The sequence below is a fragment of the Panicum virgatum genome, chromosome 3N (genome assembly GCF_016808335.1).
Source record: "Panicum virgatum strain AP13 chromosome 3N, P.virgatum_v5, whole genome shotgun sequence".
NCBI classification, from domain to species: domain Eukaryota; kingdom Viridiplantae; phylum Streptophyta; class Magnoliopsida; order Poales; family Poaceae; genus Panicum; species Panicum virgatum.
Genome location: NC_053147.1, coordinates 17,309,856 through 17,450,422, shown reverse-complemented (window position 1 = coordinate 17,450,422; position 140,567 = coordinate 17,309,856). Strand labels below are relative to the sequence as shown.

The following is a 140,567-nucleotide window of genomic DNA, read 5'->3' as shown; positions in this document are numbered from 1 at the left end:
CCGGTTGCTCCTGAGCCGCCGAGCGTGGAGGGAAGGCGACGGACTAATGGGGACGGGGAGGGCGCGGGCGCTGCCCCTGGCGCTCGCCTTGCTCCTCGCCTGCTCCGACGTCGCCGTCGTCGCGGCGCAGGGCACCGAGCGGATCCAAGGTACGCGGCCCCTCGCTCTTCCTTCCTTCCTTCTCTTGCTTGCCGCCATGCTCTGGTTAGTGGATTATGCGTTGCCTGCGCCCGGCGGTTGTTCATCTGGGCAATCCGTGCTCCTCGTCGCGTTTGTGGTGGCCGGAATGGATCTGATCTCGCGCGCAGATCCTATCAGGCCCTGGGAAGACGAGCGGGCGGGTGGTTGGGGAGAGAGAGATCAGCTCTTTAACACAGATGCTTCCACGCTTCCTTCATTAATCCATGAGCGAACTACCTTCAGCAGCGTTCACAATCAATTCCATCCTGGCAAGGGACATGATTGCCAGTGCTCCAAGATCTTGAGATCAAACCTGTTATTATTAGTATGTGAGTGATGCATGTGCGATTGGTTATGATAGATCCTGCCTTGCATCTACTGAGCAGGCGAGCAGCTGAGCATAAATGAAGTTTGATTCTTTTTCAGAATTTCAAGTGTGGCTGAACTCCGAATAGCATACTTCTATTGACGATTAGCAAACTTTGTGAGTAGTGCTATTATTTATCGTTTTGGATTGGAGTCCACTAACTACACTTATCGAGCTTCTTGACTTAATAAAACAGTCAGGGATCTCTCAAATTTCTTACTTGACGTGATATTTAGCTACACCCTGGACCTACTAAAAGAGTTCTGCTCGTCAAACTACCCTATATGTTCCATGGCTTGCTTGTGTGCCTACTTGCTGTATAGTTTCAATTATGCTTTGCCTGAAGAAAATAATTTTTTTTTCTTCAAAAATACTGTTTGGTTCCACAGTACTAGGATCATGGTATTGTGGTGCATAATCCTCATACTTTCTCTGTGGGTATGATTAAATTCCAGGAAGTGCTGGTGATGTGCTAGAAGATGATCCTGTTGGAAGGCTCAAGGTATATGTCTATGAGTTGCCGCCCAAGTACAACAAGAATATTTTGGCAAAAGATTCAAGATGCCTCAAGCACATGTTTGCTACAGAGATCTTCATACATCGCTTCCTACTGTCGAGTGCAGTCCAGACACTAAATCCGGAAGAAGCCGATTGGTTCTATACTCCAGTATACACAACATGTGACCTTACTCCATGGGGCCATCCCTTGACCACCAAGTCTCCACGTATGATGAGAAGTGCGATTCAGTACATTTCCAAGCGTTGGCCCTACTGGAATAGGACAGAGGGAGCAGATCATTTCTTTGTCACACCACATGACTTTGGAGCATGCTTCTATTTCCAGGTGAGTCATGGAGCCATGAACCATGAACCCTCCTAGAAATTATTTATCAATGCAACTTGGTATGCAAACTCATAAAATGGAATTCCAGCCTAGTCATTTCCCAATACAGCATCTGCTATCCTTTACTCATTTTTGTTTCAAGCATCATCCATCTAGCATCATTCAGAATTCCTATTGTTCAGGAAGCAAAGGCTATCGAGCGAGGTGTCCTTCCAGTGCTGTGCCGTGCCACGCTGGTCCAGACTTTTGGGCAGAAGCATCATGCATGCCTCAAGGAAGGCTCCATCACCATCCCACCATATACTCCTCCTCATAAGATGAGAACTCACCTCGTTCCACCAGAGACCCCTCGGTCAATCTTTGTCTATTTTCGTGGTTTGTTCTATGATACTTCAAATGATCCTGAGGGTGGTTACTATGCAAGGTATGCACCTAAAATTGAATTATGTTACTGACAAGCATTCTTAATGAGTCATTGATCCGAAAGTCTTGATGCACCTACCATATGCAATGCAGGGGCGCCCGTGCATCGGTGTGGGAGAACTTCAAGAGCAACCCGATGTTCGACATCTCGACAGACCACCCACCAACCTACTATGAGGACATGCAGCGTTCTGTATTCTGCTTGTGCCCACTGGGCTGGGCCCCATGGAGCCCCCGTTTGGTGGAGGCTGTGGTGTTTGGCTGCATCCCCGTGATCATCGCCGACGACATTGTTCTTCCCTTTGCGGACGCGATCCCATGGGAGGAGATCGGTGTCTTTGTGGCCGAGGATGACGTCACGAAGCTGGACACCATCCTGACCTCCATACCAATGGAGGAAATCCTTCGAAAGCAGAGGCTGCTCGCAAACCCATCCATGAAGCAGGCCATGCTCTTCCCACAGCCAGCTGAACCCAGGGATGCCTTCCACCAGATCCTGAATGGGCTCGCGCGGAAGCTGCCGCATGGTAAGGGCGTGTTCCTGAAGCCCGGGCAGAAGGTGCTGAACTGGACTGAGGGAGACCCGGCCGATCTGAAGCCGTGGTAGGTATAAACGTATAGTGGCATGGCACCATCACCATTCGCCATGGCTGGAATTCTTGTGCAAACGACACAACCATACTAGAGGCTGATCATACAGTTGACGATGATGCTGATGAGTGAACCACACCATTAAATGTAAAGCTCCTTCCCTTCCTCCTCCTACCTGCTTCTTTTTGAGGCAATGTGCCTGTCTTGCCTGTATGGCCATACCCGTTCTGACCTTTTGGTGTAGTGTTAGCATTTTATAGATGATAGATGGTGGATCATGTAATGTATGACCGTTGTATTATATTATACAGTTGCCGGTTTACAATGGGAAAGTAGCTAACTCCAATCCAGAAAACCTGCTAAATGCTTGTGCGTTTCAGAACTGAATGCTAAATGTAATGTGTGCTTGACTTCTTGCCTTCTTGGTGTGGTGGCAAGCAATGAAGTAAGGATTGAACCCAAATGTTTGGGATTGGTAGGAAAACGTGCATAGGTTCCAGAAGCATTTGTATAGCTTAGTAGACAATATGCATGCCTAAGGCTGACTTCAAGAGAGAAGGCAAACACATATATGCATTTTGGAGCTGTACTGTGTATTACCGATTCCTCTTCCAACAGACGATGCAAATGAGCATGCATTTTGCCTTCGGAGGAGAGAGGAGTCAAAAATGCAGTCCCTCTCTCCTCCTATGCATTTGATGGAGGGGTCTGTTTTCTTCTCTTTTCCCGAGATGCATTTGCTGTTGGAGATAGAGTCGTGAGAAGAAAAGGCAAAATACGGTATAAGTGAGGCAAAGTTCAATTTGCCTCTCAAAAATGCACATTGTTGTTGGAGTCAGTCTTACAGAAGCACAACCTGGTACGAATAAGCATAAGACCATACACATGACCCATGATTCATGGGGTGGTCTTCCAGATTCAGTGAAGAAGATAGCTCATAGAAGATTCCGGTTTGTGTGCGTGCCGAGACCGCCAGAAGATAGATGGGGATAGCTCAGTTGGGAGAGCGTCAGACTGAAGATCTGAAGGTCGTGTGTTCGATCCACACTCACCGCATCTGTTTTTTCTAACTTCTTACTCTTTTGTCTTTTCTTTTTGTGCCAAAATTTTACCAGCCAGGAGTTGTACAACGGTCCATGCGCCAAAATTTTACCAGCCGCCGAAAATTCGCCAAATAAGAATTTTGATGTGAGAGAAGATTGAAGTCAATTGGAAAAGCAAAGCAGCTCTCAGCCGTCGGTGCCAGCCCCAATGTCCCCTATAGAGTGGCCACGTTTGGTTTGTGCTGTGCTAGTGAATAGTGACATTTTGACCACTAATTACGGTGTCAAACAAAGCCAGTTTATAAAACCAACTTCAGAACCCCACGCTAGTGACCCTGAGGAATTTAATGAGGTCTTTGACCGTGTGATTAGAGGATGATTACTATAGTATCACTGTAACAAATTATCGATTAATTACCGTCATTAGATTCGTCGCGAAAAGTTGTACCCATTCCTGAAAAAGTTTTGCAAATAGACTTCATTTAGTACACCATATATACGAGATTCTTTTGTAGAGACGCTCGGCCCGCCATGCTGAGCTGGTGCCGCGCTGCTCGGCTGTGAAATGGGCGGCCGTACAGTAAAAGTACAGGATCAACACTTAAGCCGAACCGAAAGCAGGCCCCGACGTGAGAAGAAAATCACGCAACTCTCGCAGTGAGTCGAGACCCATGCGCGCCGGAAAAGCTACGCATAGCGCGCGAAAAAACCCCTTTTATCGTCACGCGCTGCTGTTCAGCCCAAGCCAGCCCACCGAGAAGTTATCCAGCCTAACATATTAAGGATTTGTTTAGATGCGAAAAGTTTTGGGCGTAAAGTATTGTAGCACTTTCGTTTGTATTTGGTAATTAGTGTCCCGCCATGGGTTAACTAGGCTCAAAAGATTCGTCTCGCAAATTATAGTCAAACTGTGTAATTGATTATTTTGTTTAGCTATATTTAATACTTCATGCATGCGTTCAAAGATTCAAAATAACGGAGAATCTTGTAAAATTTTGAAATTTTGAGTACATCTAAACAAGACCTAATTCTCCAGCAGCCGAGCAGCGCGGCACCAGCTCAGCATGGCGCCCCCTCAACCAGTGGCGGAGCTGCATGTCTTTATTGGGGTCAGCCGACCCTGATAAAATCTGGGAAACTCAATGGAAATCCCTATTTCTAGCAGCTTCGACCCCAACCTTCTAATGGAGAAGACCCCGATAGTCAGCTCGGCTAGCTTCGCCCCTGCCCTCAACCCCCCCCCCCCCCCACCCCCACACCCCAAAAAAAAGCGGATTTGCTTTTCCAATTGACTTCAATCTTCTCTCACATCAAAATTCTTATTAATATAACAGATAGTTCTCCTGCCGATTTCATTTCAAAAAAACATATTTATTAATATAACAGGCAGTTCTCCTGCCGGTTTTGTTTCAAAAAAAAACATATTTATTTGGATGTTATTGTTGGACCAAACTAAGAGTGTTATTGGACAAAAATAGCATGCTGGTCTGTTGGGTTCGATCGATTATACATTTTTCCTTGTTTTCTCTTTTTTATTTTCTTTTCCATCCATTTTCTTATTCCATACCGTTTTCTTTTTTCTGTTTCTTCTTCAACCCGCATGCGTATACTCTTTCTTCCTTTCCTTTATTTTAAGATTGTTTTCTTCTAATTTTCATATAGATATTATTTATCCAGTTTCTAATTTATTTTTTAACAATCCATATCATTCATATTTGTTCTTATAAATGGATCTTAACGAGGATGCATTTGATCTTAACAAATCTTTATTCTTATCTTTTACTTTTCCATTTTCTTATTCATTTCTAATTCTTTTTGTTTGATCCTTCTAATCTACTTTATGTAATCTTTATGTTTTATCAATTAGCTTATTTTGATGCCCGCGATGTTTGTTTCTTCATTTCTTCATTTCTTATTTTCTATTCTTTTCAGTAATATTTACTTTTCAATTTCATATTTTGTTTAACTAACTTGTTATCCGCATTTAGAAGTTATGTAAGGTGAGCCTGTGTCGTGTAGAGTTCTTTTATAATTTGTTTCCTTCATATAATAACTTGTTTAGCAAGTGTATTATAAGAATATTCCCTTATGTTGTAGATGTATCTTTTATTTATGTAAAATTATTTGTCTGCATCTAACTAATCCGTGTGCAGTGCCAAATTATTTGTTTGTTTTTATATTAAATTGGTTGGCTGTGTTGGCTTATTTGTTCACAATATTTATTTTTATTAGTTGTTCGTGATGTTTAATATTTTATTCGTTGAACATAATTATTTGCTCATTATGTAAAATATTTTTTAAAATAATTATTTATTTGTGTTGTTAAAATGTTTGTTCCTAGTATTCGAGATTGATCATTTAGTATTAAACAAATTATTTTTATCTCATTTAAATTTGAATGCATGTGGGTGATGTCGTTGTTGTTTTTTTTCTTCATTCATGGTCAATACAATTTCTCTCTCTTTAGGAGCAACTATGGGGAACAATAGCAGGCACAAATCGTAAAATATACAAACTAAGATACACGTGCCCCAATAAAATAATGATCAGTCCTAGATCTTATATATTAGAGTAAAACATACTTTGCTTTGCTACATGGGCTGGACGTGGGCTGATACTCAAGAAAACATCGCGCAGGCTGGGCTGGAGAACACACATGGAGATGTCCCCTTTCAGCGACAGCTAACCGCGCCCTATGCGGGCAGTTAGTAGCGTGCCAAGTATAGGGCGCATCCACGGAGTGAGTACATGGTTTGCGTTGCGTGCGTGCTTCTCCACAGACGAGAAAGCTCGATAAAGTGGCAAATTTAAGCCGATCCACCAACACAACACACATGTGAAGGTGTGGCGTACGGGCGCTTCATCCCTAGTCACCAACCAGAGGCAGTTCCTTGCTTGAAACGGCCGCCATGAGAGAATTAATCCCAAGCTGATCTGACGACGACGAACCTCTAGCTACTAGCACGCGGGCATGCGTGACGATGCAACTTGCCACACACGGATATGCAGATCGACCGGACAGCCCCTGATCTGACCAGTTTCCAGTTACTATATAGGCAGCTTAATTACCTCGTCAAAGTAAGTAATTATCACTCACCGACAAGTGGACAACAAAAAGAGGCCAAGTTACCACGCCGATGATTTGCTGGAGAGACCGAGAGACCCGCAGAACGTTGAGGTCCCTGTAGTTTATTACCGGCCGGCTTACCGCTGCTTGCTCTGGCGGCAGTAAAAATGTCAGAGCGGCGAACTTGTGAAGCACTGAAGCAGCCAGGTCTCAGCTGGCTCTCGCCATGTGACGGGAGGGAGAGGGAACGCACGACGACGACGACCTGTTCCACGGAGTAACTTCCAAGCATTTTGCCCCCATTGCGTGGGAGGTCGGTCTGCAGGCCGCGCGCGCATATTCTTCCCCCGCGTTCAGACGCGCGCATATTTTTTACGCTCTTACCCCTACCCTTCAAGTATTCAAAGCCAGCGTTACCAATTACCATCGCTACAGCCAACATCACCCGTTTCTTTTTACCGCGCTTGTCAGTTGTCACGTCGTGAGAGTTACTACCATGCAAGACTTGAGAACGTGAAACGGGTCGTCGTCGCTTGCAGCTTGCTACTCTCGAGTCCCGACACACCCACACGCACACACAATGGCACAAGCACGCGCTGGGATTCTATTCTCTTTTTTTTACCTGCTGTATGTATGGAGACTTTTAACCTGCAAAGACTTGTCACAGAGCCCGAGGTCAAGATCGACGACGACCCGCGCGCGGTACCGTAGGATAAAGCAAGTGGATCCAACATTGACCGACTCGCATGAGACATGCGTGTAGACGAGGTACCGCCGCTGCTAAACCCTTGTTTGTCGCGTTCGCGTACGTGGCTGCGTCTGTACCGAGCCATGTATGTCCCGGAGTCCACCACTCCAGTGTAATTACAGGTCAATGCAGCGATCCCGATCGTGTAAATAATTAAACTTTGTTCTTAAATCTTAGTGATTCATAAACATGCGGCTGCCATCGAGTGTTCCTCCCGGCATCATCATCAGATCGATCAACCGTGTGCGCACACAAGCATAGGCATGTTGGACGCAGGCGTATATATATGCAGCTTCCTAGAAGGATCCTAACTGCAGGCAGGACCTGTGTGTACTGTCCGTGGCAACTTGATGGTGTGGATTGTCGGCGTGTCAGGTGTCCGGGCCGTTTCGTCAATGCCCCAGTCTCAGATGCCTGCCAATGCAAGCTCATGGAGCGGGGTTTGCGGCGCCGCGGAGGGTTATTCATTCCTACGCGTCTAATTTAACGCATCTTAATTTGGTTGGAAAAAAATACCTACCCCCGGTTCAGTCCACATGCGTGGAAGTGTAAAATATGTATGAGACAGCAACAAATTTGGCATCGTGAATGTGAATCTGTAGTAGTATATGACAACCGTACCGGAGAAAAAAGCGCGCCACTGATCTCATTTTTTTCTCCTGACAGTGAGTGTCAGAATCCCCCCCCCCCCCCATTTTAGGTATTCACACACACACACACATCTTGCTTCTTCTATTTTTCCGCCGTGATTATTGTTTGTCTTATTGCTCGCCAAGTAAAACAGAGGGATGATGATGATCCGATCAGTAATATGGTTACTGTATCACGGCATGGCGGGTATGACACGTACGTGATATATATATACGCGAACCAAAAGTTAGGTGACGGAACCCACCCGGGCGTTAGCCATTTGCATAAACTGCCACGTGTTTCAACTTTCCCTGGGGATCAAGTGCTTGGTAAATCCTCTGCCCAGTGTACGATAAAAAAAAGGATCAACCCAACGCATGGAGCATTTCGATCAGTATGACCACCACTGCACATGCATGTGATGACTGCGACATCATTACCGAACCCACCTGCCAGGAACAGCATGCATTTTTTTTTTCCAAGGATGCATATCAACAACATGCCCATCCCGGGATCAGCTTGAACTAGATGCATCATTATTGAGACCTTTCCCCAAGATAACAATTAAAACTAAGGCCTTGGCGCCATCACATGTAGTGGGAGCTCATCACCCCCTGGATTTAATTCGGAGATATTAGTAAAAAAATATAAAAACAGAAATGGTACTCGAATAATGGTACTATCCGCTAGTGGCGGTGGTAGCAATTGAGAGCGATTAATAGTGTCCAGAAATGCCTGCGGTTCAACCGTTAAGGAAAAAAGAAAAAAATGCATTATATTACCGTGCATGGATGGACGCAACATGCACGGACAGGAGAAGCCTGGCCATTGGTCAAAAGGGCAGCGAATTAAAATTTGCAATCCCGGTCAAGGAAAATGTGCGCCAAATGATTGTTATCTCAGCTAGCTAGCTGCCCACGTTGGAAAGAGTACTCTTTTGATCTCGCAGCATCATATCCATCTATCTACCGACGGCAGCCGGCCGGACTTTACAGATCTGGGCTCTAGCTGAAGATCAGAGTGCGCCTACGTCGTCTGATGCTGCGCCCCCAAACAAAAAGTGCCACATCAGTTGGATAAACCCACCGCGATTAACAAAAGCGCCCGGATCGCGGAACCCCCAATCGGCGACGCGATCGGTGCGTACACGATCGAACGTGCGCACGCGTGCATTGTGTGGTGGTGATCGATGACATGGAGTATGTAATATGTAACCCTAGGATGATGAGTAAGCAAGCACTTGAGGGCCGGAATTTAAAGGCGTGCGTGGTATCGATCGATGTTCTTCGACAGATGATCTCCCGATTAAAAAAAATGGGCGCTCTCTCTTTTGGTGCGATACGACAGGCGGCATGGCGTCGTATGTGCGTGTGCGTGATCGATACATATATATTCGCTTCGGTTCGTGCGCGCGCACGCGTGCTTGATTAATCTGGATTATTACTGGGTTTGGGTATGTGATCGATCGCATCGAGTAAGATGGATGCATGGAGCTAGAGGAATATCGCACACAGATTTAAAGATGTGATGACGTACGTGGTTACGGAGAATTAAAGCTAGACCGTGGAAGAATGACAGAAAGAAAGATACTAGATGTGTGCACACGACCTCGGTCGACACGCGTGCCGTGAGATAAGGACGGCCCGGCCGGCTCGTGTGCCGCGCATCGACCGCCCGTGCGTGATAATATTTTATGCTGCAGCACCGGCCGCCGGCCTCTCGCTCTCGCAAACAGTCGGCAAGCAAGTTGTTGGGGGGGAGAGAGAGAGAGTTGTGGCACACGGGAACTCTCTCTCCGTGCCTCTTGTGCTGCGCATAAAGAACAGGGGGGGCTTATGACGTCACGAACGAGCCGTAAAATAAAATAGAAATGGATAAAAAGCGACACGACGGCACCAGCACACGATGGCTTTGGGGCCTCTCGATCAATGCACACGTGGAATAGGGAAATGCGGTCGTCAGCCACGCGCTGATATATATGCTCTTAACCACCCACTGCACACGTCCTAAACTAATCCGAGGATCCGATCGACCATCTTTGATTGATAGATAGAGAGATTGATCACGTAGTACGGGCCACTTTTCGGAAAGCTAATATACGCCACGCCATCCACCTCCTCATCTTGATGCTGCGGCTTTCTTTCCACAAGTGTTGTTAAGATAAAAAAAATAAATGCCCTCTCTTTTCTTTTTGCAGACCAAATTAACCAAGAAAATCGCCTTGCTAGAGATTTGGGGGATCCGAGGCTGGACCCATGCTTCGATCGATCCGTCTGGGTGTGTATGGATTCGTTCACACTGCACAGTTCGAGAGATGGATGAGGAAGCAAGCTGATAGCTAGGCATCGGCAGTGACAGACTGGCAGTGATGGACGCCCCGTGGTCGGATGGACGGACGCACGCGCCGGTGGTGGCCACCCAAGGCTTGGCTAATGAGCAAAGGCTACGGCCGCTGTTGCCGATACAGCTGCGCGCCGGGCCTCGGGGGGATGCACCTGGCGCGCCCCAGCGGCGGGCGGCGGCGGATAGGGAGCGGCGGGCGGCGGCGGATAGGGAGAGGCGGGCCGCCCGGCCCGGCCGGGTCGCGTCGTGCCGGCTGGTCCACCCTTCATGTGAACGCCACGCCGCGGCCGCGCGCCCCTGCCTGGCTGCCTCCCCGCCCCCCCCCCCCCCCCCCCCCCCCCCCCCCGCGGGCGCCTCATGGACCCCGCCGGACCGCCGCGCCAAGGAGCAGGCACCTGCGCGCGACCCGGCCCCGCCCATACCTCCACGCTGTGGCCTCGGCGGCGGCGGCCTTCCCCCTTTTACCATCGGCCGCCGCATCGCATGGACCGGCCGGCCGGCCGCATGGCGCATGTCGCGGCGCCGACGTGGCGAGCTGGCTCTGATGCGCTTCGCTTTGCCGTGGCTTCGGGGTCTCGGCTCCTCGCCGCCGGTGCATGTACAATCATTGGCGCGGTGCGCGTGGACCTGGGTCGTCGCTCTCCCTCCTGTCTCGGCTTATTAGCCAATAATTGCGTGCGAACACACCTGTTGGCGCCTCATTGGGCTGGCTTATCTGTTTTTAGCAGGTGGAATCGGAGAAGCTAGCTATAGCACGCATGGCATTATCAATGCAGCTGCTATCTCCCCATCTCTGTTAATACAGGTATTTGGGCTGCATGCATGCGCAGCCGACCATTTTAATTTAGAAAAAAAGTATAAATTACTCCCTAAACTATAGTCAAAGTTTAGATAACCCTCTAAACTATAATTTAGGTAATTTTACACTCCAAACTATGCCCTTTGGTTCAAATTACCTCTAATACAATGTCTTTTTTCATTTCTCCATACATAGGTGGAGTTTTAAGTTGAAATTTTACAAGATGATAGTACACATCATAACACATCTTAGAAAAATACATCATAATTTTTTATAATTATTTTGATATATTAAAATATTTAGTAATAAATTAATCATTGGAGTATAAAATTATATGAAAAATAATGATGAAAAATAATAACAATTTTTTTAATATGGATTCTGATGTCCATTACTGTCTTGCAAAATTTAAAATTAAAATTCAATTTGTGTATGGAAAAATAAAAAAGATAAATTGTATATAGGGGTAAAATGGATTAAATTGCATAGTTTAGGGGGGTAAATTGAACCAAGTTATAGTTTAGGAGGTTGTTTAGAATTTGGCTATACTTGAAAGGAGTAAATTGGACTTTTTGCTGTGGTTACACATAAGATTTTCTTTTATGTGCTAAGTTTTGAGGTATATTTGCAAATTATAGATATGTAGATTTATCCGAAGAGTAATTTTTTAGGAAGAATGTACCAGACGTTTTGGTACTTGCTTTGCTTGTAGTAGTTCTGCTTGACTTATCGCGACGTTGCAAGCCGTGTACCAAGTCGTTCCTGCATATTCGACCACACGGCACAACCAATTTACCCCTGCTTATTCATTCAGCGACACGATCGACAACGCAACCGGCCAACAGGCAACAGCATCATCTACAGCAACGTCAAACCTGACCAGATTAAATTCTGTGCTACATGCTGCTATAATAATGCATCATATCCTCTTGTCTTTGCATACATATCAGTCCAGCTAGCGCGCGCTGAATTACCGGCCAACTTGCGCGCCTGAGCTATCTGCTTTACGACTTGTCATTTTTTTCCAACTAGCAAGCTCCGAATTAATTATGTGAGGATGCATATAGATCCACGCTTATCTGCTGAGAGGACACTTGTAGTATTATGCATGCTAAAATCCATCCAATGCCGTGAGCCCACTTCAGTTCAAGCATCATGTGGGACGACTGAGAATTACATAATAATTTAAATGTACTACTGGGTGGACCATTGACCTTATTTAAGTAAGGTCAGTGGCCATGATCGCTACTAAAACGTTGATGTGTCTCTACCTAATTTTCTTTCACAACACGCATGTGTGCTACTAGGTATACATATCTATTTCACAAAAACAAATAGCTAGGCTACTGGATCAATATTTTTGTGATGCCAAAACCATTTGTCAAAAACAAAAGGCTTAACACCAAACCTCTGACGATCTTTCATCGATTCCAGCGCACAGTAGGCATTATTGATTTTGACCTCTGTGGAGATCACAGCCAGCAGGTCCAGTAGTCAATAAGCAGCTTGAGGAATCACATGGTTCACGCAAATATGCTAAACTCAATTGATGATTCTTGCAATTAGAAGGAAGTGCTTTGGAGCTGAAGTCTCTTAAAAAAAAGAAAAAAAAACAGCAGCAGCAATAATCTTCTAGCTATGTATAGGCTCCTATAATCTACACCAGGGGCATTTCGGGTAATCAAGCAAGCAAACTAGCTAGTGAATAGTTGAGTAAATATCGGAATCGAGAACGCTGTTGACGTAGAGATGCGTATCCATCCTCTGGAAACTCCGGAAAACTCTGCCACCACTGCACCACACCGTCACGGTCACCATTTACCATCACCATGACCTGCACGCAAGATGCCTGCAGTACAGTAGTAGCTGCCTATAGCTGGAGCTAGCATAAACACCAAGCATGACTGTGGTAGCTAGCGACATTGCTAGTCCACATTCCACAGGCAATTTTTTACTTTTCCTTTTCCTCCCAAGCTAGAACAATACCAACAGAAAAATAAAAGAAAGATCCCAGCTCTCTATATTTTTTAAAAAACAAAACAATATTTGCAAGGATAATTACACCCGACCCAGCGTGGTCCCTGGGGGTCACCATCACATCACCTTCACTTTGAGTTGACCCACACCAACACAAGCCCATGAGGTACTACTATACACCCAGCATGAGGCCATCACACACATACCAATTAATTAATTATTAATCCATCACAAAACTATTATCATACGTAAAAAAGCATATCTATACTAATTAAAACGCAACAAAAAGGAACATATGCCCATGTACACTTTATTATTAGTATACCTATGGAGAGAGAGGGTGTGGTTTAGTGTTATGCTACACTCACCTGACCTGACCTCCCCCCTATATATCACACCCACACCCCCTTCACTTGTCCTTCCCCCACCATTTTCCACAGCTTGAATCTTCCCCAAGCATCCCCTCTTTCGATCGCGTGGGTGTAGTGATCGGATGGACAGCACGAGCTGCCTCCTGGACGACTTGAGCAGCGGCGGCGCGTCCACGGGGAAGAAGCAGGCGCCGGCGCCGGCGGCGCCGAGCAGCAGGCCGTTGCAGCGCGTGGGCAGCGGAGCCAGCGCGGTGATGGACGCGGCGGAGCCCGGCGCGGAGGCGGACTCGGGCGGCGCGGGGCGCGCCGCCGCCGCCGGCGCGGTCGGCGGGAAGCTGCCGTCGTCCAAGTACAAGGGCGTGGTGCCGCAGCCCAACGGGCGGTGGGGCGCGCAGATCTACGAGCGGCACCAGCGCGTGTGGCTAGGCACGTTCACGGGCGAGGCCGAGGCCGCGCGCGCCTACGACGTCGCGGCGCAGCGGTTCCGGGGCCGCGACGCCGTCACCAACTTCCGCCCGCTCTCAGAGTCCGATCCGGAGTCCGCCGCCGAGCTCCGGTTCCTCGCGTCCCGATCCAAGGCCGAGGTCGTCGACATGCTCCGCAAGCACACCTACCTCGAGGAGCTCGCGCAGAACAGGCGCGCCTTCGCCGCCGCGTCCCCCTCGCCGCCGCCCAAGAACCCCGCCTCGTCGCCGCCCTCGGCGGCCTCCGCGGCCGCGGCGCGCGAGCACCTCTTCGACAAGACAGTGACGCCGAGCGACGTGGGGAAGCTGAACCGGCTGGTGATACCGAAGCAGCACGCGGAGAAGCACTTCCCGCTCCAGCTCCCGGCCGCCGCCTCGGTCACCGGCGAGTGCAAGGGCGTGCTCCTCAACTTCGAGGACGCCGCGGGGAAGGTGTGGAGGTTCCGGTACTCCTACTGGAACAGCAGCCAGAGCTACGTGCTCACCAAGGGCTGGAGCCGCTTCGTCAAGGAGAAGGGCCTGCACGCCGGCGACGCCGTCGGGTTCTACCGCTCCGCCGGCAAGCAGCTCTTCATCGACTGCAAGGTCCGGCCCAAGACCACGTCCTTCGCCAACGCGGCGACCACGCCGCCCCACGCGGTGAAGGCGGTGAGGCTCTTCGGCGTGGACTTGCTCACGCCGCCGAAGCCGACGGTGGCACCGGAGCAGGAGGAGATGCTGCCCATGATGACGAACAAGAGAGCTAGAGACGCCATCGCCGCGTCTACTCCACACATGATTTTCAAGAAGCAATGCATAGACTTCGCGCTGACCTAGCTAACCTTTTTGCTCCAGCCCTCATGCTCGATCGGATCATGCACGGTGGTAGTAGCTAGCATAGCGCTCTTGTTTAAACCTTCATCTTCTCTTATCATTGTTCATTTTGTTTCTTCTTCTTCTACTACCTGTCCTAATCTTTGCGTAACTCGCCGTAAATTAGACAAGTCTTTCCTTTCTTTTTGTGGCAAGTGTACACTAATCAAAAGCCATGGAGATTACATGCATGCCACAAGGAGCAATCTTTGGAACTAACCCATCTCTTCAAGAGCTTGTTCCTTTTGTAATTGATGATATGAAGAAAAACTAAAGCTGTCGATCTCTGCTGCTACATGCTGCAGCTTTGACTCTCTCCTGCTCTGGCGCTTTCATGTGGTTAAGATGTGATGGGCGTGTGTGTGTGGTGCACCCAGGTGCATTGCATGTATCACCTGAAGTGCGAAAAGCTCCGGGAGTTATCTGATCCCAGTGCGGAAAGGAAAGGGAGGTCAGGTGCCCATAATTGCATGTATGCATGAACCTGATATATCTGCACAGTGTGATGTGATGCCGATCGACATATATGGTCTTGTTAATTTCCATAAACTTTAGGGCGTAAAGTACTGTAGTATTTTCATTTGTATTTAGTAATTATTATCCGATTATGGGTTAACTAGACTCAAAAGATTCGTATCGCATCAAAAGATTCGTATCGCAAATTACAGACAAACTGTGTAATACTTCATGCATGCGTTCAAAGATTCGATGTGATGAGAAATTTTGTAAAGTTTTGGAATTTTGAAGACAACTAAACAAGGACTATGTGCAAGCAACAGCCGGAAAAATAAAGTGGAACGACAGATACTCTAACAGTGAGATGATGGATGTACTCCTATCTCTGGCTAGATAGATAGGTTACTAGCAACAGAGAAGAATCTCTGGAGAACGAACAACGACGAACTGTTTCAACCTCACGTAATCGGAAGTGCTATGCAATGTTGGGGAATTTTCCAGGCGGATCTTGAAAGTGATGAGGTACGGTGAGATCTCTTTCTTGTGAATCTTGCGATCATACATGAGACTGGCTGGAAAGCAACGGAGAAAGTTCAGCAGTTTGGAGACTGATCGATAGAATAAAGAACATGACGGTGAGAGAGGGGGGAAAAACAGTGATGCGTGGCATCTAGGAAGCACAACCGGTTTAATTTCTAGAAATTAATAATGCAGGTCGATAATAAGCAACTCTATTTGTCGTTTTACTCCTTGATTGAATTCTCAATTCTTGTGTTCAGCAAATGACGGTTGCCCGGTCGCAAAGACAAATATATCTCGCTCCAAGTTCATTTTGTCGCGAGGTAAGGTTCCAATGGGAAGAAACACGCGAGCAACGTTCAACGGTTTGAGACCGGCCGGATAGAGATAAAGCTCGCTAGCTCGTTCCGGCGACGCGAGGGTAACACTGCATACACATCCGCCACTGCTTCGCCGACTTCTGATCGGAGGAGATAAACCATGGCCGCCATCTGTCAAGTGTCATGCATGAGTGCAGACAGGCGAGCGTACACGTCTCTTCGAGAGGGAAAAAAAAAGGCCGTGAGGAGAGGAGAGAGCAAAGCCATGCAGGCACGCCGTACTGGAGCGTACTGCTGCTTTGTACTACGACGATCCGACAATGTGCATCGGATGCTGATCAACATGACGACGTGGCGCTTGCGGTTAATTTTTGCCGTCAAGAAATTCGGCGAGATATATGTATGGATGCTGCATCAGTCCAAGAAATTCTGCGAGATATATGTATGGATGCTGCACCAGTCCAAGAAATTCGGCGAGATATATGTATGGATGCTGCACCAGTCCAAGAAATTCAGCGAGATATATGTATGGATGCTGCATCAGTCCATCAGTACTTTAAAATCTCCACGTGAAGCCACCTATGATCCTAGGTGGACACTTTAAAAAAATTAGAGAAGTAGAAATTCTCACAAAAATCACAGACTTCTAGTCATCCATCTGAATACTCTAATCATAATAGTCATTGGATCTATTATCTTTTCTAATAAATTACCCACCTCTGCCATTATAAAAATATACTAAACTAACACCCTAAACATTTATTTAAATTACTCACCTCTGCCATTAAGGTCATTATAAAAAATCTAAAGTAACTCCCTAATCTTCATGTAATTACCTACCTATGCTATTAAAACAATAATGCAAAATAGCTCCTAAATTTGTATTAAATTATTCAATTATATCATTACAAAAAGTTAATTAACCCCTAAATCAGAATATAAATTATATAATTATAATAAAATATAAAAGTATATCAATATAAAATTTAAATTACTATTTCTATTATTATTATACTATTATTTATATAAAATACTACGGCCATGATAAGTTTCAATGTGTATTTATGTACGATAAAAGAGATAAGAACACTAATTCATAAATAAATAGTTTAATTAAAATATATATCAAACACTTAGGTGTGGTGCAAAATAAAATCTATTGCAACTATATTATGATAAATATATATATATTATAGTATGCGTTAGAATATTTAATAAATGGAAGTGCGTGAGATAGATAATTATAGTTATTAGTCATATGATTATTTTTCGAATAACTCTAATTAGCCCGTGCGGGAGCACGGGTTGATAGGCTAGTATTAGTAATTAGTAGTTTTGCTAGGAGCCTTTATGTTAATCCTCTAGGCGATTGTCACATTAGAAGAATAGATAATTCCTTAAAAGGCCTCACAGAAACAATCAGAGATAGCTTGTCATCAATTCGATGGGATCTACTCCAATCATCATTAACAGTAACTGTGAGTGGATCTATTTATTTTCTAAAAATATGCCCACCTTCTTCACTGTCTATGTCTGAATTATCAACCTCTATCATTAGGAAAAATAATAGAAAGAAACACCTAATATTCATTCATATGCCTATGTTGCTGTGAAAAATAACCTAAAAAAACCTGCAAAACTTTTAGCTAAATCACCCAACCTTTTATTATTAAAAAATATTAACATGAAGTAACCCCTAAATATTAATTTAAATCATTAGCTGTGAGCCCCACAATACATTTCTCTAAAAAACCTCAAACATTTATGTCTCTTACCATTAATAATAGCATGGGCAGAAACATGGGTTGATGGGTTAGTACTTAACTAAATATTTTCAAAACGAAAATGATGCAGCTAGATTTGTAGGGCACAAAGTGTTTTGATGTAAAGCCCACAATAATGCTTGCTAGGTTGATTAAAAGCTGGAGTAAGAGAGAATTAGTTCCCACAGTACAGTAGCAATACGCGTGGTCGTCAACTCAAATCATGGCCTCTGCAACCCTGCCGCCTAATCCTGATCGATAACTGAAGACTCCCACTGTTCCTTGTTGGAATTTTTCATGGCGGCTGATGAGATCGGAGCGAGGATTCCAGCGACACTTGCACAGACATGGGGCACACAGCGGAGGAATTGAAGTCTCGCTCAACGTAGTCAGAGACAGCACACCAGACTGCACAGAGACAGCCCGACTTCTGCGACCGTTGACAAACTCTCTCTCTCTCTCCCTCTCCGCGCCGAAACACGCAGAGATGGCATTGGCCAGTGACCACCTGCAGCTAAGCTCGCAACAGTGCCTTTGGTTGGCCGGAGAGTCACGGTCACAGGCGGGCGCGCGCGCACACATCTGCAAGTTGCCATGAGGCGCTGTTGCTCTTGTTGATCGGTGAGCGAGAGCGCCAGGCTCATCTCTGGACGTGGAGACGCAGACGCTGGGTATTGATGGCGAGTCAACCCCTGCGCTGGCGATGCCCTGACGACCGACCTGCATCGCCTCCAGCGCATGGCCCAGATCGATGGCTGCCCCGGTTTAGGTCGTTTTCGTCTGGTTCGATCGGTCTTCTCTAGCCATGTCCTATGTGTAATTTCTCATGTGCCATGCAGTGCAAGAAGCCCGTCAGTGTCTCGTAGTCGTCTTCTTGTCTGCACTGCTCGATTGGACTTGCTTGGCGTGTGTTAATGTGGGGGTGTTGGAGTCAACGCTTACCGGGTCGCTGTTAAAATGTAAACTCTTGGTGAGTGAAAAAGGAAGTCATCTTCCGGGCAGATCTACGGTGAGATTTATGATCCCCCTTGACCCGTTCTTGCTCACTTAGCCTCATCAAGACGCAACACAAGTTTTACTTTGCTTGCTAGCAGCTGTTTCCATGAGGATTAATCTCTACTCTATGTGCAGTTGAAGCTATGCGTGGTGCGGATGGATGTCACAAGTTGGAGTAAATATTTTGCTGGTGCTTGGGGAGCACGGGTAGACGCGGTAAATGTATCATGTGCTACTTTGTCGCCGACGGGGCCAAAGTTAGTTTTAAATTGGATGGATTAGGGGCGGATAAGTACGTGCTCGTAAGCTGGGAGAACATGCCATGCCATTGGTGGGGGCTGGACAGACGTCAAACTTGGAAGATGTATGCTGAGCGCATCAGAACCAAGCTTGGTCAGACTGCAGATACAGCTAGTGCGTAAACCGCACCACTTGTAGCAATAATCTTCAGAAAAGAATGATCCTCAAGCCAATGCAACAGATGACGGAATCCGTCTATCCAAATGTGTGATAGCAGCAGCTCTGTCCTCAGTGCGCTTTCGGCAGCTAAAAAATGCAGTTGCCAAGTTCAACGATGACTTTCAGTTTGCTCTCTTCCATCAGCACATCTAGCAGCATTGTGCCTGTCATCTTCAGAGAACTATGTGGCCGCACTGCAGATATATGTTCTTGCAGCTGCTCGTGCTCTGTATATCCCACATGCCACCGGCGGAGTGCATCATGAGCCGCCACAGCTTGTCGCTGCCACACTGCACGCTCTAACCTAATAAAACGGCGACCCAATCTCGTCTCGGGTCGTCGGTTCAGAGTCCTAAACAAATCAAGGTGGTATCTATCTACAGTAACGCGCATCTTGGGTACTGCGCAAGCGTGCCCATGGACCTAAACTAAGGATTTGCGACGCAGAAATTTAGGACTTCTCAAACAAAATGGTTAGCCATGTGCGCGCAATATTCTTGGCCATCCAGCCAATTCGCTCGTCCAAACTCCAAAGCCATGCGCTGGCTGCTTCGTCCTGTGTGGGTGCTATGCTGCTGATGCTCTGGCAAGCATCAGGTGCCCGGTCAGAGAGTTCAGAGAACGGAAGCAACGCAGCGACTGTTAACATAGGTGAATGACAGGTCGGAGAAGATGGTGGCCAAATCTATGTGTGGCTATCTTCTTGTGCCGTCGATTGGCCGTTAATAAATCTCCGGATCTGAGGTCCCATAATGGGACAAACAGGAGTGAGGAATCATCCGTTTCTTGCTCTTGAAGCTTGATCGACAGAGTGCAACTTGATGTCGCCAAAGACATCCCTGACGCTACAAGCAATATAGGAATGCAGCTTACGCAAACTTCTATCTAAGCATCTGTATCTGACGCCAAATTTGTCGTTGTCACTAGAGTTCATTGGTAGCTAAGGGTGTGTTTAGTTCGCGAAATGTTTTGGGTTCGGCTACTGTAGCACTTTCATTTTTATTTGGTAATTAGTATCCAATTATAGATTAATTAGACTCAAGATTCATCTCATCATTTACAGCTAAACTGTACAATTGATTATTTTTTTAAACTACATTTAATGCTCCATGCATATGTTTAAAAATTCGATGTGACAGAAAATCTTGAAAAAATTTTAGAACTAAACATGGCCTAATATTTGAAGTGGGTAGGTAACATTTAGAACACCGGAGTTATGTAAAGATCTAACAAGAGTTGACGATGTGCTGATAGAAATGCAGAGAATACTAATGGCGCGAGTACACTGGACCGTTCGGGTCTAAATTTCCACTGTTCAAAGGGAACGCGTTGACGACAGAAACATCAACTGGTCACCGCTCACCCTTTGCACATCCGATGGAAGTTTCTGCAGAGAAATTGTGCTTGCTCAGCCTGGCAAAGAAAGTTAAAAGTCAAGTCGCCGTGTCAGGTTCTTCAGCTCGCGTTTTTCTCTCTGTTCGCATGTGGGGCGATGGATCCGGCGCAGGAGCACCACCAGTCGAGTTGTGCAAAGCAGCAGACTGCATGGTGGGTGCCTGATGAATCCATTCAAACCTCATCACTGTGTTCAGCCCTCTGTTACTGTTTAAACAGCCTAGTACCAGTACCACATGGCCGTGCAGCCGGTGTGCATGTGTTTCTTTCACTGCATCTGATGCGTCTCCATGATCACCTACAGCCCTACGCAGTACACATCACATGCAAAAAAAGAAGAATAAATTTCAAAACCTGCAGTGGCAGGGTTCACAATTTCGGCCAAAATTTTGCCGACTACAGTTGGTCTTGGATCGGTCGGATGTGATCATATGATCCAGTTGGTGCCTGGAGGCGCTGGAAGCGTTTGTCACCTGAACTGAATGTCTGAATCACCAAGCGGCAGACTGTTAATGGAGATAGAGTACTAGCTAGGTAATAATTTCTCCGAAGAGAACCAAAGGGAAATCACGTAGAAGAAGAAAGGAGAAGCAACATGTGAGCTAGCTGTGATTTCAAAGTCACCAGCTGCCTCCAAACAGGTCGCTCCCATATGCCATACAGATCTTTCATTCAGAAGTCTTTTGCAACAGCACGACGTGTGGGGAATTCAGTAATTCACAACTTATGACATCGAGAATAGTAGTACGATTATCCATTTGTTGACTGAAATCTTCAACTAATCAAGTCATCCGTGCCGTAGAAAATCGTGACGATAGGCTTCCTACTTATCCGTCATGGATAGTGCGCTACAGTACCATTCAGATGGACTAGTCTTCTACAGTGGCTTTACAAGTCAAAACACAGCAGCTGTACATCTTTATGTAGCTGAATACAGGTCACAAACAGCCGAGGCAGCCATGACCTCGGCTATGTCTTGCAAGACTGAACTGAACCTAGACTTCATACAAGCCATCTGATCTGCTATGTCTTGCAATGGGCCACTGGCAACTTTCTGATGAAACACCTAACATGTGACGAAAACCTCGGGGAAACCATGAAAAACATCAGGCCCTATTGTAATCTGACAATCATAACTCGGTCGGTGAGCTGCACTCATCCAGCACACACGAATCTGAATTTTGCGCGTGCTTCAGTTGTGCTTAATCATGCGGGCGCATGGATTGAGGGCCATCATCACCTAAGATTCATGATACTTTTCACCTAATTTTAATTTAATCAATATTATTTAGTCGTCCAACTAATCACAATTAGTCATGATCAGTCGAGCTTATCAGTCCATTAACCTCGATAAGAGACACCTTGCTAGCATGGAGGAAGAATAAAACAATCAAGGAAGAGGTGCACAATCAGAATTGGATCAGAGGATTGTGGCGCATGCAGACAGTCACTGAAATGGCTGAGTTTGTTAAGCTTTGGGATGCAGTACATGAGGTGCAATTGTGTGATCAACCAGATCAAATAATGTGGAAGTGGACAACACATGGGGAGTATACAGCAAAATATGCTTATGATGCGCAGTTCGTGGAGTCTTACAGCCATTGTCAGGGGCACTCTATTTGGAAGGCTGATTCGGAAGGAAAACATAAATTCTTTGCTTGGCTATTGGTGCAGTCCAAAATTCTAACAGCAGACAAATTGATGAGCAAGCATTGGCCATGCAATCCTGTGTGTTCACTCTGCAACAATGACCAAGAAACAGCAGAGCGTCTGGTCCTATACGGTTCCAGGAAATGGCACCAGACCCAAGGTCAGAAAGAGCTGGGGTTCGGGGGGGGGGGGGGTTTCTCGGCCTGCATTAGAAGGCCGACTTCTTATAAGAATGCTGGGGGGCTAGCCCCTCGCAGGTCGAGAAAATGACAGATTGGACACAACAACTGGTGCAGCCTCCACAAAACGGAAATCAGATAGCTGATTAGTGGGAAAAGGAGCTTGCTCAATTGCCAAAGAAAACAAGAAAAATCAAAGCTGCGATCATGATGTATTGTTCTTGAAATCTATGGAAGTAGGGGTGCAAATGGGTGACCTTTAGGTGCACCTCCAACCCCCTTTAGTTCAAAATTTTGTACTATTTTTTCAAATTGAGATCTCATTTTGGAGAATTAGTATAAACTTTGAACTAAGGAGGGTTGGAGGTAGGGATGGCCCGCGGGTGCGGGTGCGGGTTTGGTAAAAACCCGCCCGCGGCCAAACCCGCGGGGCAGCAGAAAACCCGCCCGCGGCCAGACCTGCGGGTGGATTTCTGGATCCGCACCCGCCGGGTATCGGGCGGGTCTCGGGCACCCACGGGTTTCGTCGACTCCGCCACCGCGTCGCGCCTGCTGGCCACCACCTTCACCGTGCTCGAGGCCGCAGCCGTCGCGACGTGCCCGCAGACCGCTGCATCCGTTGTGTTGGAGGCTGCCGCCACCGCGCCGTGCCCGCAGACTAGGGTTTCTGGCATATATATCACACATATTGGGTTGGGCTTACTCTATTTGGGCTGGGCCTTGTTAGTTTCGGGCGGGTGCGGGTGCACCCGCGGATGGAAATCAGGATCCGCACCCGCACCCGCACCCGCAAAATTGCTGGTGCGGGTGCGGGTGCACCCGCGGGTCTATTTTGGGATCCGCACCCGCACCCATCAGGTTCAAAACTCGCGGGTGTCCGCACCTGCGGGTCAAATTGCCATCTCTAGTTGGAGGGGCACCTAAGGATTACCAATTGGCACCTCTATGTGGAAGGAAAAGAACAGGCATGTGTTCGAGTAGAAGAGGAAGACCCTAGCGGAAGTGACGCAAGAGATCAAACATGAAGTGGACACTAGAAAATTCAGAAATCTGTGGAAGGAAAGGAACCGGCATGTGTTCGAGTAGAAGATGAAGACCCCAGCGGAAGTGATGCAAGAGATCAAACATGAAGTGGACACTAGAAAAATCGCCTGCTTGGGGCCGGAGTGTTGGAAATATGCCCTAGAGGCAATCATATTTCCTTGTATTCATGATTAATAAAGTGTTCCTTGAATATTTATGGATGACAATTTGTATTGATTAATGCTTATGTGAAGTATTTGTGAAACTCTTTACTTGTATGAATATTCTAAAAGTGTTCCTAGTCGGAGTTCATGTGTGGACACACATGAATATTAGACTAGCACATGTATTAGTTGATTGACTACGTTTCACAAGTCGTGAACATGAGGATGTCAAACTAATAATGTGGGCTCATGTGAGACATGAGATTGAACTGACCCAACACGAGATGATGACTTCTCATTACACAATATGTACGCTGTGTTCTAAGATCTGAGATCGTCGTATGTACTCAAGATGTGAACCGACTTACTTAGAAGCCATCAAACGCTGCACCGTAATAGGGTAGTCATAAAGGTGGCTTTCGGGTCTGTCAAGAAGCATGCTGTGAGACATAGTCGGTCAAGATGGGATTTTCCCCTCTCTACAAGAGAGAGATATCTCTGGGCCCCTCGAGTGATTCGAATCAGAAAATGCATGGCCATGTTAAGGTTAAGAGTTAACCAAGGATTCCGAATCACAGGATCGAGAAAGAGTGGACGGCTTCAAGCTAGACCAAATATTGTGAGGCAAAGGGAACAACATGTATAAGACTGTGATGGCTCGACAGATATGATTCGCGCGTGCTTAGGAGTTGTGTAGGGTCGAGATGGCGGACTAGAGGGGGGGTGAATAGTCCTTTCTAAAACTAATTGCGCCGGCTAACCGAAACTTATGCGGAATTGAAACTATTCGCTTAGCCAAGACTACACCCCTCTAACTATAACTCTAAGTCACCTCCAAAAAGATCCTACACAAAGCAAATGGAGTGCCAAGCTAGTAATAGCTCTCTTAATAATTCTAATGCCAAGTCACACAAGCCTAAGCACTAGTACTTCACAAACCGGGGGAGCTCCTACACAATTCTAATGAGCAAAAGCACAAAGCCAACCTAAGCTCACTAGATGCTCAAGGACAAGGATACACAATCCAAATCCAAGAGCTCAACTTGCTTAGTTACACAATCTAAGCAAGAGCAACTAATTAAGCTACACAAGCTAACTAATCACTAGAGAGCAACTACACAAGCACAAGATATATAAGAATGTAAATACAATGCTTGTGATTTGGAGAATGCAAACCACCGAGAAGAGTAGACAAGGTTGACACGGTGATTTTTATCCCGAGGTTCACTTGGTTGCCACCAAGCTAATCCCCGTTGAGACAAGCTCCAAGGTTGCCGCCGATCCTCTTGCTAGTGGTGACTCTCAAGTCACACTCTCCCACGTGGAGTGCTCACACCGAGCTCTAGCACATGATCTGGCCGGACCACTTGTTACTCTTCACGTCTCGCTCAACTAGAGTTGCTCTTCGCGGCTCCCGCGGGGTGAGCACAATACCCCTCACAAACTCTTCTCCGGAGCACCGCACAAACTTCTTGCGGGCTTCAACGGAGTCTCTTGCCACCAAGCCATCTAGGAGGTGGCAACCTCCAAGAGTAACAAGCACGCCGGCTTGCAACACGATCACCTAGTGCCACTCGATGCAATCTCTCAAAGCAATCGCACTAGAATCGCTCTCTCACTCGATCGGATGATTACTATCAAGTTAGAGTGAGTAGAGGGCTCTCAAGCACTCTCACACATGGACACCAAGTCCCCAAGGTGCTCTCCCCTTCTCAAATGGCCGGCCACACCCTCTATTTATAGAGGGAGGCCCCAAATTAGCCGCTACACTCAAATCCCGTGAAAACTGAGTTTTCGCGGACTGTCCGCCTCACAAAAACCGGACCGTCCGCCATTTAAAACCAACGGCTAGAACTATAATGATTATGTGTCAGAGTCGACCGTTAGAGCCCCGGGCGGACTGTCCGCGCCCCTGGGGCGGACTGTCCGCGGTTCAAAACTTCGAACCAACCGATTTGCAAACGTCTCTGACTAAATCTGGAAGTTACCGGCGGACTGTCCGCTCCCCAGGGGCGGACTGTCCGCCTCACAACGTGAGCACACACAGAAACCGCAGTGTTTCTGTCCCAGAAATTTCAGTAGGAGGCGGACCGTCCGCCCCCAAGGACCGGACGGTCCGCAGGTCATTTTGGGCACCCAAGACAGAACAACCAAGTTTCTGCGCCCGTTTCAGCTTTTAAAGGCGGACCGTCCGCCCCCATGGACCGGACGGTCCGTAGGTCATTTTGGACCACCCACAGAGCCAAAAATGGTTCTGTTTGAGCTCAACCGAGATAACGGCGGACCGTCCGCCCCTTAAGGGCGGACCGTCCGCGGGTCTAGGGCGGACCGTCCGCAGGTCTATTTCCAGCAGAAATGTACCTCGGTAAAACGGCCATAACTCTTAGCTCCGAAGTCCAAATTAGGTGATCTTGGACTCTATGGAAAGCTAATTCAGAGGGCTACACAACCCAACTGAATACTTGATCCAAAACACAATGGATCAAAGCAGTATTCCACTCCAAGGGACAACCTAATTTCCGGAGAAAACCGAAAAACCTTTCTTGCTTCCCAAAGGTGATCAACATCAACTCCAACTCTTTCTCCTTTGCAAATGTGCCAACACCACCATGTGAACAACACCATGTGCATGTGTGTTAGCATTTCACAATCATTTTCAAAGGATTTTCACTTGATCTCACCACGCCACTCGATCCTAGCAACATCGCAATGTTAGATCGCTCAAGTGGCACTAGATGACCGATATGCAAACAAGTTTGCCCCTCTTGATAGTACGGCCATCTATCCTAAATCCGGTCATGCACTTCTCTACACAACCTTTGACCGGTGAAATGAAATGCCCTACAAGTCATACCTTTGCCTTGCGCATTCCATTTCATCTTCCCAAATGTTGATGCCACACAAGCACCAAACTCCATCAAGCCTTTTGATCATCTTCATGAGTCAACACTTGGCTTGATATTCCTTGAATGATATGATCCATTCCATATCATTACATGACCTCTTTGGTCCATCGATCTTGACCTTGCTCGCTTTTCACCGCTGCCTTGGTCCATCGGCGCCAAATCTTGCCCAAGCTTCACCGCCTCGCTGTCCCTCGCTTCAAAGCCTTGACTTGCCCTTCTCCATTGCAACCGGTCCATTAAGCCATGCCTTGTCTTGATCTTCTCCACTTTGGACACATAACTCCATGTCATGGCTCATATGCAATGAGCTCCTCGATCACACTATATGAGCATAGCATCAACCTTTAGCCATTTCTCCTCCATGGCACACGTTGCTCATACTAGTGTCTTTGTGTGGACTAATCTCCTGTGTATCTCAACATAAACACTTATTAGTCCACCTAAGTTGTCACTCAATTACCAAAACCAAACAAGGGCCTTTCAAGTTGGCACGTCTTGCTAGAGACCGCTATCAACTATTGACCAGTAGGAGTACTGGGTCATGTCTATTCACGCGTGAGCCCATAGGGTCACACACTTAAGGGCCAGAAGCCTAATGAGGATGAGATCTAAATTAGTCTGGGCTTTGATGCACTAATGGGCCTTGAGAGACCCATAGAGTTGGACTTTTGGTGGGGGTTTAGAACAGCCCACCTGAAAGGGGCGCCCAAGGTGGAGCCCACTAGGGCCCATCTAGGGGCGCCCACCAGGGCTATAAAAGGAGGGGAAGGGGGAGAGGGAGTGCCCCCATCCCATAAGCCCTAGCCGCCCCTCAGTTGGCGCTCTCCTCCCTCTCTCTGCAGCTCCTCCTCCCGCGCATCAAGCCCTAGTTCGTTCTCGTGGATCTAGCAATCCGGAGTGCGACGCTTCTTCCCGTACGTGCGGACTTCGTGGAGGTGCTGCGCTTGCTGCACAAGGACGAGCCATTCGTGGGGAGGTTCACGCAACTGCACTGCCGGCTTCCATCTGCACTACACTGACGCGCTACAGAAATTTCGCAATCACGCGTCTAGTGGTAATCCCGTGATCTATAACTACAGTAATCCTGGTTTATGCAGTAGAAAATTTTTGTTTTTGCTACCCCATATTCCTACAGCGGTATCAAGAGCCAGTGCTGTCTCGTGATAGATTTGGATATGTGCATATGGAGATATGCATAGTTTCAGATTGATCTGTGACCTAGTTTCGTAAACATGCTGCGAAGGTTGTGCAACGACATACTCCTACCGGTCGGTTTTCCGCCATCGGAGTTAAGTGATGCACATAAACCCAGACGCTGCGGTTGGAGATCAATGTGATTGTTCGAATCGAAACTTAGGGCATAAGCCAGATGCATGAGATGCATAGGGCAGTAGATTGGCTCTACTACGAATTCCGATTTGTTGCAAAAATGTGTTTTACAGTAAAACAGTCATAACTTTTGCATCCAAACTCGGATTGAGGCAAATTTTATATCAATTTGTATCTATAGAAAAAGTTAGATTCGGTTCAAAATAGAGGGTCTATTATCAAGAAATTTAGATTTGCGAAATTCGGCCCAGAAGATAGAGTTTTCGGCATTTTAAGTTCGGACATCAGAATCGCATAACTCTGTTTTGCAGGTTTTGTGATCGGTATGGCCCCTATGTCTATGTGATGCATGTGTGTAATTGTTTCATGACCTATGTATCGTGATTATGACAATTCGGCCGAAGCCATATGAATTGTTGCATTTGATGTAATGGCCTGCGTGCCAACCTGTGATGATCCAAGTTCTGAATGTAATTTTATTTACTAGCTATTAGGTGTAATAGCAAGTTCTAGTTCTTAGAGTTTTTATCACATGAAGGATGGTGCATATGTATATGGAGATGGAGATCAATATGGTGAACAAGTTCCATGAAGATGGAGATCTACATGGCGAACAAGTTCTATGGAGATGGAGATCACCATGAGAACAAGGGCCATACTAATTCACAATTATGTGCTTGCTATTCTTAACATTTTACCACTACATGCGTCATAGTAGAAGTAGAACGATCCCTCACAAATTTCGAGCTATCATGCCCTACCAACTAGACCTTGCACTGTCCCATGTCTTGTACGATTGGTGGTGGGTCTATGAAATTAGGGCGCCACTGATTTTCCTTGACTAGACAGGCTGTATCGGATACATGCACGCATAAAGGGTTGGTTAGCTTGACAAGGTCATCTTAACAGTTAAGGACCTTGGGGCATAAAGGTTGGGAGCGAGACATGGAGATGTCACCCAACAACAAGAGTCATATGAGATATGATTAGCAAAGAGTTGATTACCGATCTACCTCGTCTTCTAGCGGTGATGCAAAAGCTCACTAGTGGACGTGGGTCTTGAATCACTAAGAATCAAAAGAGGGATATTGATTTTAGTGGGAGTAAATTCTATTAAATTGTTTAATGTCATTTACTCCATCATGAATACTTTTGTCTTAGTATTTTGTATTTATTATGTTGTAGATCAATGGTTCAAAACCAAACTTTTGCTTTACGTTCCGTACTTGAGAGCAACAAATTGAATGAGACAAACTACACGGATTGGATCCGCAACCTGAGAATTATTCTCAGGGCAGCTAACAAGGAAGATGTTCTAGATAATCCACTGCCAGATTAGCCTGCTGCAGATGCCCCTGCTGCTGAGAGGAATGCTTACAGGAGAGCGGTTGATAAAGACCGTGAAGTGAGCTGTCTCATTCTAGCTTGCATGGAACCTGAGCTGCAGATGCAGTTTGAGAATAACCATGCGGCGCACGATATGATCGTGGCGCTATGGGACATGTTCCAGACTTAGGCCAGGACTGAAAGGTTCAATGTGTCCAAGGCCTTTGCTGAAACTAAGCTAGTAGAAGGAGCACCAGTAGGGCCGCATGTAATCAATATGGTTGGTTACATACAGAGGTTGGAGAAGCTGGGCTTCCCACTTGGCCAAGTGTTGGCCACTGATTTTATTCTTGCCTCTTTACCTCCGAGCTATGAAAACTTCGTCTCGAACTACCACATGCACGGGGCTGAAAAGGACTTGAATGAGCTGTGCAGCATGCTCAAGACGGCAGAGACTTGAATGTGATGGCTGTCCAGAATAAGCCTACTTTCGAGAAGAAAGGTTCTTCTTGGAAGAAGAAGAAGAAGGGCATGGCTAAGGTTGCGAACCCCAAGCCAAACCCTACACCCAAGACGAAACCTGGACCAGCTGCAGACAAGGAGTGCTCTCATTGTCACCGCCAGGACACTGGAAGAGGAACTGCAAGCTGTATCTAGCCACACAGAAGAATCGTTCTTCCACCTCGGGTACGCTTGTCGTTCATATTACAGAAATATTTCTCGCTGACTCTTATGTTAATTCTTGGGTATTTGATACCGGATCGGTTGCTCATATATGCAATTCGATACAGGGAATGACAAAGAGTAGAAGCGTTGAAAGAGGAGAAGTTGACTTCCGCGTCGGCAATGATGCAAGAGTTGCTGCTTTGGCCGTCGGGATGATGCAACTACACCTACCAGCAGAATTTGTCTTGGAGCTTAATAATTGTTATTTTGTTCCTAGTTTAAGCCGAAACATTGTGTCTCCTTCATGTTTGATGAAGGATGGTTATCCTTTTGCGAGTGAAAACAATGGTTGTGTGATCTCTAAGAATAATATGTTTGTGGCTTTGGCGTCTATTAAAAATGGGCTATTTATTTTAAATCTTGATGATTCTCATGTCTGTAATATAAGTGCTAAAATGACTCGGTTAAATAATTTGAATCCTATCTACATGTGGCATTGTCGTCTCGGTCATATAAGCGAGAAACGCATGAAGAAGCTCCATGGGGATGGACTTCTAAGTTCGTTTGATTTTGAATCATACGAGACATTTGAATCATATGAGACATGCGAAGCTTGTTTGCTTGGCAAGATGACCAAGACACCGTTCACAGGTTTTTCAGAGAGAGCATCAGATTTGCTGGAACTCATACATACTGATGTGTGTGGACCAATGAGCTCGACTGCTAGAGGAGGATCCCAATACTTCATTACTTTTACTGATGACTTAAGTAGATATGGCTATGTCTACTTGATGAGGCATAAGTCTGAAACCTTTGAAAAGTTCAAGGAATTTCAGAATGAAGTTAAAAATCAGCGTGGCAAGAAGATTAAAATCTTGCGATCTGATCGTGGGGGTGAATATCTGAGTCACGAATTTAGCGATCATTTGAAGAGTTGCGGAATTGTTCCACAACTTACGCTGCCTTGAATGTCTCAAAGGAACAGGGTTTCCGAGCGACGTAATCGAACTCTGTTGGACATGGTTTGATCAATGATGAGCCAATCGGACTTACAATTGTCATTTTGGGGTTACGCTCTAGAAACAGCAGCTTTCACACTGAACAGGGTGCCATCAAAATCCGTAGACAAGATACCATATGAGATATGGACTGGCAAGACTCCCAGTTTGTCTTTTCTAAAGATTTGGGGTTGTGAACCATTTGTCAAACGACTCCAGTCTGACAAGCTTGCACCCAAATCGGATAAGTGCATATTCGTGGGATACCCAAAGGAGACCTTAGGGTATTACTTCTACAATCGATCTAAGGGCAAAGTGTTTGTCGCTCGGAACAGAGTTTTTCGAGAGAAAAAGTTTCTCAAAGGAGAGAAAAGTGGTTGAATGGTGCAACTCGAAGAAGTTCGAGATGAGCCAATAGGACAAAAGTCTACAAGTGATGCTAATGTAGTTGAACAAGTTGAGATGTCTATGGCAACAGAAGCACCTCCACAACCACGAAGGCTAGTAAGACTCCGCGCAGCGCGGGAATTATTATTGTTAGACAATGATGAGCCTGCGACATATACAGAGGCGATGGCAGACCCTGACTCCGAGTCATGGCAAGATGCCATGAAATCCGAAATAGAATCCATGAAGGAAAATCATGTTTGGAACTTGATAGACCCGCCTGATGGTGTGAGAACCATAGAGTGCAAATGGATCTATAAGAAGAAGAAAGATATGGATGGAAATGTTCACATCTGTAAAGCTCGACTTGTCGCAAAAGGTTTTCGACAAGTTCAAGGAGTTGACTACGACGAGACTTTCTCGCCCGTAGCGATGCTTAAATCTATTCGGATTATTCTAGCTATTGCTGCATATTTCGATTATGAAATATGGCAGATAGATGTCAAAACAGCTTTCCTTAATGGAAATCTGACCAAGGACGTGTACATGATGCAGCCCGAGGGTTTTGTCGATCCGACCAATGCTGGAAAGATATGCAAGCTTCAAAAATATATTTATGGATTAAAGCAAGCGTCTCGGAGTTGGAATATTTGTTTTGATGAAGTAGTCAAACTGTTTGGCTTCATTAAAAACAAAGAAGAAGCTTGTGTTTACAAGAAGAAAAGTGGGAGCTTTGTTGCATTTCTAATCCTGTATGTAGATGACATACTATTGATTGGAAATAATATTCATATGCTTGAGTCCGTAAAGACTTCACTGAAAAATAGTTTTTCGATGAAGGATTTAGGAGAAGCAGCATACATACTGGGCATCAAGATCTATAGAGATAGATCAAAGAGGCTTATAGGATTAAACCAAGATACTTACATTGACAAAGTGTTGAAGCGGTTCAACATGGAAGAGACAAAGAAAATGGTTCTTGCCTATGTCACATGGCATACATCTTAGCAAGACTTAGTGTCCTACGACGACTGATGAGCGAGAGCGCATGAGCAAAGTTCCATATGCCTCAGCAATTGGATCTATCATATATGCAATGATAAGTACACGCCTAGATATTTCTTATGCTCTAAGTGTTACGAGCAGGTACCAGTCAGATCCAGGTGAGAGTCACTGGACAGCTGTGAAAAACATCCTGTTGTCGGTCAAAACCCACCGGCGAGTAGCGACAGGCAACACGAAGAGCCGGGAGGCTGCCGGGGCGCTGGCTGGCACCGGTCCCTCGGTCAACGGCCCAGATCCTGGCACACGCCGACGCTTCCGGAGATGCAGGGCGTGCCACCTGAGCTATACCCGATCAGAAAGGTGCGAACGTGCTTTCGACGATTTGCCTGCATGCACAAACACGTGTAAACATTAGTCCGAGCCGTGGTCGGCTCCCCTGGACGACTCTTGCATCGGCTTTAAAGAGCCGATCGAGTCCCGGTGTCATATCAGATCAGTGTATCTGGATATTAATAGATAAAGCAAATAACTGCAAAAGCTGCTTCAATTAGATTTAGCTAGTCCAATCCACGACGGTAAAAGCTTCACTGCTAGATCGGAACATCCTACACGTAGTTAGGCCTAACGAGCGTAATAGATAACCAAACTTTAATCAGAATAGAGGCTTAAGAATAAGCGAAAGCATCTAATATGTCGCCGGATCATCCAACCCGTTTGCAAGGCCTAACCTAGCAGATATTAAGCCGATTCTTAAGTATAAGAACAAACAATAACAGATTAGATCTACTAGATAGAAAAGAAGCAGGGTGTTATCTCTACGCGACTAATTCCTATGCAATGAGAATTAGCGTAAGATTAATACATGATCACATAGAGATAACATGATATTCGTAGATGATAGACAACAAGAACATGATAGATCTACTAAAGGTCATGCTACGAACATCAGGATAACTAGCACTACTCGCCATAAAAAACGCTTCAGTACGAGTAATACCAAGGTAAAAGCAAGAACAATGCTGCCCTGATCACAAGAAGTGATCAGGGCAGCGTGACGCTTACTTGGATAAAACTCTAGGATTAGGGGTGGCGGTGCGCCGAGAATTGTTGTTGCGAGACATGATGTCGTTTTTTTTACGAATGTCAGAGGGTACATATTTATAGTCTTGTAGACTTGACGACCAAGTTAAACAAAACCTAGTCCAATACGAAAACTAATCTATCTCTAATGATTACAGATAAAGAGAGCCCATTGGTTCCCGACGCACACAGATAAGAAGAGCCCATCGGCTCTTGGCATGGACCACAATCGCATCTTCCCTGGACAATCTGTATAGGCTCATCGGCAGCTTCAGTCCATATCCTTCTCGACCAAATTCTGGTGGTAATACAGCCGATTCACAAGCCTTTTTTAATTTCCGCACTAAGCCCAATTTACTCTCGGCCCATTAATTAACTCTGTTAATTTATGGCGATAACACATGCCCCCAAGTTTCAAAGTATGAATGCTTCTCCAAAAAGAAATCCAAAGGGAAATCACGTGGAAGAAGAAAGCAGGAGAAAACATGTGAGCTAGTACCAGCTCACCGCCAGCTGCCTCCAAACAGGTCGTTGGGTATATGACATCGAGAATAGTAGTACGATTATCCATTTGTTGACTGAAGTCTTTGAACTAATCAAGTCATCCGTGCCGTAGAAAATCGTGACGATAGGCCCTCCTGCTTACCCGTCATGAACAGCGTGCTACAATACCATTCAGATGGGCTAGTACATCTTTTTGTCGCTGAATACAGGCCACAACACAACAGCTGTGGTAGCCACGACCGGCGCTTCCGAGACGAGAGATATCAAATCTTCATTGAACCTAGACATACATGCCATCTGATCTGCTATGTCTTGCACTGGCATCTTTCTGATGATGAAACATATAACATGTGACAAAACCCACGGGGCAACCATGGAAACCATCAGGCCCTTTTAGCCGTGTTTAGATCCCTTTTCCAAAAAATTTTGGAAAAGAAACTTGGTAATTTAGAGTACTAAATGAAATCTAATTATAATTTTTTTTGCACAGATGAGTTGCAAATCGTGAGACGAATTTAATGAGTCTAATTAATCCATGATTAATTCATAATTAGTAAACGGTTACTTTAGTATCACTGTTGCAAATCATGAATTAAGTAGGCTCCTTAAATTCATCTCGCGATTTACAACCTATCCGTGCAAAAAATTTTGTAAATTGACTTTATTTAGTACTTCATGCATGTGTCCAAATGTTCGATGTGACGTTTTGGGTGTAAAAATTTTGGATCTAAACAGACCTTGTACTGTGGCAATCGTAGCTTGGTCGGTGAGCTGCACTCATCCAGCACACAGGAATCTGAATTTGGGCGTGCTTCCGTACGTCGTGCTGATCATGCGGACGCATGGATTGAGGGCCACGGTCACCTCAAACATACCAACATTGTGGATGAATCCATGATGCTTTTCACCTAATTTTAATTTACAAGACGCTATTATACAGATCAAAAACATCTATCAAACGTACAATGAGGGGAAAAAAGAGAAATACGAAATGGACTCGGTTCTATTCGTAACGGCAACACCGGCAGACAGCAGGTCACCGAGCTCGGCGGCCTTCTTCCATGGAGCCCAGTTCTTGGTTTACGTTTCCCATCTCCATTGCCACTGGTCCTCCGGACAGTGATCGACGGTGATTCGAGTTGGTTGTCGACTGCACTGGGTCCTCGGCCTCGGGGTTAAGAATGTGCTCAAAGTACGCATGAGGCCAAAATCCTGCAACTCCACAGGATAAAAAAAGCATCAGCTTTCTAGTCTTGTACTGTTGTTGTTTTTTCTTGACTGCCTTTTAGTCTTGTAGACTTGTAAATACGGAACTTAAAGTCCACTAAACCAATAAACCTAAACTGGATACAATCTGGATTGTATCTGGTACTCTTTTATTGGCATAGGAAGAGGGGATAAAATCTAAATTGTACTATCAGCCATAGGAAGAGGAAACAAACTTTTGTTTTCCAACTTGGGTGGGAAATAAGAGTGCTCGGAAAGGAAAATATTGACAAAGGACGTCATAATAAATGGACGGACACGGAGACGCCGAGCATACTTCAGCCCATAATTGGCATAAGGCCTGGTTCAAGAAACTGGGCCATCACGGCCCAGGTTGATTCAGATAAACAAAACGTTTGGGCCAAGAGCTTTTCCAAAATCTACTATCTAAATTATCATTTGGAGAGTCATTTGAGTGAAAATCGTTTTCCATATCTTTGTTTTTTCCAACAACTCTTCTATATTTTATTTGTAGTCTAGAGAGCCATCCTTACTCTCCATCTTTGACTAACTTGAAATCTGGAATAGAGGATATCTATCTTTGGATATTCATTTGAAGAGTCTATTGGAGGCTAATTTTTCATCAAAATCTCTATTCCTATAAATTAGAGAAGATATAAAATGTCTCTTGGAGATGCTTTCTTCATTTTTCTTTTTGAGAGAAAAAAATGATACTCTGTTTCTGTATGCGAAATTGCAAATGACGCATCGTACGGTCGTACCTGGTTCACCAGACGGTGGGGGAAAAAACTGCAGGTAGCAGAAGGACGCAACCACCAAACCTGCGAGTAACACACCAACGGCAGCGTGAACCTGTATTCTCTGTTCAGAAACGGTAGTTGTCCATAGAGTTCTGTAGGTGAGCCAGCTGAATCGATGAGCCTACCCAGTATTCCACCGGCAAACACATCCTGCCAGTGGTGCCAGTAGTCATCCACCCTCGAGATGGCGACCATGGTCGCCAGCAGCAGCGGCAGGAGGACGATGCAGAGCTTGGCCACATGGCCGCGCCGGTCGAACGCCTTGATCTTCCCGGCCAGGTACCACGACAGGAAGCCTAGCCCAGCGAAGGACCCTGGAAGAGAGGACGTACATGAACAAAAGCTACTCCCAGTATGTTTTTCAGAGTCGCAGGAGGTCACCCACGTACATGAGCTGTGGCCGCTGGGGAAGCTCTTGTGCCCTTCTTTGATCACAGCCGGGTCGCCGTGGCATATGACTTGTGTGGTGATGTTGTTGAACTTCTGAATTTACGACAGCGACACGTCGAATAATGGAGCAATGAGATCATCGTGCGTCACGTTGGGGAGAGGAAAAGAAACACGCTAGCGAACTCTGAAGTCTCTGACGGTTCAGGTCATGGAGGTTCAGAACAGAAGTACAGAACTCACCGGCACCCCGTCAGGGAAGCAGCGCCAGAAGAAATTGGGGCGCGGCCGGCCAACTCCGTCCTTGATCGCGTCGGTCAGGACGCCGGTGATGAGCACGGAAAACAGAAGGCCTGCTCATCCACAGCAAGCCCTTGTCAGAAGCCTAAAACAAACTGACGAAGAACAACCGAAGCAAAGGGACGCCACTGCAAGAAGAGCCTGCCTAGAATGGCATGGTGCATGTCATAGACGTTCCGCCGCTTCATGTAGATCCCGACGATGATGATGATCGGCCCGATGACTGCGTATATCTGCCCAATTTGAAAACAGCGATCTTTAATATCATCCAGCGAAATGATTTTCTTGGTCCGTCTTGTGCAAGGAAAGGATGTATGTATTGATGGATGTACCGGCACGGCCCAGACGGGGACGGTGTTGCGCTTCAGGGGGTACCGGAGGTCGGCCATCATGTCCGCGCCGACGAACCGGTGGAACGGCTCGATGAGGTTGAGCCCCACGTCGATGGCGACGAGAAGGGCCAGCACGACCCAGTCGAACAGGTGCAGCCTCGCGACCTTGCTCCCGTGGGTCTTCAGGTACGGGTGCGGGGGGCCCAGGCGGATGGTCGGCGGCGCGGGCGGCGGCGGCGGCATCTCCTGATGATCGGACATGGCAATCGAAGAATGAGCTGGTGAATTGATCACATCAGGAGGACGGTTGCAGAATTCAAGACGAAGGATGGCAGCTGCAGCGACCAGTTAGGAGAGGAAGCAACAGCCAACAGCTTGTTTGGTTGAGCAGGTTGCAGCTGCCGTGATCCCGACCGCACATGCCGGTTGCCAATCTTGGGAGAGAAGGAGAGGGAGAGACGACATGAAATTCAGGAATTGGCACGCAGAAACTCACGGATAGGAGAGGAGCTTCTTCCTGCGCCTGCGCAAGTCAACGCCAGCGGCAACAAGCTCCTCCCCGAGTCTCCCCTGCACGACGGCAGCGATGGAAAGAGCATCGAGACAGGCCGATTGATCTGTACATATAATGCACATTATGCAGTGCTGATGACCAACCGGGGGTCCGGGGCAGGTAGATAAGGGACAGGCGGTCTCTGCCCCGATTCGAAGACGAGAAGGCTTCTTCAATTCAATCCAGGAGACCGGAACGGGCTGGTGTCTGCTGAATGTTCAGTTCCTGAATTGGTAGGGTAGCTGGCTCCTCCTGACCTGTGTGAGTAAGCCTCTCCGCGCGTGGCCTTGAGGGGAGGAATAGCCACTAGCTTAACGGCTGATGCTAACATCCAACCTCGGACTGTGAGAATCGAGATTGTACACTCGAAGAGGACAAATGCATCCACATTTTTTTGATCGTTCTAATAACTTAGTGGTTAAGGAAGCACGGGGAGTTTGACCACAACTACTCACACCTGTTAATTGTCGTGTCCTACAATCTACGCTGGGCAGAGACGATCAGCCCTTGTATTTGTATTGATCCATGACGGCGGCGTCTGACCTTCGAGGCGACTACATGGAGACAGCCGAATTTTGCAGATAGAAGTTTCTTCTCGTCCAAACAGTAAAGAACACTTCAGGGCGCGTTTAGTTGACAAAAAAAATTTGGCAAAAATTTTTGCTAATTTTTACAACACTAATTAGAAGTATTAAATATAGACTAATTATAAAACTAATTACATGGATGGATGGGAAATCGCAGGGCGAATCTATTAAGTATAATTAATCTATTCTTAAATATTATTTACTATAGTACGACATTGCTTAATCATTACATAATTAGATACATTAGATTCTTCCCACAATTTTACCTAAGGGTTATGAAATGAGTTTTTTCAGTTATCCACATTTAATATTTTTAATTAGTGATAAAACGTTCGAAGTTAATGTAGCGCATGGAAAATTTTGGAAACTGGCTGATAGAGTACAAGTGTACAGCTGAACAAACACACAACAGTAGCAGCAGTTCCGTCAGCACCGTGCTAATGATCTACTAATTGATCCACACAATAATTGAAACTGGCGTCGATGTGCAATGTGAGCAGTGAAACGACATTGCTTGGACATGTTTGTCCACAAGATGACATCATTCCGCGTGGCGTGATAAAGTTTCAGAGGCTGAGAGACATTCCCGTAAGATATTTTTTTTCGAGCAATATCGAGGGAGATCCCCACCTACCATTAATTGAAAACTTTTGTACAATCCAATTGATTCCCGGCATACCAGAAAGGAGATACAGGGGATAGGGTTAGGAGGGAAGAGTTGAGGAAGGGGGAGGATTACATGTTGCGAGCCAATCTCGCCAAACCTGTAGTTCCAGCCTATGTTTCTTGTACCGTTTCGTCCAAGCGTCGATCCAAGGCGACTCGATTGAGAACCTCGCGAGGAGGCAAGTCAGAGCTGATAAAAAATCATGGCATTCCTAGCCTTCCATAAGTGCCAGAGCAGTAGGAGGAAGAAGTCCACGCGGAGCACATCAGGCAAAGTGACACCAACACCAATGTCCCATGGACGCTGAACCAGGTCGCAGTGCATGGAGATGCCAAGCCGGGCCCAAACAACATGTGCTTTATGGCAACCAACGAAGATGTGAACGTCGGTTTCCAAAACACCAGGGCAGTGCACACACCAGGAGTCTTCTAGTGCCCTGATGTTCCGATGATGGAGGTAGGCCCGAGTGTTCAGGCATCCCCGGCCTAGGAGCCAGGCAAAGAATTTTACTTTCATGGGGAGGAGCATTGCCCAAACCCTCATAGCGTCTGAGGGAACCCCCGCGTGCATGAGGCGGTACGCCCCCCACGAGCTGAAGGGTTCAGGGGGGGGGGGAGAGGAGCAGCCTGGTGTCCTGGCGATCGGTGAGCGTGGTGTGTCGCAGGCAGTCGAGGAGAGTGCTCTCCTCTCCCACGGCAACATTGGTTAGTTGTGGACGAAGGTGGCGTCGCAGCCCGTCGCGGAGAACATGACGGACAGAAGCCGCCGGGAGGGTACAGTGCGTGTAGAGAGCAGAGAATGCCTCCTGAAGTGTGATGTTCAGGAGCCAACGGTCATGCCAGAAGGCAACATGCTCACCAGTGCCAATCCTGGCAGTGGTCAAGCTCTGGTAGCGTTGGAGTTCACTGGAGAGGATTTTGCCCAGGTAGGAGTCTTCACCACCATGGGAATGAAGCCACTGTTTCCAGGGCGGTGTGCTCGTGTCATGCATTCTGTGAACAAACTTGAGGAGGAGACAGTGGTTCATGTTCTCCAAGTTCTTGACACCGAGGCCGCCTTGTTCCTTGGTTTTGCACACGTCCTCCCAGGCCACCAAGCAACTTGAGCCGTGGCATTTTTCTTCTCCCGTCCAAAGGAAAGCACGTCTTTTGGCGTCGAGGATTTCTCTGACCGTCTTCGGCAGTAGGATAGAAGACATGTAATAGATGGGGAGGCTGCCTAGTACAGAGTTGACAAGAACAAGGCAGCCACCCGTGCTGAGCAGCCGTGCTTTTCAGCCAGCGAGGTAGCAATCAAAGGAAGTGATGAGAGGCTGGTAATCTATGCATTTGAGCTTGTGCTGTGACAGTGGAAGCCCCAGGTAAGTTTGGGGGAAAGTGGAGATGCTGCACCCAAGGACAGAAGCCATCTCCGCTGCAGTGTCATCGCCAACGTGCATTGGGACAAAGGTTGACTTGTGGAAATTGATCACAAGGCCGGTTGCTTGGGAAAAGGCATCAAGGATGCGTTTCAGAGCCACCATGGATGCGACGTCACCTCGAGTCAAGATCAATGTGTCGTCAGCGTACTGAAGAACCGGGCATGGTAAGTTGGGATCAAGTGGGTGCTGGATTTCACCACGGTTAGAAGCTTGGCGGATGAGGCGCTGCAAAACGTCAGCCACAATGATGAACAGATATGGAGAGAGTGGGTCTCCCTGACGGGGGCCGCGTCTACATTGTATCCAACGACCAGGGGTGCCATTAAGCATGATCGCTGTCTTGCCACTCGTGAGAATGGAGGAGACCCAGTTTCGCCACCGTTGATCAAACCCTCGTGCAGCCAAAATCTTGTCCAGACTGGACCATTAGACGGAATCGAAAGCCTTCTTGAAGTCAAGCTTGAGAATGGCGGTGCATACTTTGCATTTGTAGCAGCAGCTTAGGAGATCAGCCGCATACACGAAGTTTTCTGCGATGCACCGTCCCTGCACGAACCCTGTTTGGTCGGCATCGATGATGGTGGGAATGGCGGGTTTGAGCCTGTTAACCATGACCTTTGTGAACAGTTTCATGGGGCAATTCTGCAGGGAGATGGGCCGGAAGGTGTCAGCAGTGCAGATGCCTTCTTTCTTGGGAAGCAGGACCAGTAGCGTACGATTGAGGCCATCGAGATCCAAGCAACCAGCATGGAAGCTGTTGAACAGGCTAAGAATGTCGTCTCGAAGGAGCCCCCAAAAATGCTTGTAGAAAGATGGGCCAAAACCATCTGGCCCCGGACTAGCATTCATATCCATGGAGAAGAGAGCGGTAGTGATTTCGCTTGCGCTGAAAGGGGCGGAGAGATCCCAAGAAGCAAGATCAAGGGACTGGTAGAGTTCCTATAACGCAAAGCTCCAAGAGACGTCGCGGCTGCGTCCAAGAAGTTCCAAGTAGAGATTATGCAGGATGGCACTTTTCGCACTATGAGTGGTGACCGTGCCGCTCTCGCTGACTAGGGCGGCGATGTTGTTCCTACGCCGTCGGCCAGACACAGCAGCGTGAAAAAACCAGGAGTTTTCGTCCCACTCGACGGCAAGTCGAGAGCTGAAACGCTGGCGCCAAAATGCCAGGCTTTCGGCGTGAGTGTCCTGGAGGCCCTGGACAGCAGCACGGCATAGGTGCAGCTCATCAGGATGATGTGAACATTGCTCCTCTAGAAGATCCAAGGCCTTGATGAGAATTCTGATGTCAGTAGCTCTTTGTTCAAGTGGTGGGAGGCGCTTGGCCCAATAGCGATAGGCACCCCGGCAGTGTTTGAGCTTCAGGATAAAGCCTTTGGCGACCTCACCGTGCGTTGGCTGGCTAAGAGCAGCAAGGATTACAGAGCGGAAGTCGTGCCGAACCAGCCACGAGTTCTCGAAGCGAAAGCATGAACCACGTGGAATCCTAGTGCAGGCAGTGAGGAGCAAGGGAACATGTTCAGAGCAGAAACAGGTTAGGGAGGAGAGAGTGGTGTTGGGGAAGATCGCATCCCATTCCACATTGACAAAGCACCTGTCAAGCCTCACCAGGGTTGGATCGGCCCGGTTGTTGCTCCAAGTGTACGCCCGGTCAGCCAGTGGGATTTCAATGAGACAAAGAGCATTTATAAGATCGTTGAAGTTATTTGCTTCAGCAAAGTTGAAGTTATCGTTGTTTTTGTCCGCAGGGTCGCGAGTGAGATTGAAGTCACCAATCACAATCCACGCGCCACAAATGGTTGCAGCAACGGACACAAGCTCAGTAAAGAAGGCTTGTTTCTCATCCCGGCGTACTGGCGCGTACACATTCGTAAGGGTGAACTCGGAGGCATCTGAGGCGAGTTTGAATTTCGTAGTAAGCGTGAAGGGGCGACATCCCGTGCCGATCTGGGAGCAGACCTGCTGGTCCCAGGCCGTGAGCATTCCACCGGACGCGCCGATGGCATTGCGCGCAACACAACTCTGGAGACGGCAAGGCAGGAACGAGGACGGCTTGTGCACCTCAAGGGACTGCAGTTTGGTTTCTTGGAGCGCCACAAAGGTAGGACGAGCAGAGATGAGTTCAGCCAGCACATCGTCGCGGCGCATGGTCTGTCCTAGACCGCGAACATTCCAAGAGCAAAAAGGAGAGTTGGCGATTCATAACACACAGAACAAACACCAGCAGTACACAAACAAAGCACTTATATTATGGCATGAGGTAGGGGCGTACAACAAGCCAGACCCAACTGAGGTCGGCGCCCTACCCATGGCAGCGCACAAGTTACACCGGCAGCTGCAACACCGGGACACGAACAACCGAGAGTACAACACATAACAAATCACCATGCGCTCACGACCTAGCGCAGGGAGGCCGAGCAAAGCATCAGGCCAGAGAGACAGACGCTCTCCCAGAAGGGGATGAGCAGCTCGAACATGGAGAACAGGACCATGCCCAGCCAAGGGGATCTCCCTAGTGGAGAAGCCCCAGCACGCAACACAAACGGAAAAAAAAACATCATCAAGCCTTTGGCACCACACCGGGGTCGGCGTCGTCGCCGGCGGTGGAGAGGCTAGGCAGGCCACAGGCACACCCCAGGCAGCAGAGGTCACGCGCTGAGATCTTCTGGGGGGCAGGGCGCTCCAGAACGCCGGACCGCGCCAGCGCCTCCCGCATGCGAGCGGAGGTGCGCGCGAGGTCCCGCTGAGCCGCCTTGACGCGGGAAGCCTTGGAGGTGGCGTCGATGTAGAAAGGCTCTTCCCTGGCGGCAAGGCGGAGGCTGTGTCGGCGGTCTTTGGCAGCAACGTCTTGGGCGCGCTTGCGGCGAACACGACGCCGCCACACGCTGGCCTCGTGTTCCTCCGCCGCAAGGAGGTCCTCCACGGAGGGGATGCAGGAGGGAGAGCGGTGCACAGGCGAGGCGGCGCCGATCTGACTTGGGGGAGTGGTGGAGGCAGGGGTCCGCGGAGGCGGCAGGTCCCTGATCACCAGATGCGGCACGCCGGCGAGGGAGAGCACACGTCCAAGCACAGTGAGCGCGCCAGCCGCGAACGTCCACAGGGGCACGAACGGGTACAGCGGCCGGCCCAGCGCCCAGCGAGCTGGCGAGGACGGCCCACCCCCGGCAGTAGAGAGCCCAGCGGGGAGCCCCCCCGAGCTGTAGTGGGCGGCCACGGCCTCCCCTCCGCTTCCAGGCGGGCCGAGAGGGCAGTGCCAACCCGGGCCGAAATCGGACGGTCCAGCAGAGGAGTTGTCGTTGCCGCCATCAGTGTCCCCCCAGTCGGAGAACTCTGAGTCCTGGGGGAGAGGAGCGCCTTCTGGGTTCGCCCAGCACCGCACAACGCGCACCCTGGCGATGCCGGCCAGAGTGCCAGCCAAGTTGCAGACTACGAGCGAGGGCTTGACGGTGGACACATTGTCGAGGAGGACGAGCACCCTGACGGCGGAGTAGTCGGCGATATCAGCGCCGGAAGCAGCACCAGGCTGACTCTCGTCCACGGCCTTGAGGCACTCTTTGTCGATGCTGCAGACTGGGCCGTAGACCTGGAAGGCGCGTATAATGCCATCCCGAGTCCAGTGCTCGGGGGGAAACTTAGTCGCAGCAAGGACCGCCAGCCGGCGGTAGCGGCAGACAAACCTGAAGTCAGCCTCCTCGTGGCGCTCCAGCCGCAGCGTGTAACCGTCCAGGCGAAGCAGCCCACGACGCATCACCTCCTCCCGGAAGAACACGTGCCGGAACACCACCATCATGGTCCCGTAGGAGGAGGGAGCCAGGCGGAAAGGGGGGGTCGCCGCCACGCTGCTCCAGGGCGTTGCGGATGAAGAGCCCTGGATCAGTGCATGCAGGCTCGACGAAGGCGTAGGCGAGGCGGCGACAGGACTCCATGTCCACGCTGGGCATGTGGACCTCGGCATACTCATTTCCGGTGGCAAAGTTATCACCAGCGGGTGGAGCAGCAGGAGGGGGGGTAGGGGGTTGCTGCACGCCAAGCACGGGGGCGGTGGGAGTGCAAGATGTCGGCGGCAGGAGAACGGACGGCATCGGCAAACCTGACGGCGGCGGCACGACGTCGCTCCCGGGGATAACCAGGGGAGCAGTGGATGACGCCTGATGGTGGCGAAGGAGGTGTGGCGCCCAGTCTTGGGGAGCGACCGTCAAGCGTCGGCGACCGCCCGATTGCCCTCCCGAGCAACGCACTCCCAAGCAGTCGTGCACCGAGAGGTGGTGGTGCGCGCGGCCGCGGTGGCGAGTCGGAGTCGTCACTGTCGGGGCGCGCCGCCCCGCGGGCGACCCGCGCCCAAAGCGAGGCCGGGCCAGCCATCGAGCACGACGCCCTGCGGTGGCCGTAGCAGAGGCACTGACGACACCGCATAGGGTCCCGGCAGTCGTCAACGAGGTGATCGGTGGCGAGGCAGCGGAAGCACGGCTGGTGGAGAGCGGGCACGTCGGAGACGGGTGCCGCTGGGGGTTTTTAAAGGCACAGAGGCGGGGGCGAGGAGTGCCATAAGGTATGGTCGCGCCGCAAGGGGATGTGACAATGGAGTAGAGTCGCCGGTGATCGCCGTAGTTGCGTAGACCTGATCGAGTTGACATCCGTTCGGCGCGCTAGAGGCGGGACAGCCGTTTGGCGCGCGAGCTGACCGGGCATGCCCAGGAGTTGAATGCGCGGCAGAACAGGGGTCAGCAGGATAGAGGGAAGATTCAGCGCCAGAGTGACTCTTCCCGATTTCCTGCAGATATGGAGCAGAAGCAGCAATGGCGACGGATGGCTCTCCTAACAGGGTGATGGAGGCGGAGTGAATGCCAAGAGCAGAGGCGCTTGTTGGGCCGGAAGGAGCCGGCCCAGGAGCACGAGGAGGGGGACGAACAGTGGCCTGGCCGTTGGAAGTTTGAACGGGGGTGCTGACGTCACATTCCCGCGCACCAAGGACACTGCCGCCGGCCATGGCCGCGGTGAGGGTGGGAAAGAGGAGGAGAGGCACGCTGCCGACCTTGCATCGCCCACGCGAGGTGATGAGCGAGGCGAGGTTGTTGTTTGCCGCGCGAGCGGAGAAGAGGTCGGGCCCAAGTTGGATGACCTTGAACCGGCGCGGCGGGCGGGCGAACCGGAAGTTCAGCGCATTGCCCACTTGAGAAGTAGTAGCAACAGAGGAGCCCGGTTCAGGCCGGATCCAAAAGGATCCCTCCGGCGAGCTGAGAGGCCCCGAGGTGGCAGGGACGGACAGTTGGTGAAAAATGGAGGAGAGCATAGTCCGAGAACTGCGTACCTGGCCAGGTGTTGGCACAGGGGACGACGACGTGACACTCCATCGGAGGAGTCCGCCAGGGAGGTTGATGGCATTGCCTTTGTTGCGGGGTCGGAGGCAGCGGCCGTCGAGGGGAAGCGGGACTGGCTCGCGCGGGGAGGATTGGGGAGAGCGCGGCGTCGAGCAGGGCGCACCGAACGTCGCGGCAACGGAACAGTAGCGCCAAGGGGTGTGAAGCAGGAAGAATGGTGGTGGGTAGCGGAAGGAGAGGAGGGTGGATGGAGCTCAGGCGGGGGAAGCAGAGGTGGGAGTGGCTGCCAGCGTCGGGGAGGCCGGCCGCGGCAGTGTCGCCTCCTGAGTCGCCAGGAGCGCGCTCAGGCACCTCACCCATCTCCTCCGAGGCCTGCTGGTCCTGGTCCCTGGATTTGGAGGAAGTCGCTTTAGCAATGCCATTGACGCATCCTTCCCGTCAGATATTCGCAGCCAATTGATTGAGATGCCGTGCTGCCGGAATCCTTATCCACCGTACCCTCCCGTCTAGTACGAACTGAGATAAGTCCGTCAAATACTCCATGTGTTTTTACCGCACCAATGCACTAAACTTTTTTTTTGAAAATTTTTAATCGACTAATCTATGTCGCTGCTGTTTGGTAGGAGTAGTTGTCTTTGCTAGCTGACGTGCGACTGCCTCGACGGTTGGCCGGTCTGCGGCCGTCAGATCGACAGGGAACCGCGCGGATCGTAACACGGCGGCAGTCGGTCACCGAGCTCGGTGGCCTTTTTCCATGGAATCGGAGAGAATGTTACTCGAGTTGGTTGTTGACTGCACTTGGCGCTCTCCCTCGGGGTTAAGAATGTGATCAAAGTACGCGTGAGGCCAAAATCCTGCAACTCCACGGGTAAAGCATCAGCCATCCAGTCTTACACTCTTGTTCTTTTTTGCTTGACCGCATTAGTCTTTTTGCATGATAGGAAGCCTAGCCCCGCGAAGGACCCTGTACATGAACACAAAAGCGATTCCTAGGGTTTGTTTAGATTTTTTGGCGTAAATTTTTTGAAAGAAAATTTTACTATATTTAGAAGTATTAAATAAAATTTGTTTATAAAACTTTTTGCATATATGAGTTATAAATCACGAGACGAATCTAATAAGACTAATTAATCCATGATTAATTCATAATTAACATATATTTATTGTAGCATCACCGTTGCAAATCATGAATTAAGTAGTCTCATTAGATTCATCTCGCGATTCACGACCCAACCGTGCAAAAAGTTTTGCAAATAAATTTTATTTAATACTTCATGCATGTGTCCAAATATTTAATGTGTCTAACCGAGTATTTTGCAGATTCGGCAAAGATTTCTTGGAGCAGATGGTTTTCAGAGTTGCAGGAGGTCACCCACGTACATGGGCCTCGTTTGGTTCGCGCGCTAGGATTCTAGTGCGCCTCTTCTAGTCTTCGCATGAAAGAATAAATGAAGTCTATTTGCAAAATCTTTTCAGGGATGAGTGTAACTTTTCACGATGAATCTAATGACGGTAATTAATTGATGAATTGCTACAATGATGCTACAGTAACCATCCTCTAAGCCAAAGACCTCATTAGATTCTTCAGAGTCACTAGCGCGGGGTTCTGAAGTTAGTTTTGTAAATTGGTTTTATTTGACACCGTAATTAACAGTTAAAATGTTACTATTCACTATCACGGCACAAAATAAACGGGCCTTGAGCTATGGCCACTCGGGAAGCTTTTGTGCCCTTCTTTGATCACAGCCGGGTCGGCGTGGCATATGACTTTGACTTGTGAGGTGATGTTGTTGAACCTTTGAATTTATGATAGCGACACATCGAATCATGGAGCAATGAGGTCATGGCGCGTCACATTGTGGCGTGAAAAAGAAACAAGAAAACGAACTTTGAAATTTCTACTGTTCAGGCCATGGTGGTTCAGGATATCACATTCTGTTCGTTTGGTTTGTCAGCTAATTAGCCAGTAATGTTTTTCTCTCATACTAAATCAGCACCAACAACTAGTCATCAGCCAACCAGTAGTACTTTTCTCTCGTAATAAATCAGCAATAGTTACCAGCCACATCCAGCGAAGAGAAGCGGCAGCCGTCCGAGTCTACCAAAACTCTTATTCGGTTTCTAAACAGCAGGCTGAAACTCTTATTCGCTTGTCAATCAGTTGACCAGGAGCAAATCTGAAAAAAAAAATCAGAACAGAACTCACCGTCACCCCGTCAGGGAAGCAGCGCCAAAAGAAATTGGGGCGCGGCCGGCCACCTCCGTCCTTGATCGCGTCGGTCAGGACGCTGGTGACGAGCACGGAGAACAGAAGGCCTGCTCAGACAGCCACGGGCAACCACATGTCAGAACATACCAGCACAGCTGCAGAAGAACAACCAGAGCAAAGGGACGCCACTGCAAGAAGAGCTTGCCTAGAATGGCATGGTGCATGTCAGACACGTTCCTCTGCTTCATGTAGATCCCGACGATGATGATGATCGGCCCGATGACTGCGTATATCTGCCCAATTTGAAAACAGCGATCTTTAATATTATCCAGCGAAATGATTTTCTTGTTCTCAAGACAGCGATGTTTTAATCCAGTGAAATATATAGTTTTTCTTGTTCTTTTTTTTTTTGCAAGGAAAGATGTACCGGCACGGCCCAGACGGGGACGATGTTGCTCTTCAGCGGGTACCGGAGCTCGGCCATCATGTCCTCGCCGACGAACCGGTGGAACGGCTCGATGAGGTTGAGCCCCACGTCGATGGCGACGAGAAGGGCCAGCACAACCCAGTCGTACAGGTGCAGCCTCGCGACCTTGCCTCCGTGGGTCGTCAGGTACGGGTGCGGGGGCCCCAGGCGGATGGTTGGCGGCGGTGGCGGCATCTTCTCCCCTCCCTGTTCGCCTGATCGGACAGGGCAGCTGCAGGAGTCAAGGCGAGCGCTGCTTGCTGCTAGTACATGGCAGCTGCAACGGCCGGTTAGTAAGGGGAGCGACAGCTCGTCGGCCCGGCTGGCAGGCTGCTGCAACCGCCGCGATCCGGACATCCCGAGCTCAGGGGTCGGAGACGACGCGCACAGAGTGGGAAGATAGCACCACAGAAGGAGAGGCGTTGCGTCCTGCGCTATGGAGGTCAACGGCCTCGGCCACGAGCCCACGAGCTCGCTGCTCTTCGATCCTCCTTCCCCGCACGACAGCAGCGAGCGATGAACAGACAGCGAAGCCACCTGATTAGGTCGACGATACATGGAATGGAATGCGCGTTTCGCTATATTTTTTTAGGTGAAAATTGGTGAACAACAAGGGCAGCTGGGCAGGTTCAAAATTTTGCTGCCGGAAGACTTCGTAGCTGGCTTGCTGCTCCTGCTCGTGGCTCCCAGCGGTGATTTGTTCGTCTGTGGCGTGTAGGCTTCAAGCCTTCAAAGTTGAAATCAACCAAGAAAATCGCCTCTCAATTCAGCGAAAATGCTGGTCATTTGAAGTCTTTCCCACTGACTAGTAAGCAGGATTGCAAATAAAATCAGAGATTCCGAAGGGACCGCGTGGGTTCATAAGCTATTTGCCATCTCTGGTGCAGAACTAAATGTGTGAGCGAGTCCCGCGAGACTAGTCCGCAGCATTGATCTGGCTCCTGACCAAGACCGATCACTAGCACCACAAATGATGATGTGGAGAGAGATTCCAGGAACAGGTGGACGACGGGATACCTTCGTAGATCTTCATAAGACAATGTATCTGCGACCTGCGTTGCTAGTACGCCATCTCGATCAGCACGAACTGTGCATCATTTCGATCTGGCCCTGCAGCTAGGGCCACTTGCAGACAATGAAGCCCCATTTCATCATCAGTAATCAGTATATTCAGTCGTATTCGGGAATGCATGGGACCACTATTTCTGCGTTAAGCCTTGACCATCGGTCGTCTGTAGTTGGACATAAATCCTAGCTGTTTAAATCCACTACTGACTCTTAGTGACTAAGCATATAAAAACTAGTGTATCCGTGTATCGTACTACTGCATTGACTCTTAGCTAAAAAGAAAGGAAATTCAGGGAATCTCACCTGAGAGGACGGCACGGGTTCATACGTTAAATGCCATTTGTTGATAGAATTAAAACTGGATCGGTAATAGCGTTCTGGTGGTTCCTCACCCATCCACCAAAACTGAGATCAAATGATTGTTAGAATATTTGGATCGAGTAGATGTAGATCGAATGGGAAAACTCACTCTCCGTAAGGGGAAACATTGCCCGTGGTCTCTGCAACCTACATGTCGTGTCGCCGTCGAGGTGCGCAGAGGTGGCGGAGACGGTTTGGTGGTGCTGATCGCTGCGGGACGCTGGAGTCGTAGAGGATGACGGCGCTGGCGTGGTGCAAGGGTGGTGCCGGTGGAGCTTCCCGTCGCTTCAGCACATCCCCAATCGGCTAGGGTTTCTTTGGTGGGGGCAAAACGGCGACGAACTTAGGACAGCGCGTCATTGACCCCACCTCTTTCTTTTATATGTGTGCTGTGCGACGGGGCCCACCAGCCTTTTATGGGCTGGGCGCCCCTGATCAGGGCGCGAGTCAAGGCCCATTTGGTCCGTTGGGTCCAAACGGTGGAGATCAACACTAACATTCTCCCCCTTGATCTCATCTCGTCTTTTAACTTATCTCAATCTTTACTTTCTTCATTCTTGATTCTTTATCTACCTACTCCATCACAGATTAGTGCATATGAGCATGCCTCATCGTCACGGTCAATAGCCGATGGACTTAACAGCTACAACACACCTCTCGGTTCTGAAATAGATACTTTAACTTTGGGTCCTTTATCATCCGAAAAACATAGGCTATACCATAAACCCATGTCGACTGTGTGTTCTCTGTATACACTGGCGGGCAAGACTTTAGTAAGCGGATCCGCAAACACTTTCTGTCATTTATACTCAAAATACATTTCATTATGATTCCAGACTTTCTCCTTTACAACGTATAACTTTGTGTCAACGTGTTTGGCACCACAATTGACTCGTTGTCATAGGAGCAAACTACTTTAATGGTTATCGCTGATGTCAACCATTATCAACTCCGGGTACAGATTCCCTTAACCATTTTGCCTGTCCCTCGGCCTCGTATCATGTTATACCATATATTTGCATCACAATGATGATAACTGTTTCATTTTGGAGCTTTTCCACACAAAACCTCCAAGTGTGAAAGTTAGCGACAATTGTGGATTTCGCTACACATTTCACAAGTTCTACTTTTGTACTCACAATTCTTTGAGAGTACTTGTTCTTTCCAACTTAGCATGAGGCCGACATTCTCAATTTCATTCCAGTGATCTATATCTAGATTGAACTTTTACCAAAATAACTCGGATACACAAAATATGTCAGGGTAAGTTCTTTACTTGCGTGCTTATAAAGCTTCCAATAGCTGAAGCATATGAGACTATTTCCGTTTCACATTGGTTCCTAGAACACTAAGGTTTCCAAAACTATTACCCTTGACGATAGGAACAGGCGTAGGTTTACTCATTTGCATACTTTATTTCTTTAGAACTTTTTCTGAGTATGCCTTTGCAGTAACCGTAATACCCCTTTCTTTTATCTCGATGAGTCTCAATCGTATAATGAAAAACTCATCACCAAGATAAAAACTTGAGGACAAGAATTCTTTATCTATTACAACATATTAACACCACCACTAGAAAGTAGGATGTTATCTTCATTTAAGATGTGGAAATCATATTTCCTACTATTTTACTTTGCTTAAAACTATTGTCCTCGTCAATCTCTTTAAACTAAAATTTTCTTCTCTTTGTATCTTTTGACACAAGTCTTACTTTATATCTTTCAACATTCCCTCTGGAGTCACATTTCGCTTTGTTGGTCCATTATAACCTACTGTGATGGCTCTTTTAGGAATCATTCCTTTTTCCATGGACTTAACACAAGAAATTCTTATGACTTCTTCAAATGAGGTGGAATCGACATCCATTTGATTTTCTTTACTTTGTATAGGGTTGTCCTTGCTCCTTTTGCCAAATGGCAATAGACTAATGAGATCCTGCATAACAAGATTCTTCTTTACTTTATTCATTATCTTTGAGTGCTAACAACATGTGTTGTATTTAACATCAGCATGTATGAGAAACTTGTTGTTCTTGAATCATCGAAATGGACACGCATTCCCACTTCTCTTCAAGTCTTAGGTCTCCACATACCATGCTCCCTTAGATTTTGCCATCTTTTGTAAAGATGGCGTATTAATAAATCTCTTTGTTTGGGTTCTATCTATTAAAAACTTTATATGTGCTATGTAAGGATCATCTTACTATCTTTAAGAGTCGTCCAGCATGAATGCTGGAATTTAGCTATTTCTTTACATAGAGGTATCAGTATAGTGACCGTTGTACTCCCCCTGACGGTCACATTCATTTTTTAATAGATCATCTCTTGCTTTCAATACACTTTATAGGGGAGTATCTTTCTTAATTGTCTCATATTTCTCCCCCTCGAAATGTGGCTTGAATTTTTCTGCCACAATTTCAAAAACTATTCACAACTTTTGTGAATGAGGAAACTTTTATTACTTCATCCACATGATTACGTCATGCAGAACAAAGTAATTTCTTAATTCGTATGTGAGTATCTTTTACTCATTTCACTTTAAGAAATCAATAGAGCCCTTTATTTCATATGACAGTTCTTTTTCCTCGTTTCACTTTAAGGACTCCACATAGTCCATTATTTCAAACCTTTTGCAAGTCACACTCGCATATCATTGAGTGCTTAATCACTGTGACACAATAGAAGTGCCCGATCAATTCTAGAATAGCTTAAAAGCTACTCCAAACTTTTCTCCCAATGTGGGATAAACTAGCACATGAGTCATCACAACTTTCTCCCACCATGCAATGCAGGGTAAGTACTTTTCCAACTTTACCCCGCCATGCGGGTGTAATCTCATACTTTTCTCGCCATGCGGATATTATCTCATACTTTTCCCGAACATAAAGCCTGGATTGGCTCATATCAAATTCAGAAATAAATCTGAATATTCCATAACACACATGTTTAATCTGATGTTGGTCAAATTAAACATGCATGACTTATTACAACTTTGATTGAACTCAAAGTAAATTCTTCTTTATAGAGAGTACATAAGAGACATTTCTCGAACTGAACTCTTATTGCTCTATCTTCTTTTCTTGGATCAATATCCACGAGTATTTTTCTTTTCAAGCCATTCTTTACGGAGATCACATTCTCTCATGCAATGGCCTTCTTTCTTTCTGAGTCATAAGTACCCAATTCATTTTCTTTCGTTCTTTCAAGAAGAACAACATGGAAATCTTTGTCTGAAAAAATAGTTAATATAAGTTCTATTCTATATCACCGTTGGGCAAAAATAGAATAAAATATCTTTCTTTTACATTAATTCCATATCACCGTTGGGCAGAAACGGAATTAACGTATGGAAAACTCAATAAACTTTAAAACCATATATCTGCTCCTCAAAATTAAATTCTCCCGTTGGTTCAAATTTAATTAGAGGATAATCAACTTTATTGCAGTGAAAACTAGAAAAAATACATTTCTCTAGTTTAAGAGCAGTTCTTTATCTATTCTCTGAAAAATGGTCACTTTGATGCAACATCTAATAAAGACTTTAAACTTTAAGCTATGACTCATATAAAAATAAAAAAATTATAATATTGTTATCATCAACATTGGTCAGAAAATAGCAATACTATAATTAACTTTAAATTTCTCTCCTTTGAGAATTACCTTTACAAATCCAGTAAGGCTCAACTTTAAGATTTCAATTGGCACAATAATGCAAAAACTCAACTTTGACTTTAAACAGCGGAAGTTTTTCTATCTTTTACCCATAGAAAAAGCTCATTTAAGACTTTAGACTATTCTTTCAATTAAATCTTCTCGTTGGTTTTGACTTAATTGAAAGATAGCAACTGTATAACAGCGGAAATCTTTTCCTTTCTTTATGACAGCCGAAAACTTTTCTTTCTTTTCAGAAATAGTACTTTGTACTCATTTTCTCTCTAAACAATTTATCTCGTTGGTTCAAAATTGAATAGAGATAAAACTGTACAAAACTTACTCAAAGTAAGTTCTTTAATCATGCTCTAAAAAAATAATTCTCCCATAGGTTTGAATTAAAATTAAGAGCAACAACTTTAAAACTTTGTCGCGGAAACAGATAAAATTTCTATATTCAGAAGCATTACTATATATTTTAATTCTCTAAACAATATACACGTTGGTGCAATATTGAATAGAGAACAAATTCTAATCTAATTCATCAACATATCAGTCAAAATGCTTCTGAAAAATAGAATAAACTTTAAAACGTTCTTTAGTGTGCAAATGCCCGGCCGACAAACCGGCCCAATAGCCTGCTCGCTTGCCTGCGAGTGCGCTGGCCCAACAGCGCCCAGCGCGCGCGGCCCAAGACGGCTCGTCGCGCCGCACCCCGCGTCCGAGGCCGCAGCGTGGGCCTGGGCCGGGAAACTGCCGAGCCGCCTGGGCCGAAAGTGGCCTACCACGGTGCTGGTGTGCTCCTTGTCGTCGGATGAAATCCGACGGTCCTCCGTCGATCTCGGCCGGGTAAAACTCCGCGTCGGCCAGCAGCCCCTCGAAACCCTAATCCATCCGACCTCCTTTCCCGGTCCGGGTCGGCGGCGCCGCCGACGGCGGCTCCGGCCGCCGTTGTCGCGGGGTCCGGCCATAGGCGTCATGGCCATGCCGTGGTCGCGCGGCCCGGAGCCCGATCTTTCTCTCTCCTCCCCTTTCTCTCTTGCATCGAGCGACGGCCGCCAGAGGCTGCTCGTGGAGGATGGCGGAGCGGCGTCGCCGCCGGCCCCCTCGCCGGCGCGCGCGCTCGCCTGTGCGCGGGCGCGCCGCCGTCGAGCGGCCTGGCGTCGGTGCCCCGGCCCACGCGCGCACGCCACAGGGTGGTGCGCCGGCGAGCTTTGGAGGCCCACTTTTCTTTCCCACCGTGCGGTGGTGAAGCACCGCCAAGCCGGCGGCTCTGGTTGCATTCCCGCACAGCGTAGGCCGCCGGCGGTGCGAGCTGGTATGTCCAGTCGCCTGTATTGCTAGGGTTAGGGTTTGGTTCTTTGACGTTCGATTCAACTTTGGATCTTCCGATTCACATCGAAATGATGTTGGCTTTCAAATCCTCCACACCAGCTAGGGTTTGGGGTTCATTTTCTTTTTCGATCCAAGATCGATTTTTTTCCTCTGTTTCCTTTGATTCGAGGACGAATCCTTCTTTCTCACACTCGATCTACTCTCTAGATCGGCTATTGATACCATTGTTAGAATATTTGAATCGACTAGATGTAGATCGAATGGGAAAACTCACTCTCCGTAAGGGGAAAACATTACCCGTGGTCTCTGCAACCTACATGGCGCGTCGCCGTCGAGTTGCGCAGAGGTGGCGGAGACGGTTTGGTGGTGTTGATCGCCGCGGGACGCCGGAGTCGTAGATCATGACGGCGCCAGCGTGGTGTAGGGGCGGTGCTGGTGGAGCTTTCCGTCGCTTCAGCACATCCCCAATCGGCTAGGGTTTCTTTGGTGGGGGCAAAACGGCGACGAACTTAGGACGGCGCGCCACTGACCCCCACCTCTTCCTTTTATATGTGTGCTGCGCGACGGGGGCCTACCAGCCTTCTATGGGCTGGGCGCCCCCGATCAAGGCGCGAGTCAAGGCCCGTTTGGTCCGTTGGGTCCAAACGGTGGAAATCAACACTAACAATGATCTCTCGGGAGACTTTGTTCACAGAACTTGAGAAGAGGATGCATCTCCAGTTCTTTAAAACAGTGACCACGCCAGCAACGCTTGAAGTCTGAAACACATCGGCTCCTTCAGTGTCCATCAGTCGGAACTCACACCTGTCCATTGTCTGTCGCTTCCTACAATCTACGCTAGTCAGAGACAATCAACCATTGTATTTGTACTGATCCATGACGGCGACGCCTCTGACTTTCGTGGCCACTACAGAGACAACCGAGTTTTGCACAAAGAAGTTTCTTCAGTCTCGTCCCAACAGTAAAGAAGTTTCATCGCTGCCGAGACAGCTGACGGAGTACAAGTGTACAACTGAGAACAAACACACAACAGCAGCGCGGTTCGTCAGCACCGTGCTAATCTGCAAGTTCGTCCACAATAAAAAGTTTTCAGACATGTTTTCCAGAAGATGACACCGTTCCGGGATAAGGTTTCAGAGGTTGACATTCCCGTCAGCATTCGCAGCCAAATGATTGAGCTGCCGTGCTGCAGGAGCCTGACGGTCCCTGCGTTCCTGCGCGCCACGGTGGTTGCCGAAAGGCACGAGCTCAAGGCGAGTGCATCAAATAATCCGTAGTTTTTTACTGTACCAATCTACTAATCTTTTCTTTGAACAAAAAAATTAGTCGACTAACATATGTGCTGCTGTTTTTTTTTTGAAGTTAAATATGTGCTGCTGTTTGGCAGTTGCTTTGCTAGCTGACGTGTGATTCCTTCGAAGGTTAGCCGGTCCACGGCCGTCAGATCGACAGGGACGGCGCGGCTCGGACGGCTGAGGTTGATCTTGACGGTTCCAGGAGCGTGTTTTTATCGGCTGCCGGCTGGCCGATCGCCCACTTGTTCTTCGACAGACCTTCCCGAGTCCTGGTCCTCACCTACCAGCTACCGAGCGCACGAGCAACTGAGCAAGCAGCCTTTGAATGGCCCGCGACGGCGGCGGAGGCGGCTCGCCGGGCGCGGAGCGGCGGCGAGTGGCGCTGCGTGCCCTCCTCGCCGGTGGAGAGGCGTCCTCGTCCGCGGCGGAGGTGGAGGCCGCGAGGACGCCGAGCAAGGGGCTGCTGCGCGGGCTCCGGTGCACGTCGGCGGCGGCGTCGCAGGCCATCGCGCCGGCTGCCGCGGTGGACGCCGCGCGGCCTTCGGCGGACTGGCGCGGGCTTGGGTGCGCCGCGGTGGCGGCGTCGCAGGCCCACGCGCCGGCCGCCGCGGTGGACGCCGCGCGGCGCTCCGAGGAGAGGCGCGGGAGGCGGCGGAGGAGCGGGAGGGAGAGGCGGAAGGCGAGGGGCGCGGGAAGCGGCGGCGGCAGCGGCGTCAGTGGTGGCGGTGGCGGGATGGGCGGGGACGTCTGGTGCACTCCGGGGATACCGTTCGCCGCCGAGGCCTCGTCGGTAGACTGCGTTGTGGCGCCGCACCAGCCGGCGAGTGCGCGCCGCCGCACCGATGCCGAGAGGCCGCGCAGAGAGGTATGCTTTGTTTCTCTTGTTTGTTCTTTATTCAGTTGTACTAGATGCTGAATGCCTGAATGTTTGCATCTGTTCGTCACAATTACATTCCTGTTTTGATTGGATTTCCTGTCTTAGTGTGTGGTCAAATTTAGTCATGTTCGATGCGTCATCTGTTCAAAATTCATCACTGTGCTGCTGCAATCCCAGCATTTCGCAGCTGTTTTCGTCATTAATCCATTCGAATTTCTACGTCGTGCTGCCGAATTGACCGTCGATTGCTCGGTGACAGAGGCCTGGCGCGCCTCCGTCTCGGAGGATCACCATGCGGGAACACATGTCCTCGTCTCCCATGAATTCGCCGCCACACCATGACATGCTGATCATTGATGCCGACCGTGCACCTTCCGGCCGAAACCGACATACGAGTGGGCGCCGGCACTCTCACGCACGGCTCGAGGAAGAGGTAACAATGAAATTATGCAGAATCAGTTCGGCTTAGTCCGTTGTGTCGTGTGCTGTGCTTGTGCTTGCAAATGGACTTTTACCATTTTGCTTTACAGACTACAAATTCACAATGTGATGTCGCTAGAGTCTTGTAACCTCGTTGTTAGAAAGGTTGATGCCTGCAATAGGGTGATCCCGTCATAGGTAACTACCGGTGTTATGTGCTGATTTGGCTCGTTTGTTGTTAGTTGAGAATGTCACGTGATACCATCCTTTTGAATATGGAGTGTCAACTAAGATGTGGCTTTCAGTTCGATATTCAATAGCTAAGAGGCTTTACCCCGGGAAGTATGTGGTACCGCATGCTATCTACTTGGTGGTAATGTACTCATGTTTATTGAGGAGTCGGCAAGAGATATGAGGGGTTCACATGAGAGAAGGTGACACTGTGATAGCTGGAACATGGCTCAGGAATAGATAAGTTAGGTCGTCAAGGGGGACCTTTGAGTGTAGATGCAGAGTTGCCGTCCTTTTTCTGGTTACATGCATCCGTGCTGAATCATTGTGCTGGGCCGAGCAGCCATGTTGCTGAGTCTTTCGGTTAACTACCATGTTGGTGGAATGATGCTTCCTTTGCTGTTTACCGTGCTTTTCTAGAACAGTCCTGCTGTCCTGGGGCAATGAAGAATACACGCCTGACTAAGGATTAAAATTTGGCTGTTCATGTAGGTTCTGGTGTTAAGTAGCTCTATATAAGAGTGTGAACTAACATCTTGTAAGCCAAAGGCGTTCCTTGGTATTACATTAGAGTTTTGCAATTATTGGTCAAAGTACTTAGGTGTCCAGGTAAAGCAGTTAACAGTACAGTTTCCATGCGATTTTAGTCTGTAGCCCTATGTACTAGTTGTATACTACAGGTTGTGACACATGGCTGTTGGTGACTTCCTCAGTGCGTTGAAGATCCAGCAGTATTTTTTTCAGAGCAAATCGTATTTAGTCAGGATGTGCTTTCTCTGGAGCTTATAAACTCATGATTTCTTCTTTAATTTTCAACTAGGCGTACAGCCCGCGTATTTGCGCGGCTAGTATGGAAAGTTCAAAAAATTTACATATCGATGTATCCTTACTTAAAGATTATACTTTTTTACCATACATCACCCTATTCATTATCGTAAATTATGTCTTATTGTTGATTAAAACAATTCAAATATGATCTACCTGTAATAACAATTTGATTTGTTGAGCTTTAATAATATTATAAATATAATTATTCTTATTTTCATTTTATTTTGATTGATTGTTATTAGCTTTAGTTTTTATTAATAGTATATATCTGTAACTGATACATAGTTAATTGGTATTTTATGTTTAATTTTTCATAATTGCATTGGTGGGTGGTTTTTAATTAGGCACAGATGTATTTTAGGCTAATTTTTATCATAATGGCATTGGTGGGTGATTTTTAATTAGGCACAGGGGTATTTTAGGCTGTTTTTTATTATAATGGCAGTGGTAGGTAATTTTTATTTTTCTATTTTTCTCCGATTAACGTGGGAATTTCTAGACTTTGAGAGCGAACGTGGAGGCTTCGTTTGTTGGCCAAATAATAAGATAATAGATTCTTATTAACCACTTGCAGATGATGATGTTCAGAACAAGGATATTACTGGGAAGAATGGGTATGTATGATCAGTATCAGGATTGGCGCCTCGATGTTGATAACATGACATATGAGGTAACCTCACACTGAATATCCTGTATAACAGAAAGTTTACATGGTCATGGCCGCTCACACTATTTCGCTTGGCAGGAACTGCTTGATCTGGAGGACCGAATTGGATACGTAAGTACAGGGCTGCGTGAGGATGAGATCACTCGAAGCCTTAGGATGGTCAAATACTCAGCGTTCAACCCCAAGCATTTTTCGACAGAAATGGATAGGAGATGTAGCATTTGCCAAGTATGTCCCTTCTCTTTGGCTTTGGCCCGTCACGCACTGTACTTTGCATTGCCACCTGATGCTTAGCTACCTATTCCATTTCAATTTTCAGGAAGAGTTTGAAGCAAATGAAGAAACTGGGAAGCTGAGTTGTCGCCACAGCTATCATGTGCATTGCATTAAGCAGTGGCTTTCTCAAAAGAACGCTTGCCCTGTTTGCAAGACCACTGTCTCAAAGACCTGAAGTCCTAGTCTAGACCACACTTTATTTATCGAGTAATTGAATTAAAATGTAAAGGATTAGTTTTCTTTTGTTGCTGCACAGCCCTCTGCATACACGCTCGAAGCACAGGATCCAAGAGTTTTTATTTGCATATAGAATTACAAGTTCTTTTTTTTCCAAAGGGTTATTGAGTACTCCATCTAATACTGGTTCAATGCGTCTGCTGTTGAGAAAGTTGTTGTACCTGCTGTGTTATTGGCGAGAGAAGGTGATTGTGGAGGATTACTTCACTGCGAAGATGTCTATAAACCCTAAAGACGCTGAGAACACCCAGGCACGCAGAACGAGGGGTTGCCAAGATCTTCATCGTTTGGTTTCCTAAAAAACCTTCTGAAAGTGATCGGGTGCTCTAGCCTAAGAGGGGGAGGGAGTGAATTAGGCACTAATAAAAAATTAGACCTATGGCTCCAACTAGTTTGCATAAAACTTAAACTAAAACATGCTATCTAGATGTGCAACTAGGTAGTTCTAGTGTGAAACCCCTATCCCAAAAGAGTTTAGCAACCTATAGCCTTTCCTATCAAGAAACTATTATATGAAAGTAAAGGCACACAAATTGCTAGTATGAAATGCGGAAGCTTAATGAGCGGGATAGGAGATAGCAAACTCTTGACGCGGGTGTTTATCCCGTGGTTCGGTTAGCCACAAAAGCACACATACATCCACGTTGTTGTAGCACTCACTAAGAGTATTGCTACTCGGCCACCAAGTCTCTTCCATGAACACAATCACGGTCACCTTGGCCCCGGGTTCCACTAAGGAGCTTCTCCACGTCCCCCGCATAAAGATGTCGTCGCCGCTCCACACCAAGTCGGAGGGTCGATAACGTTGCCGGCGAGCTTTACGCTCCAAGGTGCCGGCGCACCAAGCTCTTGTTTTGGTTTGCTAATGAACCACAGCACAAAAGGCTTGAAGCCTTGCAATCTCACTCACTAAGAGCTAATCCTTTACACAACACTCTCAAAGTGTGCTAAGGGCTAAGGATATGATCTTGATGCTTTTGTATGGCTTGGAGATGTTTTTGGGTGTGTGTGGGATGTCCAGCAACTCCAGCAAACTTCAAATGGCCGGGGTGAGGCATATATATAGGCCACCAAGTCTTGTAGCCGTTGCTCCAACGGTCAGCAAAATTCTGCGTACCATCGGATGAACCGATGCCTCTGGCATGGGTAGTGTCGGTTCATCCGGTTTCTCTAAGCACGAAGTAGCCGTTGAACTTCTGACAGCTGACACAGTGACCACCGGTTGAACCGATGCTTTGTTCCGATGCATCACCGGTTCATCAGGTGCTTAAGGATCTTCTCCTGACAGCTGACGTCATTACACCGATGGTATGCACCGATGCTTCACCGGTTCAACCGGTGCTGAAGAATCTTCTCCTGGGCTCTTGACATCGTCTCTGGAACATAGGACGCCCAATGCACCGATGCCCCTTTTTGACCCATCGGTTCATCCGGTGCCCATAAGCTGACTTGACTTTGATTCCCTTCTACACCAGAATTCCATAGCGTTGGTTCTTCCGACTACCATCGGATGCACCGATGCCATTGGCGTCGGTTCTTCCGGTGCTACTGACCGAAGAGCTTTCAGGGCGCTGCCCTGAGACCTGCGAGGGGCGGCTCCCCCTCGACCCCCGTCTGCTAACCGGGCCCCCGTAGGGGCGGCCCTTCGGGCCTAACTTTGCCTATTTTCTCTTTGTCTTTGTCATCACTTGGACCTAAATGCCTGAGAATGTCATCTTAATAATCATATTAGTCCTATTGATTGCGTTGTTATTCGATCACCAAAATCACTCGAAATGGCATAAATGGTGCCATGTTGGTTTCACCTTCATCATTTGTTTCTCGGACCTCGGCAAGAACGCTGCCCCAATCACCCAATGCAAGGGGCAGGCAGCGGCGACGCTCCATACAGTTACACAACCAAACGGCTGACCTGGACACCATCATCTTGTCACCCATCTTCAGAACATGATGATCTGGTGTACATGTACACAGTACACTAACATTATTTATGTGAAAAACATGAGCAACTCAAGTCTGGCCCCTACATTTCCCTGCAATGAGTTTCATCAACTTCAGCACCAGTGTCCTCCTCCTCTTCACTCTGATGCAGCGAAGGCGACCTTTGCTTTCGCGCCGCTGATGACGACGGCGTCTCTGTCCTCACCGACGTCATCGGCAATGCGTCCTCCTCCCGGGCTGCTCTCCTTCGTGTCCCCGCGCGCCGCAAGCCGCCACGTGGTTCGCGCTCCCCTGCGCGCTGATCATCCTCAGCCGGCAGCGCCTCCGCCTCCACCGGCTGTCATTGCATTTCTCCGAGCTCCCTCTCGATCGCCTCGGCCCGCATCACCACCTCTTTCTCGCCGGCGCGCAGCGCCTCCACCCACGCCTCCGCCGCGGCCACCTTCTTGTCGGCGGCCGCGCGGACGACCTCGGCGCGACCGGTCAGGTACTCGTACTCGAACCTGGGGATCGTCACGTTCCCGGACCTCGGCGACGTCGCGGCCGCCCTGGCCCGCGTCGGGCTGCCGGCGACGGCCCTGAGCTTCGCCGTCGCCGCGGCCTCTGACGCCCTCGCCGCCTCGAGCTCCTTGACCGCCTCCCGGACCCTCTGCTCGGCCGCGGCGATCTCGGCGCCGACGGTCTCCGCGTCTTCTCGGACGCACCGGTTCTCCAGCTCCGTCAGCTCCCTCTCCTTCTCCGCCGCCTCGGTCTCCTCGCCCAGCTGCCGCAGCGCGGCCGACAGCTTGGAGAGCATCGCCTCGGCCCTCTCGTCAGCGGCCGTGGCGGCGTCCAGCCGGGCCCGGGCCCTGAGCAGCCTGGCGTTCAGCTGCTGCACCTGCGCGCTGGCTCTCTTCTCCTGCTCCGTGAGCCGGTCGATCTCCTCGGCGACCCGCGCCGTCTCCCTGCGCGTGCGTTCCGTGGAGTTCGTGAGCCGGATGCCCTCTTCTTTGATGGACTCCAGCTCTACCCTCGCCGAGGTCAGCTCGGCTTCCGCCGCAGCCTGCAGGGACGAGCGATCGTCGTCTTCCCCGTGTCGCGTGACCGTCAGCGCGGACTCGCCGTTCTCGACGTGGTCCGCCGCCTCCGTCGCTGGCACCATCGCCATGTCCGCGGGCTCGAGCCCCACGTCGGAGCTGCTCGCCGTGGCGAACCTCTCTTCCGGGTCACTCGCGCGGCTAGTGTCTCTCGGCGGGCTCTGAGCGCGCGTCCACGTGTCCTGCGCCTGCCCGTCCTCGCGGGACCCGCCGGTTTCGGCCAGCCCAGCAGCTATGCCGCGGTCCTCGTTTTCCTCGCCGGCCTCTCGGTTCACGCGGTCGACGGGACGCGAACCGGAGCTCAACGCCCTGGGCGTCGGCGTCTCCGCGTCCCTCTCGGCCCCGGCCTTGGCCTCCCTCGCCGCCTTCACCTCGCGCTGCAGCTTCCGGAGTTCCCTCTTGACGATGTCCAGCTCGTGCATCACCTCGACGTACAGCGAGTTGCTCCGATCCTGGGCCTGATCGGCGCCGGGTGTGTCGACGTCGACGGCCCCCTTCTTCCTTCTGCTGCTACCACTGCTGCCGGCGCGCGTTCCTTGGAGCGGCGACCGGTGAGACTGCGCCTTGGCGTTGGCCTGCTCGAGCTGCCGCTCCAGCTCGCTAGCCATGGTACCTGCCCTTGACAGCTCGGCCTCGGCACGGGCGCGCTCTCGCTCCGCGACGGCCCTGCGCTGGTGGACGTGGAGCCTCTCCACGCTGGGTGACTCGCCCGCAGGTGAAAATTTCTGCACGCGCCGTAGTCGATGTCAGGCACAAATCGGCAAGTAACAGAGAAGTAGTAGTAGTAGGTAAAAAGAAAAAAGAATCTGAATTCAGATGGCACCTGAACCTTTTGGGTGGTTCTTCTCCTGGTCCTCACTGACCTCCTCACATCGATGCTCTGACCAAAGATGCTTATGGCCTCTACTGATCTGCCCTCTTCCGAGTTGTGCTCCATTCTACTCTCCGTATTTTTGCAAGATCTCTTGGAAACTGGAAGCTGTGGTTATATAGGAGAAGGAAGAAGCTAAAGGAGCCTGGAGCCGTGCGTTACCAGAGATGGACAAGCGTCGGCTTTGCGATTCCAAGCCGGAACGCTTGGCAAACTTCAGAGGAGCTCGCTACATCGCCGCCGTCGCAGCCATACATTATCCATCCTGTTCCTGTCACGGCCTCCTTCTCTTCTAGAAAGCAGCGTACCTGGGCGGTGATTGCGATCTGTCCCCAGCTCGCGTCTCCTTGTTAAGTCAGTTGGCAATGTAGCATCGCGGTAATTCTGAACAGCTTTCGTGGTGCATTGGACAGCATGTAATGGAACGGAAGTCCCCTGATCGCGCCTTCGATTGGATGGGTGAGTCAGCAGCCCCAGGAGACAGATCACGGTTTCGGAGACCTTTGCTGTTCATGCTGGACGACAGTGGTTTACTGAATATGCCAAGATCTCCGGCCTGGACGCCTGGTGCCATTTACATTTTTGAGTTGTGTTTAGTTCGCGAAAAAGTTTGGATTTTGGTATTGTAGCACATTTCGTTGTTATTTGATAATTAATATCCAATCATGGACTAATTATATTAAAAGATTCATCTCGCATGAAACAATTAAACTGTGTTAATTAGTTTTTTTCAACTGCATTTAATGTTCTATGCATGTGTCCGGAGATTCGATGTGACGGGCACTATAAGAAATTTTTTGGGAACTAAATATGGCCTTGGGGACTTGCTGAGCAAGCAGACCCTGTCATATTCAGCAATCTGAATATCTGATAGACTGCAGCAGATGCTCCCATCTGCTACTAAATTAGGATCCGGAGAGGTGGCCTCACATACAGCTCTTCTCTTGCGTCACCCAAGTTAGCTGCATCGATCAGGCTCGCCGCATGGTGAGCAAGATACAATGCCCGTGCCTTGGGGACTCCTAATACAGCACGGGCACAGCCGGCCGATTCCCTTTGCCTTTTGGCGCTTGCGCGTACGGCAAGCCAGCCCAATCCTTGAACAGAACAAACCGTGCGCACGTGTAACATCACCATCATTATGTGAGATTCTTGCTGGGAAAATATGCGCCTGGACCGGATGGTCTAAGGCTGCACGGGGTCGAGTTTTTTTTTTGCTGGGAAAATACCATCAGGGCCAGATCAGATCAGCCGTGACGAGAACGTGTACGTGTATGCAGCAGCGAGGAGACGCAGCACCTGATGAACTGATGGTGTGTGGTGGCGAGGCAGTTGGCTGCTCCTGCATCCTGGGCCCTGGGTGGCGAGTAGAAAATGAAGGGGAGAACAGACAGCTCCATGATCGTTAGAAGTTCCTAGACTCCACGGTCTCGATCACCAATCATCATCAGACATCAGGTGCAAGTGTTACGCGAGAAATGCAGAGGCAGCAATCAGGCACGCACGCCTGCCACGGCAGCAGCTGCGGCAGAGACGCGACGCGATGGCCGCAGGCGTGGAAAGCAGCGGCCACAGCAGAGGGCGAGGAGAGGCGGGCGGGGGCCGGGGGAGCCACCCGCAGGCGGCGGCGGCGGCAGTCGCGACGCAAGCGGAGGGGCAAGCGGCGGCGGCGGCGGCGGAGTGCACGGCCGCGTGCTGCGTCCTGTGCGCGTGCCTGCCCGTGGCCGCGCTCTGCTGCGCCGCGCGCGCGTGGCTCCTGCTCGCGCGGGGCTGCGCCCGGCCGCGGCGCGCCAGGGGCGTCCTGGCTCCGAGTGCCTCCTCGTCCTCGTTCTCCGACGAGGACATTGGCAGCACAGGCTATGGAAGGAGAAGCGCCGCCGCGGCATTCTTGTAGTATGCAGAGACAGTACAAAGCTATTTTTTTTCCTTTCGCCTCCCTCTCTGCTCAGTGTCTCTTTGATCTGCCATCATTCTCTTATGCCGTGTCAGCATGTTGGAGAATTTATCTCATGGTTAACAAATTCTACATCTTAGGGTGTGTTTGGTTGTCTTCTCTAGCGGGCCTGGCTTGCATCTAAGAGCCAGGCTGCCTGTAGACAGGCTGTGTGTATGCAAGAGGGGTGTGTTTGGTTGCCTGCTTCATACCAACCAGGCCAGCAGGAGATGATGTTTGGTTGCCTGAATGCATAGGCAGATGCAAATTCAGATGCAAGGACTTGTTGTTTGATTGCCTGCATGCAGTTTGGTTGAGTTACCTCTTGCATGGGGTGGTGAGGTTACCATCAACCAGTACATAAGTTCTCATATCTAGTTTGAAAGTAATATTACATCAATTTTGTAATTAAAAATACAATGGCCACAACAAGGACAGAAAACAATAGAAGACAGTGAACTCATGTGAGTAAAGAAAATAAAAACAATAGAATTGTGCTCAGATCATGCACAAATGATTAAGGTAATCATCAAGGCAATGTAGTTGTGCTAAATTCTGTACAAGTAAGAAATCATAGCCAAGCAAGGACAGAAAACAATAGAAGACAGTGAACTCATGTGAGTAAAGAAAATAAAAACAACAGAATTGTGCTCAGATCATGCACAAATGATTAAGGTAATCATCAAGGCAATGTAGTTGTACTAAATTCTGTACAATTAAGAGATCATAGGCAAGCAAGGACAGAAAACAATAGAAGACAGTGAACTCATGTGAGTCAAGATAATAAAAACAACAGAATTGTGCTCAGATCATGCATGCATCATTCAGATCTTCATAACAGGCAAATGAGTTGTGCTCAGATCATGCACAAATATAGAAGGTAAGCATCAAGTGTTCATGACATCACAGGCAATGTAACTGACTGATCAAATACATCTGCACAGAGCTACTGCATCATCAACTGGCACCTTCAGCTACTAGCAGCGAGACCTACATCTAAACCACATAACCCAACCATGAGATACCTACTGACAGCATACAACACCTCTCTGAAATACCTACTGACTGTTTCAATGGACCTCCTAAAGTTTTGGTGGATCACTCTAAATCTCTGATTGTGTCCCACTACATGAAGGAACATTGCAACTTGTTCCTCCACAGAACTGTGTATGGTGTCCCTCAACAAGTTCCTCTCCCTAAACAGGTTACACAGATTGAAAAAGGGAGCTCTACGCATGCGAAGCATGTCAACACATTCTGTGTCATTGCAGTTATATATTTTGTTTAGGTTGGCTTGGCGTTCCTCATCCATGGCACTCATTGGGGCATAAGTAATCTGAGGACGTGAACTACGTGCCACCCTCAGCCTACTCATGAAGTATGCATAAATGACAGACACAAAAGCAGCAGCCTTTATCACAAGCATGCGTCTCTGCTCAGAAGGATTCATCTATACCAGTACAAATTGCAAAAACATGACTCAGTAACAAGTATCATTAGTGCTTAGAAAAAAACATTGCATCATCGCCTACTGCACAAGTGCTCACATATACTTGCATTCAGATTAAAAATCACCAGCATTTACTAAGAACATGTGCTCAGATTAATATTTACAGGCTACTATCATAGGCCAAGAACTTGTGCTCACTTTCAGAGTACATGTGAGCGTAAATAAGCAAGCATCATAGGCTAAGAACATGTGCTTCAAGTCATAGTAACATAAACATCATCGGCCAGAAAAAAAGGGCTGGGTAAAACAATTGTTACCGTCAAGTCCGAGCACACAAGCGTCACAGGGAAGCCTGAATCACACGATGCGAGCCAAAATAAAGCAGGATCTACACGGTAAGAAATGTGTTAGTACCAAATCCTTGAGAACAAATTGCAAAATCTAGATCGAAACCCTAGGGGAGGGGACTTGCCTTTTCAACTCCAACGAGATCAACCAGCACAGATCCGGCCCTAAAAATGCTCAAATACATAAGCACAACAACAAAAACAGAGAGGGAGAGGGGCAAAAACACCAGATCTGAGAGGGATTTGAGTATAGCTTACAAGATTTGCCTCAAAACACTGACGAATCGAGCCACAATCCTGCGGGTGAGGAAGAGGGAGAAGACCCAGATCAGCGACCGAACAGCATGGATCCGAATTGAGAGGGAGGAAGGTTTGCTCACCTGCTACCACGATGAGGAACTCGGCGACCAGACAGCAGGAAACAGAAGAGAAAGCGGAGAGGAAGAGGGCGAGCGCGACCTCAAGAATGGGGAAGAGGGGTCGCGACGGTGAGCATATAACGAGGAGGGATGGCGGGAAAGGGACGGCGGTAACCCTAGCGTTCCCGCGCGCGCCTCCCCATCTCCCGCCTGCACGCGCGGAGCAAAATTTTCTGGCCGCCATCGCCCGACCTCGCAGCTCGCGCGCCTGGCTCCCGAGAAACGGAGCCCACGGGCGTTTCTCCAGATGCAGGCGGAGGGGGCAAAATTGCATGACGGGAGCCAGGCCCTGGACCTCATCCAGGCAACCAATCGCAGCTGGGCTGCACCCCGGGAGCCTGGTTCGGTCATATGCACCGAACCAAACACGCCCTTAGTATCTGCAACAATTCAGGAAAGCGAAGCATACAGCGCGTGATTTAGGATGAATGGGAGAAACTGTATCAGGTGTGGCTCAGGAGCAGAAGAGGTGACCAAGGTTTGAAAAGAAAGGACAAGTGCATTGACATGGAATGGAGGTCGTGAGAAAGAGCATTATTTCTTTCAATATCTATTGTACAGGCAAGATAAAATAACCTGACATACAATGCACCAGATTGCGTTCAGAGCTGAAACCTACAAGTATGAACACCTATCCGATGGCGTTTAGCCCATACAAATATGAGCCACAGGTTAAAAAAAATTGTACAGCCAGGGTTAAAGAAAATATGGGACTGCACTCCTTGGCCCTCGCATCTGGTTGTTTTCCTCTGTCTCTGTGAAGAACTTGACCTCCCTTTCCTGCCAACAGAGCGAGAAAGGGCAAGATAAAGAACAAGAAAACCAGAACTACTGTAAGGACATACCAGTATATAAGATGCTGCAACAACTTGTCAGCTTAAAATTTTCTTTTAGCAAAATTAGATGGAAGCCACTGGAAGTTTCTTAGTTTTAATTGTTATACCGATAAGAGGCACAAAGAAAAGGCTTTCAACACTTGAACTGATCCAACTCCCAGCTACATTAAGTACACTATGTTGAAGGAAGAAGCAAATTCCTATACAGAGGAATTTCTGAGTCTGTTCCCTACATGAGTAAGCTATCAGGGATCATGAGCTTCGACAGCTCATCTACAAACAAAATAGAGTCACCTTACATCCAATATGTACACAGTAGAAACTTGGCTTCATGTAAACTATCAAAGATCAACAAAATACAATGATTACTTGAATGTTTCTAATGCAAGTAAAACATCCTCAATTCGAAGTTGGCCATCCAAATACCAGGAGAAAAAACAGATAACAAAAAAGGGATTAAGAGCTGGTGCATGAATGGGGATGAAGTGAACTGCCATATTCTCACTGAAGCTTAGTATAGAAGCAACATTGCCACATCTGTAGCAATAATTAGGCGCAGACCACACCTAGAAAAAGGAGAAGATCTAGTGAGAGTATGGAACTACATTTTGAGGAAGTCGACATGCGAAACGAAAACTCACAGTTACAAGGCCTTTATCAAACATGTACTTTAGGCCTTCCTGGACCAGTTGATGGGCCCGGCAAACTAACTCAATCTTATTAATATGGTTGAACTGCATTGAGAAAAGGCACAGCAGTAAGAAGCTTGCACTTGACTTATTATACTATATAACATAAGTAAAGAAATGAAAAGAAAAGAAAATTTATTTTCTTACCTCTTGAGTCACCCTTGTTCCAAAAAGCCAACCTGCTCCACGGGGACTAACTGCCCATGTATCTATCTCTTCCGGGTCACTCCACATCAGATCACAGAAAGGCCCTTCGTGGGGAATTTCACAATTGTGATCGATGACTCGTATCTGGCCACAACAAAATGTGGATTGTCCTTCAGTTAATGACTCGTATCCTTCAGCTCCACTAAACTAGCATTTTCCATATTACGTATGGCAGCATGGGTGGCTTGCACATTTTTCTCCCCAAAAGAAAAAAAAAGCATCACAAATTTTGTAAAGACAAACCACACATAGAAAATTGGTGTACAGTTAGACTAACTGACAACCACTTATTTTCTTGATGCAGGTTATAGCCACTTATTATCTGATGCAGTGATGCTTCTATTAATGAATGTATCCTTCAAAACATAAAGGGCACAACATGCTCCCAACTAATTTGGCAAAGGACAGGATAAGAAGGCCATAATATGGCATCAGAATTTGTAAATAAACACATTTTATGTTATGATAGTTCATCAGGACAATGTAAATGGAAACCTCTTGTGAAATAAATACAAACAAAGAGAATCACTAACCTGATCAACAGTCCGTACATCAGGTGAAAGGCCACCATGAACACAAAGGACCTAATATTCAACATGACATTGAGTATCATTTGACAGCATTTGCTTCTCACTTGTCATGGCATAAACTCACAGCATACAATTTCTTAATCTGTAACTTGCCGTGCCATTGATGATTGCTGAAAGAGTAAGGTAATCAAAAACATCAGTACAATATCGCCATGCATTGGCATTTCCATACTTCCTCTGACACTCATCATAAAAACCATACACCTAAAAGAAGAAATAAATAAATTAGCTTTTCCCGTGACAGAGAGCCAGCAGGCGCACAAATGAACCAAACTAATTGAGATTCCAATTTCAAGAGAAATGTGTGAATGCAAATTAAGGTAACTGCAAAGAGGGGAAACAATCTTTATACAGACAGAATTACCTGTGTCAACTGCCTGCTTTCATGATTCCCACGTACAAGGGTTATGTGGGCAGGGTACCTACAACACGCAGAAAAATGAATGAAACAACAAGAAATTTGAATGGTGCTTCGTATATGTTTATAATCTGAGCTTCCTAAAATGATGAATTAAGAAGAAGCCTCCAGAAAGAGCAAAACAAGTTTGGAATCAAATAGAAATAACTGATTAGACTGATCAACTAAAATGGAGCTAAAACAAGTTATTTTGGAGCTAAAACAAGTTTGCGACTCCTAGGAAATTTTGATAAGGAATAAAGGCCCAATGTTTCGCTCTGTAGATAAATATGGTATCTATCGTAACCACCTTTACATTTCAACTTACTTAGGCAGCTAACAGTAATAGATAAAAACTTTCTAGAAGCATTTTATACCAAATCCCATGCCCAATCGCTAACTAGAACATCGTAAAATTACTGGCAAGCAGTGTTTTAGAAAATCGGGCAGTGGATTGGTTCGTAGTACCCAGGTGGCAAAAAAAAATTTCAAACAGGACCGACAAACTAAAAAGTACAAGGTAAATTGATCTTGACACTATTTTGAATAAGGACCAAGGAAACCAGCAGCAAATTGACATGTATGCATGAAAGTTCAAATTCAATCGCCATAATTGTGTAGATTCTAGGCATAATTATGAAGGTCCTAATTTCTGTAAAAGTTATCTGGATGTTTCTCATGTAATTCAATAAGACTCGTTTGTTGGTTACATGACATCAAAGAAACAAAGTCATAATTGGGTCAGTAATCAAGTACTTAGTACTTAGTATAATGCTCAAGACTCTATGGCATCACATTGACCACGACGAAACAATACCCAAGCAGGCATTTAATGTAACACCTTGCTTTTAGGAGCAAAAGGATTGTGAAGACCTCTAGGCTGTTGAATCCGCGATCCACAAAGTCACCCTGCAAGCCAATCCAAGCTCAGGTCAGGAATCAGGGATACCAATCCAACAGGATATTTAACCATAAGAACAGACCATAAATATATAATTCGTATCGGGGACATGCCCTCCAGTCGCAAAAAGTTTCATCAGGTCATGAAACTGGCCGTGGATGTCACCACACACTGTCACAGGGCTGTTGACAGGCTGCACATTCGACTCCTCGATGAGAATCTCCTTCACCTGAACCATTAACACACAGAGCCGTCGATCATAACAGAATTCATAGAGCACACCCACACAACAAATAGATACGAAGTCCCGATATAACACGGGAATCGGAGAAGAAAAATGCCCACGAATTCCCAGCTCAGCTTATCCGACAACAACAGGTAGAAGAAAAATGCCCGGGGCAGAGACAAAACCGAGGAGGGAGGACAGCATCGGAGAGTCGAGAGGAGCGTACGTATTCGCAGAGGGACTGAAGCTCGTGTTCGGCGAGGTGCTGCCCCTCCTTGACCGCCGCGATCCACAGATCCAAATCCATCAAGCCTAGGCGGCTGAAATTCCCAGCGCCGAGCCGCCAATTCGAGCCTCCCGCTATGGAGTAGTGTAGTATGGATTGGGGCTCCGTGGATTGCTGTAGTAGATTGGGGTAGGTGGTGAAGATGAAATTACCACGACGGCGTGGAGAGAACAGTTCCGGAATTCCGGGCTGGCTGCGATTTGTGTCAGCTATAGTCATATGAAAGGATATTCCCCCATTTATATTTTTTAAATAAAATATTTCCTCATTTACACTGGCAACATTGGATTTGTCTGCTCGTGGCTAAGGGTGTGTTTAGTTCGCGAAAAAGTTGTTGTACTACGTTTCGGTTTTATTTGACAACTATTATCTAACTATGGAGTAATTAGTATCAAAAAATTCGTCTCGTTATTTACAACTAAATTGTACAATTAGTTATATTTTTTAACTACATTTAATACTTCATGCATGTATCGTAAAATTCGATGTGATGTGCGTCAGTGAAAAATTTTAGAAACTTTTTGCGGAACTAAACACAGCCTAAGTCGTCTGGGTGGTCCGTGTTGGCGTGTTGGTGCCATCGTAGAAGGATTTATTTATTTGCTCTTACACCCCCCTTAATGGCCTATATACGTATAAATCATAAATGAAATTGGACCCTCCTATAATTATCTTAAAATAATGTGTTTAAGTATGAATTAAAAATTCAGTGTTTTCCTCCTTCCAAGATTCCATATATGTTGTGTAATAGAGAGGGGCTTACATTCCAAGGTCGATGCTGCACAAAAGTAGACCTAGTGGCCTAGCCTAAAACAAGGTAAATTACTTTAGAGAAAATTTTCTATTTGACATTACTAGCTTTTCTAATTTCTTCATCATTAAAAAATTTAAAATTCTCTATTTGACACTAATTATGAGTTTCATCCTGAATTTGACCCTCTATTAGTTTTTCCATCCAATATCTGTTAACTGCCAGATGAAAAAATAAATATGTCCTCCAATCGATGGCGGCGCGCAGCCAGGGTTAACCATTTCGTTTTCCGGTCAAATCCCGGTGTTTAGCGGAAACGGAATTCCGTTCCGAAATTTCGGTAAATTTCGGCGAATTTCGTTGAATTTCGGTCGAAATTTGTTGAATTTTGAATTTGAAAATGAAATATACCGAAAAATACCGAAATTTCGGATCCCGGTAACTAGCGGAAACGAAAATTTTTCCGAAATTTCGGCGAAATTTCGCCGAAATTGTTAACCCTGCGCGCAGCTCACACGCCACGTCGTGGGCACGCAGGACTATGTCACCCCCTACCTCGAGTTCCGGTTGGTGGCCGGCCCTGTGTTTTTTGGGGCCTGGGGCAAAACCACAATTGGAGATCACTAATTGATACAGGCACCCAACTACATCAGTTGCAAAAGTTGATTTCGATATATTATAAAAAATTATATGGTGAAAATAGTGTTATATTATTATACCAAAAGTATAATTTGCAAACTGATGATGGTAACACTTACTAGATCATTTTGAACAATTTCTTGTCGCATTTCTCGACACGAAATCATCGATAATGGTATTGAGATCAATCTGGTCCAACAGCAGCTTCTCAATGCATAAAGTTGCCAAACAATTTAACCTTTCTTGAGACATTGTAGACCTCAAGTAGTTCAACAGTAGTTTCGACTTTGAAAAGTTTCTTTCAGCTGGATCAGCTATGTTCTCAGGATCACTCACATTGTTATCATCTTCTTGGATGTCAATGTTTTCTTCTGAACCACCATTAATTTGTTCCTCCACTGCAATTATGGCCAACTCCTCGACATTCCTTGAAGGGTTTGAATTTACCTTAACAAATCTGTCAAGGGCTCCTTTCTGTGATGCTATGAACTCATCTTCTCTTTTCTTTTTTTTTCTTTTTTCGCTGCCTGATGGATACTTTTTACTTCTAGATGACATGTCATCACACGCCTGGAAATTAAGATGAAGAAAAAAAATACAAGTGGCTCAAAACTAGGGCACAACTAAAATTTACAAGAACTTGCATCCCTAATCCCTTTCTCCTTAACAAATGGAAATCCTAGTAGAGCTGAATCAAGTGCTAATTAGTTTGGGATCGAAGCTTCCTACCTTTAGGCGTTAGGGGAAATCGATCGGCCGAGGGCGAGGGCGCGAGGTGATCTGCGATCAGTCAATCACAGCATTGCGGCGGTGCGGACTGCGGAGGCAGGGCGCAGAGCTCTGACGAGGAGGCGAACAGGCGGCCGATTTCTCGGTGGCTTCGACGATACGCCAGCAGTCTGTACGCCCCAGTCGCCAGGAAGATGGATGGCTGCCTCAAGGGCCAAGGCTGTCGAGGGGCTGATTTGAGTTTGGGCTGAATTGAGTTTGGGCTGAATCGATGGATGGTGCTCACATGTTTTGTAACAGGCTAGCTCTTATATATACTACACGTATACGTGATGGGGCCCCTTCAATCCGGGGGCCCAGGGCGACTGCCCCGCCTGCTACTACTACAGGGCCGGGCCTGCAGCAGCGGAGAAGCCCAAGCACCAATCACTCCGTTCGCTGGGCTGGAGCGGGAGCTGGTGGCTGGAGTGGTGTGAGAGAAAAATAATGTTGACCGGCTGGTGGCTGGAAGCTGATGCTAGAGCGGTGTGAGAGAAAAACACTGTTGGGCTGGAGGTTGCTGGAGCTGCCGAACAGAGTGAATGCGTGCAACAACGGTGTGTGTAATCTCGCATAAAAATAAAAAAAATGCCGTTCATCGTGCTGTTGCCGTTGTAGCTTGAAAGGGCGCTGATCTTCATTTTTTCTCTATTGATAAAGGTATGGTAGTAGATAATTTATCCTGTACATAGTTCAAACGAAAATATCCCAGTGCTAGATCTAGGCTAATTTGTGTTCTCCGTTCACCCAACCAATATGCTCTCAACATGCAGTGGTAGATGAGGCGGGCGGTGGCGGATGGCAGCGGAGGAGATCAATCGAAGTTGGAGAAGGTGGCTAGGATTAGCCGTTAGCGATGACGACAGCAGAGAGGGTTGGGGCAGCGACATTTCACATTGGGGCCGGGGAAGCCAGACGCACGTGGAGTCGAAGAGGGCTGATCTAGATTAGCAATATCTATCTATCTATACTATAAGAAACCAAAACAATTGAAATTTTTTTACCAAAATTAACCTTTCTATACCTCTCATGGCGTCCCCATCTATTCTATACTATAAGGAACCAAAACAATTGAAACTTTTTTTACCAAAATTAACCTACCTATACCTCTCACGGCATCCCCACGTGTCAGGCATCAACCTAGCTTACCCACCCGCCTGTACCCACGTTCGTTCAAAATTTGAATGAGCCCGCGGCCGCCAATCATGTGACGGCAATCATCACGTTCACGTTGACGTCCTGTATTTCCTTCTCCTGTATTTCCTTCTATAGCCCACGTGGACGTCGATTTCCATGATTGTGCCTAGCTTCCATTGATAGCTTCTCTTACCATTGTTCCTCCCTGATCACACAACGTCGCCGGCGCACGACTGCCTTGGACCAGTGGACACGGCGGAACAACGACGCATACCTCAGCGTCTTCATTCGCGCCAAGGCAAAGTCGCCGGCGTGCGACTGCCTGGGACCGGTGGACATGGCGACACAGTGATGCCGAGCTCGGCGTCCTCATCCGCGCCGAGGCAACATCGCCGGTGCGTGACTGCCTGGGCCCAGCGGACACATCGACACAGCGACGCCGAGCTCAGGTGCGTGCCGCAGTACACGGCGAGGACTATCCTTCTTTGTTACCATGTTGTGATAGCTCGTCAGATCCCGATCCCCCACGTTGCTCATTGGACAAGGTGCGTGTTTTCTCCATGGCGTAGAACGTGAAGCAACTTCATCTAGCGAGGTTTATTCTTTCTTTGTTTCGCCATCCTGGTATAGCACCGCGCCCTCGTCGGCGACGATCCGAGTCGACGCGCCGCGACCGTCGCAACTGCGCAGGACGGCAGCGAGCACGACGACGTGGTTGTGCCGGTGGGAGACACTGCACCTCCTGACTTGGTCCTTCGCCGCCCCCTCGGCGGCGGCGATCCACGCTCCCGGCGGCTAAGGCTAGCGTGCCGGAGGGCTCGTCGCGACTAGCCCCATCGATCCGCTACGGCACTACGCCAAGCCCTAGCGGGATAGGGGGGCTGCCGCTTTCGAGAGGGCATTGATCGCGCGTCGACCTTAGTGCACTTCTGGCATCATAGATGGACACAGGGGGCCGTCGCGGTAGTAAGCGACCAAGGCTACGTGATGATTGTTCATCCCAAACAGCGATCCCTATAGGTATGTATATATACATCTTGATGCTTTCTTATATAATGTGATGTGATGTATATCACATACACGATTGATTATTGTGTCCCATGGCGAATTTCTGCAGTCCCATGGAGATGGGCCGTCCACTTTCCGATGTCACAAACACGTTTGAATCTTCTGTTGCAAAGAGATCTAGGACAACAGCAACAAACTCATCTGATGCAGGTTGTATTTAGACTAGATTAATTTCGGTAATTTTTTTCATAAGCAATGGTAGTGCTCATTGAGTTTTTTGTGTTCAGGGCTTTCAGCGTTAGATCTAAAATGACAAAGGGACAGAGATAGGTATGCAAAATTGACAGATGAGCAAAAGGCGTAGAGGAATGCAAAAAAAAGGGAGAATTACGCCCGCAAGAAGACTGAGCAAGTTCTATTTGCGCTAGGTGATCCCAAAGATGATGAGGTTCCTCCTGCTATACCAGCATCAGGTTCATGCTGTTTGTAACAAAAAAAATTATTCAGTCTGACGAGCACGTTTCCATTAATATGATAGATTTATAATGATTTATTTGTCTTTTCGACAAGTTTAACACAACTTTTTCCCATATCTCGACCCGTCCATGAAGTGTCCCGCATGGTAGATACAATTATTGTCAATGCTAGCCCATCATTAGGTAAGTACACTTGTGTCAATGCTGACCCATCGTTTGCTCTCAAACAATCCTTGGTGCTCACACCTGATAATTATGGGAAAAATTTTGATAAAAGATACATATAATATGGGTATATGGCTTTTATTTTCTTGTTCAGTGAACTGTCAAGAACAAACACCTCAGGCTATTTGTACTTCCAAAACATTGTTGGAGGTCACACCTGAATCTGTGGGAAATAAATTGAAAAAAGGTACATATAACCTAATTATATGGCTTTTCAATAGTTGTGAATTTTATATGGCTTCGTGCTAATTTATGTTATTTTTTTGTTTAGTGAACTATGAAGAACAAACACCTCAGGCTATCTGTGCTTCCAATAATTTGTTCGGGATCACACCTGAATCTGTGGGAAGTAAATTGAAAAAAGGTACATATAGCCTGATTATATGGCTTTTCAATAATTGAGATTTGTATATGTGTAATAATGGTTATATGGCTTTGTAGTAATTGACTGACCCATGCAATTTATGATTACAATTTATATAGGTAATGGTTATATGGCTCTGTATTAATTTTAGTTATTTTCTTGTTCAGTGAACTGTGAAGAACAAACGCCTCTGTCCATCGCTTCCAGTAATTTGTTCGGGATCACATCCAAATCTATGGGTAATCCCTTGAATAATTGAAAATTTTAATGTATTTATGTCTTTGTAATCCTTTAATTTATGTACCTTTTCAGGAAACTTTGATGAAAATACACCAGAAGAAAATTTGAGAGAAAGAAAAAGGAAACTTTATGCTGCTATGTCCGCGGGTGATAAACAAGATAGAATTCGTAAACAGAAAAACACGTGAAGCTAATAGGCAAACTAAAGAGGATGCGTGCCGAATGAGGTTGCAGAACCCTTGCTCGCAAAATCACGAGTCCAGCGTTTCTAAATACCCTATCACCAGGAGTGGTACACGAGGTGATGGTTGTTGTTGTTGTTGTTGTTGTTGTTGTTGTTGTTGTTGTTGTTGTTGTTGTTGTTGTTGTTGTTGTTGTTGTTGTTATTATTATTATTATTATTATTAATGTTATTATTACTATTATAACAATCTGGGTTAAGTCATTCTGATCGGTTTGTGCTTTCCTACCAGGTGTGAATGGTGGAAAACCAGTATTTGACTCTGGTGCACGTGCGGCACGCGAGGATGAGCATGTTGATAGTCTCAACGCGAGGATGATTGAAAAGTTTTCTGGAAAAGAGAAGATTTACTTCAGTCATGATTTGGTAGATGATGACTCAACTAATAAATATTCTCTTGATTTTCTGAACTCAATTACTCCAAATGGTCTTCCTCCGCATGAGCTTAAGATTAAGAAGAATTGTCCTATCATACTCCTTCAAAACCTGGATCCTCATAACGGACTTCGCAATGGAACTCGGCTGGTAGTAAAGGCATTTGAGGACAATGCAATTGATTGTCAAATTGTAAATGGATAACACGCTGGAATGCGTGTTTTTATACCAAGGATACCCTTATCTCCATCGGAGAATATTTCACTATCTTTCAAGTTCAAGAGAAAACAATTTCTAGTAAGGCTCAATTTTGTAATGACTATAAACAAAGCTCAGAGTCAAACTATCCTGAATGTTGGAATTTATCTTCCAGAACCAGTTTTCTCCCACGGACAACTATATGTTGTCTTATCCAGAGGTGTTTCGCATTTTAATACATGGATGTTGGCCAAACCTAACAAAGATGTGGATCCCACTCGCAAAAGAACCAAAAATATTGTTTTTAGGGATATTTTACAGACTTCAAAATAGAGCCATTCATACTTTAATGCAGGTATCTCACTTGATTTATACTATTTAATTTGAGTGTAAATGCTATTGGTTTTTCTTGAGATGTTATAATTTCAAAGGGACAGTTTGATTTTTTTACTCCATGCTACAGTGATAGTCATCAGTCACATCGGGGTCCATCATCATTGGAATAATATGAGTTGGAAGTCAAATCCTGGCGACCGCGGCCGAAGCTCCTGCATTATTTGATTCGCATGTTATATGCCATGCGTAGGTGCATTTTGTAAAAGGGTAGTATGCTTGTGAAGTTCTACAGGTATAATATTATTATGGTTTGATGAAGCTTTCTAACTTAATTGCGCCCAAGATTGGTGTCTATTGCAATGAATGCTATTTTTTGGATGGAATTGTGGTGTGCATTAATGGATACATGTATTTGCAACAATGATAACAACTTGATGGATAATTAAAATAAAATTAAAAGGATAGTATGTGTGTGAAGTGCTACAGGCATAATATTATTATAGTTTGATGAAGTTTTCTAACATAAAAATGCCCAAATATTGGTATCTGTTGCAATGAATGCTATTTTCACTACTAGAAAACGGGCCTTGGGGACCGGCTGAGAATGGCTAAAGGCACCGGTTGGGAAATCGGTGCCCCGCAACCGCGACCAATGGCCTCGCCTTAAGACACCGGGTTTTTCAACCGGTGCCTTAGGCTTCCATTGGTACCGGTTGGAAAACCAGCCAGTACCAAAGAGGCTGCCACCCTGACGTAAGGTGGCAACCCCTTTGGTACCGGTTGGTATTTCCAACCGGTACCAATGACCTTTTTCTTTTTTTTCCCAAATCCAGTTTTGTTTGTTATATTTATTACTGTTTATTCTTTTATAATTGCTAAACGCACTCAAGCTCTACAGTACTATACGTTCATTGGTCGTTCGTGTTTGTTTTCAGAGAATATTTGAAACTAACTAAAAGTGAAATGCGAGCATATAATTAAGCTAATTAGATGAACTAATATATTTACAAATTTACAAACATCAAGGCATAATATTTAAAAATATTTACAAATGTACAAGTCATGTTAGCAGTCTAACTACTAGTCCCCTCAGGAGGTCGATGGAAGTCCTCTATAGATGTGACCGTCGTGGTAGAACTCGCCTCTAGGATCCAAGATCTCGTTCAAAATGAATCCGGCGAGCTGCTCGCACACGGCGTTGATCCGATTAGTAGAGTAACATTCATCCCCCATTTGAGACATCTATCATTTTGGAAAAAAGGATTAACATCATGTGCGTTAGTACAATTATGAAAATATACTAGTGAACGGTTTGGACGTACTCTCGTTTCTTCATCAGTAGCCTTCCCGCATGGAGTCATGATGTGCAAGTAGTCGCATACGTAGTACCCGCACCAATCAGTTCCTTGTTGTTGTCTCGCACACTTAAGGAGAAATAAATAAATTACTCAATTTATAGAACAATTTGGGATTATATACTTAACTAGACAAATCTTTATGAATGAACTTACCGAATAATCCATGTTAACATTCAGTTCGGGCCTCCATTGACCACGTCCTTTGTTATTTTTCACAAATTTTTTCCAAACCCTGCACTCAAAGTTAAGTTTGATATTCAGGAATTGTTATTAACAGAAAAAGGATTTGATTGTGCAAACTGAACTTACCTGTTCAAGGGGTCTATGATATGTTGGATTGCGGACTTTGGATTTCTCATTGAGTCAAAGACTATAAGATTGCCGGTCTCTACGGAAAGTATGAGTAAAATCCAATGATAACTGCAGATATAGATAGGATATATACATAAATGTATTAGACAACTTAGTATTTATTTAGTAATATAACAGAGGATTGAGTCGACCAAGGCTTACCCAAAGTTGTATGGTATGAATATATAGGATTTGTAATTTTGCCTAGCCAATGAATCGTACATGTTTTGGCACGTTTCCTTGTAACTTTCGTTGATCAATTTCTGGTTGACTAGCAAAGGAGACATGAAGCCGATCTGATGGTGCCATCCATGTTTTCGTCTTCTTTGGATCTCCTGTCTAAACGATGCAACCGAAATTTTATAATGCACACATATAATTATGTTCTTGTTAACAAAAAGTATTAATGTAGAGGTAAGTGATACTTACAAAACCCAAATGGTGATGATAGAGGCGTCGAGGGCTTGTCGATGGTAAATGTGATATAAATTTTGGAAGTACACCCAGAAGTCGTCCTCCCCGCGGAAGAAATCATGGTCACGATACTTGACTCCAAACATTTTCCCTTCGTCATTCGCCATTCGCAAGTACCATCTATGCAAATTGAACATCTGCGTGCCTAGACTTTTCTCCTCTTCCTCAGTGACAAAAGGTTTTCCATGCTGAAATGGAGTAATAGCGCGAGCGATAGGGATTTTTGCCTCCACATGCCCCGTTGCCTCCTCTAGCGTTAATCTAGTTTCAGAAAGAAATATTGCGGCATGTAGGTCCGCCTGGAGTTGTATGTCCGTCGGGTGTAGGAGTGGCAACCCTGGCACCCGGAGGGGCTCGAGTTCTTTTTGTTGTGTGCCAAGCTGAGGAATGGTCTTGCCACATTTTTCTTCAGATTTCTCACCTTGTGTGCCTTTGTCAGAGTACGATCATAGTTCTAGGGTAAGCTTTTCGGTTTTGGTGGGTTGTCTAGGTTTGCGAGAAGCTTTTTCAATAGTTCTAGAGGTACCTTTTCCCTCGGCGGGGGGACTTTAGGCTTCAATTGTTCTTTTATATATCGAGCAGTCTCCTCTTCCAACTCCTCAGCGGTTTTCTCGTAGGTTAATTGTCTTTCGACCATTTTCTGCTTCTTCTTTGAGGGTTCCGCCGCTGGGAGGGATGCTGTCTTTTTCTTTCCCTTTTCTGGTGTAGGAGGAGTTGGAGTACTCGTGGCCCTTTGCGCCGGCGGAGACGGTGGTGAAGGAGGTGGTAGTAGGGACGGCGGTGAGGTAGGCCGCGGAGACGGGCGATCGGTCTGCACGGGAGCCGTTGTGCTTGCAGTAAGTTTGATGTCGGCCTTGCGCCATAGAACGACCCTGTGCAGTGCGTCTCCCAATGTCTTCTCTCCATCCCCTCCAACGAAGTCGAGCTCAAGATCCTCATTGTTTCCAACTATCTGCTCGACTGTGACGGAGGTGTAGCCAGGGGGTATCAGCCTTCCATGAATTGTAGTAGAATGATTCAGGGGCAGGGCTGACCCGTATGCGACATGAATGGATATATTTCTTGCTCGCACATGAAGCTCGCACGGTGTCGGCATGGTGACATCATCCACTGGATACCTTTGGTCATCTACCGCCGTTGGCTCAATCTGGGGTTGCTGTTCCGCTTGTACGTCGGGCGCCGCTGTGGATGCACAGCTGCTGCATCGCTGAGAGGCCGGGCTTATCACAACATCCGGGTGCGACCCAGCAGTGCCCCTTTGGCTCAGAGCTAGCTGCACCGCCTCATTGACCTTGGCGTCCATCTGAGATTCCAAGGACGCAACCTTCTTGTTCATCTTTTCTTCTATGGCACGAAGTTTCTCTTCCTGTTCGGCTTTGCTCTTTCAGTGAGTTTGTAAGAGGGATCTCCGGCCCAAGCAACTTTCCATGGGACCACGCCGATGCCGCGGGCTCGTCCAGGGTGTTCCGGATTCTTTAATGTCCTTGTCAGCTCATCATTCTCCCTTTGAGGATGGAATGTTCCTTGTTGAGTCTCATCTATTGCAGCGACTAGATCGCAGGACACTTCTTGCATATGCTCGGGCACGACCAAACTTCCATCAAACTGGATTAGTGTCACGCCACTAGCAAATAACCACCACTTGGATCTATCCGGCCAATCCCAAGTCGTCGGCCTGATGCCTCTATCCATAAGGTCCTGCTCCATCTTCTGCTATTTTTTAACTGACTTCTTGTACCCGGCAGCCCCAAGGTGGTGGCTATACTTCTTATTTGCTGCATTCATCTTGGCTTGTTCAGATTTTTTTTGGGCTTCCTCTGATAGTTTGTATTGTTTGAACTCCTCCCAGTATGGTTTAACCTGAGGAAGATCGTCCCAGTTCGGCTCCTTATCCTTCTTGATGTAATTGGTGTACAACTTCTTCTTGAAAGTTGCAAAGGCAAGGGCCATCTTTCTCAAGGCACATTTCTTCACAAGTTCTTGGTCAACTCCTTCAGAAATAGTGAACATATCCTTGAGTTCTGCCCATAGCATTTCCTTCTGATGTGCAGGCACGGCGTGTTGCTGTTCTTCGGGTTTGGTCGTTTTCCATAGTCTTGTGATGATCGGAATTCTTGCCCGAACAATAACCCCACATTGGTTGACAAATTTTGTGCTAGCATCCTCAGGAGCACTTGGACAGCCCTCTGCGTCCACTTCTGTGACGACCTGTCTTCCCTCCATTTTCTTGGTTGGCCGGCGTCTCCCTTTTGACTGGCTCAACGAGGTCGATGCGGAGGTCGACTAAATTACAGAAATGATATGTTAATCGCAAAACTAATCTACCGAAGTCACCATGCATATAGTTTTAAGATTCGTACTAGAACATGCTGCTGTTGATCGGGCGGCGGCGCAAAGTCATCATCTTCTTCATCGGCATCTCCAGATATATTCAGGAACGAATCAGCTGTCCGAGCATCTTCTTCAGCGATTGGCTGGGTGGTGTTGGCCCTCGTATCTTCGTTTATTGCATCCAACATGTATTGCCTGGCGGCCTGCTCATCACCGAAGGGGCCCATCCTTAACTGAAACCGTAAAAAATGTGTTAGAGTATGTGTCCATCCTTAAATGAAGCAGGAGAATTCAATTCTTTGAACGAATATGCGTGTTTGAGAGAGAGTGTGTGTGTATGTTAGAGGGACAGAGAAAGAGAGAGAGTTAGTGAGTGTGTGTGTGAGTCAGTGTTTGTGTGTGTGTGTGTGAGTGTGTGTGTGTCTCGAGGGTCAATACTTTATACAATTGTGTTAGAGTGTGTTAGAGAGAGTGTGTGTGTGTTAGAGTGTATTAGACTGTGTGTGTTAGAGGGAGAGAGAGAGTGTGTGTGTGTGTGTGAGTGAGAGAGAGTGAGTGTGTGTGTGAGTGAGTGTGAGTGAGTGAGTGTGTACAAGTGTGAGTGAGTGTGTGTGTGTGTGTGTGTTAGTAAGTGAGTGAGCGAGAGACCGAGCGTGTGTTTGCGTGTTAGCGCGAGTTTGCGAGCTTGATCAGTAATATAAATGACACATTTGAATTAAGAATGAAGAATACGTGTAATTAAAGCCTTTGGATGATATAATTAAATAATAAATACATGAGAGATACAAACACTTTATATATAAATACATGATTAAATACTTGATTAAATACATGATGAAATAAAGACTTTGAATGACATAATTAAATAATAAATATATGATACATACAAGTCTTTATCAAATATATAATAAAGAAAACACTATATCCATAATTGAATTCTAAAAATATTTCTATAATTCAATTCAAGTTAATATATCTAATAATACAAACACTTTATAAATTCTAGTTAATATATCTAATTCTCACTAATTCTCATGAATTCTCTCTAATTCTTTACTAATTCTAGTGCATGCAATAAAAGTTGTAGATCTAGTTATAAGGAACCCATAACAGTTGAGTTTGCATTTTTCTGATTTTTCTATGATTTATTATCGATTTTACATGTTTTATGTTTTTTGAAACAAAAAAACGAGACTTTGCAGTTAGGCCCCTAGAAAGAAATACAGTTCGCGGTTAGGCCCCTGGCCGGAGACAGAGCAGGGGATACGGCTCTGGCGGCCGGAATCCAGCGAGGAGGCTCGCCGGCGGCATGCGGCCCGTGGGTGAATCGCTAGAGGAGACCTAGGTCTACCTAGAGAGGGTCTTCGCGCGTGCGGAGGTGGCCTGTGGAAGCGGATCCGCGGGCGCAGGCAGTCGGTGGCGAGGTCAAGCGGCGGTGGCACTGCTCCGGTGACGGGCTCGGGCGGAGAGTGTGCCGGGGAGGTTTGCCTCTACCTGGTGAAGTTCTTTGGGGGGGGCGTCTTGCACGGATTCGGTGCGGATGAAGGAGTTCACCGCACGGGTCTCGACGGCGGCGTTCGCGCCGGGGGCGAGCGGCATTCCCACCGAGCTCCGAGCGACCTGCATGGGGAAAAGCGGTGTGTGAGCTTGAGGGAGGGAAGGCGAAGCTTGATAGGGGGTTGTCGTGGTTTGGGGGTGACCGGGGATGGGTGCTCCGCGGCGGGGTGGTGCTCGGCGGTGGCAATGGCGATGGCGGGCGGCGTTCCAGGGCGTAGGGAGGAGAGTGGGGGCTCGGATTGGGGTGGAATGGAGAGGGGAGGGGCCGGAACGTGTGATGCGCAAGCAAAAGGTGGAGGAGAAGGGCTGGTAGGGGTCGGCCATGGCGGCGACGGGCGGTGTTCTGGGCGTAGGGGTTTGGGGGCTCGGCTCTGGGTGAAAGAAAGGATTGGAGGGGGTGTACCTGTCGAGGTGACCGGGGAGAGCCGGACCGAGGTGGCAGCGCGAAGGGGAGGGGGCGCCGGCGTCGAAGCGGAGGCGGAGGCAGCGCCGGCGCACCAAGACGGGTCGGGCGGGGGTGGCCAGGCGTCGGCGTCGCGGCGGAGAGAGGTCCAGGCGTCGAGGCGGCGGCGGTGGACGACCGGGCGGCGGCGGAGGACGATCGTCGGAGGTGGCGACGGCGGACGATCGGGGGCGTCGAGAGGGCCGGCAGTGGAAGGAACAAGTGAGGAAGAAGGAAACAGGGCAGGAACTTATATATATCCCAAAGGCCTTAGGTACCGGTTGGTAAGTCCAACCGGTGCCTAATAGGTCCTAAGGCACCGGTTTGTAACTCACCCGGTACCTAAGGTAACCCATAGACACCGGGTGATAGTCCACCCGGTACCTTAAGCCTACAACGGGCGGGAATTGAAAAGTGCCTAAGGCACCGGTTAGAAACAAAAAACCGGTGCCTAAGGCTTCTGAAATATTTGTCCTTTAAGTCTTTTGCCGCCATTGAGATCGATAACACCGTGTAACGCAGTGGTAACCCTAACTATTCTAATCGCCGAGGCCCAGGTTCGACTCCCGCACGACCGTTTTTTTCGCCAAGTATTTGGTACCGGTTGTAGTTTTCAACCGGTACCAATAGGTTATTTACAAAATCAAATAATTGAATAGTAAATCATTTAAATGCCTAATATATCTAATAATTGCATAATAAATTATTTAAATGCACAATAAATCGGATAATTGCATAATAAATCATTTAAATACATAATAAATCTGATAATTGCATAATAAATCATTAAAGTGCATAATAAATTGGGTAATTGCATAATAAATCATTAAAGTGCCTAATAAGTCGGATAGTTGCATAATAAATCATTAAAGTGCATAATAAATCGGGTAATTGCATAATAAATCATTAAAGTGCATAATAAATCAAGTAATTGCATAATAAATCATTAATGTGCCTAATAAATCGGATAATTGCATAATAAATCATTAAAGTGTATAATAAATCGGGTAATTGCATAATAAATCATTAAAGTGCATAATAAATCGGGTAAATGCATAATAAATCATTAAAGTGCCTAATAAATCTTATAATTGCATAATAAATTATTTAAATGCATATTAAATCTGATTATTGACTAATAAATCAGGTCATTGCAAAATAAATCTGATAATGTTCACGGAAAATATTACAAGACATAATCATTCAACTAAGGGAATATTAACGATGGTTCGCTTTATAATCGTCCCTTCATTATGATCATGACGTGCGTACGGAGACTCCTCTTCGGCTAAAAGATTACTTGTGTCAACCTCCACTGCGAACGGAGTCATATCTTCAACCTTATTGTATTCTTCTTCATCTGTGACATCGTCGACTCCCACAATTTTTCTTTTTCCTACCAGAACAATATGGCGCTTTGCCTCATCTCCGGCACCTACAAAACTTGATTTATTCCTGGACTTGTCCTTTCTCGGTTTGCTAGACATGTCCTGCACATAGAAAACTTGAGTGACATCTTTAGCTAGGACGAATGGTTCGTCTCGATAGCCAAGCTCTTTGAGGTCTACCGTTGTCATTCCGTACTCGTCGATATCGACACATTTTCCTGTGAGTTTAACCCATTGACAACGAAATAGAGGTATCTTCAACGGCCCATAGTCGAGTTCTCATATCTCTTCAATGTAACCAAAATATGAGTTCGTTTGGCCACTAGAGACGGTGGCATCTATACGGACACCACTATTTTGATTGGTGCTCTTGTTATCTTGGGCTCTTGTATAAAATGTGTAACCATTAATTTCATATCCTAGGTACATCAGGATTGAATTTGCCGGACCCCTGGCCAGCCAAGCTAGCTGCTCATGAATTTGATCGTTGGCCATGACTTCCTTCTGCAACCAGGTGGCGAATGTATCGTTATGATGTTTTGTAATCCATGTCTCAGACTTCAAAGGGTATATGCTTCGCACAATTTGCATGTGCTCCTCCATGTATGGAGCCACCAAGGCTGATTGTTGCAGAACTGTGAGATGTGCTTTGCTCAACGTGGCATGATCTGTGGCATTTACTGATTTTCTTCCAAGTGTACCCTTTCCAATCAGCCGCCCCTCATGACGTGATACTGGAATCCCAATTGGGCAGAGTTCTTCCATATAGTCAACACAAAATTCAATGACCTCCTCTGTGACGTAACCCTTCGCAATGCTTCCTTCTGGACGAGCCCGATTACGAACGTATTTCTTTAGGACTGCAAAGTATCGTTCAAAAGGGAACATATTATGAAGAAAAACAGGACCGAGAATACCAATCTCTTTGACTAGGTGAACTAGAAGATGCGTCATAATATTGAAGAATGATGGAGGAAATATCATTTCAAGACTGACTAAACTTTGGACAACATCCTCTTGTAACCTGCTTAAACTCGATGGATCGATTGCCTTCTGAGAAATTGTGTTTAGAAATGCGCATAGCTTTATGATTGTTGCTCAAACATTAGCTGGTAGAATATCTCTAAGTGCAACTGGAATCAATTGCGTCATCAACACGTGACAGTCATGGGACTTTACGTGTGCGAATTTCTTCTCTTTCAAGTTCAGTAGCCTCTTTATATTCGAAGAGTAGGCTGATGGGACCTTGATACTGTTCAAACAGTAGAACATACTTTGCTTCTCTTCCTTACTAAGAGTGTAGCACGCAGGATCTAGATAATGACGTCCTTTATCCCTTTTTTCTGGATGTAGGGTGGCCCGTTGTTTCATACGTTGAAGATCTTGCCGCGCTTCCAATGTATCCTTTGGCTTACCGTAGACACCAAGGAAGCCTAGAAGGTTCACACAAAGATTTTTTGTTAGGTGCATCACATCAATTGCGTGGCGGACGTCTAAAACTTCCCAATAAGGTAACTCCCAAAAAATACTCTTCTTCTTCCACATAGGTGCACGTCCGTTATCACTCTGCACTGATCTGTTGTTGGGTCCTTTTCCGAATACTATTTTTATATCTTTGACCATTTCAAACACCATTTTCCCACAACGGTGCCTAGGCTTGGTACGATGATCTGCCTTTCCATTGTAGTGAGCATGCCTCCTCCTTAATGGGTGCTTGATCGAAAGAAATCGACGATGACCCATATACACGATCTTCCTACAGTGCTTGAGGTACATGCTGTCGGTTTCTTCTAAACAATGGGTGCATGCCCTATAACCCTTATTGGATTGTCCGGAGAGGTTACTTAGTGCTGGCCAATCGTTGGTGGTTACGAAAAGTAATGCACGCAGGTTAAAATGATCCTCTGCGTGCGCATCCCACATACGAACACCATCATCTTTCGACAACAATAGAAGATCCTCAATCAGTGGTTTCAGATACACATCTATATCGTTACCGGGTTGCTTCAGACCGGGGATAAGCACCGGCATCATAATGAATTTACGCTTCATACACAACCAGGGAGGAAGGTTGTATATACAGAGTGTCACAGGCCAGGTACTATGGCCACTACTCTGCTCACCGAAAGGATTCATGCCATCCGTACTTAAGCCGAACCTTATATTCCTCGCATCATTTGAAAATGTTGGGAATGTTCTGTCCACTTTTCTCCACTGCGACCCATCAGCGGGGTGTCTCAACATATTGTCTTGCTTACGTTCTTCTTTGTGCCATCGCATCAATTTAGCATTCATTTTGTTCATGAACAAACGTTTCAGACGTGGTATTAGAGGAAAATACCACATCACCTTGGCAGGCACCCTCTTCTTGACACGCATCCCCTCAACGTCGCCTGGATCATCTCGAGGGATCTTATACCAGCATGCGTTGCATACAGGGCATGAATCCAAATTTTCATACTCACCTCGATATAGGATGCAGTCATTAGGACAAGCATGTATCTTCTGTGCCTCTAATCCTAAAGGTCAAACAACTTTTTTTGCCTCGTATGTTGTCTCCGGCAAGGTGTTACCCTCAGGGAGTAAGTTTTTTATAAGTTTCAGCAACTCCTCGAATCCCTTGTCAGACAAACCATTTAATGCCTTCCATTGCAATAATTCCAATGTGGTACCCAACTTCTTTTGGTCTTGTTTGCAATCAGGGTACAACAATGTTCTGTAATCCTCCAACATACGCTTCAGATCTCTCGATTCCTTTTCTGTTTCGCAACCTTCCTTAGCTTTGCGTAGCATCTGACCAAGATCATCTTCTACAACGTATCCTTCAGTATCTTCTTCAGGCTCACCCATTGCAGTGTCATTGAAAAAGGAATTATAATTGGCTGCAAAGTCAGGAATCCTGTCATCTTCTTCTACATTATTATTTAGCACAATTCCTCTTTCCCCATGCTTGGTCCAAACATAGTAGTTCGGCATGAAACCACTATTGAACAAGTGACTATGGATGGTTCTTGATGATGAGTAATCCTTCTCATTCTTACAAAATTTGCATGGACAACGAACGAAACCGCCATACTTGTGTTTCTCGGCCGCTTCTATGAATTCATGCACGCCATCCATGAACTCCTTTGAACGCCGGTCGGCCATGTACCTCCATTGCCGACTCATCTGGGTCCACAATACATTTATATACATCATTGTACTGTACAAATAGTTCATTCATACTACCAATTTATAACAATATATTTATATAATTGATAATGCATATAACTATAATAAATAGATACTATTCACTTATCAAATAAATTGAAAAAACATATAAATACAATAATTTGATAGTATTCAAATATCAAATAAATTGATAACGTATATAACTACAATAAGATGCTACAAATAAAAATAATTATCACATATATAAACTAAATCAAGTAATAACTGTTTCTAAAAATTAATTGCTAAGTTATAAAGAAAAATAACTAACCTTTTTTCAAAAAAAAATAAAAATTCGCCTCCCCTCACCCCACTCAGCTGCCATGAACAGTGAGTTCACGGCAGCTTGAGAGGGGGAGGGGCTGGGGTATTTATAGGCTCGGGCCAAAGGCACCGTTTGATTTCAATGACCCGGTGCTAAAATTAATTCAATAGCACCGGGTCAAGGCACCAACCGGTGCCTTAGGCCCGAGCTCCTGGCAGCTGCCACGTTTCATTACCATAGGAACCGGTTATTCCTATAAACTGGTGCCTTTAGCACAGTCTTCATTTGGTACCGGGTGGTGGTTCAGACCGGTTCCTATGGTGACACATTGGAACCGGTTGGAACCACCACCCGGTGCCAATTGCCCTCCACTAGGTCGGTCGATGGCCAAAGGTATCAGCTGCTGTTGCAGCCGGTACCGATGGTACCATCGGTACCGGCTGCAACAGCAACCGATACCTTTGGTCAGGACCGATGGCCCGTTTTCTAGTAGTGTTTTTTATAATTGGTATCTGTTGTAATGAATGTTATTTTTTCTAACTTAATTATGCCCAAATATTTTGTACTTGTTCTTCAAACACGTGCGTGCCGCACGTGCACCCTACTAGTCAGGGTTAGAGTCAGAAGCTTCGGCCGGTAACAAGGAATGGAAGAAGAACACGTGATGGTTGCACATCTCCTAAAGTTTCATGTGGACATAATTTATTTTCATCTTGGCACTTGAATATCAGATTGTATCGCGGCCGTATGAAATTTACTGAGCATGTTCATTCTGTAGATGGATTCTTTATTTATTTTTTTTTGTTCAAACTAATATTTGTCACCGAATAGTCAACATATATACATTTCTCTGAATTCCTGATTTCACAGATTATTTCTGCAAATGCCAGATTAATTAGTATAAAAAATAAAAATGTGAGTGTTAAACAAACTCACATGGATCGAAAGCACCAGCTGGCTTTGATTTTTGTTTTTGTCTCGACAAACAGAGGAGACATGAGGAAGGAGGCAAGACCTCCAAACGCCTTCTCATTTCCATAAACGCCACCGAGTCCTCGACTCACCCTCGGTCCCTCGTCGCTCCACTCCTCTCAAGCGAGAGCACCCACAACCCCCCAACCTTAAACCATGGCCACCACCGGCACCTCCTCATACTCTCTCGTCGCCCGTGCCGTCTCCTCCATGTCTGCTGCTGGCGCCGCCTCTGTCTCCGCTGTCGCCTGCGCCGCCTCCTCTATCTGGGCATGGGTAGAGGTCGTCGTGCACCGGAGGGAGCCATTGTCGTCCAGCGCTGGCCTCGGGCTTCCCCGACGCCCGGCCGCACGCGCCATGCGCGACGGACCCGACTCGGCGAACCGGTTCTCCGTGCTCTCCACCATCGGCGAGGAGAGCATCGGGCGGACCAAGGCGACACGGACCCTGCGGTCGCCAAAGCTCTCTCTCTCTCCTATGCTGACGTGACGAGGGCCTCGACCACTGCGCCGCGCGCCGTCCTGGGCACCGCTCCCTCGACTGTTGGCCGTGGAACCGCAGCGAAGCGGTCACCACGGCGGAGCGATGCCACACGGAATTGCAGGAGGTGCCTTCCGCGGCGTACGACGATAGATGATACCTCCTAGGTGTGCCAGGCAGACGCGTGGCCGCGCCGCGCATCTCGTACAATGATGGCATCTCGCATAGGCATGAGGAGACGGCGGGTCGCGCGGCGCCGAGCCGACCGTCAAACACATCAGAGGCAGAGCGTGCAGCCGCGGCGCTGGTGTACTCGGCAAGAATTACACACGCTGGCGCGGCTAGGGTCGTTGGAGATGGGCCTGCCTGCGCGGGTCGCTGTGCCGGAGGCCATGGCGACTACAACACGTCGGCCCACACGGGCCGCGTTGGTGGACCACGGTGGCGGCGGCAACGACGGAGGCTGTGGGGGCTGATGATGTGGCCAGCGGGGACGGGGAGGGGTCGGCGTAGACGCTGAGCTGACGGCCCGCTCCCTGCGTCGCAGCGTAGCCGCCGCCGCTGATGGGCCCGGACTAGGACTGACTGGACTTGGTGGTGGTCGCGGCCGCGGCCGCACCTGGGGCGCATGGTCTCGGTGCACCTGCAGGAGGAGGCGGAGACGGACCTGCTGTCGATCCAGCAGTAGCGCTAATCTTCCCTCGTCCAATCCCTCGCATTCGGTGTGCTCTTTGCCCCATTCATGCTGCTGAGTACGCGAGATGTTGTAGGCGCGTGTTTTGGAGCGTTCATCATTGCGCCAGCGAACAGCCTGTTCGTCTTGACTTGCCGGAGCCCGCAGTGGTGGGAAGTGTCCACACACTGCAGATTCATCAATGTTTTGCCATTCCATCGTATCCCATGATGCTGGTCCGAGCAGAGAGGCTTCAAAGGATCGTTGGTTCTTCACAAACCCAGGGCATTATCTATTACTTCGTTGACACCAGGCAAGTAGCCGAGAACGAAGAGATGTTAAGCATAGAGCTTCACTGGTTCCTGATGCACAACATCAGCCGCATTTCACAATTTAACAGTTTTAGGTTCACGAGTCCTTGTGCTATTTTTTCCCTTAGGTCGCTAGTCTAGTAGTACAATTAGTTCATATCTGTCTCGTTTTATGTTGAACAATGTGATTGTACCAATTCTATTATGAACTAGAATTGTATCAATTTATCTTTTCTTCTAGGGTATATGAAAATGGGAGGTTGGAGGCACACTTGTGAGGTCGTTACTTGCTTAACGTTGGTATCGTACGTGGTAGCATGATTGGAAGAGATAATTGATCTGTACAAGGCGTGTCAATTGTTGTATACTGTTTTCTGATAGCATTAGCTGCTTTTATTTCATTTTTACAAATAAGTTCTAATAAGGCACCATACTAGTTCCATTTCAGTTTGTAATTCTATTTCGTTTCGCTTCTCATTTTTGTTTCCTATTGATTCTCTCAATGCCTCTGAAATGTAGGTTCTGTTTCTTGGATGTTGATGCTGCTGCAATAATCTCAAATCAGTATGTTAGAAATCGAGGTGTACCTAATACCAACTAAGTTGAGGAATTACGCCTAAGACACACCAACTCACTCTAGAGTCGGTTAATTTTTTCAGTTTCTAGCTACTTAGTGTATAAGGTCTTTTCAACGGCAGAGCCACTTTCTCCCTTCCTCGACGGCAGAGCCGCTTTCTCCCTTCCGGGGAGCAGAGCCCCAATAGATGAAGCTGGCTTCCGGGAGGCAGAGCCTTCCTACAATGAAGTTCAGACCCTTTGTGATCCCGAGTGGCAGAGCCAATCTAAAATAGATCACAACTTATACACTAAGTACTTAGAAACTAGGAGACTGACACTTACAGAACACTTGCCTTATTACAACACAATAATATTACATAAGAGTACATAACACACCCTTTCTTTGTGGCTAACCTAGCACTCACCCTTCTCATCTATCATACTCTTAGATAGATAGCATGGCAAGAAAGGGGTCCTCTATTTATAGGTCAAGGCGGATCATAGGGTGGTGACATATGTTCCTCTTCCAGATAATTCCTAAATATTACAAGGTTTTGTAATTTACTTATTACTAATTCTAGAGTACTCTATGAAAACTAGCCTATCAACCTGTGCTCCCGCACGGATTAATTAGAATTAATACAACAATAATACTTATAGCTAATATTTATAATTATCTATCTCACGCACTTTTTCATGTATTGAATATTCTAACACATGCTCTAAAATATATATTTATCATTATCTAGTTGCAATAGATTTTATTGTGCATCACACCTTCATGTATGTTTAATATTTTTTTTGAAGTAAACATTTAATATATATTTATTTGAACCATTTTTTTTGTAAATTGGTATTCTTATCTCTTCCATCATACATGAATATATTGTGACACAGATCGTGGATAGTATTTTATATAGATAATAATATAGATAATATTTTAATAATGATAAAATAGTAATTTAGAATTTTATATTGGTGCATACTTTTATATTTATTATAACTATATAATTTAGATTCAGATTTAGGGGTTACTTTAACTTTTAATAATGACATAATTGGATAATTTATATGCAAATTTAGGGGGTTATTTGTATTATTTTTATAATGATAGGTGGGTAATTTACACGAAGATTGTTATGTTATATTTTTTTATAATGACTGATGTGGGTAATTTAGATACATGTTGGATAATCTATATGCAAATTTAGGAAGTTATTTGTATTATTTTTAATAATGGCAGGTGGGTAATTTACATGAAAAATAGGGGGTTACTTTAGATTTTCTTATAATGGCAGATGTGTGTAATTTAGATACATGTTTAGGGGGTTACTTTAGTCTATTTTTATAATGACAGAGGTAGGAAACATAACATATCCAATGTCTATTTTAATTAGAGCTGTCGGATTGATGGCCGGATATTTCTGTTTTTTGTGATAATTTCTAGAATTTCTCTATTTTTATAGAGTGTCCACCTAGGATCCTAGGTGGCTTCATGTGGAGGCTTGAAAGGAGCCTCCAATTAGTAATAGTAAGATATCTTCTTATTGTCTTGTAGATAATACTCCAGAAGGTTATTGTGCATTTTTTCAACACTCACCCTCAAGGCAAACTTCTATCCAAACTTGTTTTGCAGACCATGTCGAGTGCTTCTCGAAACTTCTCAATTTTTTTCTTGTTTAAACCTTTTGTGAAGATGTCACCAAATTGCTCATCTGTCTTTGTAGGCACCATCTCTATCTTAACTTCAAGGATTTTTTCCATGTAGTGGTAGTGGACTTTTATGTGTTTCATCCTTGCATGGAAAACTGAATTTTCTGCTAGACGTACAGAGGATAAGTTGTCACAGAAAATCCTTACTTGATAATCCGTCGGCTGATGAAGATCCTCCATCAATTGCTTAAGCCAGGTGATTTTTTGAGCTGCTCTTGCTGCTGATCGATACTCAGCTTCAGTACTTGATAATGCTGAGAATTTTGTAAAAATTTGGCTGTGTACGGGTACAGAGGCCGGAGATGTTACCTTTTTCAAAAAAAAGAAAAGCAACGCCCGACAAATTACCCTAAGTGGCAGTCTTGCCACTACTCACCAGTTTATATCACACAAAGTATTACTTGGGCGGGAAGCCTGGGTGCCTTGAGTCTGTGAATTGGGAGCGCTGACTCATGAAATTCTTGCCAGTGAACTTGTGAATGCGCAGAATGTGCGAGGCATGGTATGGATTATCTGTATCCAGCTGCTGTAAGATTTGTTACTTGTGAATGCGCAGATTTGATGAGTTCATCTGTATCCAGCTGCTGTAACTTTGTATCTGCTGTCCAACAAGCTCATGGCGAAAGGAAGTGAGCAACAACTAGTAAATCCATGGAAAACATCTGAAACTTGGATCTGCTTTATACCAGTTTGTGCCCACTTCACCAATCGAATTATCAAAGCAGAGGCAGCCCTTGACTTAGTTCAGAGCTCACTGAAAAAGTGAAAAGTCATTGATGGGTTTGGTGTCATGGTGAATCATCAGCCCTGCGATTCTAATGGACTGGTAGTGTTCAGAGATGACTGCGTAGAGAAGCCTGATGAGTTATCCCGGAACGCCTTGCGCAAACGGTTGTATTGATCAGACAGTGCAGGACTGCAGGTGCACAGCAAGCACTTCGCTGATGCCTATTCATTGGCTGGATGCCATTACCATACTTACAGCTTATCTCAGCATGCAGCCATCTTGGGCTAGTTCCTAGTTGAGAAAAAAAAAGCGTCATCGAGGCAATGCCAACAGTGAATGCTTGATCAGTAGCCCCTAGCTAGGACAGCAAAACCCAAACTTGCCGTTTTGCCATCTGGTTTTGACAGCAATTACATTCTTGCAATACTTGTTTATGAATGGAATTGTTTCAGATTTAAGTTTTTTTAAAAAAAATTATTGGTCAAAGTAAAGTATATGGTAGTTCACAGCAGTATAGTAGTCTAACATGCACAATTTCGTACCATAAATTTGTTTTGAATTTAAATCCAGTAACTGTTTTACTATTTTACATATATGGGAGTATTTGCGTGTCCTGACGACTTAGGGAAATTCTAAGAACATCTTAGCGAACTTTTGTCTTGACAGGGCCTCTTGGTATCTTGTTGAGGACATTGGAGTCAACCTTCTCGTAGAATTTCTTGAGGTCTTCACCCCCTTTGGCTACAAGATGGTCCACTTCTGTTTCATATCTTTCATATAATGGTGGTAAAGTAAGAGCACACAAAAATCCTAGTCAAGAAAGCATGACAAATTGTCAGAATATGAGTACATATGAATAAATTGTTCTTTTTGCATGCTTTTGTGCTGTGCATTTGCTGATGCATCTCTTCGAGCATCCTCTTAATTTCAGTGATACTTACCAACATATAACAGTGTGGTGAAGCTGCAAGTATCTCCAACTACTGCCAGTACCCACAGAGACCCAATCACCTTATCAGAATAACGAAAAAACAACATTAGAGTTCACTAAGCTGAATGTTAACAAAAAATAATGGCATAGAGATTATTTTGTGAACTTTACATGCTTAATGAATATTCTCTAATCAGATGGAAATTTGATATTTCTTTATGCCATTAAGTAACATGTGACATCAATTTAAATTTCTCTGTTCGAGTCTTCAGAACTTCTGCATATTTTGATGCATAGAAACAACGTGATTGTCATAGGCCATGCTAATACTATTAAGCAAAGTGCACAGATCAGAAAACGCAGATCTTATGTACCATGAGAAACTTCTTGAGATCCTTCCCGCATGCAATGTCATATAGGATTGATACAAAGTGAGCCAGTTTGTACTGGGTAGCCTGTGCAATTTCTCTGAATGCTTTTTCAGAAACAATGGCCTCTGGGATCTGTGGAGGCCGCCTGCAAAACACGAGACTTCACTTCAGCTGACATTGTTTTCGTGTTATCCCTTGTCCGGTGAGATATAGCTACAAAAATCTTAGACAGCATAGCAGTGCAACCTGTCAAAGAGAGGCGCGGCATTCGACCAAACGAAGAGCAGAAGCATCCCAAGGAGTGCAATGTGGCAAAAGAGCGTTACTACGTTGTAATCAACCACGTCGAACAGGAACCAGACCAATGTTGCCCCTGCGAGGATCCCTGCTGATAGGTTTTTGTTCCTCCATAGCAGGATGTCCGCAACTGCAAAGCCAAACTACTAATTCAGTGATCACTCTGGAACCGATTCAGACACCAGCACCTGGAATGTTGCTGGTACATGACAACTTTTCAGAAAATACTAACTAGTAGCATTGCACCTTTCCGTCGACCGAGTAGCTTATGAACTGATCTGCGTCTATGAAATAGCCTTGTTGTCTGTCCATCATCGTCAGAAGAACTGCTCTCAACATGAGGAGGCATGACTGCAGAGTTCTGAGAAATTCTTGTGGCGTTTGGTAGTAATTCGTCTGGTCACGACAGCTCTTCTCCAGTTGTCCTTATAGGCTGACAGGTATTATGAGAGGATATATAAGGAAGCTTGGCATGAGAAGGCAAGGATACCTTTGTGCCGGGGGTACAGGGAAGTGAACGAATATGAGGAAAGGTTTGCTTCAGCCGGAGGTTTTGTAACAGCTAAGGGATTCCTTCTTACGGACTTGAAGCCACATATCGTGGCATCTGGCATCTGAGAACTGCTTTAATTGAGGGTGAAATAATCCCTTCGCATGGATTAGAACAAGTATTATGGATGGTTGGGAGCAGGATGAGGAACAGATGTTTCGGGAGCTGAAGGCCTGTCAGTGCAAGCTATCACAGTGATGATGTGAGGAGTGAGATGGCGGAGAGGCAAGTGCCCTTGCCACTACAGAGAAAGGTTGGCTTAATGGGATGGGCATTAGCATCATGCTAATTGCTAAACACCTTGATTTTTCATATTTGTTTTAGAATGCCTATTTGTTTGTGAGGAAGAGGAAGAATACAATACAATATATAGTGGCCATTAGCATGATGGGGAGTTGCATTACTGGGCCTACGCGGCCATGTTTAGTTTCCAAAAAATTTACTACAGTACCCATCACATCGAGTTTTCGGGCACATGCATGGAGTATTAAATGGAGTGGAAAAGAATAACTAATTACATATAATTACATAGTTTAACTGTAAATGATGAGATGAATCTTTTAAGCTTAATTAATTCATAATTAGACATTAATTACTAAATAACAACGAATCTGCTACAATACCAAAATCTATAAAAAAACGCGAACTAAACAAGCGATTTGCTGTTGTACAGGTGAAACTCTTTACTTGCGTGGCAGGCTAGCAGCCAGCAGCAGCCGAGCACGATGTTGGGTCAAGGGAGTTAGTTATAGTGTCAGTTTTGCTTAATCGAGGAAAAAACGGGAGAAAATTGCTCCTGAATCCACCCAATATACATGTTCAGAATAAGATATTCAGCTAGGCATGCAGCAGTGCCATCATCACTTTTTTTTTATTATCTTTCACTACTTTTTACCACCAGATGTTTTACCCTCTCTCTGGTTCCCAAAGCAACCAAATTAACTAACTACCAAAGTCCGTAAAACAGATTTTTCTCATACTTTAACCATCCCAACTAACCTGATCTGAACAAAACAGAATGGACCAGCTAGCGCAATTCAACAAACCCTATCATGGCCGGTCCACCAAACCCTGCTTTTCGCTAGTCCGTGACCGACACTCACGTAGTGCGCGTGCCGGCCGCTTCGTTATGCGCTCGGTTGAGCTGGCGTGGCGAGCTGCTTTGAAGCTGCACCAAGAACAGTTCCCCTTTTCCGTTTGAGCAGTAGTGCAAGTGTGCAATCATTATGCCGAGCATTTCTGTCCCCCGCCCCTCCTCTCCCTAGTGGCGCACGCACCGCGCGCTTGCTTGTGTGCTCCTCACAATCTGCGCTGCACACTTGTACTGCACTCGCAACGCGATCGTGCATGTGTCTGGGCCGGCCGGCCTTGTGCGTGATCGCAGCTTCCACCTCGACGTGGCGCGACGCGAGGTCGTCGTTCGTTGCTGCCACTCTGGGTCTCCTGAAGCCAGCCGGCCAGCCTCTATAAATGGCGCCGGTCTCCCTCCGAACGCTCGCACCATCCGATCCGAATCCTACTACTACTACGACTGCCACACCAGCTGACTCCCGAGAGGCATCATGAAGCAGCCGGCGCATCATCTGCTGCTCGCCGCCTTCGCGGTGGTCCTGCTGCTGTGCGCGGGGGTCGTCGCCGACGCGGCGACGTGCGACGCGACGCAGCTGACCCCGTGCGCGGGCGCCATCATCGGGAACGCGCCGCCCACCTCGGCGTGCTGCAGCAGGTTGAAGGAGCAGCAGCCGTGCCTGTGCACGTACGCGCGCGACCCCAACCTGCAGCGCTACGTCAACTCGCCCAACGGCAAGAAGGCCATGGCCGCGTGCAGGCTGCCCGTGCCGTCCTGCTAATTGGTTAACTTCTTCGATTCGCGTCGGCACCGCGCGCGTGCGGCCGGCCGGCCGCTACCTTGTTCCCGACGTCTTGATCTCCGTTGTGTTGTGCTGGTCTCCGCTGCTTCCTGTATCTGCCGTGCCGAGCTAGCTCCTCGGGCTCTTCGCGTGTATGAATAAAGGATGTAATAATTACGTACGCTGTATTTATGTGTCTTCGTGGCCTCGTGGCTTTTCTCATTAAGATCAGTAAAGGATGCATGGTGGCAAAAACTAGTGCCGACAGTGATAGCTAAAAGTGTAGGCAAAATTTGCAACAGCAGTGAGCAAACAAATGTTGGTGGTGGAATGGAACTAGTGCCAATACAATAATGCTTGTCACTGGATGAAGTCCAACAGGCATGCCAATACAACACAAATACTACTTAAGTGCTTATCACTACCATTTGCTCACTAGTGCAAGATGTAAGTGAACCATTGACTAAAATAGACTAAAATAATAACCAGAAACATCCAGCCATCAATCCAACAACTCTAACTATAATAACCATCGGATCTGTTATCTTTCCTAATAAATTACCCGCCTCTGCAATTATGAAAATAAACTAAAATAACCTTCTAAACATGTATCTAAATTACCCCCCTCTGCCATTATAAAAAAATCTATAATAACCCCCTAATCTTTATGTAAATTACCCTTCTAGGCCAATATAAAAATAATACAAATACTCCTAATTGCATATAAATTATACAATTATGTCATTATTATTACAAGTTAAATTACTCATAAATCTAAATCTTAATTATATAATTATAATAATATATTAAATTGCACCAATATAAAATTTGGAAATTACTATTTCTATCATTATCAATATATTATTAATATTATTATTTATATAAAAATACTAACCGTGATATATGCCATCATATATTCATTTATGATGGAAGAGTCAAGAATACCATTCACAAACAAATTATTCAACTAAACATATATTGAATGCATTGTAACTAAATAATGAAAATATATTTTTTAAAGTATGTGTTAGAATATTTAATAGATGAAACGGGCATGAGATAGATAATTATAATTATTGATATTATTCTTATATTAATTCTAATTAGTCCATGCGGGAGCACGGGTTGATAGTCTAGTATATATAGAACTAAAGTACATTCTTAATACCTTCTTCATGTGAAACGATTCATACAGCTAATCACTACTTATCAAATTGTACTTTTATGTAAATACGACCCTTATGCAAATAGATAAACACACAAGTAAGATAATTGTGTTTTTCTAACTGAAATTGGATTGTGGAGTTCTGATTAAAACAGCCAATGACAGTTTTTTAACACATTTGCACATTGGATTATTACGTTTTACCTTGATTAGGGACTTCTGAACTTTCAAGTGCGTGGTCATAATTTTTCATTTTTCCAATACTGAATATCAGGAACTGGTAGTTTAATTTCCATGCCATTTTGACGGAAAAACCTGCACATCCAAGTTCAACAACTGGACGGAAGGTTGAGTCGAGAATATAGAATTTTCAAAAATAATCCATAATATTTTTATTAGGTTTTAAACAAAGAATATGTATTTCCAAATACTTATAAAATAATATAATACTCTACCGCACTATTTCAGAAGTATCATCTGCACTGCCACATGGCGGATATCTTCACACTGTCATAGTGTGCTACAGTAGGTCAAATGTAATATTTCGTGCTAAAATAGCGCAACGGAGTATTATTTTGTAAGTACTAAATCATGTATTATTTCTGTAAATTCGAATATAAGTATTTCAAAAAAAATCAAGAATATGCTTATGTAGGATCATAGACGTTTGACTACTTATATAACTGGGATTGAAAACCTAGCTAGATCGAAGAGGTGGACATGCCTTCAAGTTGGGGTTAACCAAGCCTCGTGGTTTAGGTTTGAAATCGGTCATATTCGTATTTATTTATTTTTTAGACCAATGAGTAGTAGGCCGTTATTAATTCTATGTAGGAAATTCCCGAATTAATTAAAATAATCTCAACTCAAAATATCGAAGATTAGTACTTGGGTCGAAAATCGAAATACTTTGCAAGGCTATGGGCTATTGGCGATGTCGCAACGCTGATCCATGATCACGTCAGTCACTCTATCGTCCCAAAGAGTTCGAGGCTTGGACAGCTGCAATGAGGAGGCACGCCATCTGGCCCTCTTGCTTGCCGTCCAAAAAAGATGGCCCTGAGCATCGGGCGCATGCTTGCCCTTCTACTACGTGTAGCTCTCAGCAGTGGACGCCGCTAAGACTTTGCTGGACCAGCTTTTGCCGTCCCTTCATCAGTTCGGCACGCTCATGATGATATGCCCTCTCTCCGTTGAGTCCGTTCTACTAACCCAACCCACTACTAGCTCCCTCTAGAAGAAGGATCATCGTCTAGCTTGTTCATACAGAAAAAGGGAAGCAAGATGTAAGAGCTATCCTAGCTCCCCTGCACATGCACAATGAACGAACTCGACCTGTGTCAGTCGTTCAGTTGCCCAGTGCATGCTGCTTGATGCCTCCGCGATGTGATGATCTCTCGTTGCTCACGTACCAAACCTCGATTGCCTACGCTGGCCTTCACCTAACCTACTCCAGTTCCCCTATAAGTACCACCACGGATCACACCCTCCATTCGCCACAGCTCACCAGCAGCACAACCTCTCACCGGCCGTCTCGCTTCTGTAATCTGACTGAGGTCGATCTCTCAGCTCCATCCATCCATCCGATTCCGATCATGGCAGCCAGCAGCAACAAGCAGGCGTCGTCTCTCGCGCTCTTCCTTGTGGCGCTCGCGGTGTCGAGCGCCGTGCTGGTGAGCCTGGCGCCGGGCGCGGGTGCGGCGACGACGACGTGCACCCCGACGCAGCTGACGCCGTGCGCGCCGGCCATCATCGGGAACGCGGCGCCCACGGCGGCGTGCTGCGCGAGGCTCAAGGCGCACCCGGCGAGCTGCTTCTGCCAGTACAAGAAGAACCCCAACATGCAGCGCTACGTCAACTCCCCCAACGGCAAGAAGGTCTTCGCCGCCTGCAAGGTGCCCCTGCCCAGTTGCTGAGCGCCCGATCCGCCCGATCGAGCTCTCGCGTTCTCGATCGACGAAGCGGGCGCGCCCCCGTGCGAGCACACCGGCCGATCGATGACATGGCTCGCTGGTGCTATCTGCTGTACTAATAAAAGACCAGTGATCTGCTTAGAGTTCGTACGTAATACTTGCTGAGAATAAATTGAGGCGTAGTAGTGCTTGGGGCCTTGGCACGTTGTGCAGACCCCAGACTTGCTGTATCGTTTAATTATGTATGAACACTTTTCATATATGCAGTATTTGTATGAGCTTCTATGAAGTAAATGCTGCAAGAATAAAAGAATGTCACTCGGAGTTGCCTTTGGACAGTCTTAGTACAGACGTACAGTAGGGATATTGTGTGGTTTAATACCGAAATGCAAGATACGGTGCGAGTGCTGCGGCCTTGATGAAGAAATATAGAAATAAACAATGCCATCATTTTCCAACACACCAATGCAATATAATTTATATAAGTAGTGAACCATTATTATTCCGACAACACTAGCTACCACCACTGCTGCTAGTGACAAATTAAAATGGCAACCACACAACGTGCACCACCAGATTGACTGAGCTCAAAGATTGACCACACCTATAATGCACAGGAAGATCCATCTCCAAACTTCCAAAGTATTAAAAAAAAACCCGATGAGGAGCGGCAGCGAACATGCTGCACCACTCCGTTTAATCTGATCAACACCGTAAACCAACTGATTGTTCACACCAGACGCTTCGGAACTTGTACCAGGGTGCAGGGTACCCACCAACCGTGTGTTTGGTTGGAGGACTGAGTGGGATGGGTTGGGTCCATCCCTCGTTTCAGGGATGGCTCCAACCCCTCCCTTATTTGGTTGAAAAAAATATCAAGAGGTTGGGTCGAATCTAATTCTTTATTTGGTTGAAGAGATTGAAAAGAGGGACGGAGGACCATGCTCACGCCGTTGGCTTCTCCATCTTCTTCCTCCAGCGGGCCTCACATGTCAGTGGCACCGAAGCTCCATCTTCTTCCTCCTTCGTCCATCTTCTTCCTCCTCCATCCACCACCGGAGCCGCGCCGCCCTCCTCCGCCGCCCCACCCTCCTCCACCGGCCGCCCCCGCCCTCCTCTGCCACTCGTCGTCGCCGGACCGCGCGACCGAGCTCGTCGCCGGATCCGCGCGCGACCCAGCTCGTCCGGCGCAGTCCTCCTCCGCCGCCCCGCTCTCCTCTGACGGCCGACCCCGCCCTCCTCTGCCGCTCGTCCTCGCTGGACCGGCGACCGAGCTCGTCCGGCGCCACCCAGCCTCCGACCCGCAGCCGGCGCGCCGTAGCCCGGCCTCCACCGCCTGATGTGACAGACCCGCCGAGTTAAAACGCTTAATTAAGTGTAACCGCCATCCTTTGGCGCGTTAGTTTAATTAAGTGTAACTTGACAGGCTGTTTCCAACCCATAGGCCGATCGAAACACAAATAAAACAAACTAAATAAGTCGAGAACTACCGAGACGTGAAGACAAGGCGCCACATCGAGCCCACCGATGCGAAATCTAGTTAGCTTCTATACCTGAAATAGGGTAAACAACAAACCCTGAGTAACTAATACTCAGCAAGACTTACCCGACCAGTGGGTATAACTTAGCCCACATATCTAGACAAGCAAGGCATTTGGCTGGTGGTTATTTTGCAGAAAAAGTGACTAAAGCAAATCCTTACTTTCATTATTTTAGCTCCAGATTATATATATGTATTAACCATAATCTATTATTTGCATAAACTATCTATAACAACATGGTGGTGCAATCAATCATAATTCAGTGTGTTCAACATTATATATATATATATATATATATATATATATATATAACTCACATTCTAATATTTTGCTACGATGCAGCAAAGAGATCAAGACTCTCATAACCGCGAGACACGGCGAATCGATCCGATTTAACCTTGCAAGGTGGACCTAACCAACACGGCACGCAAAAGCCCCGGCGGACCCCACGCACCGACCTTTCCCCTCCCCGCCTCGAACTACAGGACCGCCTCACCATTATATGGTCAGCCGAGCTCAATGTGAGACCACCAAAAGTAATATATGCATCCCCGTTTCTCCGCGACTACTCGACCACCCCAGGAGGTGAGATGGAGTCCTATACTTTCGAAGCAAGGCAGTACTCGGCTTACCGGTTTCGACTACACTACCTCCTACTCCCGGCATGCGGTTAGTACAATTCAATCCCCGATCAGCACTGCCGACAACGACCGGTCCTTAATCGACACAGACGGGACTAAGACACCCAGGAACACTGTCCTACTGCCATTCGTATGTATCCTCATCATTTCCCGTTCGGTCTCAATTCTCCATTTATTCCATATCAAATTCAACATCTCATGTACTGGAATATAATTATATCTCAAATCTCGCGAGTAACCGAAAATTATCCGACTTCTAAACATCCTATATCTCGTGAGTGCAAGAGATCACTCGTATTCTACCGGAAAACCAATAAGCATAGCACTTCTATCATCCTATACATACTAGTATAACTCAAGGAATCATAGGGATCATGCAACTAGGGTTCCAAACAATTTCTAAACTTAATGCACAAATAATAGTTACGTATATAGGTGTCATAATTTAAAATAATAGGATGTGCATCGGGGCTTGCCTAAGGGTAACACTAAGTCAGTGTTAATGCTATCAAGGCCTTGAGACCTTCCGACCTTGGGCCGGGTCTTCGGTTGGCCCTTAGGGTCCTTCCATCTTCTGGAGATGTCCACCGAACACCGTCTTGGGGTTCGGCTCTAACATCGCGTGTTTCACGTCCATGTTTTGCATATCTAGCATATCTAAATGAAAGGCAACAATATTGATGTATGAATGCATGGGTGATGTATCAAAAAAACAAAGCAAGCTTAAAAGGAAAACAGTTCGACGCTACACTATGAGAGTTCATTCAATTTATTTTAGCCTGAAGTGTGTCCTTTAAATAAAACTAACTAAACTCATTTAGAAGGCTAGGCATGTACACAAAAGCAAAAGAGAGTACTAAAGGATTTCATTTAATTGACTCACAGAACCCTCTAGTTTAATTTGATATAACCCAACGTCCACAATTCTGAAAAAAACCCAGAATATCCGGATTTTACATCCGGAATATCCGGATTTTCCGGAGTATCCGGGTTAAATGTTGGTGGGGCCTCGGTGACAAAATCACGCCCGGAGTATCCGGAAACAAACCCGGAGTATCCGGATTATTCCGGAATTTCCGGATTCACACCCGGAAGTTCCGGGTTCACAATGATTCCCAGAGATAAATTGCGATTGAGTCGACTTGATTTGTTTTGAAAATTTGTTCAAACATCAAAACTGAGTCATTTGGCACCCCAACTATATTTTTAGCTAAATCTTCTTCTTTCCCGTTCCTACCTTTTAATATTATTTGATTTCAAAAATGACGCGAACCTTTATTTAGAAATCATTTCAAAACAGATTTTCTCATTTCACATGTTAAATTGCTAGCAAGAATTTCTTTAGTGGTTTTGTTCAGGCAGATTTAGTACTAACAATCATATTAACCATGGGATTAACTTTGTAGTTATGGTGATAAACACATGGGGTGTTACACCCGCCGTCGATGCGCCGGAGCCTGGCCTCCGCTGCCCCGCATCCTCCATCGCCCGTCATCGCAGTCTCTGTCAGCTCCATTATTGGACGTCGCGAAAAGTGGGTTCGCTCCAGGAGGTTCGCTCCGTCCGTTTTTTTCGAGGAATCGGCCGAACCCGCATATTGGAGGAATATTCCTTCGCGGAGCCAACCCAACCCACCTCAATTGCATCCAAACAGCCATGGAGATGGGTCCAACCCAACCCAGCTCGCTCCAACCGCCAACCAAACACACGGCAAGTTCTTTGCGAGCTACAGCAGCTACGCCTACCCGCAGTGTGCATGAACTTGCACGAGGGAGAAGAGAGGGGTCCGGGCAAGTAGAGTTTTTTTTCCTTCAAAATATTGGATCATGGCTATTAATCGCAATCCAAAAAATAGGTGTCTATTTTTAAAAAATATTGGATCACGACTATTAATCATGAAAATAGGAGATATTTATAAATAAACAATGTGAATGTGATTCTTAATTATGACGATCCAAAAAGGGGACTTTTATATTAACGTTGAGAGTCTATACGAAAAGGTAATGACTAGGTATCAGTCGGCTGTAATTTTTCTCTCCTGTACGGCAAATTTATCCACCGTCCATCCACCATTAAGCAGCCACGGAGATAGACGACCACCAAGGCACCAACTCGCGAATCCCCCCCCCCCCCCCCAGCCCGCCAATCAGTTTCTAGAGGCTCCCCCATTCATTTCGCCCCTCACACTCATCCCTCCCCTCTCACTACGGTTAGAGCAACACTAATAATCCATCCAACAAGCTAGCTGTAAGGATTCTTGTAGTCTTCTCTCAGCCCATCTATACAATAGTTAGCTCTTCACAATTAATACATAGCTCACTTGTCGCCGGCTGTAAACTTAGGGCGAGGGCAATGTTTATGGCCTAACCAGTCCTTAAGGTGGGCCCTCGTACCAGTAGACCACGAGCTAATATCATTACTACAATGTTGAAGGCCATAGTGAAGGGCCCACCCACAAATAAAAAATTCCACCAAGCTAGCGGCAGCAGCAGCAAAGAGATGAGAGAGAGGAGATGGCCGGTGAGATGAGAGAGAGTTTAGTATTTTCAATTTCTTATGGGTGATCTTTATGGCTATGGGTACCTGTAAAGAGATTTTCTTCTATTGCCACCTTCCACAATATTGAGCCAATCTTTATATGACTATAAAGACCACTTTTTATGCACATTGTGGCTATCCTTACAGCCCGCTTCTCCTCTCCCTCATCTTTTTTCTCCTTCACCTCATCATTTAGTCAGCTTACAGTCAACTACATTACTTGCTCTTAGCTTCTCTCTCCCCCCCTCTGCTTCACGTTCCCTGGCGATTTGTCTTTGTCGCCTTAGGATCCGGTGATTTCACGCAGTGGTAAGTGTAGATCGGAGTTGGAGAGGTGAGGAGCATGTACGGAGGTGAGCCGATGCCTATTATTTCCATGGATTTGTTGATGCTCTTCCATTTTTTTCATGTGAAACGAACTCTTTTTTGGGTATTTTTTCGATGGATTTCCAGTGGAGATACGGTGAGGTCTACTTAGCGGTGGAGGAGATGATGCACACGAGGTGAGAAATAGCTTGTTCGGGATCTAGTTTTTGCGTTCCAGGAATCGATTTGATTTGGGCGTTATCTCTTGATTTTTTGGTAGAGAGAGAAGCCCAATCAAGGAAGGAACAGGAGGAGGCCCGCGATTGGAGGTGAGTCTTGATTCCAGCATCCTACTACTATACTAAGGTGCTGATGACACCGCGCGGAGAGGAGGGAATTCAATGGCTGCTTCCATTTACTCCCTCCGTTCCAAATTATAAGTCATTCTAAAAATCTTAGAGAGTCAAAAATTTTCAAATTTGACCAAATTTATATAACAAGATAATAATATTTATCATACCAATTAAATATCATTAGATTTTTTTATTAACTATATTTTTATAGTATACCTATTTGATATTATAAATCTTTGTGTTTCTCTTTATAATTTTAGTTAAACTTTGAGATGATTTGACTCATGGGCTGATTCTACCACTCGCTCTCTCCCACTTCGGACTCTCTCATGATTTTTGTTGACGGCGCTTTCATCCATGGCTATCGCAGTCTGTCCCCTTGGTCAAGCCCGTTGCCTCGTTCCCATCATTCACTACTGTAGCTGCAATAGCAGATATTATAGATGAGCTGCAAAGTTTGTGCCCGTAGTTTTGTGAGCTGGCTCAGCAATTTTATTTTGAGATTCTAATATTTCCTCATATGTGTCTAGGGATATAGAAAAGGTAGAGATGATATCGTCGAAGAACAACTACTACAAGGTGAAGAGGATGTGGTGGAAGTAAGCAATCTACGGTAAATGTGTTTCTTATTTGTTCTGCACTTTTCTTAGTTGCAAGTGATCTGTGACTTGACCAAAAGTAGTCTTTGTGGCATATTTGCAATTAAATGTCACGATATCTTGAGAAATGACTATAATCTCTTGCTAAGATATACACCACCCTAAGTTACGAACACTGATGAAACAAGGCTGTTCATACATTTTTTAATGTACTATTAGCTGTACACATGCTTATGCTGCAGTGTTATCCTATCCATGCATATTGTGACTGTTTTTTATTTGGTACATCAGATTGTATACCCCTGATTGACATAGTTCATAATTTTCCATCCAGTGTATAAGTTCTATGGATCTATTCTTAGATTCTTTCCCTTTTTGAACATACTTGCATTGGTACCATTGGGCACCGAGTTTGAGAGAATTATGAGATCAGTAAGCCTTATATTCTTGATGTTTCTTCTTCCCACAACAAATCAACTATCCATACCAAAATATATTTCTGAAGTAGGCAATAAAAATGAATAGGAACTTTAGGAAACAAATATGATCTTTGTGCTGTAACTTGCAACATACCAGTTCATCATTCCAATTAGTGTTAACTAGTCCAGGTTATTTAAGTTCACCTACGAATACATTTTTATTTTTTTCGTACAACATGTTACCATGCATGTTCACACACGACTGAAAATTGGTTGCATGCAAGTTAATATTAGCATTTTAAAAAAATTCAAGAGGCATTTAAATGTTATCTAGCTAGCATTTAAAATATTCACATGAAGCAATTTAGAAAATTTTGTAATTTTTCGTCAGTTAGTGCTAAACATAGCATCCAATTTTCCCTGACCTTTAGAAAGACAAGGAACAACAACATCATGAGCAACAACCTGGTTGTTCCCTTGTCATTAGATTGACTGCTATATTTCTTGAGGTTAGCCCATGAATTTTTATCTATAGGCAACTTATATTAATTCAATTGACAAATTATCCATATTAGGTTAGCATTTTTGTGTCTTACTATAGCATTTTCCGTATTTGCATGATCATGTTCTTAGAAATTTTCTGCTTCCAGGTTAAAGATTGTAAGAGGGAGACATCAAGACAGTGCAACCTAATTTCACACACCTGGTTTGACCTCCTAACTACGACATTCAACCTGTAGGAAAAAATCAATAAGTGACTTATGTATCAAAGTTTAGCATCTTTAGCTCTTTTGTTTGAGCATTATTGTGTTCTTATGATAGCCATTTTCATATAATTTGATGTATTTTTTGTTTTTCTGACTTGCCCTAAGCAGCCTGTTGAGTCCATTATATCTCATGTTTTTATTCATAATATATCTTATGAATTAGTATTTGCACAACCTTGTCTTGATATTCTCCATCTAGCCACAAGACTCCATGTCATGTTTCATATGCAATGAGTTTCTTCATCACACTATATGAGTATAGCATCAACACTTAGTCATTTTTCCTCCATGCCATATGTTGCTCATACTAGTGTCTTTGTGTGGGCTAATCACATGCGTATCTCAACATAAACACTTATTAGTCCACCTAAGTTGTCACTCAACTACCCAAACCAACCAAAGGCCTTTCAAGTACAAACATCCCGAGTACACAGAACATCCAAAGTTATATCTGGTTTCAAAAGTTAGCCGGCGGACCGTTCGTACCCAGTGGCGGATCGTCCTCCATTCATCTTTGCAGCACCACTAGAACCAACAACATTTCTGGATAATAACTGAATTAGCTGGCGGACCGTCCGCATTGTGCCAGACCGTCCGCCATTTTAACCAGTTCGGATACCAAAGGGTGACCGACTAAATCAGTCCTCTCACGAACTCCACCACCGAACCGATCTGTGACTGCCCCCGAATGAATCCACCACCGAACCGATCTGTGACTGCCACCGAATGAATCGGTGGCTCTTACAACTATTAGGTCGCGGACTATCCGCTCCCCTGGACGGACCGTCCTCCTTTCAAGCTTTGACGCCCACCAGAAACACTAGTTTCTATCCAAACTTTTAGAATATGGCGGACCATCCGCCTCAGCGTGTCAGCACTCATTTGAATTTCGAGTTAGCCATTTTTCAAACGTGGTCATCTCTCATGCATGCAATGCAAATGTTTGAGCAAAATAACACTATGGAACGTCAAGCAAAGTAGATACCTATATCGTGTAAATGTAGATGAATTTAGAGTATGTGTAGGATCTTTTTACAAAATAGCCGAAGATTTCTGAACACGAATCGGCCTAGAGAGGCAAGGCCCAGTACCAGCCCAATCAATATCACCCGCCCATCTCGAACGAGCGGCTCAGATCTCCTCCCACCGCGAAACCCTAGCTCCCAGACTGCCGCCTCCACTTTATAAGTTCCTCTCGTCTCTCTCCTCCGCGAAACCCTTGTTCTGGTCCTCGTCCCGCCACCGCCGCCGCCGCCTGCACCACCCGCCGCCCAGCAGCAGCCGTCGCCGGAGAAGAAGGGGAGAGAGCCATGGGTCGCGTCCGCACCAAGACCGTGAAGAAGACCTCCAGGCAGGTGATCGAGAAGTACTACTCCCGCATGACCCTCGACTTTCACACCAACAAGAAGGTGCTGGAGGAGGTCTCGATCCTGCCCTCGAAGCGCCTCCGCAACAAGGTGGCCGGCTTCACCACCCACCTGATGCGCCGCATCCAGCGCGGCCCCGTCCGCGGCATCTCGCTCAAGCTCCAGGAGGAGGAGCGCGAGCGCCGCATGGACTTCGTCCCGGAGAAGTCGGCGCTCGAGGTGGAGGAGATCCGCGTCGACAAGGAGACCATGGAGATGCTCGCTTCCCTCGGCATGGCCGACCTCCCGGGCGTCGAGCGCCAAGCTGAGGTCTCCAGCGCCCCTACCTACGGTCGCCCGCAGTACGGTGGCCCCCGCCGCGACCGCGTCTAGGCTTCTAGCCGGTTGCAGTGGTTGGATCTTGATCGCTTCACTTATCGTTGTTATTGTGCTACTATGTCAAACTTATTTTAGGTCAGTGGTTGCTTTGTGGCGATTGAGTCTTGAACCTATCTGTTTTGCTATAAATTCTGCACTGTTTTTATCTGCGTGTGATGGACAAGATCTATATTCTCGCGCGAATGGAATCAAATGCGATTTATAAGTTACGATGAGATTGCTTCTTTTTTATGCTGTTTGTTCGTCAGATTGAATGCTTTGTGAAATGCGCGGGTTACTGTATTGAAGTTGCTTGTACATCCACTCGTTAGTAATTAGTCTTGGATATAAGAAATGCATGTTTAGCGTCCAGATTTCAGTCTATGGAGTCCAATCTTACGATACATACAGTCGGCTATTGGACCCACCGTCGTATTGTTACATATTTTGCCCATTGCTGCTTCAACTGAGAATGGTCACTGAGGAAACGATTAAAGCAACCACCCAGAAGAATCATCATTGAACACTTCTCTGCTACCCATTGTATGTCTCGTTGCTTGTTCAGATGCTGTTAATTGTCTTTTGGAATCAGCAGTGTATCTGAATTACATGATAATGCTTTCTTCTAGCGAAGGATGCGCTGCTTGTGTTCGTGGTCTGCTTGTGTTCAGCACAGTTGCATAGTATTTCCTGCTTGTCACAATAAGCGTAGGGTAAAATTATTACTTTTATATGTTTCGCCTTTTGTTTTCATTTAAACAAAATTTTAGAATTAAAAAATTTATCTGTAGGGGCGGGTGAGGATTTTGAAAATTCAAATTGAACTGCAGACGGTTTAAAAGATTTGAAGGATGTTTTGTTTCCATCGTGGCAGAAAATCAAGAGAGCTGATGATATTGTTTTTTTTGGCTTTGGGCACCGGGGTTCTATCTCCACACACATCTAGTACACTCATAACATGGCGCATTGGGGCTCTACTCGCTAAGAGCAAGTACAACAGTAGGTTTATAGCCCTTTATTTGCTTACAAGGTAGAGAGAAAATCAAAAAGTTGGAGAAAAGGCTCTTGTGTAAGAGTCCGGCTCTTCACAAAAAGTTAAAGAAGAGACTCTTATGTAAGAGTCTGGCTCTTCACGCGTTCCTAGACAGTGAGAGTAAATGAAGAGGAGAAGGAAAGAAAGAGAAAGTTATTATGGACCCATTGAAAGAGATAAAGTAAGAGGGGAGAATGAAAGAAAGAGAAAGTGATCATGGACCTATTGAAAGAGATAAAGTAAGAGATAACTTATTGTATGAATCATTTTATAGATATCTCTTATAAATTTAAAGGACAATAAATGGCTCTATTATTGAACATGCTCTAAACAAGATGATTTAGGAGGCTATGCTATTCTCGATAGTTGACACACACATTCGTTGTGTGGAGCGCTGCTACTAGGATGAAGATGGCGAGTGAAATCATGTCGACACTAACAGCGACGCGCGCACCGATTGGCAGCTGAGACCTCTAGCAGCTGTTGTTTGAGCCTGAGGCCTTTGTGTCCGCTGGACCGAATGTAGGATCTAGGATACCGACTCGCGGAGGGTGAATAGATGGTTTTAATTAAAATCACAAATACTAAAAATTTTGATTAATAACACAAGAGAGCACCTATGTCTAACTAGGCCTATAACTGGTGAGGGTTTGCAACCTATGGTGACAAGCAGCAATTTAAACTCTAGGAAAGTAAATATCTCAAATTAAATTACAGAATTAAATGAGCAAAGAGGTAACCGAGTTTGACACAAGAAATTTTTCTTGTGGTGTCGATGATTTGCCGACCATCCCTAATCCACGTTGAGATGGATTCAAAGAATCAACCGCTCCTCTATCAAGACTCCTCTTGATCTTGAGCTAGCTTGAATCAACGAATCGCTTCACACCTCGATTCCACTATAGTTGCCCTTTACCACCCCGGTGAGGTGAGTACAAGAACCTCTCACAACCAATTTCGGGGCACCTCCACAATCTTCTTGAAGGGCTCCACAAAATTACCTTCTTCAAGCCGTCTAGTGAGCGGCAACTCCAAGAGAAACAAGTCGAAACGCTTGCTTGAAGATTCTCTAGTGCCACCAAGCTCAAAATCTTGATGCAATGCAATAAGATGCTCTCACACTCATAAGGATGCGATCTCTAAGCAGAGAGAGAGGAGTGTAACACCCCATGTGTTAATCTCGTGCATTATTCGCTAATCATAGTATGAGCTCTGTCATTAGTGTTAATCACTCATGGTTAGTTGCATTTCATGTTAGCTGAGCTCTAATCCTTGTTTTTCTGCCAATTCTAGAACTCAAATCAATTTTTGCCCAGCATCAAAGTGGTAGATCTTTATCTTTTCTTCCTCTACAACTTTCAATTTGGCCGAAATTCAAGTTGCAGTGCGAAAGTTTGAGCTTTTGCGAGTCTAAATTGACATAAGTCAAGCAGGTCGCCGACGACTCTGATTATCTGGTGGTTTTTCCCAATAAAGAAATATTGGAGACCTTCTCTAAATCAAATGGAATCAAGCTGGCTCTGCACTTCCAAGGTGTCTAAATCAAGTTTGGAGGCAAATGCTTCTTCTTATCTTCAGACTGGGTGGATGAAGATATACAACATTCATTTTTCTATTAGAACCGAAGAAGCTATGAAACAAATTGCAGAGCTGGCTGGGGAAGTGGTGGTAATTGATGAACTATCCTTGATCAGAGATGGGCCAGTCCGGACATACGTTTCAGACCTCCGATTGTCGCCAACCTGGATACTTCGGATATGTGTCCGGATACTCCGGAAATTTGTGTTCGGACATTCCGTATCTTGAACCCAGAGTCTGCAGTTGTACTCTCAAAACCAACCTATGCTCCTTGGGACTTGTTTGTTGTGCACCTTCAGTAAATGTTTCCCAGTCTTGTGTATTGTTTTAATTGCATTGCTTTGCATCATGAGCAGTTATGCATCTTATCATTGCACTGCTGCCCTAACATTTGCATTGCATTACTCAGCATTTCATATGCATTCATGTCGATTACATAGTTGAAGACATGGGATACCAGATCGTGGTTGAGCAAAAAGAGGACCAGCTGGAGCAATCTAAGGACCCGCCCAAGGTCGGAAGGGTCTAAGGCCTTGTTAGTACTAACACTGACTTAGTGTTACCCCAGGCAAACCCCGGAGTATAACCCTTAATTTCAGTATTCTATATTTATTTAAGTATTTGTGCATTTACATTTCTAGGAGTTGTATGAAATTATAGTATTCATGTTTCTCCCTAGGTAACTATGAGTCTTTACTAGTATACGTGTGTCGTTAGAAATGCTTTGATAAATAGGGACGGGGTAGAAGTTGAGTGATTTCCTGTCACTTGCGCGATATAGATCCTTGTTACTTATGGCAAGTTGCTGGAGAATGAGATATTGAGGAAAGAAAAATGGAGACCGGGTGGAGATGAGTTGGGTTAAAGGTGTGAAATGGATGGAAAATATGCCTCCGCTTATGCCGAGTGAGGGCCGTACCGTTGTTGGCATCGTTGATCGAGGAGTGAACAGTACTAACCACATGCAGGGAGTAGGAGGTAGTCGAAACCGATAAGCTAATTACCTGATTTGCAACGATACTTTGAACTGCGACCCGCTACTCTGGGAGTGGTATGATGGCGGGTGTTGGATTATATGTCGCCTTCGGGTTCTCTGAGAGTTCGTCGTGAGGGGCTCTTCACCTGGGTTTTGGCATGCGTGGTTCAGACGCCGGGGTGATGATGGGAACAGTTGATATGTGTGGCCCAGCGTGGTTTGCACGTGTCGTGTGTGTTAGGTCCACCTTGCAAGGTAAAATCGTATCGATTCGCTGTGACTAGCGGATATGAGAGCCTTGGTCATTGTGTCACATCATAGTAAGGAATTGGAATGAGAATGGAATGAAGATGATTCGATTGTGATATTACTGAAGGATTACTTTGATCTACCATGTTTGCTCTAAATATTCAAGCAAACCTAGTTGGTTCATACTAAACCTGAGCTAAAATATTGAAAGTAAGGATCCACTATTAATAGCCTTTCCACCAAAATAAACTCCAAAGCTAAAAAACTTTGCATGTCTAGGAGTCAACTAGGTGTATACCACTAGTTAGGTAAGTCTTGCTGAGTATTATTATAATTAGGGTTTGTTGTATCATATTTTTAGGTAGCTACCGCTGGTTGGAGCTAACCAGGATTTACATCGGTGGGCTCGATGTGACTTCCTCACATCTTCGTAGTTATCCTGGTTTTTAAATTGAGCTTTTATATAAATTTGATTGCATGTTGAACTCTAAAGATTTTATTTAAACTTATTTTGTAAAGCTCTGCATTGTAATTTAAATTTGAGAAACTTTTGTCCGCTTGTAACCATCTGTGCTTGTCTTCATGTGAGACTTTCAGTGTTTTTCGATCCTTGATTACAGTAGTTTAATCCGGCTTGACTCGAGAGGCTGCCGGGTTATGCCGTTTTAAGTGCATCATGTATCAGATTAAGATTAAGATGAGGATCAGTGCACTTAAGCCGGTATAATTTGGCCGGTTTTGCTACAACGAAGCTTGCTCAAATATGTCAAGGAAGCTTTCGAATGGGCCAAGAGCACTGGCCCATGGCCGAGCATGAGGTATATATAGCCACCCCCTCAAAAATTAACCATTACATTCTAACCCCGTAAAAACAGATCATTCGCGGACTGTCCCCTCTCAAGAACCGGACCGTCCGAGGTTCAAAGCCAACGGCTAGAAATGCATTAAGTGTGTGTCAGAATAGATCGTTATAGCCCTGATGGACCGTCCTCTTCACAGAGGGAGGACCGTCCGCAGTATAAAGACCCGAGCACACAGAACATCCCAAGTTCTGTTTGGTTTCAAAAGTTAGCCAGCAGACCATCCGTACTCCAGTAGCATATCGTCCTCCGTTCATATTTGCAACACCATTAGAACCAACAAAGTTTCTAGATAAAACTTTGAATTAGCTGGCGGACCGTCCGCCATTTTAACCAGTTTGGATACCAGAGGCTGACCGACTAAATCGGTCCTCCCACGAACTCCACCACCGAACCAATCTGTGACCGCCACTGTCCGAATTCGTGGCTCTTGCAGTTTCTATTAGGTTGCAGATTGTTTGCTCCCCTGGGCGGACCGTCCTCCCGTCAAGTTTTGACGCCCACCAGAAACACCAAGTTTATGTCCAAATTTTCAGAGGATAGCGGATCGTCCGCCTCAGCGTGTTAGCACTCATTTGAATCTCGAGTTAGCCATTTTCCAAACATGGTCATCTCTCATGCATGCAATGCAAATGTTTAAGCAAAATAGCACTATGGAACCGTCAAGGAAAGTAGATATCTATGGCCGTGTTTGGATCCAAGGGCTAGAGCTATTTAGCCCAAGCAAATAGCCCTCCAATAAAATAGTTGTTGATATGTTTGGATCCAAGGGCTATTTTGAGCTATTTTTCCTTCCCAATTATTTGGATCCAACTAACTTCTCTTCCTGCCAGATCCTGTGTGGCTGCTGTTGTGCTGTACGCCTGCGGTGCTGTGCGCCATGCTGCTGTGCTGTCCTGTGCCTTGCCTTCCCTGTACATTTCCATGCATATATACTTCACACGTGTATATATTAATCGAGCATGTGTATACATATTATTTAATCACAAAAATTAAATTTGTCCATACACATGTCTCACTCGGAACATACAAGTAATGTTCTCACACAAACATACAAGTCCTTCATGAAATGAATGTAAATAATATTACAAGCCATGAAGCAAATTATATGCCAACTCATCACGAAACTCATTCATGTTGCTATCTTCAACAAGAGGTTCATCTTCCGGCCATTCCGATTCATGTTGTGTTGGCATTGGGTTGTAATTTGCATCAGCATCACATTTAGCAAACTCCCTATCCGCAATTCTGCTCTCCCAAATGAAATTATAAAGAGTCATGCAAGCAACAAGTATTCTAGTTTGCTTCTTTTCTGGAAATTTTGCCATCTTCAATAAAATCCTCCATTTCATCTTCAATACTCCAAAAGACCTCTCTATGACATTCCTAACTCTTGAATGAGCATGGTTAAAGGTTTCTTTCATACCTTGAGGCAGAGGACCGTTTTGCCATTGCTCCACATGGTACCTCGTACATCTGTATGGTGAAAGGTAGCCCTTGCGGTTTGGGTACCCCGCATCAACCACATAATACTTTCCTACATATTCAGGTACACAATGAGACATATAGTTCAATTATGGAAATGATAGAAAGAGTTGTAAGACATTTGCATTTGTTTACCTGGTGGTGGATGTAGAAATTTGTGAACATGAGTTGTCATTGCATCTTTGAACACTCTCATGTCATGTGCTGAACCAGGCCATCCCGACAGCACAAAGGTAAATCTCATGTCGAAATCACAAACTGCAAGCACATTTTGTGAGGTTTCGTTGTGCCTGTTCAAGTATTGAATCCTCTTGCTCTTTGGCACCACAACCTTGACATGAGTCCCATCTATTGCTCCTATGCAGTTGTTGAAATGTGGCCGAAAATCTGGATTTTCTAGGTTAGGATGCACCTCAGAAAATTCCGAATCCTTTGGTTTAATTATGTCAGGTGCTAATCTAAGGACACAAGTCAGAACTGCATCAAATGTCCAACTTGTTGTCTCCAAAGATCTAATAAGACGGCCCTCTGCTTGTCTAACTGACTGTGGTGCTCCAAGAACCCATAAAAACATAGCCAGAGCCTCTACAGATGACATTTTTGTTGTTGACTGTAAACTATATGACTCCACCAAAGTATTATGCAGCCTATTAAATAATGGTCTCTCAACTCTAAACATCTTGTAGCAAGAACTATCTCGGGTTAAAGTCCTCTGAACCCATTGCAAACCACTTTCTGGGGCAAATAGTGATCTAGGTGGTAGTTTGACAAAGTGGTTATCAGAGTACATGCCCAAGATAGGGACCAGTTGCACAACAAAATCTGTAGCCATCTTCAAATTCTTGCGGCACATGGAGATAACCTCATCCTCGCTTGATGATGTGCTTCCTCCGTCAGTTTCTTCAACATGCATTTGTTCATTGGACTCATCCTGATTAAACACAAATAGGAAAAAGTCAGAACTTGTACCAATGGAGAAACACACACATACAAGATGAAAATAATATTAACATCACACAGAGTCATATGAATTGTCAGAACAGTAAGATAGCTAGCATAATATTAGAAGATTCAGCACATGAACACAAATAAAAGGTCCAACACATCACAGACAGCACAAACATATAGTTGTCCAACACATGACACGCATAATAGGTTCATTGTACCATCCTAACTACTCCAAACACTGTTCCCTGCACCATTTCTTGAAGTAACTAAGCCTAAGCTCAGGTGTCAAGTTGCCACAAAAGAACTCCCTTTGGAAGGGGTCTTGGAACATCTTGGCCATTGCAAAGACAGCCTCACTTGTTTGCTCAACACCGCACTCAAAAGCCAATTGCTGACACCTCCTCACTGAAAAAGCCTCCTTGTCACTAGCTCGTTTCTTCATTTCCTGACTGTTGATTTGCACGGTCTGCTTGAAGGTAATGGACAAGTCCCTCACATAACGAACCATTGGGCTTTTGCTCTTCTTGACTGGACTTTCACCAGTGCTGGTAGTACTCTCAATAGACTTCTTGGTGTTTCCTGAAAGTCCTCTTCTTCTGCTTCTTTGGGCCATGCATCCTCAGCACCTTCTTGGGCAGCACCATAATCATCTCCAGGCACAAAGGCACCACCTCCATCAATGGTACTAGAACTGAACATTTGTTCTAGCAGATCCAAGTTTCCTGGAGGACCCCATCTCAACTTCTTCAAATATGGTTTGTTCTGTACAAATGCACATGCACAGATAAGTTAGTTTGGTTCAAATAAGGCATTGTCAATCAAATATGTATGAAAGTACTAAGACAAAATGCTTAGCAAGTTTACAGAATAGCATGATTATTAGAAAACATGAACACAAAACATGAACATGATAAATTATAGAAGGACATATTATAGCAAGTTTTTCCTTCAGTGGCAGCTAACCATTGTTCTGAAAAAAATACATGCAGATGCTGAAAGCAAATTAAACCAACAAGAGTGTAACTGGATGATTGACCTACCGGCTCTCTTTTCTCAGTAACTAGCTAGCTGTTACTAATGCAGAATTAAAGACCGTGGACCTAGTAGCTAGCTAGCTGTTCCTTCCAGGTTATTAATGCAGAATTAAAGCACCATTGCTGTCTATTGCTCATTTGAACAACACACATAAATATTTATGTCTATTTGAGTCAGAATTGATCCAGGATCTAGGTTTGCAAATAAATTCAAGTGTTATGTGCAGTCATAATAAAGTTTCCTTGCAGGAAAGAACCATGCTAGTGACATGAACCTGACAGAATATCCAAACTTTTTCAGCTAAATGGATAAGCATGTAAGCACGTGGTTGCCAGCTATATATTTTCCAGATAAAAGTCATCCTAGAACTTATGACAGACTCTTCCATGGCAAAATACAATTTCAGGAAGTAGCATTCATCTTCAAGTTAAGTTACAGTTAGCTCATTATTCTGAGCACCATTACTTGCAATGCAGAAGCAACTTTCTCCTGAAATGTCAGGTCATGTATCTGTACCTAATCTATAAACAAGGCATATACACATACAGCTAAGTTATAGTTACAGTATTACCATAATTTCAATTTTTTAACAAAGCTAAATAACAAGGCAAAGTAAGAAAAAATGTATGGAAATATATTCTTGACCACCTGAATGCATAGTGTAGCAAATATAATTGTCAAAACAAAAATACAATATACAGCAACAAACAGAAACGAGACATTTTCAGAATTTACTCAAGGAAAGTCACAAGTCTTAACACATCAACATAAGCATAGGGTTCATGACATAAACTTTAATTAAAACTATCAGGCAGGGGTTCATCTTTTTGGTGGAAATTCAAGTACTAAGACAAGTATGGAATATACCTCTATGTGTGTACGCCAGAATTCTGAATCAGCATCAATGGTTCCATCAGGCTTCCTCCCTAAACCAGTGTGTGCTTGTAAGTAGCACCAAAAAGAGTAAGTGCTCTCAAGTATGCCAATTTGATTCTTTAGCTGCCCATGGCCATGCTTCTTTCTAGTTTTGGCATAAAAACCATAGGATATAGCCTTGTACCCATCACCACTCATTTGGTTTCCATTGTAATGGCCTGCTTGCACTTGCTCTAAGCACAATTGCAACAAATAACCATTATTCAGATCATTCCAATTCGCTCTAGTGTCATAGCTCACCGGAGGGCCGCCGGAGCTGCCTAAGTCCTCGACCTCCTCTTCATATCCTTCTTCTTCATCGACGTCGATGTAGTTGTTGCCGGGAGCTTGAGGATGGCCAGCACCCCTTGCTGCACGGCCACCCCGGCCACCACGCGAGCTCGCGCGGCCACGGTTCGATGAGGACGAGCGCGTATGATGCCGACCAGCCGAACTGACCTTCACCCCCCCCCCCCCCCCGTCCGCCACCGTCTGCACCGGACGACGAGCCTCCACCATGCGCAGGCCATGGCGGCATGCCGTCGCCGGCTACACCGCTGCTGCCTCCCGCCGATGACGATGCGCCGAATTGAAGTTGGCGAGCACGCGGTGCAGGCGGAGCCACCCAGCTACGGCCGAGCCCAGGAGCGAGGTGAGGCACTTGGTGCGCGGTGCGCGAGGGGGAGGGTAAACAGAGCCATGGTCGAGCCCAGCTCCTTCCTCCCCGTGGCCCTGGAGGAAGGCGCTATACGCATGCAGATGTGGGAAATTCTCGACCGGCGGCACCTATGAGTTGAGGTCGAATGAGTCCATGCCGGCATGAGGAGCAGGAACGTGGTCGGGGGCGGTCGCCGACGTCTACGACGTTGTGGAGAAGAAGTCGAAGCCGTCCATGGAGATCCGGTCGGGGATGAAGGGCTGCCGCGGTCCGAGCCGGCGACGGCGATGCAGTCCGTGGGGGAGAAGCGGCGCCGGCAGTCCGGATCGGGAGGCGACGGGGTGGCGCGTGTGGGGGGAGGCGCGGCGGCGCACGCGTGGCCGGCGTGGGGGTAGGCGGCGGGGCGGCGCACGCGTGGGGGGAGGCGATGGGGCGACTCACCGTCGGCGGCGGCGGATCGAGAGGGCGCTGGACATCCGCCAGCGGATGGGATCCGCCATCGCGAGGTGCGAGCTGCGGCCACAGGCAGGCCCGATTGGATGTGGCCACAGGGGAGGAGAAAAATTAATTTTCCGGTGGGACCCACTCAAATAGCTCAAATAATCACCCTTTGGGTGGGATAATTTTTTGAGGTAGGTTATTTCCAAATAGCCAAAACTAGCCCTCATATTTGAGGATTTTGGGCTATTTTAGGCTCAAAATAGCTCTAGCCCTTGGATCCAAACATGCCCGTGTAAATGTAGATGAATTTTGAGTATGCCGAGGGATTTTGTGCAAAATAGCCGAAGATCTGGCCACGAATCGGCCTAGAGAGGCAAGGCCCAGTACCAGCCCAATCAATATCACCCGCCCATCTCGAACGAGCGGCTCAGATCTCCTCCCACAGCGAAACCCTAGCAGTTACTGTAGCAATTTAGTACCTAATCATAGTCTAATTAGGCTCATTAGATTCGCCTCGCAATTTACAATCAAACTATGCAATTTGTTTTCTATTTCGACTAGATTTAATACTCCATGCATGTAAGATTCCATTTCGATGTGATAGTATTGGAATTTTGAATTTTGCAACTAAACAAGGTCATTTTTAGGTGGCGGACCATCGGTTTTCAATGGACAGACCGTCCGCCAATCAAGACGTTCGGACATCCAAAACGTCTACATATAAGTTCGGACGTCTGAAAAGAGCTGCGCGTTTGAACATTAGCCGGCGGACTGTCCACCCCAACAGGCCGGACCGTCCGCTGTTAGGACTTACATGCTCACGTTTTGGATGTCCGAACGTCTTGAACGGCGAACGGTCCACCCAATGGGAGCGGACGGTCCTCCACCTAAAAATGGGTCATTTAAAATTTAAAATTTTTAAAGTACCTCGGATAGGAAAAGTACCAAAATGAAAGTTGTAAATCTCGAAAAGTTATGAAACTTTGTAGTTCATAATTTTTTTTATTTGAAATATCTTGTCAACGAAAACTGTATTTCAATTTCTTAAATTTGAAAACGACCTCGGATGGAGAAAGTACCAAAATGAAAGTTGTAGATCTCAAAAAATTATGAAACTTTGTAGTTCATAATTTTTTATTTGAAATATCTTGTTAACGAAAACTACATTTCAATTTCTTAAATTTGAAAACGACCTCGGATGGAGAAAGTACCAAAATGAAAGTTGTAGATCTCAAAAAGTTATGAAACTTTGTAGTTGTCAAATTTTTAATTTGAACTCATTTAGAGCCTCAAATAAGCAATTTACACTCAGTTTAGTATGTGGGGAAAGAAAATGAAGTAAAGAAATATTTGAGAGTGTGGTGTAGTGGTAGAGGTGTTTGCGCGAGGGGGAGGTCATGGGCAGGTTTTTTTTTACCGACCGGTGGGACAAAACCGCCGCCCACCGGTAGCGGTAAACCGGACCGGTTTGACCAGTTACTGGAAAAAACCGGCCAAATTCAAAATCCAAATCAAAAACTCATGTTCAACCGGTTCCTATCGGCTAGCCGACCGGTTTACCGGTCCGGTTTGACCGGTTACCGGTCGGTTTGAGTGGTAACCGGTCGGTTTGAGTGGTAACCGGCCAAATTCAATTTTTTTTCTTTTTTGGTTTAAATTCAAATGCCCGCAAAGTATACTAAATGAATGTTTGTATAATATGTTTTAGCCTAAATGAACCCTCCAACCCTCTTTTGTACTACTTTTACATTGTATTTGTATACTTTTGTATGCACATTTTTTTGTTTAACTTCAAATGCTCGCAAAGTATACTAAATGAATGAATATTTGAAAAAATTTGACATCATTAGATTCGTCGCAACTTAAAGTATTTTTAGGAATTTTTTGGGAATTCTTCATTCCTTAGAATTCAAATTTGAATTTTAAATTTGAGCCGGTTTGAAACCGGCCGGAACCGGTAAAACCGGATCGGTTCCGATCGAGATTTTTAACCCTGGTCATGGGTCCTGTCAATCGCGTAGCGTGCGTTAAATGTCGCGACCTGCGTCTTCAAGGGTAGGTGCTGGCCGTTGGGGCCCTTCCTTGATTATATTTTTTGCCATTGTTTCATGTTTTTTCAATTCAAATTTTGGTGAGCGTTATTTTTTTTATCATGGATCAAAACAGCACACAACAAAAGCTTTGCAGTGTTGACTTTTGCTAGCAAAAGAGTTTACTATGGGTGTGTTTAGATCCCCAAACTCCTCCAAACTTTCCAAATTTTCCATCACATCGAAATCACATCGAAACATTAAATATAGCAAATGATCCATGCATGGAGTACTAAATGTAGGTAAATAAAAAAACTAATTGTATAATTTTGATGTACGTTGCGAGACGAATCTTTTGAGACTAGTTAGGTCATGGTAAGACAATATTTATCACAAACAAATGAAAAGTGCTACAGTATCCGATGTGATATTTTCTACCCGTTTTCCAGGGATCTAAACACAGCCTATGTGTTTTGTATGTTTTGGCGCATGCCTTGGGCACAGAGCAAATTAGGGGAATTCCATAGTGCTACACCTAACAAGAGGATCCGGCCGCTCAATCCTTTCGGTTCCGGCCGGCCTCCTCTTCTGGTCGAAAGCGTGATCCAGCATTCCCACCACTTTATTCACGACCGCGAGCTCGCACGCTTCCTTCGTGCGCAGTTCAAGTGAAAACCCAAACAAACAAGCATGCATGGACAAGCGCACCAAAAAAAATCAAACAAAAGGATGGAAAAAGAATCCGCAACAAGGAATACGCCGCGAAAATGGAAGGGGACTCGGCACGCAGCCCTCGAGCTGGAGCCGTCCGACCCGTCCCGTCCCCACCGGGCAGGCGGACACGCGCGCGCGGATGAGGTCATCGGCCGGTGGCGCGTCAGCGCCACCACCAACCGGAGACCCGGCCGCCTCTTGGAGCCAATCGCGCCCCGCCACGTCCCCGGAGCTACCAACTGCCTCCCCGACAGGGCAAGTCAAAGTCGTGCACCACCTCGGCACAGCAGCAGGAGAGTTCACGTCTCGCGGCCCGCCCGCGCGCCGCCGCCACCACACCACGAACCAGATGTCTCGAGCCACAGAGCCCGGTAAGAGGAGCAGCGGCCGTGCGACTACGTGACAGCCGTGCACTGCAAGTCAGGGTGCATCATCGCAACGTACAGCCCGGCCTTAGCTCGAGCCCCTCCGGGCCGCGCGCCACCATGGCGCTCCTCGCCGTCGCGCGCCTCCTCCTCGCCGCGGCCTCCCTCGCCGCGGCCCGCGCCGCCGGCGAGGCGTACTACAACGCCAGCGCGTGCCGGCCGTCCGTCCCGTGCGGCGGCAGCGTCGAGGTCCACTACCCGTTCTTCCTCGCCAGCGCGGACATGGCCATCGACGCCGACGGGTACACCGCCCACTCCTACTGCGGGTACCCCGGCATGGCGGTCGCCTGCGACGGCGGCCGCGCGACCCTGTGGCTCGAGGACAGCAACTACACCGTGCTGGCCATCGACTACGACAAGCACACCGTCACGGTCGCCGACGCGGACGTGCTGGACGGCGGCGGGTGCCCGCGGGTGAAACACAACGTCTCCGTGCCGGTGGAGACCTGGCTCAACCTCTCGACCACCGCCAACGACGACCTCGCCTTCTACTTCGGCTGCGTCTTCACGGCGGCAACCGCGCCGCCGCCGCCCATCCCTCCGATCAACTGCAGCGGCTTCCCGAAGCGGGACGGGGTGTCTTACGTGGCAGCGCTGAACGACGTGCCGCCCAAGGCCTTGTGGCCGCGGGCGTGCAAGGAGGTGGTCGTCGCGCCGGTGCTGAAGGAGCTCCTCCTGGGCTCTGACGATGGGTACCTCCTGCGCCTGAACAGCGACGGGTACGGCAAGCTGCTGGAGCGGGGCTTCCAGCTGACCTGGGACCCGAGCGCCGGGCCGTGCTTCCTGTGCGAGGACTCCGGCGGGCAGTGCAGCTACAACCAGAGCGGCGAGTTCATCGGCTGCCTGTGCTCCGACGGCCGCGTGCGCAACCCAGCTTGCGGTGAGTCTCTCGTTCTACCACCACCCTTTCTTTTCACTCTGTATTACTGGGTAGTATTCAGTAGAAAAGAGCACCTCGTTTGCCAAATGCTTGGTTGTTTCTGGAGACGTGACTGACGAACCACCGAGTGCACCAGTAGAACATAGCTTCCAGACTGCACGCTGCTGAGCTCTTGTTTCTGCAGCACTTACCAGTAGAAATTCTGCCCCATTTCTTTCCGCCACCTCTGCCGCCGTGGTTTGTGAATCGTGTGATCCTTTTAGGAGCGCAACCATGCGGCGAAGGCCCGGAGCTGAGCATTGGTCGCAGCTGGTGGGTGGCCAAAGGGCACCAAACCAAGCAAACGATCCCCCTTTTTTCCTCATGAGATAGTAGCGCCCAGTGAAAACGGTGGTTGTCGTCAATCCTGACCTAGTTCAGCGTGCCGCGACAGCCAACTTTGATCCTCCAGGCACGCGAGTTCAATGCAATGCTCATCTTGTTCGTCAATGACCACCTGCGGTAGGCGCCTCAAGTCTTTGACCTTGTCCTCGCAGTACCGAAAGTTTCGTCTGCGTTAACGCAAACCTGGTCAACACATTCAAATATGCTAGAACGCGTAGCAGATCGTCAACATGATCAGCACCAGCAATCTCTCTGCGCAGACCGATCAGACCAGTGCTCCAGGAAGACGACCAAAATCTAGAACCACAAGCTCGGAAGGAACCCCGTCGGAGCTAATGAACCTAGGGTTGCTCTGAGGTCGGCAGGCCACTTAGAACACCCTCAAACTTTGTAGAGACGCAAGAAGAACAGCAGATGGGGTTGGAAAAGTTTAGAGATAAAAGGTAAAGATAAATGTGTTGAATCGATTGGATTACCCTAAATCGGGTGTGACCCTTCATATATATAGGGTGGGAATGTCTGTATCGAATCCTATATATACCCTGTGCCAAAATATAACTCCTATCTCAAATTGGGCTGTTCCGACCGATCTGACCAGCCCACCAAATTGGACTTCCTCACACGGACTTCAAATTGGACGTTTTAATTGGATATCTTTCTTGAGACATAACTTCCTCACACGGACTTCAAATTGGACGTTCTATATATGCATTTCGATCGTCTCAATGAGTGTAGTCCAATTGGTGATTTGGCAAAGTTTTCAAGACCGGTCTGACCGGTTTGCCTTACCAGCCTGACCAGTTTGTCTAAATTATCCAACAAACCTGATTCGTGCCAAATTTGGATGTCAACAGTATGCTTGCAGCCGTCAAGGAGAGAGAAATAACCGGATGCTGTTGCCATTATATCTCTGTTCCTGGATCCTGAACTGTTTGTGAGCCCTCCTGTCTTGACCTGTGAGAATGGACCATGACCATCTAAGTAGCAGGTTAGCAGCACACTCGTCTAGTGTTCGCGATCATTCATCCATCCATATATCTTGCTCCTCTCTCCTCTCGTTTCCTCCTCGTTTCATCGGCCGATCCAGCAATGGCGCCTCCTGATCAAATGCATCGCCTGCATCTAGCGCCACTCCTCTTCACCCTACTACTCGCATCACTGCCCCACTGCAAGCCACAATCAGACGCCTACTTCCGGTACAGCAGCTGCGCACCGAAACCTTACCAGTGCGGGCCACTCCAGTTCGACATCGGCTACCCGTTCTCCGTGAACAGCGTGGAACGGCCGGACTACTGCTCGGTCCCGGTGTACCTCCTCTCCTGCACGGACGCCGGCAAGCTGGTGACCACGGGCGGCGGGCTGTTCCAGGTCACGGGCGTCGACTACGGCAACCACCTCCTCACCGTCGTCGACAAAAGGCTAGTAACTGAGCAGACGTGCCCGCAGCCCTACCGGAACGCCACCTTCGACGGCGCCATGTTCGCGTACACCGACCGCGACCAGTTCCTGACGGCGTACATCAACTGCAGCGCCAGCTCGTCGTCGCTGCCTTTCGCGTCGGACTTCTTCTCGTCCCTGTCCGGGGGGCGGTCCTACTATACGCTGGACAAGGGCACGGTGTGGCGCCGGACGTGATGGGGTCGTGCAGCTCCACGCTTGTTCTCCCGTGCAGCTCCATGGCGGACTCGCTGGGCGCCGGGAACTCTACCTTTGGGGATGTGATAAGAGGCGGTTTCGCCTTCGCCGTGCGGTGGAAGGTGGGTGTGGCCGTGTGGGGTGGTGTGGAGACTGTAGGAACTCCGGAGGGTTCTGTGGATATAGCTCCAGCAGTCCTAGTGATCACACGTGCTTCTGCTCTGACGGTACATCTATTGGATCATGTTCTTCAGGTATCTTCTGTAGTTATGTCTCAGCTTCAGAATCAAACTAATTTGAACAAGCTAAGGTCGACGTCATCAAGGCTACTCTGTAGATGACGATTAGTTGAAGTAGTCTGATTGAGAGATTTAAGCTTTGTGATTTTTCAGTATGCATATAATAGTTTTGACTTAATATACTTGAACGCTTTGTTGGAGCTCCTAGTTACCTAGTTCAATCTTAGACCGCGGTAGTAGGCCATGTTGCCATGACATATGCTGTTTCTTTTCTTTTTCTGCTATGACGCCATGTCATATCTTTGACTCAACTAGTCGTATAGCCCGCGCATTTGCGCGGCTAGTATTGAAAATTCAAAATTTTGGATGCCATTGTATCCTTACTCAAAGATTATACTATTTTTTACCATACATCACCCTGTTCATTATCGTAAATTATGTCTTATTGTTGGTTAAAACAATTCAAATATGATCTACCTATGATAACAATTTGATTTGTTGAGCTTTAATAATATTATGCATATAATTATCCTTATTTTTGTTTTATTTTGATTAATTGTTGTTAACTTTAGTTTTTATTAATAGTATATGTTTTTAACTGATACATAGCTAAATTGTATTTTATATTTAATTTTTTGTAATGGCATTGGTGTGTGATTTTTAATTAGGTACAGGGGTATTTTAGGCTAATTTTTATTACAATGGCAGTGGTGGATAATTTATTTTTCTATTTTTTCGATTAACGTGAGAATTTCTAGACCTCGAGAGCGAATGTGGATTAGCTTTAGTTTTATTAATAATATATATTTCTAACTGATACATAGCTAAATGATATTTTATATTTAATTTTTATAATGGCATTGGAGGGTGATTTTTAATTAGGCACAGGGTATTTTAGGCCAATTTTTATTATAATGGTAGTGGTGGGTAATTTCTATTTTCTCCGATTAACGTGGAAATTTTCAGGCCTTGAGAGCGAACGTGGAGGCTACGTTTGTTGGTTAATGGATTAGTTTTAGTTTTATTAATAGTATATGTTTCTAACTGATACATAGCTAAATGATATTTTATATTTAATTTTTTTATAATGGCATTGGTGGGTGATTTTTAATTAGGCACAGGGGTATTTTAGGCTAATTTTTTATTATAATAGCAGTGGTGGGTAATTTTTATTTTTCTATTTTCTCCGATTAACGTGAGAATTTCTAGGCCTGAGAGCGAACATGGAGGCTCCGTTTGTTAGTCAAATAATAAGATAATAGATGTGCATTTACATGGTTCAAATGAACCGAAATTGCTTGCTCTGACTGAATGGGGAAAAATCAGATTCCTCTTGAATTGGTCGAATACTTTGTCTTTCGAATAAACAATTTTTCTTCTTTGATGTTGACACTTCACCTAAACAAGTAACCAATTGTCGAGTAGTAGTAGATTAGTAGTAGAACGTTAGGATTAATTAAGTACCATTCGTGGAAGGAAAGCCAAATTGGCTTTTATCATCTCCCCAGCATGGATGTTCCTACAAAAACGATGGAAATGAATATCCGGACCTTGATCTTTTTTTGGATTTTTTTTCTCTTCTAAGAGCATACCTCCAAGAAAATAGTTATTCTCCTAGCTAAACTAAGAGTTTTTCCAACACTCTAAAAAGATAAAGAGCTTTCTAGAGATGGGGTAAACCATAAGACTCTCCAAATTTACTCTAAATCTTTCATGCGCTGCTCGCCGGTGCTGGCCGCCGTCGTCCGGTCCTCCCGGCGGCGAACAGATGCTACGAATAGATAATGGGCGTGTTTGTTTCCGCTCGATGCGGACGCGCGGTCGATCGGCGTTCTCCAGAATCGTGATTCTATCCGCGTTACTAATTCTCGCTTTCCAGTACAAAACCGGCCGTCAGAATGAAGCGGCGATGAAAACAATCACGCCCACCGCAAAGCATTTGGCGGGATTATTTCCGATTCTCGCATTCCTTCCCCCCAAGAAGCGACTTTTAATCGGAAACAAACAGGCCCAATAGCAGGCCAGCAGCAACCACTACCAATCTGATTTTTTTCTGACAAGCTACTAGCAGTTCCCCAAGCTAATCATCGCCATGCCCATGTGAGGCCGTCGCCCTCCCGCAAGACATTCCTCGCCGTCGAATCGACCTTCCCCGCCGCCGAATCGACCATCGTCGCCACCGAATCGACCTTCCCCGTCGCGATCCCGGCGTCGAAGGCTCCGCGGCTGGCGGAGGAGCTCCGCGACGGCGTGCTGTGTTGAGGGTGGAGGCGAGGTGGAGGCCGATTGAGGGCGAGGTTGTGGCGGGGCTCCGACGCGGCGAATCGGCCCCGGCGCCGGTGAGCTCTTCACCGGCGGAGTCCTCCTCCCCGCGTGGCCGAGGGGCAGCGACGCAGCTGAGCTCGTCGGGGAGTGTCACGCCGTCGGGAAAGCGCGACAGGGCCGCCGGGAAGCTCCGCGGGGGCGCGTGGCAGGTGGGCGGGTTCGCAATGGTGAGTCCACTCGGTAGGTATTTTTGCGGAGCGAGGGGCGTGGGATGCCGAGCGCTATAGCGACCGAGGAGGATAGCGAGACTGTTGGAACCGGTTTTTTTTCTTTGTTTGGCTACTTTTACCTATCCAACTTGTTTTACATAGGCTGTTGGAGTTGCTCATTTGGTTGAATAGCTAATTCACAATCAACAGTTACAAATAAAGGACCTGACTAAGATGAGACAGAATTGTAACCAACTTGCATTGCAATGAAACAATAAAACTCATTGGAAGTTTGGGAGTTTTCATAGCAATAAAAATTTCTTTAAAAAAAGGGAGCGAGGTGATTATTGATATGTACTTGATTTATGCACTGTTTCATAACTTCTTTTCTTTATTTTTCCAGAGCTGAAGACAAAGCCGAGGAAAATAGCACTTACAATTGGTAATTTCTTAAACCTGTCTACTTTACCAGTAATAGGCATGAACTGTACATATTTAACTGTTTAATCAATTGTCTGTTTTTTTCAAAAACTTCATATGATTGCTACAAATATTCCACAGTTAGAGAAGCATAGATCAATGGTCCTTGCCATAAGGTTCCCTTTTAGTTGTCGCAATGAATGAATTTTGGAAATAATTACAAGCAATAGAAGTTAGAAACACAATGTAACTGTCATCATAATTGCGAGTGCAAAGTGGTAGAAATTAAGAAAGCGGGCTTGCCATACCATACCTGTATATATTGCCATCGTATTCCCAAATCCATGCACACCTGATGTTTCCTGAACAATAATGCCGTCACCATCTGCGAAATTTTCCAACTTCAGCGAGCTCCATAGCCGCAGGCGTGCTGTTCTTGGTCCTTGCAGTCATGACGTGCCTGTACATCCGCAAGAGAAGGCCGTACAAGATGACCTCGTCCTCCAGGCTCCTCAAGTACACAGCCTCCGGCGGGACGCCGCGTTCCAGGGGCAGCACCGACGACACGGAGTCCGGCAGCGTCCACAGCCCGCACACGCACCACTTCACGTACGAGGAGCTGGAGGAGGCAACCGACAGCTTCAGCGACGCAATGGAGATCGGTGACGGCGGCTTCGGCACAGTGTACAAAGGTACTACACATCAGACCGCTGGATAACGCTCGTAGCCTGGCCGGATTGCTTAAGTTTTTTTCTTCACTTTTGGAACGTGATTTTTTACTTGGGATTGGGTGAATTGGTGCTTTTTCTTCACTTTTGGAAAGTGATTTTTTACTTGGGATTGGGTGAATTGGTGGTGGGCTCAGGGCATCTCCGAGACGGGCGCGTGGTGGCCGTGAAGCGGCTGTACAACAACAGCTGCCGGCGCGTGGAGCAGTTCCTCAACGAGGCGGCCATCCTCTCACGCCTGCGCCACCCGAACCTCGTCCTGTTCTACGGGTGCACGTCCAGCCGCAGCCGCGAGCTGCTGCTGGTGTATGAGTTCGTGCCCAACGGCACGGTGGCGGACCACCTGCACGGGCACCGCGCGGCGGAGCGCGCGCTGCCGTGGCCGCTCCGCCTGAGCGTCGCCGTCGAGGCGGCCGCGGCGCTCGCGTACCTGCACGCCGTGGAGCCCCCCATCGTGCACCGCGACGTCAAGACCACCAACATCCTCCTCGACGCCGGCTTCCACGTCAAGGTCGCCGACTTCGGGCTGTCCCGCCTCTTCCCGCTGGACGTCACGCACGTCTCCACCGCCCCGCAGGGCACCCCGGGGTACGTGGACCCGGAGTACCACCAGTGCTACCAATTGACGGACCGGAGCGACGTGTACAGCTTCGGCGTGGTGCTCGTGGAGCTCATCTCGTCCAAGCCCGCCGTGGACGTGACCCGGGACCGCAGCGAGATCAACCTGGCCGCCATGGCCGTCAACAAGATCCGGCAGTGCCAGCTGGAGAAGCTGGTGGACCTGGGGCTCGGGTACGGCTCCGACGAGGCGACGCGGAAGGCGATGACGATGGTCGCGGAGCTGGCGTTCCGGTGCCTGCAGCAGAACGGCGAGATGCGGCCGCCGATAAAGGAGGTGTTCGACGCCCTGAGGAGCATCCAGGAGGGCGGGTTCGCGAAGGAGAAGAAGGAAGACGCGCTTGTCGCGTCGCGCTTCCCTAACACCGTGCACGCTCCGTGGGACAGCATGAGCACAACAACCAGCGTTAGCAGCCAGTGACAGTGAGCACATATCAGGGATCAGAGAGTGCATGGCCGAAACCTCTGTCATCATGGCGTCCCAATGTTGCGTGCAATTAATTTTGTGGAGGGTCCTGATTGTATGTAGATATTCATATTTTTGGCCTTTTGGTTTATGTGTCTGTAAATTATTCATTTATGCTTCACTTGCGTATTTAGAGACAGACTAAATGTACATAGGAACTGTGGCCGTTTGTAGGGGGGGGAGGTTTTTCTTGGGAGGATGTAGAGTCGCAGCTGGTAACCTTTTTTATTTGTGTGAATGGGTGGGTGTTTTTTTCTGAATAATTCAGTAGAAGTATTGCTAATGGTTATTAGAGCAGGTACAATAATGAGCTTATAGCCAAGCTAGTCAGCAATTTTGATGATGTGGAAGGGAGAAGGGAGGAGAGAGAAGAGAGCTTGGCTCCTAGTTAAGCACCAAGTTGGGCACGGATGCATAGGTAATAGTGGGTCCTAATAAAGATCTACATGAGGACAATAGGAAAGAGAATGTAACCATATAATAATAATAAAATATTTGAAGACAAGTAAGAGCCTAATTATTGTATAGCTTGGCTCTTGTTATTTTGCTTATAGCCAAACACTTGGCTTTATTATTAGCCATGCTCTTAGGGTACCCGCAATGGGAGGTAAGAAACAATAAATGCATCCTTTCTAAGAGTTACTACCGGGTCGTATCGTGAGGACAGGTAAGAATTACTACCGAATCGTAGGACTACTGCCGGCAGCAAGAAATTAAACTGTTAGTGGGATTTATGCTAAACCGTTGCCACATACAACGGTCGAGTGGTTGCACGATGGATTGAGTTAGGCAAGATGTCACAACAACTCGGTCCTTAATTGTAACAAGATGGACATCTCCCCATCTTGCTCAACCACACCGGGTCAAGCACACCTTTTAACACTTCACACAGAAATGCCACCCATCTCATCAAAACACATCTTTCATTTATTTTCCAACAAATCCACTTTTTTTCCTCCCCACACACTCACACATTTTCATTTATAAACAATCATATCTGATATGTAGTAGAACGAGTATAAGATCCTAAGCAATTCTAGCAGTGATTAACATCCACATAGAATGAATCATATTTAGACATCAATCTAGGTGGTCAAGGAATGGTTATAACAAGTCAAGGGGTGGCTATCCAACCATGTTTTAGCAGTAAAAGCATATGCAGTTTTGTAAAATAAACCAATAGGTTGTGTTTGTAAAACCGGGACAAAATATGCAACAAAGGATGAGATTGAACTTGCCATCTCCGAATCCTTTCGGGAAGTCCTGCTCGCGGTACGAGTCTTCTGGCTCCGGCTCGCGGTACTGCTCCTCGCACACTTGCTCGCAGTACTGCTCATCGACAGGTTCCTCCTCGGTCACTCCGTGATCTACGGCGCACACAAACAAGCACACAATAAAGAAAAAGAAATAAAAGCTTTTCCGTTGAGCTCGAATGAAGAAATGAGGGTAGGAAGATTATTTTCAGGAGATTTTCTAATGGCATGGTGGACATAATGTTGGAAGTGGCATGGTCAAGTTTAGAGGTAATTGGAGGATTTTTGGCGCATGTAATGATAGGTTAAAGAGGGGTTTAGGGGCTGAACAAAGGTTCAAGGGCCTATTTGCAATTACTTTTGAGACGGCAGGGGCTTGATTAGAATTTTGGAAAGTGTTTGGGCTACTCTGAAAAGGGTAAGGGTCCATTTGGAATTATATTTATATGGTGGAGGGGCTAGTGTTCTAAAGAAATAAAAGAGGAGGGCTTCCTTGGAAAAGGGGCTAGAGAGGTGGGAGGGCTCTTAAAAGAAAAAGGAAAAGAGGAGGGGCTAAGGGCAAATTTGCCCTTTCTTCTTCCTCTCGACACCCAGGCCGAACAGAGGAGGGGGAGAACGGGGGACGGCGCCATGGGATCCGGCTCTCCGGAGCACGACGGCGGCCGGGGATAGGGGGAAAAGAGAGAGGAAAGCGAAGGGGTCCGGTTCCTCTACTTACTTTGATCGGAGGCGGCCTGTGGAGGCGCGCCCACGGCGGCCAGCGGGAGGCGGCTGTGGTGGCTGTGGCGGCGGCGCTAGGGGGCTGGGCAGGGGCTGCGCGGTGGTGGGCGAGCTCGTGGAGGGGAAGGCTGCGGTGGAGGCCTATTTATAGGCGAGGAGAAGCGGTGGAGGGGAGGGGGCAGCGGTGGCCGGCCGGCGAGCATCTCGGGCGGCCATTAATGGCGCCCGGCGTTGCAAAGCGGTGGTGCGAGCGGCGAAGCGGGCACAGGACGACGAGACGGTTCGGGCAGGGGCCGAGCGGCGCGCCGGGCATAACGGGCGCGTGGTGCGCGTGGGGGCACAGGGACTTGCGTGCAGCGCGTGGGCACAGAGAGTCTGTGTGTGGGCAAGGAGCAGGAAGGAAAAAAAGAGAAGAAGGAAGAAAGGAGAAGGGAAAAAGAAAAGGAGAAAAGCGACGTGCACGAGGAACGAGTAGAATAGGGAAATTTTAAACAATGATTGATTTTGGTGTCGGGACGGAGATTGGGTTTGGTGCTAGGGCGACGAATCGACGGAAAAAATTCGAGCTCGGCGATGAAAAGATTTTGAAAAACATTTTTAGTGAGTAATTTATTTGAGTGGATTTTCGGGATGTTACATGTACATTATTTCTATTCCAAAGGGGTGATGGAGGTTGGGGAGTATTTTTTTGATATTTTGACCTTTTTTTTAAACTATTTACAATAGTAAACCGCTCAGAAAACTATTTTCAAATCTGACCCATCAAAGATACACCAATTAAATTGGCGCTGAATGTTACTTCAACCACGCCAAAGCAACTGACGCGATAGTCCCGTCGTTGAATGTCGAACTGGCATGTTGACCAGCACCAGATCTGACGTGGCTCTAATCCCACGCCAATTGCCCTGGCGCGGTCGATTCCCCCGTAACGGATCTATTTCCCGTTTGATTGTGAGCCCAAAGTCCATATGATCCATTACGGACTTGGCGCGGTCATTATGGACTCCTGGCTCACAATCAAACGGGGAATAGATCCATTTGGGGGGGGGGATCCGCGCCAGAGCAATTGGCGCGGGATTAGAGTCACGTCAGATTGACCATGCCAGCTCGACATTCAACGATGGGACTACCGCGCCAATTGCTTTGGCGTGGTTGAAGTAACATTCAGCGCCAATTTAATTGGCGTATCTTTGATGGGTCAGATTTAGAAATAGTTTTCTGAGCGGTTTACTATTGTAAATAGTTTTAAAAAAAGAGTCAAAATACCCAAAAAACACGGTTGGGGATGGATGATCTTTTTTGTTAAGCGGACCCCATCTTATTCTCCACCGTATTAATAAGCATTGTGACACAGAAGGCTCCCTACTCTTCTGAACGAGGGACCCGTGCTAATGCATTTCTTACCCATCTCACATCCTATATTAGAGTGGCATGTACGCATACAGTCTTACTCTTACATACTCTCTTCGTTCTGAAATGTAAGTTATTTTATATTGTCATAAGTCAAAGTAGTCTAAGTTTGACCAAATTTATAGAGAAAAATACTAGCATCTAACACATCAAATAAGTAAATTAAGAAAAGTATATTTCATAATGGATTTAATTATTCTCATTTGACATTCAAAATATTATTACTTTTTTCTATAAACTTAATTAAATTTAAAATAATTTGACTTAGGACAAACCAAAATGATTTACATTTCAGAACGGAGAGAGCAGCTCTTTGTGTTTTTTTTTCGTTTCGTAGTACTCCTATAAGAGTTCAGTCAAGAGCTCGTGGGCCAAATGGTTAATGGCGACAGTTTTCTTTTCTGTGTCCAAAGTCCGTCAACTGGGCCTAGGTGTACTGGACGGAACGAGCTTTTTTGCACGTTGCATCAGGCCTTCTTCTCACCTTCTTCGTTATTAGGCCCAATCAACTAAAGCATCAGGCCAGAAGAAATCTTGGAATGTATCTCAAAAACAAAAAGAAATCTTGGAATTTTGCCCCGATTCCAAGAAAATCCCAGCGCTTGCCTTCCGCGGCTGGCGCAGGTGCGCCGTGCGCGCTGGACCAGCAATCCAGCCCGCGGACGGAACGCCGGTTGTCCAGTGTTTCGACCACTCAACAAGGTGTGTGGGTGCGCGTACGCGGTACGCCACACGCGGCGAAGCACCAGGCGGACACGCGAGGGGCTCGTGCCGCGCGTGCCGGCCCCGCCGCACGGCACCCGTTTCCTCGCGCCAAGGCAAGCCAGCGGCGCCACGCGCGCGGTGACGCCGACCGGCGCGCGAGGTGGCACTGGCACCTGCGCCGCGCACACTGGCATCTCGCCGTGGCGCGGGGCCCGCGACCATAGCCTCGCCGCCGCGCGTCGTCGTTCCTCCGGCAGATTCGAACTCCCAGGCTCCCGGCCCGGCCGCCGGACTACGGCTAGGCATTGGCAATAGTTCTCGGGGAGTATCCACCTGGGCCGTGCGCGCGTACGTGTTGGGATGCACGCGTGATTCACGCTTCGCCTGAATCCTGATCGGGCATCGAGAGACAGATTCAGATAATATAGAGTACACCACCGTTCGTCAGAATTCAGAGCGCCAGCACGGCGTGCAAGCAGAAAACACCTTCTCCAGTAGTCGTCCATGCAACCCGGGGCCCAACACGCCCGTTTTTTTTGTTCGTTACTAGCAAGAGACAGATGAGAAGAAGTTGAGGGCAAGGGTTCTCGCTTGTCAGCAGCAAGGTTAACCTAACCGGTGGGAACCGGTCCGGTTTGACCGGTTACCGGTCAAACCGGTCCGGTCCGGTTCCGGTTCCGGCCGGTACCCAACCGGCCAAAATTCAAATTTTAAATTTAAATTCAAAAAATGAAAAATTCCCAAAAAATTCCTAAAAATACTTCAAGGTGTGATGAATCTAATGGTGTCAAATTTTCTCAAAAATTCATTCATTTAGTATAGTTTGTGGGAATTTAAAGTTAAATTAAAAAAGAAAAAGAAAAAAATGGGCCGGCCCATGAAGACCCACCGATCAAACCGGTCAAACCGGCCGGTAAACCGGTCAAACCGGTTGGTAAACCGGTAAAACCGGCCGGTAAACCGGTTGCACGGGAGCTTTTGAATTTCAAACCGGTCAAACCGACCGGTAAACCGGTAAAACCGGCCGGTAAACCGGTCAAACCGGTCGGTAAACCGGTCGGAACCGGTTGCACGGGAAAATTTGAATTTATTTGAATTTGGATTTGAATTTAACCGGTTTCCACCGGTTACCGGCCTAACCGGTCCGGTAAACCGATACCGGAGGGCGGCGGTAACCGGTTGGGAAATAAAACCCTGGTCAGCAGTCGTCGGTGTCGCCTTCGTCGCCGTCATCGTCGACACTTTTGCGGTCGTCTTTTCTTAGCCCGACAGCGACCGATTCGGCCGGACTGTCATGCGAGCCGGCAAGCGGCAACCACGAATCCACGATCACATATAGTGGATCAGTTTGGTCTGATTGATCATATCACACGATATATATTCACCATGTATGACCAGTGCCTCCAGCACTGGCCGCCAGTGCCGAATCGAGCCTGTTTTTTCCATTTCAAAGGACGTCCACAATAGTTAGCTATTTAGTTAACCTGATTTGACATTCTAACAAAAAAGTAGGAGAGAAAATCACTAGCGATGAACAAATAACTAATTTATTTCATGTAGTTAAAAAACATGTGAGATGAATATATAAATCCAATAGTATAAAATAATTTTTTTCTTTTCTCTCTCACTTTCCCATCAGTAGACTAAATAACTAATACTAATAACGACGCGAGATGGGGATCGGAGAGAGCACCCACCCAGGCCACCACCCACGGCCACGCGCGCGCTCTGTCAGTCGGAATACTCCAATCATCCTCCTTCTGTAATCTGGCTGCTTTCTGGAAGTGCGTGTGGTTTATTTTAACTGATCGACCCGCTGGGTAGTGCAGAGATGAACTGGTAGCTTGCATGCATTGCTTAACTTTGATAAGTGAATAGTACTATATAGCTAAGGCCTCCTCCAGCGGTTATCGCTGGCTCTGACGATTTCGGCAGCCGGCACGACAGCAGCAATGTCTTGGAATACGTGTTTGGGAGGAGGGGAGCACTCTCGCCTGTCGACGGAACCAACGCTAGCGAAAGGAATCTTGTCATTATTTTTTCCGCCACATCATTCAAAACCAGCGATAAGCTAACCCGTTGGAGGAGGCCTAAGTATCTAACCCACCCTCTGGGAACGTGGAGGGGCAACAAACAAGCTAGCTTGTTGTAACGACCCGAAAAATGCACCAAATAAATCACACGCTAAAAATATTTTTTTTCAAAACTCTTTTTCATCGTTGAGCTCAGTTATCCCTAGACCCTAATCTCTTTCCAGTTTTTCCGTTGTCCTGTCATCCGATTTCAAACGTCGACCGAACCCTTCTCTCTTTTTCCTCACCGCCCGTCGCGATTGTCGCCGTGAATCTCTCTTCTCTTTTTCTCTCTCCTTCCTCACTCTCCTCCCTGCTGCGTGCACCAAAGCGCCGCTTGGCCGCAAGCGCCGCGCGTGCCCCACCTCCCCTGGCCCGCGCACGCGTGACCAATGCCGCGCGTGGCCGACCGCGGCCGCGGTCGCCGCCGGTGCGCACTCGCCCCCTCCTTTTTCTTCCCCTTTTTCCCTTTTCCCATTTCCTCTTCTCTTTTTCTCCATTTCTTTTTTCCCATCTCCTCTTCTCTTTTTCCCTTTTCCTTTTCTTTTCTCCCTTTTCTTTTTCTCTTTTCTATTTCTCTCCCTCTCCTTCCTCCCTTCCCTCTCTTTGCCCCGAGCACGGCTCGGCCCGGCCTGCCCCGGCCCCCTTCCTCCCCTGTCGCGCACGCCCAGCCGCGCCGCTCCCTCCTCCACGCTCTTCCCGCCGCCGCACTTGGCCCACATGGACGCGCGCGCCCAGCGGCCGCCTGCCCACGCACGCACGCCCCCGAGCCACGCCGCACTCCGACCGCCCGAGCCGCCCCTTGATTTGTTATAACCATTCCTTTACCACCTAGATTAATGTCTGATTTTGTTTGGACATTAATCGCTGCTATAACGCTTAGGATCTTATACACAATACAACTGATTTTATAAAGAAAAGGTGTGTGTGTGTGGGTGTGGGAAGGGATAAAAGTGGATTTTCGAAAGATGAGTCTAGACGGGATGGATGGCATTTTGGTGTGATTTGCCGTTTGGTGTGCTCGTGCCGGTGTGACAGGGCAAGGAAGGGAGATATCCATCTTGTCACAACTAAGGACCGAGTTGGTGTGTCATCTCACCTAACTCCACTATCGTGCAAACCACTCGACCGTTGTATGGGCAACGGCTTAGAATAAATCCCACTAGTTAGTCTGATAGCCATCAGGAGAGCTGAGAGCAACGGGTGACTAAGGAGAAGGGATAAGCCCCGAGTGACTTATGCCCCGGTTAAACCTAGGTGAAAGGTCGATGACCCCTTGATGCATCCCGTGATGGCTAGTCAGGTTTAGCTAAGGTGGGTAATGACTTTGTTGGGATCTGCACCGACACTAAGGTGATCGAGTTGCGGTACCCCGCTTGTGGGTAAAGTTGCACACCTCTACAGAGTTAAGAATCTATTCGAATAGGCGCGCCCATGGTACTGGGCGAGTTACAGTGTGGTCACATAACTAGTGTTTATTTTGGGATGGGTTGGCGTGAGTTGTTTTGGAAATGTGTCCGGCAGTTGTGCCGTGTGCTACGGCGGATGAGGAGTCCGATAGCAGTCTAAAACTTGGATCCCGTGTGGATCAACCCTTCATGTTACTTGGTATAAGAAAACTGGTTTTAGAAATGCTTTCCTTAAAATGAACCCCTGCATAAAATATTGCTTTCCTCAAATCAAACCCTAGCCTTATCCTTGATTTACCCTGTGCATTATATTCTGTTTATACCCCCTCCGTGGGTGTGGTTGGACTTGCTGAGTACATTTGTACTCACCCCATTCTTAATTTTTACAGAGGAAGACCCAGACTTCGTTCCAGAGGACGTCGAGTAGGGTACAGTCCTGCACCCAGCCTTGCCTGTGGATTAGGGTCACCCGCAGGAGATACCGCATGGTGCAATACTCTGATGACCCCCTTTTTGTATTTAACATCGTTGCGTCTGTGTGGATTGTAATCCTCGCGATAGTGCCGCTTCTCTGCTCACTACCGCGTAGAGTTGTACGGTGATGAACCATCTGATGTAATAAATGTGTGATCAGCCTCCTGGGACTGATGTTTGTATCACATTTAAGTCTTCTCTTATGAGGGGACGCTTCAGATGGTATCAGAGCCGTAGGTTGGCCGTAGGACATGACCCTAGGAGCGAAACCCTTTTTTCTGGCCCTTTTTCACTAGG

General features: G+C 46.6%; 12 protein-coding genes, 1 non-coding gene and 1 pseudogene across 20 annotated transcripts in view; 9 read left to right on the top strand and 5 right to left on the bottom strand.

The window, feature by feature from the left end:
* The window catches only part of LOC120664738 (probable glucuronosyltransferase Os01g0926600), a 2,901-nt gene extending 114 nt beyond the window's left edge, over positions 1–2,787 (top strand). The window contains exons 1-4 of the mRNA XM_039944053.1: positions 1–149; positions 1,003–1,391; positions 1,574–1,815; positions 1,908–2,787. The exon at positions 1–149 is cut by the window's left edge and continues 114 nt beyond it. Coding sequence (XP_039799987.1) covers positions 47–149; positions 1,003–1,391; positions 1,574–1,815; positions 1,908–2,421 — 1,248 coding nt within the window. The 5' untranslated portion in view covers positions 1–46 and the 3' untranslated portion in view covers positions 2,422–2,787. The remainder of the gene's footprint in view (positions 150–1,002; positions 1,392–1,573; positions 1,816–1,907) is intronic.
* A 601-nt stretch (positions 2,788–3,388) lies between these two features.
* Positions 3,389–3,461, top strand: TRNAF-GAA. Its single transcript has one exon. It is a non-coding gene; the product is annotated as a tRNA-Phe (tRNA).
* Positions 3,462–13,380: 9,919 nt separating this feature from the next.
* Positions 13,381–15,013, top strand: LOC120664737 (AP2/ERF and B3 domain-containing protein Os05g0549800-like). Its single transcript, XM_039944052.1, has one exon. It carries the CDS (start codon positions 13,506–13,508, stop codon positions 14,661–14,663), a length of 1,158 nt encoding a protein of 385 aa, XP_039799986.1. The 5' UTR covers positions 13,381–13,505; the 3' UTR covers positions 14,664–15,013.
* A 19,673-nt stretch (positions 15,014–34,686) lies between these two features.
* LOC120664736 (lipid phosphate phosphatase 2-like) lies at positions 34,687–37,556 on the bottom strand. 2 transcript variants are annotated; one of them, XM_039944050.1, is made up of 8 exons: positions 37,367–37,556; positions 36,871–37,116; positions 36,684–36,771; positions 36,482–36,591; positions 36,241–36,334; positions 35,977–36,165; positions 35,813–35,872; positions 34,687–35,036 (listed from the first exon to the last, which is right to left on the bottom strand). In XM_039944050.1, exons 2-8 carry the CDS (start codon positions 37,111–37,113, stop codon positions 34,861–34,863), a joined length of 960 nt encoding a protein of 319 aa, XP_039799984.1. In that variant the 5' UTR covers positions 37,114–37,116; positions 37,367–37,556; the 3' UTR covers positions 34,687–34,860. The 2 variants fall into 2 exon arrangements, with proteins under 2 accessions (XP_039799984.1, XP_039799985.1); XM_039944051.1 differs by lacking the exon at positions 37,367–37,556 and adding an exon at positions 37,216–37,352.
* Positions 37,557–47,090: 9,534 nt separating this feature from the next.
* On the bottom strand, positions 47,091–48,569 carry LOC120667618 (putative lipid phosphate phosphatase 3, chloroplastic). The gene is made up of 5 exons (XM_039947659.1): positions 48,052–48,569; positions 47,830–47,917; positions 47,628–47,731; positions 47,529–47,536; positions 47,091–47,211 (listed from the first exon to the last, which is right to left on the bottom strand). The coding sequence occupies exons 1-5, from the start codon at positions 48,445–48,447 to the stop codon at positions 47,091–47,093; spliced, it is 717 nt and encodes a 238-aa protein (XP_039803593.1). The 5' UTR covers positions 48,448–48,569.
* Positions 48,570–56,045: 7,476 nt separating this feature from the next.
* Positions 56,046–59,506, top strand: LOC120664734 (E3 ubiquitin-protein ligase MBR1-like). 2 transcript variants are annotated; one of them, XM_039944047.1, is made up of 5 exons: positions 56,049–56,663; positions 56,935–57,108; positions 58,729–58,824; positions 58,900–59,049; positions 59,141–59,506. In XM_039944047.1, exons 1-5 carry the CDS (start codon positions 56,124–56,126, stop codon positions 59,270–59,272), a joined length of 1,092 nt encoding a protein of 363 aa, XP_039799981.1. In that variant the 5' UTR covers positions 56,049–56,123; the 3' UTR covers positions 59,273–59,506. The 2 variants fall into 2 exon arrangements, with proteins under 2 accessions (XP_039799982.1, XP_039799981.1); XM_039944048.1 differs by lacking the exon at positions 56,935–57,108 and having other exon boundaries at positions 56,046–56,663.
* Positions 59,507–61,170: 1,664 nt separating this feature from the next.
* On the bottom strand, positions 61,171–63,072 carry LOC120664733 (protein PLASTID MOVEMENT IMPAIRED 2-like). The gene has a single exon (XM_039944046.1). The coding sequence runs from the start codon at positions 62,957–62,959 to the stop codon at positions 61,616–61,618; it is 1,344 nt and encodes a 447-aa protein (XP_039799980.1). The 5' UTR covers positions 62,960–63,072; the 3' UTR covers positions 61,171–61,615.
* Positions 63,073–67,873: 4,801 nt separating this feature from the next.
* On the bottom strand, positions 67,874–71,726 carry LOC120664731 (phytochrome-associated serine/threonine-protein phosphatase 3-like). 5 transcript variants are annotated; one of them, XM_039944043.1, is made up of 10 exons: positions 71,444–71,719; positions 71,074–71,220; positions 70,932–70,999; positions 70,046–70,115; positions 69,787–69,897; positions 69,637–69,687; positions 69,044–69,187; positions 68,849–68,941; positions 68,702–68,773; positions 67,874–68,151 (listed from the first exon to the last, which is right to left on the bottom strand). In XM_039944043.1, the coding sequence occupies exons 1-10, from the start codon at positions 71,522–71,524 to the stop codon at positions 68,068–68,070; spliced, it is 921 nt and encodes a 306-aa protein (XP_039799977.1). In that variant the 5' UTR covers positions 71,525–71,719; the 3' UTR covers positions 67,874–68,067. The 5 variants fall into 5 exon arrangements, with proteins under 5 accessions (XP_039799977.1, XP_039799978.1, XP_039799975.1 ...); XM_039944044.1 differs by having other exon boundaries at positions 70,058–70,115; XM_039944041.1 differs by lacking the exon at positions 67,874–68,151 and having other exon boundaries at positions 68,354–68,773; positions 71,444–71,720.
* Positions 71,727–95,530: 23,804 nt separating this feature from the next.
* On the bottom strand, positions 95,531–97,543 carry LOC120664730 (reticulon-like protein B9). The gene is made up of 5 exons (XM_039944039.1): positions 96,917–97,543; positions 96,620–96,800; positions 96,377–96,518; positions 96,013–96,082; positions 95,531–95,881 (listed from the first exon to the last, which is right to left on the bottom strand). Exons 1-5 carry the CDS (start codon positions 97,017–97,019, stop codon positions 95,715–95,717), a joined length of 663 nt encoding a protein of 220 aa, XP_039799973.1. The 5' UTR covers positions 97,020–97,543; the 3' UTR covers positions 95,531–95,714.
* A 1,160-nt stretch (positions 97,544–98,703) lies between these two features.
* LOC120664729 (non-specific lipid-transfer protein 2-like) lies at positions 98,704–99,337 on the top strand. The gene has a single exon (XM_039944038.1). The coding sequence runs from the start codon at positions 98,783–98,785 to the stop codon at positions 99,068–99,070; it is 288 nt and encodes a 95-aa protein (XP_039799972.1). The 5' UTR covers positions 98,704–98,782; the 3' UTR covers positions 99,071–99,337.
* A 2,103-nt stretch (positions 99,338–101,440) lies between these two features.
* Positions 101,441–102,486, top strand: LOC120664728. The gene has a single exon (XM_039944037.1). The coding sequence runs from the start codon at positions 101,549–101,551 to the stop codon at positions 102,149–102,151; it is 603 nt and encodes a 200-aa protein (XP_039799971.1). The 5' UTR covers positions 101,441–101,548; the 3' UTR covers positions 102,152–102,486.
* An 8,017-nt stretch (positions 102,487–110,503) lies between these two features.
* On the top strand, positions 110,504–111,272 carry LOC120664727 (40S ribosomal protein S17-3-like). The gene has a single exon (XM_039944035.1). It carries the CDS (start codon positions 110,623–110,625, stop codon positions 111,049–111,051), a length of 429 nt encoding a protein of 142 aa, XP_039799969.1. The 5' UTR covers positions 110,504–110,622; the 3' UTR covers positions 111,052–111,272.
* Positions 111,273–124,255: 12,983 nt separating this feature from the next.
* On the top strand, positions 124,256–132,402 carry LOC120664725 (LEAF RUST 10 DISEASE-RESISTANCE LOCUS RECEPTOR-LIKE PROTEIN KINASE-like 1.2). Of its 2 annotated transcripts, none has more exons than XM_039944034.1 (4): positions 124,256–125,263; positions 130,399–130,437; positions 130,865–131,107; positions 131,281–132,402. In XM_039944034.1, the coding sequence occupies exons 1-4, from the start codon at positions 124,444–124,446 to the stop codon at positions 132,180–132,182; spliced, it is 2,004 nt and encodes a 667-aa protein (XP_039799968.1). In that variant the 5' UTR covers positions 124,256–124,443; the 3' UTR covers positions 132,183–132,402. The 2 variants fall into 2 exon arrangements, with proteins under 2 accessions (XP_039799968.1, XP_039799967.1); XM_039944033.1 differs by having other exon boundaries at positions 130,823–131,107.
* LOC120664726 lies at positions 125,292–128,226 on the top strand (annotated as a pseudogene).
* Positions 132,403–140,567: the final 8,165 nt, after the last annotated feature.

Bases quoted from the DNA above. Each gene is read 5' to 3' on its own strand.
- LOC120664733 (XM_039944046.1), bottom strand. From the start codon at position 62,959: ATGGCTAGCGAGCTGGAGCGGCAGCTCGAGCAGGCCAACGCCAAGGCG.
- LOC120664725 (XM_039944033.1), top strand. From the start codon at position 124,444: ATGGCGCTCCTCGCCGTCGCGCGCCTCCTCCTCGCCGCGGCCTCCCTC. The intron at 130,438-130,822 runs GTAATTTCTTAA...TTCCAACTTCAG, and splicing joins GAAAATAGCACTTACAATTG to CGAGCTCCATAGCCGCAGGC. The intron at 131,108-131,280 runs GTACTACACATC...TGGTGGGCTCAG, and splicing joins CTTCGGCACAGTGTACAAAG to GGCATCTCCGAGACGGGCGC.
- LOC120664730 (XM_039944039.1), bottom strand. From the start codon at position 97,019: ATGCCTCCTCATGTTGAGAGCAGTTCTTCTGACGATGATGGACAGACA. The intron at 96,801-96,916 runs GTGCAATGCTAC...TTGGCTTTGCAG, and splicing joins GCTACTCGGTCGACGGAAAG to TTGCGGACATCCTGCTATGG. The intron at 96,519-96,619 runs GTTGCACTGCTA...CGTGTTTTGCAG, and splicing joins GCCGCGCCTCTCTTTGACAG to GCGGCCTCCACAGATCCCAG.
- LOC120664729 (XM_039944038.1), top strand. From the start codon at position 98,783: ATGAAGCAGCCGGCGCATCATCTGCTGCTCGCCGCCTTCGCGGTGGTC.
- LOC120664736 (XM_039944050.1), bottom strand. From the start codon at position 37,113: ATGCCGCCGCCGCCGCCCGCGCCGCCGACCATCCGCCTGGGCCCCCCG. The intron at 36,166-36,240 runs GTACGTGGGTGA...CCTCTCTTCCAG, and splicing joins CCCCAGCGGCCACAGCTCAT to GGTCCTTCGCTGGGCTAGGC. The intron at 35,873-35,976 runs GTAGGCTCATCG...TGTTACTCGCAG, and splicing joins GTTTGCCGGTGGAATACTGG to GTTTGGTGGTTGCGTCCTTC.
- LOC120664731 (XM_039944041.1), bottom strand. From the start codon at position 71,524: ATGGATTTGGATCTGTGGATCGCGGCGGTCAAGGAGGGGCAGCACCTC. The intron at 71,000-71,073 runs GTCTGTTCTTAT...ATTGGCTTGCAG, and splicing joins ATACGAATTATATATTTATG to GGTGACTTTGTGGATCGCGG. The intron at 68,774-68,848 runs GTGAGTTTTCGT...TCCTTTTTCTAG, and splicing joins TTGATAAAGGCCTTGTAACT to GTGTGGTCTGCGCCTAATTA.
- LOC120664737 (XM_039944052.1), top strand. From the start codon at position 13,506: ATGGACAGCACGAGCTGCCTCCTGGACGACTTGAGCAGCGGCGGCGCG.
- LOC120667618 (XM_039947659.1), bottom strand. From the start codon at position 48,447: ATGTCCGGATCGCGGCGGTTGCAGCAGCCTGCCAGCCGGGCCGACGAG. The intron at 47,918-48,051 runs GTACATCTTTCC...CAAATTGGGCAG, and splicing joins TCCCCGTCTGGGCCGTGCCG to ATATACGCAGTCATCGGGCC. The intron at 47,732-47,829 runs GCAAGCTCTTCT...CTGTCTGAGCAG, and splicing joins CATGCACCATGCCATTCTAG to GCCTTCTGTTCTCCGTGCTC.
- LOC120664727 (XM_039944035.1), top strand. From the start codon at position 110,623: ATGGGTCGCGTCCGCACCAAGACCGTGAAGAAGACCTCCAGGCAGGTG.
- LOC120664734 (XM_039944047.1), top strand. From the start codon at position 56,124: ATGGCCCGCGACGGCGGCGGAGGCGGCTCGCCGGGCGCGGAGCGGCGG. The intron at 57,109-58,728 runs GTAACAATGAAA...AACCACTTGCAG, and splicing joins ACGCACGGCTCGAGGAAGAG to ATGATGATGTTCAGAACAAG. The intron at 59,050-59,140 runs GTATGTCCCTTC...TTCAATTTTCAG, and splicing joins GGAGATGTAGCATTTGCCAA to GAAGAGTTTGAAGCAAATGA.
- LOC120664728 (XM_039944037.1), top strand. From the start codon at position 101,549: ATGCACAATGAACGAACTCGACCTGTGTCAGTCGTTCAGTTGCCCAGT.